The sequence below is a fragment of the Homarus americanus genome, unplaced genomic scaffold, assembly GCF_018991925.1.
Source record: "Homarus americanus isolate GMGI-L3 unplaced genomic scaffold, GMGI_Hamer_2.0 scaffold24260, whole genome shotgun sequence".
NCBI classification, from domain to species: Eukaryota; Metazoa; Arthropoda; class Malacostraca; order Decapoda; family Nephropidae; genus Homarus; species Homarus americanus.
The window spans coordinates 1,641,660-1,746,443 of record NW_024721079.1 but is presented as its reverse complement, the minus strand read 5'-3'; the positions used below and the strand labels follow the sequence as shown (position 1 = coordinate 1,746,443).

General features: G+C 37.5%; 1 protein-coding gene across 10 annotated transcripts; it reads right to left on the bottom strand.

The window, feature by feature from the left end:
- Positions 1-15,086: 15,086 nt before the first annotated feature.
- Positions 15,087-89,324, bottom strand: LOC121861421 (calmodulin-binding transcription activator 2-like). Of its 10 annotated transcripts, XM_042359130.1 has the most exons (27): positions 89,260-89,323; positions 80,140-80,275; positions 69,482-69,553; positions 68,418-68,559; positions 67,766-67,812; positions 61,647-61,685; positions 56,078-56,383; positions 49,214-49,261; positions 44,962-46,188; positions 42,626-42,752; positions 40,842-40,954; positions 40,395-40,574; positions 38,877-39,010; positions 37,206-37,429; positions 36,269-36,494; positions 35,351-35,587; positions 34,462-34,562; positions 33,821-33,877; positions 30,675-30,805; positions 28,834-28,982; positions 28,225-28,406; positions 27,355-27,500; positions 25,417-25,583; positions 24,919-24,993; positions 19,310-19,340; positions 18,160-18,384; positions 16,390-16,522 (listed from the first exon to the last, which is right to left on the bottom strand). In XM_042359130.1, the coding sequence occupies exons 2-26, from the start codon at positions 80,257-80,259 to the stop codon at positions 18,163-18,165; spliced, it is 4,503 nt and encodes a 1,500-aa protein (XP_042215064.1). In that variant the 5' UTR covers positions 80,260-80,275; positions 89,260-89,323; the 3' UTR covers positions 16,390-16,522; positions 18,160-18,162. The 10 variants fall into 10 exon arrangements, with proteins under 10 accessions (XP_042215062.1, XP_042215066.1, XP_042215059.1 ...); XM_042359128.1 differs by lacking the exon at positions 19,310-19,340 and having other exon boundaries at positions 15,087-16,522; positions 18,160-18,377; positions 28,225-28,355; XM_042359132.1 differs by lacking the exon at positions 19,310-19,340 and having other exon boundaries at positions 15,088-16,522; positions 18,160-18,377; positions 89,260-89,324.
- Between the last annotated feature and the right edge of the window lie 15,460 nt (positions 89,325-104,784).

Sequence of the window (104,784 nt, the reverse complement as noted above, 5' to 3'; positions counted from 1 at the left end):
ATCTGCGTCTTTTACGTTCAGTTACGTATTACTTTGGTATATTTCCCAAAATGTCGATACTCTACTTCCCCGAAAAAAGTCGATAATCTGCTTTCCGAAAGTAGAAAAATCTGCTTCTGGAAAATGAATAATAACTTTCACGGAGTAGATATTTGTTTTTGTGATACAAATTTCGTTTTCTGTGATAATCTCTTCATAAGGTAATATTTCACAAAAGTCAATCTACTTCCCAAAAGTCGGTGTCACTGCGAAAGTGAAAAATCTGCTTTTCGGAAAATGAATATTAACTTTCGGAAAGTAGATATTTCCCATTTTTTATGATACAAATTTCCCGTTTTTCTGATAATCTACTTCGCAAAATTTGGTAATATTTCTGCAAAAGGTCGATAATCTACTTCCCCGAAAAGTCGATAATCTACTTTCTAATGAAAATCTGCTGCAGAAAATCAGTATCCAACTTTCGGAAAGTGAATGTTTTGACCTCTGTGATACCAATTTCACGTTTTTTTTTATGATAATCTACTTGGCAAAATTGGTAAAATATTTTCCCAAAATGTCGATACTCTGCTTCCCCGAAATCGATAATCTACTTTCGAAAAGTGAAAAAATCTGCTTTTTTTTCGGAGAAATCGAATAACCAACTTTCGGAAAGTAGATATTTCCCATTTTTTTTATGATGCAAATTTCCATTTCTTGATAATCGCCCATAAAATTTGGTAATATTTCACCGAAGTCGATAATCTGCTTCCCCGAAAAGTCGATAATCTCTTGTCGAAAATCAACTTTTCAAGAAATGAATAACCAACTTTCCGGAAAAGTAGATATTTCCCCATTTCTATGATACCAATTTCACATTTATGATAATCTGGTTGAAATTGGTAATATTTCCCAAAATGTCGATGCTCTACTTCCCGAAAGTCGATAATCTACTTTCGAAAAGTGAAAAATCTACTTTTTTCAGGAAGTGAATAACCCTTTTCGGAAAGTAGATATTTCCCATTTTTATGATGCAAATTCACGTTTTTCTGCTGATAATCTGCATAAAATTTGGTAATATTTCTTTTAAAAGTCGATAATCACATCCCAAAAGTCGATAATCTACTTTCGAAAAGTAGAAAAAATCTACTTTTTCGGAAAATGAATAACCAACTTTTCCCGGAAATGAATATTTCCATTTTCTGTGATGCCAATTTCCGTTTTTGTGATAATCTGCTTTTGCAAAATTAGGTAATATTTTAAATGTCGATAATCTGCTTCCCCGAAAGTCCGATAATCTACTTTCGAAAAGTAGAAAAATCTGCTTTTTCAGGAAAGTGAATAACCAACTTTCGGAAAGTAGATATTTCCCATTTTCTGTGATACCAATTTCCGTTTTTTATGATAATCTGCTTGGCAGACTAAGGTAATATTTCCAAAAATCGATACTCGCCACGAAAAGTCGATAATCTACTTTCCGAAAAGTAGAAAAATCTACTTTTCAGGAAAATCGAATATTACTTTCGATAGATATTTCCCATTTTTATGATACAAATTTCCCGTTTTCTGTGATAATCTGCTTCATAAAATTTGGTAAATATTTCTGCAAAAAGGTCGATAATCTACTTCCCGAAAGATCAGGTAATCTACTTTCGAAAACAGAAAATCTACTTTTCGGAAAGTAGATATCTTTCGAAGTGAATGTTTTCCCATTTTCTGTGATACCAATTTCCATTTTTTGATAATCTACTTGGCAAAATTAAATTATTTTAAGTATCGATACTCACTTCGAAAAGTCGATAATCTGCTTTCGAAAATGAAAAATCTACTTTCGGGAAAGTGAATAACCTTTCCGGAAATTAGATCAAACTTCCCCATTTTGCTGATACAAATTTCCGTTTTTCTATGATAATCTACTTTATAAAATTTGGTATCCTTCCTAAAGTCAGGCAAATACACTTCCCCGAAGGTCGATAATCACTTTCTCCCGAAAAAGTAAAGAAAATCTAAAATGAATATAACTTTTGGAAAGTAGATATTTCCCATTTTTCTATGATGCCAATTTCCCGTTTTATGATAATCTGCTTGGCTTAAAGAATTAGGTAATATTTTCCCCAAATGTCGATACTCTGCTTCCCCGAAATTAATTAATCTACTTTCGAAAAGTAGAAAAATCTACTTTTCGGGAAAATGAATAACCAACTTTCGGAAAGTGAATGTTTCCATTTTTTATGATACAAATTTCCCGTTTTCTATGATAATCTACTTCGCAAGAATTTGGTAATATTTCTGAAAGTCGATATTCTACTTTCCCGAAAAGTAGAAAAAATCTACTTTTCAGGAAAGTAGATAACCAACTTTCCCGGAAAGTAGATATTTCCCCATTTTTTTATGATACAAATTTCATTTTCCGATAATCTACTCATAAAATTGGTATCTTCACAAAAATGTCGATAATCTACTCTCGAAAAGTCGATAATCTACTTTCCCGAAAAGTAGAAAAATCTACTTTTCAGGAAAGTAGATAACCAACTTTCCCGGAAAGTAGATATTTCCCATTTTCTATGATACAAATTTCCCGTTTTTTATGATAATCTACTTGGCAAAATTAGGCAATATTTCCCAAAATGTCGATACTCTACTTCCCCGAAAAGTCGATAATCTACTTTCCCGAAAAGTAGAAAAATCTACTTTTCAGGAAAGTAGATAACCAACTTTCCCGGAAAGTAGATATTTCCCATTTTCTATGATGCAAATTTCCCGTTTTCTATGATAATCTACTTCGCAAAATTGGGTAATATTTCACAAAAAGTCGATAATCTACATCCCCGAAAAGTCGAAAATCTACTTTCCCGAAAAGTAGAAAAATCTACTTTTCAGGAAAGTAGATAACCAACTTTCCCGGAAAGCAGATATTTCCCATTTTCTATGATACCAATTTCCCGTTTTTTATGATAATCTACTTGGCAAAATTAGGTAATATTTCACAAAATGTCGATACTCTACTTCCGCGAAAAGTCGATAATCTACTTTCCCGAAAAGTAGAAAAATCTACTTTTCAGGAAAGTAGATAACCAACTTTCCCGGAAAGTAGATATTTCCCATTTTCTATGATGCAAATTTCCCGTTTTCTATGATAATCTACTTCGCAAAATTGGGTAATATTTCACAAAAAGTCGATAATCTACATCCCCGAAAAGTCGAAAATCTACTTTCCCGAAAAGTAGAAAAATCTACTTTTCAGGAAAGTAGATAACCAACTTTCCCGGAAAGCAGATATTTCCCATTTTCTATGATACCAATTTCCCGTTTTCTATGATAATCTACTTCGCAAAATTGGGTAATATTTCACAAAAAGTCGATAATCTACGTCCCCGAAAAGTCGATAATCTACTTTCCTGAAAAGTAGAAAATCTACTTTTCAGGAAAGTAGATAACCAACTTTCCCGGAAAGTAGATATTTCCCATTTTCTATGATACCAATTTCCCGTTTTTTATGATAATCTACTTGGCAAAATTTGGTAATATTCCCCAAAATGTCGATACTCTACTTCCCCGAAAAGTCGTTAATCTACTTTCCCGAAAAGTAGAAAAATCTACTTTTCAAGAAAGTAGATAACCAACTTTCCCGGAAAGTAGATATTTCCAATTTTCTATGATACAAATTTCCCGTTTTTTATGATAATCTACTTGGCAAAATTAGGCAATATTTCCCAAAATGTCGATACTCTACTTCCCCGAAAAGTCGATAATCTACTTGGTGGTGTCTGCTCAAATTAATAACATAACTTGGAAAGTGGATATTTCCCATTTTTTGCTGTTACAAATTTCCGTTTTATGCGGTAATTTTGGCAAAATTTGGTATATTTCTAAAAGTCGATAATCTATTCCGAAAATTAGTAATCTACTTTCGAGTAGATAATTTACTTTTCAGGAGAGTAGATAACAACTTTCCGGAAAGTAGATATTTCCATTTTCTATGTTGTTTCGTTTTTATGATAATCACTTGCTTAAAATTGGTGATATTTCAAAATGTCGATAATCTACTTCCCGAAAATAATTATTAATCTACTTTCCGAAAGTGGATAATTCTGCTTTTCGGAAAGTAGATAACCAACTTTCGGAGTGGATGTTTCATTTTTAATCTAATTTCCCGTTTTCTATGATAATCTCTTTAAAATTAGGTAATATTTCACAAAAGTCGATAATCTACTTCCCGAAAAGTCGATAATTTTCTCCGAAAAGTAGATAATCTACTTTTCGGGAAGTAGATAACCAACTTTCGGAAAGTAGATATTTCCATTTTTTATGATACAAATTTCCGTTTTCTATGATAATCTACTTTGCAAATTTGGTAATATTTGCAAAAAGTCGATAATCTACTTCCCAAAAAGTCGATAATCTACTTTCCCGAAAAGTGATAATCTACTTTTCAGAAATGTGATAACCAACTTTCTCGGAAGTAGATATTTCCCATTTTCTATGATACAATTTCCCTTTTTATGATAATCTACTTTGCAAAATTAGGTAATATTTCCAAAATCGATAATCTACTTCCCGAAAAGTCGATAATCTACTTTCAGTAGATAATCTACTTTTCGGTAAAGTAGATAACCAACTTTCTGAAGTAGATATTTCCCATTTTCTATGATACAAATTTCCCGTTTTCTGATAATCTACTTTGCTAAAATTAGGTAATATTTCCCAAAAAGTCGATAATCCTTCCCCAAAAGTCGATAATCTACTTTCTCGAAAGTAGATAAATCTACTTTTCGGTAAAGTAGATAACTTTCTCGGAAAGTAGATATTTCCCATTTTCTATGATACAAATTTCCCGTTTTTATGATAATCTACTTTGCAAATTAGGTAATATTTCCCAAAAAGTCGATAATCTACTTCCCCAAAAGTCGATAATCCTTTCCCAAAAGTGGATAATCTACTTTCAGGAAGTGAATAACCAACTTTCGGAAAGTAGATATTTCCCATTTTCTATGATACAAATTTGTTTTCTGTGATAATCTACTTTGCAGGTATCTTCTTAACGATAATCTACTTTCGAAAATGAAAAATCTACTTTTCTAAAGTAGATAACCAACTTTTCGGAAAGTAGATATTTCCCATTTTCTCTTGATACAAATTTCCGTTTTCTGTGATAATCTACTTGCAAAATTAGGTAATATTTCCCAAGTCGATAATCTCACAAAAGTTGATAATCTTTCGAAAGTAGATAATCTACTTTTCAGAAAGTGAATAACCAACTTTCCCGGAAAGTAGATATTTCCTTCTGTGATACAAATTTCCGTTTTCTATGATAATCTACTTGGAAAATTAGGTAATATTGCAAAATGTCGATAATCTACTTCCAAAAAGTCGATAATCTACTTTCCCGAAAGTAGATAATCTATTAGGAGAAATGAATAAAACTTTCGGAAAGTAGATATTTCCATTTTTATGATCAAATTTCGTTTTCTATGATAATCTGCTTCGCAAAATTTGGTAATATCTACAAAAGTCGATAATCTACTTCCAAAAGTCGATAATCTACTTTCGAAAAGTAAAATCTACTTTTCAAGAAAGTAGATAACCAACTTTCCCGGAAATAGATATTTCCATTTCTATGATACAAATTTCCCGTTTTTATGATAATCTACTTTGCAAAATTAGGTAATATTTCCCAAAAGTCGATAATCTACTTCCCAAAAGTCGATAATCTACTTTCCCGAAAAGTGATAATCTACTTTTCGGAAAATGAATAACCAACTTTCCCGGAAGTAGATATTCCATTTTTATGATAAATTTTCCGTTTTTATGATAATCTACGCAAAATGGTAATATTTCCCAAAGTGATAATCTACTTCCCCAAGAGGTCGATAATCTAACAAAGTGATAATCTCTTTTCGGTAAATAGATAACCAACTCGGAAGGTAGATATTCCATTTCTGTGATCTCGTTTTCTAATCTACTTTTGAATTAGGTATATTTCCCCAAAGTCGATAATCTACTTTCCCGAAAGTCGATAAATCTACTTTCCGAAAAGTGGATAATCTACTTTTCACAGGTGTAGAATAATAACTTTCGGAAAGTAGATATTCCCATTTTCTCTGATACAATTCCGTTTTATGATAATCTACTTTTGCAAAATTAAATAATGCCTTAAATATCGATAATCTACTTCCAAAAGTCTAATAATCTACTTTCCAGGGAAAAATCTTTTCGGTAAAGTAGATAACCAACTTTCTCGGAAAGTAGATATTTCCCATTTTCTCTGATACAAATTTCCCGTTTTCTATGATAATCTACTTTGCAAAATTAGGTAAGGTTTCAAAGTCGATAATCTACTTCCCAAAATGATAATCTACTTCCCCAAAAGTCGATAATCTACTTTCTAGTGTAGATAATTACTTTTCGAAAGTAGATAACCAACTTTCCCGGAAAGTAGATATTTCCCATTTTTTGTGATACAAATTTCCCGTTTCTATGATAATCTACTTCGCAAAATTAGGTAATATTTCCCCCAAAATTCGAAAATCTATTCCCCCGAAAAATCGATAATCTATTTTCCCGAAAAGTAGAAAATCTATCTACTTTTCGGTAAAGTAGATAACCAACTTTCCCGGAAAGTAGATATTTCCCATTTTTTATGATACAAATTTCCCGTTTTCTATGATAATCTACTTCTGAAAATTAGGTAATATTTCTCAAAAAGTCGATAATGTACTTCCCCAAAAAGTCGATAATCTACTTTCCCGAAAAGTAGATAATCTACTTTTCGGGAAAGTAGATAACCAACTTTCCCGGAAAGTAGATAATTTCCCATTTTCTATGATACAAATTTCCCGTTTTCTATGATAATCTACTTCGGAAAATTAGGTAATATTTCCCCAAAAGTCGATAATCTACTTCCCCAAAAAGTCGATAATCTACTTTCCCGAAAAGTAGATAATCTACTTTTCGGGAAAGTAGATAACCAACTTTCCCGGAAAGTAGATATTTCCCATTTTCTATGATACAAATTTCCCGTTTTCTATGATAATCTACTTCGCAAAATTAGGTAATATTTCCCCAAAAGTCGATAATCTACTTCCCCAAAAAGTCGATAATCTACTTTTCAGGAAAGTAGATAACCAACTTTCCCAGAAAGTAGATATTTCCCATTTTCTATGATACAAATTTCCCGTTTTCTGTGATAAGTAGATAACCAACTTTCCCAGAAAGTAGATATTTCCCATTTTCTATGATACAAATTTCCCGTTTTCTATGATAATCTACTTTGCAAAATTAGGTAATATTGCCCAAATAGTCGATAATCTACCATTCCAAAAAGTCAATAATCTACTTTCCAGAAAAGTAGATAATCTACTTTTCAGGAAAGTAGATAACCAACTTTCTCGGAAAGTATATATTTCCCATTTTCTGTGATACAAATTTCCCGTTTTCTATTATAATCTACTTTGCAAAATTAGGTAATATTGCCCAAATAGTCGATAATCTACCATTCCAAAAAGTCAATAATCTACTATCCAGAAAAGTAGATAATCTACTTTTCAGGAAAGTAGATAACCAACTTTCCCGGAAAGTAGATATTTCCCATTTTCTATGATACAAACTTCCCATTTTCTATGGTAAGTAGATAACCAACTTTCCCAGAAAATAGATATTTCCCATTTTCTGTGATACATATTTCCCATTTTCCATGATAATCCACTTTGGAAAATTAGGTAACATTTCCCAAAAAGTTGATAATCTACTTCCCAGAAAAGAAGATAATCAACTTTTTAGGAAAGTATATTTTTCCCATTTTCTATGATACAAATATCCCATAGATTATCATAGAAAACAGGAAATTTGTATCACAGTGGTGCAATGTGGTAGCTCGAAGCTTCGCTGGATTGTATATAACTGACAACTGTAATGTAATGCAATGTATTCTCAGCATATACTACAGTACAGTAGTCATAAATATTCTTTAGACTTTGCCTATACTGTACTGTAATGTAATGTGATGAGCAAAACGAGGTTATTAAAATACAGGTCTGTGACGCAATCCAATATATTTTATTCCAATAGCAAAATTCATTAACATTCCTAAAATGACCTCAAATATTCAATAAAAAAAATAAGAAAGAATTATACATTGTAACAGAAACAAGTGAAGTGAAGTAATTGACATAAGTTTACTATCGGACTTGACGCCTGTATAAAAATAAAATCACAAGAACAGTAGTATCAACGAACTCTGACCTAGATGCTGGTTCTCATGGAATCTAAAATCAATATATATATAAAAATTTACAGCCAGATATGCAGACTTATCTGATATCCCTTTTTTTTAAATATTAATACTTTAGATTCTTTAATACAGTTGTTACAAAATAGAAAATGTATTATGGAAACTGTGTACTTTGTCAGAAATGTGAATCCCACACATCCAATTAGTTATGAAAAATGCATAGTTAAACATAGGTGCAGCTCGTGCTTATATGAAAGGAGCTTACTGAGCAATTATTTGCAGGTCACAATTAAAATAATATTTTATTATTACTGTGTGTTTGAGGTACTAGGTAGAGGAGCACATTCTCTTGTAAGGGGAATAATACTTTGAATGGGCAATCTCTTGTATGATAATACTTTGAACCCTTATTATTTACCAGGAAGATTCATTATAACTATGATCTCTATTTGGGTTTACAGTTTACCTTAGACAAGGTTATCAATAAATTCACAAGTAATGATTTTAAAGTATCATAGAAATCAACCTAATATCTCTGATTTCATAGTCTTGGATTGTTGGTCACATTTTGGAGAGACTAGGAAAAAGTTGCAGGAATAGCAAACAAGAAAAATGTTTGAGAAGAATCTTTTGTAAGACTTACTACTGTCTTCAATCAGTTAATAGAGAATAAAATTTATAACATGATCAACAGCTATGTACATGGTGTGGATGTTAAAAGGGTTTTAAATCTTAGGAGTAATATACAGTGCTTTATGTACAAGAACTTTCCTGATACTTGGCTCTTTACATTTCCTCTAAACAGAGGTTATGAGCACCCTTTCTGGCAAGGTATCAAAATTTGGTGTTTGCTCAGCACATTCTAAGAAACAGGTCATTTGATTCACTCTGATGTAGGATACAAACATCTAGTTATAAAAAAGAAATGACAGGTTTTAAGAAAAGTTCTTTATAAATCAATGTAACCTGATCTTTTGTTCAGCATGAGCACAGCACCTTTTAAATCTACTTTTTTTTTTGTTTCCACTACACTACAGATGAAGAAGAAAATAAGTTGCCAGAAAAATAGACTGCCAAAAAGCATGGACTGGCTAATTGCTTTATCTTTCATCTCAGCAATACCATCTGGTCTCATAAGGGAATCTGACACATTTGTTTGATTCCCCATCTCAAAGATTAACTACACTGAAGATCATCTCTTATAGGATCACTTATTTTCAGGGTAACTAATCACTAAGGAATAAAACTAATTTTCTTTAAACTGTATGAGAAAAATGAGTCAAGTTTCATCTAATTCTAGTAATAATTATGTTATTGAACTCAATTTACATTATTTATATTAAAATAACATCCTACCCTGAGCAATGAATGAGGACATTAAATGCAACATTTTTCACAATTCTTATTTATCCTCAAGCAATACGTTTTTTTATAACTGTGTACTTTAGAAAATCCGAGATGTGTGATAATTGTTTAATAATGATTGCTATCATATGTAGTGACAAGATATTAAAAACTGAATGGAAATAATTTAAAATCCTGAAAACTGTACACCATTAATGCAATACATATATTGTACATACTTATCCAGCTACTTAGGATAGCAATCTAACAATAAAGAGGGAATTTATGGGATGTTTTAATACATAATTTTAACCAATGTAAATGTGAACAGTTCCAGTCATACTATACTGTACTGTACATGGCAATGCATTTCTATTATGTTCCTGGTTTGCATTTTGACATTATCAACCTTTGCCATTGTTATATATATATATATATATATATATATATATATATATATATATATATATATATATATATATATATATATATATATATATATATATATATATATATATATATATATATATATATATATATCAACCTCATACACCACACTAAATACATGTGTACAAAAGAACTACAATAAACAAATTGTGCTGCATAATGGCAGTGCATACTGTTATGCAGGGAGCACAGTTCATGTCTGGCAATCACTGAAGTAGATCAGATTTTCTACAAATGTGCAATGAATCAGGGTCAACAGGATATGTCATAAAATTTAGCTCCTACAATGTTCCACCAGTCATTAACAATATACTGTTTGCTAAGCCCAAGAAGTTATACATTCCATTTAGGAAAGCAAGACTAGATGTCTCGTGTATTTCTAAGAACTCTAAAGTAATTGAAGCAAAGTTAGCAAGTTATTTTGTTGTTTACTTTATAGTGATATACAATACAGTACAATACTATGCACTGTCAATTAATATTATGACCTGGCATAAGCTCCAGGAACACCTGTGGTTTAAATTACAATCACCAATAGTAGTGGTGGACTGTCTGACTCAATAGGATACTGATGCATTGTAATCAAGATATTACTGTCTGGGAATTTATATGTTATTTTACTCAAGAAAAACCAGACAAAATAACTATGAGCCATGAGATTTTGACAGAATGAACACAATAGTTTTGTAATGTGTAATAAAATATCTCTCAATTGAGATATGACGTTATCCTAATTTATGTGCTAATTTAAATCCAATCACTGAACCTAACTTTTCAACTCCTCCCAATTTGTCTTCCAATTTAAATTCAACAAGACATGGTGGTTATGATGGGCTGATGCCTGACTGAAACAGGTGAGGTTAGGTAATATGACTACACTATGTTTATATCAATCAATCTGTTTTCTGGAATTCAAAACAATTGTACTTTCATGAAAAATAAAAATAAACTTTTACAAGTGTAAAGGAAAAAATTCTTGATTTTACATACACACAAATACACTGCAATGTATCACTAATAAACCACGTACATGATTAGAAACTTACGTTGCACCATGCTACTGTTCCTAACTGCACATCAGTATGTTAAGCCGAAGGGAGAGAAAATATGAATTCAGTACTAAAGTGAAATGTTGCAAATGAGTTCCTCATTATTGCATAGGAAATTTTCTTAAAGGCATTTGATACCTTTGAACTGGTTGGAAATTTACTGTTTTCTTGTAATTACTATCCAAACTTACTTCATTCCAAATCTCAAGAGTTAATAAGTGAAATGCTGCTACTGATATTTCATCAACTGAAATTTGGTACTGAAAATATGAAAACATTTGCAGTTGGTTATATATCATTGTTATTATACCATAAGATTCAAACAAAACAATTACTGGCAGTGAACATCAAGATTCACAATAAATAAAATTAATGCAGATAATTTCCATGTATTTTTTATTATTAAGCCACTCTGCCAAGCTTCTGACTCTCCAGAGAGGAACAAGATTGGGAAAATAAACAGCTGATCACAAGGTTGGATCAAAGTTCATGCAAAACACTCTTGGGATTAAATACTCTATATTATATAGTATAGAGTAATCAAGAAGATGAGATGGTCTCTAGACTCAAAGAGAAATCAAGTAAAGAAAAATAAGCATATACTTTGAGTCTAGAGACATGTATCCTAAAAGCTGGTATGTCTCTATATAATAGCTATTATGAATAAAGAGAAAATGGACCTAGACTGGTCAGACTTCCAGCAATGTACTTGGCCCTTATAGTATAACTTTGTTCTCGAGCAAGAAAAATAGATATTTAGTAAGGGAAGATTGAATCAAGCACTGCAGAATGAAAAATACTTCCCTTCTCTATTTTCATTAAAAAGCATGATGCCTAACTAATATTCATCTAGTAGAAAACGGTGGGTAGGTCACTAATTGACAGCTACGAAGGGGACTAGATGAGGTGTCTTGGTAAACAACCAACTATAACAAACCAGGACACTGTGGTACTGGGAGGACCCGCCTCAGTTGTCAACCACAAAACACCGCAAGTGCCACACTAGAGCTCCAGTTGAGTGCTCTTGTGGGGGTTACATCCCGCAAACATCCTGGACTGTTTTGTACCGTAGCATCAACAGTGTCACATCTCTCCACTCATCCCCAGCCAACAGTACTTCAAGTCAGACTTACTGACATTCCATATTGGCTGAAATAATTTCAGGTAATACATATATGTATGTATGTGTGTAGGGATGTATGTATGTATGTATGTATGTATGTATGTATGTATGTTATGTATGTACGTATGCATGTATGTATGTATGGTATGTATGTATGTATGTATGTATACACAATAAAAAAACTTCTGTGCGCATTTTGCACGAATCAATGTAACACCACAGAAGATGGATTTTGCAAAATGCTAGCAACATTTCCTGTTTTATCCAAAGTATTTAGTATTATATGCACATTCAAAAGAAAGTAGATTAATCTTGCGAACAATGTGTAGCGTGGTTCATGGTGGTGAATATACTTTTTTATCGTGTGTACAGTGTATTGTGTGTGCGATTAAATATACTTGAAAATGAGCAAACCCTGCCAAATGGATGCTAGAGCATCAGATTTAATGGCTGAATTGGTGAAGCCTTTTTTTCCAATTAGTTATGACCTGTAGTGAACATTCTTAAGTGATTCTACTTAACCATGGTATGCAGTGTTACACAAATGTATATCCTGCACAGCTGATATAATGATAACTTAAATCAACTGTGATGTACCTGTATATCAATTTAAGAGAGTAAATGCTGGTAAGTCCATAACAATATGAGTACTACCTGTATTCCTAAATAACTGTATAAAATTTAGATTTAAGCTATTCACAAGGTCACACTATTGGGCATGACATACTCAGTGTGTGTGCATTTGTATTACTTTTCTTTATATGGTGTGTGTGTACGTCTGTGTGTGCATGCCAATGCATGTGTGTGTTTTGCATTTTAGGGATGATCATCTGATAAGCTAGGTCAGTGCCTTTTTTGTGAACAAGGATTTTTTTTTTTTTAGTTCGTTATATTTTAATGCTGTGGAAAAGACTGCACACATGGTAGTTTACTCTTATTTTAAATGAAGATAATCAAACTTTACCTTTCCTATTTTGGGTTAGATTAGAATTGTATTGTACATTACCATTTTTGTTTTTACTTTTTGCTTGTACAGTATTATATTGATACACATATCTGTTCATATGTGCTCATTACTAAAAATTTTCAAAATTAAAATGAAATAGTGTATACATTATATTGCACTTACAATACCCCACTTATTCCTAAAATGCATGCCATATATATGTATGTATGTATGTATGTACAGTAAACCCCTTGATAACTTGGCACCTATAGGCCTCTGGACTTGCCGAATTATACCAAATTCTGAATTATCAAGGCACTCCCCACCCCCCTACAATAATACAACAATAAAACATTATCAGCCCATATACGTGTATATGTAATTACAGATGTTCAAAAAGTAAAACTTACCAGCAATGCAGGCGAAGAATAAAGCATTGAAGTAGGCGACAGAGGCATGGTAGGTGATGCAGGTGGCAGAGGTGATGGAAGGAAACACGACATAAACAGCAAACAGTGCGGCACTTATGTATAGTACTACAGTAATTTGGTCACTTATGCAAAATAATGAATAAATTTTAGCAAATATAATTGTTTTCTCTATGTATAATTCAAGTCTGATTATGAAAAGAAATGTGCAACTTATATCACTCAGGATATTATAGTCCACTCTAGTAACACTATTTTCTTTAATACAGAGCAAGAGTAATAATTAAAATAATTTAATGTGGCTTAGAAATAAAGAATATACCTGTAATATAAAACTATAAAAAAAGACAAATGATAGAACATAGGTGTGTGTGTGTGTGTGTGTGTTGGAGGTGAACATATGTATAGGCAGTGAGCTGTACTGCATGGCCGACTCACCTGCCTGCCTGCCTCCCTCCCTCCCACCCATGTGATGTCACAGCACGCACGCACGCACGTCTCAGCTGAACTGTGTGGCATCGCTTAGATGATGGTTTGAGTGTGGAAGGAGCTATTTTTTGTACATAAAATATGTGCTATTATATTTTATGATATGCTATGTATAAATTTTATTGTCTATCATACCAATTTTTGTTTAAAAAGCAGTTATAGCACTACTGGTGTCAGACACGGATAAATGACTTCAGTTGCATTCTGATTGTTGTACTAAATTTGAATTTTTACCAAAGAGGAAAATGTTGGGGTACCTAGAAAATTCAGACAGTTAGAATTCGGATAAAATGAATTACACTGGAAATTAAATAAAGTCTACAACATTGGATTTACCGAATAGTGGAGAGGTTCTACATACAGTGGCCTGACATGAATGGGGGAGGTTCTTGGGTGCTACAGGGTCAGTACAGTGGAAACCAAATTTTACCAGGGAGTGCTGAATATTAATTCTGGTGCCAAAGATACTCTGTGGTGCAATGTATAGCACTTTATAACCAAAATATTGGGGTGCTACAGCACCCTGCATCCACGTAATGGGTGGAGTAAGAAGGGGAGGACGTTGTGGCACACACTACAGAACGGATTAACCATGGAGTGTGTGCAGGAGATATGCATCTATCAATGGTCAGTCAAAAAATTCTAACAGCTTCGTGGATCGCCGAATTTTGATTGCGAATCTTGAATACAGGGATACTAATAATTTTTATGAATAAGTGAATTTGCAATACAGGGGGATAAGTGTACACTAAATATTCCAAGATTATTTAATTTAAGTCTTTTTTCCTTGTTATTTTTAAATAAATACCGAGAGTATAGCTGTTTCGAGTCATATAAAAATCTAAATTATCAAATGCCGAGTTATCCAGGGTTTACTGTATGTATATACAGTATGTATGTATGTATGTATGTATGTACAGTATGTAATATATATATATATATATATATATATATATATATATATATATATATATATATATATATATATATATATATATATATATATATATATATATATATATATATATATATATATATATATATATATATATATATATATATATATATACTGTAGTATATAGTATAAGCTTTACCTGTTTCAACTGTATCAATTGCTCACTGAAAGCACATTAGCTCAAGCTATCTTTCTCTAAGTATATAAGAAATTCATATGTCAAAATATAAGGGAAAAACCTTCCATCTATTCTGATGACACTGAATATCAAGTATATCAATTTTAAAAATAGTTTGCTTCTGACAATGTAATTATTTATAAATATTTTGTTAAATACATGTTTTCAAACAAATATTAAGGCCAAAGGAATATTATGGAAGAACTTATCTCCAATAACATTATGCAGTATTATTGCCATATAAGCCTTCCAGTTTTATGCACTATTCTGGCTACAGTGATGCATGGAATAATTTGTACAATGCTTTAAAACAGTGAAGATAAAAAAAAACTGACTACATTCTTTCAAAAAGCAATTCCCCATCAGATATATGCTGCTACTATCCACAGAGAGCAATATTCAGCTGGATAAAGTTGTTCATGCACCTCTAGAGGCTCTTTCTTATTTATCACTCACATAACCATGTGCAAATGGAACTTTATTCACTCAATATCCAATGGTTAGTGTTAAGAACTATTACTCTTAACTTAAATATCACACTTTAAAGTCTCCCCCAATCCAGCTCTGGCCTACAAATAGTTTAACAAAGGAACTTTTATACCAGCAGGTTTACTGGATAATTTTTTCATAACGAAGTACATGAAGAATCAAATCAGCAACTTTACTAAAATGGCTACTTCATGTATGCCAATTAATATGAATACTTTTCAAATGAGGTAGTCATTCATAAATCAATAATACAAATCATCCATTGTGAGACAATAAACTTAGGCATTCTTATTATGTATAATACATCTTATTTTAATCTTTGGGGATGTAAGCAACAATATGTGTTCAGCTAAACCTCTTTTTAAGCAAAATCATAACAGGCAGTGATGGTAGCTTGGAATCAGCAGGTTATGAATGCTGATGAATTTAGACTGGTTGATTTGCAGCATAATACATATTCTCTATAACCATTCACATAAAAAAATCCTTACACATGCACTAAAATTACTGTAGCTTTGCTATCAGAAAGGCAAATCACAATATGCAAATGAAATGTTTTGACTTGTTAAGGTCACTAGAGCTGGAGCACACACACACAGTGGCAGAGTTTACTGTCCCTTATTCCTGCATCGCTAATATCCACAGTCCGTGCAGTTACAAAGTGCCAGGTGGAGGTTCACGTATCAGAGAGCTCTGGGCAGCTCTGTCCACTGTATTGATGCACCACTTTGAACACTCATCAGTCTCGTCAGGTCCTGTCCGCAAGAAATGCTTGAGCATCGGCGTTTGAGATTCAACTTGCCTTTTTCCACGGATACTTGGCAATTTTCCCATCCGATGGCTTCAATGACAGTCCTGATGGTCATTTCTATAAAAGAACATTATTGTTTTTATATACAAGAAAAGCGTATTTGTAATTAGCACATACAAATATAATTACTATAGTTTGAAAAACTTGCCATGAAAAATTTCAATAACCCAAATTAGTGATTGTGTGTGTTTGTGTCTATTCATTATCTACAGTGACATTTTTGAAGATGAACAGCTGAAATTTGGTATGGAGATATGTATAAACCCTAGAAGTGTTCTGAAGGTAGAATTTGGGGATAATTTTTTGAGGGGGATGTGTGTGCACGACCTCAGTTCTTAACATAGAGAAATGATTTTTGGTAAGGTTGTTTTTTGCTTGTGCACTTAATTTTAACCAAAGTCAATGAAATGGAGAAGGTGTGGCTGATAGTAAGGCCCTGATGTCAATGCGGACTTCAGCGCCCAACACCTCGCCCTGCAGCTTGCCACGTACATGATGGAATTTACCGTGTAAATAATAATTATTTTTGTTGACAGGTGCCGCGTAAATGGCCTTCCGCGTGAAAAATATCCGCATAAAACCAGACTAGAGTATACAGTCATCCCTTGGTTATAGCGCACTTGGTTATCGCAATTTTCGTTATAACGACTCCATCAAAATCTGCACACCTGCTGTTATAGCGCATTTTTCAAGCCGAGAATTTTGTTGTCACGCAGTTGCATCCATGTGTTTTTACCCATTTGATTCACCTACATCTATTGAGGATAAAATCTTTCACCTACAAATTGACAATAACACATTTGCTGTAATCAGACATATCTAAGTTGCCTCAACAATTGCAACCCCAGTTGGAATTTCAAATTCTGTGTCATGACTAAGGAATAACGAAGTCTCAGGTGCACTCTAAGATTGAGAGAAACGGAGGACTCAGGCGTCCTGAAGCAATGGGAAAACGGACTCCTCAGACGGGGGACTCAAATAAAGAAAGCATAGCTCCATGTTTTGTGGACTACAGTATTGAGCGTACCATTTTCATCACTTTGTAATAAACCTAGCCATGCCTATGTGTTTTTCTGATACTTACCATAACATTATCTATATACTTAGTGGGTCTAAATCAGTGGTGTCAAACTCAATACCTTTCGAGGCCCAATTCTTATTTGCAGGATTGAAGTTTAAAGCTTCACACATTGCCTTACCTGGCTTACCAGGAATACCTCATTTGGGTTTATCTGATCTTAAGTATGTAAAATTCATTTTACTAAATAAACATGATTATATCTATTTCTTTCATAATTTCACGGGATGATAAATTTTACCGTCATCCCGCGGGCCACACCTGACCATCCCAAGGGCCACATTTGGCCCACGGGCCATGAGTTTGACACCCCTGTCTTACACCTTACAAAATTTTTGGCCAAAATATACTTTTTTCTCAGAATTGAAATTTAAGGGGTTTAAATAATTAAGTACTGTACTTTCAGAATAACACACAATCCCTAAATCACACCTTGGAAACCCATAGTTGATAAGTAATTAGCATTGAAAAATGACAGTAAAATGTTTCAAGGGTCATTACGCGGACCTCCACGGGTTCAAATGACCACGCAAATGAAGACTATACTGTATATATTTTAATGATAAATAAAGTAATGTATTTTATACAAAATAAAAGTAAATTTTTTGCTACTCACTGGTCAGGTGCATGGGCTGTGCTCGAGAGCAAAGGGTCTGTGTCGCGGTGGGAGTGCTCCGATGAGGGGCCCGCCCGTGCTGGAGGGAGCTGATGGAGAAGGGGAGGGAGGGGTTGCTGAACTGCTGCTGCCCCCACTGCTGGTCCCTGGCACCCCTGGCCCGCCGCCTGACACCCCTGGCCCACTTTCTCTCTTTCTGCTGCCTGCGCTCGCTCTCTCTGTAATCTGGAGTGCCAAGAACCACATAATGCATAAGAACTCTAACTACAGTTCATTACCATCTTCACTTCTTTGGAAAGGAAGCTACAAATATTTAACAATACATTTAACACCAACAGCTGATTTTAATAGGATCTACACTAATTGTAAGAAGGTAAACAAGGCTACACCAATGTAATCATTAGCACCTAGTCAATATACTCTGGATTAAAAACAGGCAAATGAGTCTTGCAGTGCAACACATGAAGTAGGTGCTATTACTTCTAAGCATAATGTCTGACACATAACTGTATCTCAATATTACATTTATGGATCAAACTTTACACAAATTTATACCACAGTTATTGAGAGAAAGAAAAAATAGCTAACATTATATGTAGAATACTCGCTCAAAATATAAAATTGAATGTGAAAAAAAATTGGTTTCAAAACTAATAAAAATACTGTTGAAAAAAATCTAAATAATAAATTATAGAGGGACAGTAGAGTTTTACTGACACTACATGCCCCACAAACTGGACGACCACTCCTACAGTGCTTTTTTTTTTAATATTTATATCTACAATATACTATTGACTGTGATCATTATTTTTTTAAGATACTGAAGTATTTGGGAGGTTATATGGCTCTCTAGTTTATAACTAATATTTAATATCCAAAACACACCATGAACTATTTAGAAAAAAAAATAATATGGCTCTTCCAACTTTACTGCTAAACTACAACTAATATAGTACTACTATCCCTTAAAAGAATCAAATTAAGGCCACAAACTATGCATAAATAAATAAAAGTAAATGACAGTAAAGGATCAACAATTTGTTAGGAGTGGTGTCTTAGGAACACAACACAACACAACATCAACACAGCAAACACAGAAAACTTGAAACAATACTTCCTGTCACCTTAAGCCTGATTCAGACTAACTCACCGTTTTATCCGTTAGTAACTCCCATATGCTGCTACGAAAAAGAGACGAGAACAAGTAAATATAGATTGGACAGCGATTGTTGCACTACACCAGTACAACAACCACGGGACGACAGCAATTTACTTTACTACTAATCATGCATAATCTAGTCCAGGTTTACTGCTCTCAACCGAGAATTATGAATTTTAAAATATGATGTAAAATTTTAGGCAAACTTAGGTCTCATATTTTTTAATAAGCTTTGGAACAGCACACCAAGTTAACCTGGATAATGCTGTATTCAATCTGAACCCAGCAGTAAATCTGACTTAAGAAAGCAAAACAGAAGTCTTGTGCGAGGCAATTTCCTGTAAACCAACCACCATTCGTACAACCAATAAATTCTCTTCATATGATCAAATTGATCCCAGAAATTTACCTGAACTCTTATCCTTAAGCTAAAATTCCATAAAGCAAGAAAATAAATGCCGGGCTTTCCTGCGAGGAAGCAAGATATTTCTTTTTTTTTGTAAGACCACAAATAATTAGAAGGCTGTGTTATATGGGGTCCCATACCCAGTAAACCTGACAAAGCACTGATAGGTAATTATTTAAAGTCAGACTAAGTTAGCTGTGAAATTTGACATGCATGTGTATCAGTTTGAAACATTCATATCTGTCACCTACAATATCTGTCCAGTATATGATACAGCAGGCAAAAATATCTTATACAATAAATAACTGTTAAATAATTTACTAGGTAACTACCATACAGTACTATGAAACTGATGTAAATATTGAGAATAGAATTTACAATACAGTAGTCTCACAGTATCTGATGGTACATTATTGTATATATACTGTATAGATAATGAGAAGTTGTATGAAATTATGTTTAACTTAAAAACGTACAATACTGGAATTTATACTCAATATCTTTGTTCTAAATGAAATGAGTACATAATGTTATATAAATCACTATAATGTACAGTACATAAAAAGTTACCTAGAGCAATGAAAACTGCAAGAAAAACTTTACCAAGTTATTTGCTTTATATGAGTACTATTAAATTCAAGATAAAGTATCATCTTGAATTTCCTTTTTTAACATAAAGCATTTAAAACAAATTTTATCACAAGACAATTTCATTCATATGTGAAATAATAAAACTACTCCAATGTAAATGAGTAAATATATTTGCATAAGAACAAATTAAATAGTTGTGGAAATTTTACTAAACCCTTAAAAACAGGCATGGACAACCCGCAGCCTGTCGAGTGATTGAGAAATTATATTTAATGTGGCCCGCGGTTCAAGTAGATGCAGCCAGTTTATGGTGATTAAAGCAAAATTTATTAAAACAATAATCTTCACACACAATTCGTTACTGTTCCATCACCTAAGAGTATGCAACTACGAAAATGTAACAGTGAAATAAGTATAAATAGTCAACAATATAAACATTTTAACTTGTGTGATCTTACGGGCCAAGTTCAGCCCAGTCTGTTTGATGGATTAGCTGCTATGTGGCAGAGGGTCACTTGGGAATTTACTAAGGTTGGGCAAGTCCAAGTGGGGTCACAGGCAGTCATCACACAAGGTTCAACTCATTAACTACTCCCAAAATAAAATAAAACCACCAATATCGCACCTCGGAAACCCATAGTTGGTGAGTAATTAACACTGAAATAATGTATTTAAAATCTTCCAAGCATCATTATGACCACTAATTACCCTGCAATCGACACATGGACCATGGATTCGAAATCATTATGCTCAGAAGTACCTATACTATACTGATATATTCAACAAATTCTAATTTTTGGCTGAAAATGCCAAAATATTAAGCCATATGTCTTAGTAATTTTTTTACTGAAATATACAATTAATCATAATGCGGCCCAAGACTGAGGAATGGTTGCCCATGCCTGCTTAAAAACATTGAAAGTCCAAGTTTAATTTTCTCTTGTGAAATTTTTATAAATAGGATTTGTACCTATGCATCTGAACTACCGTACATCAGTCTAAACCAAACAAATAAAGTGCCCCTCATTCATATTGAGGTTTGTGTTACAAGAAAAAAAATGTAATTCATTTCAGTATAATAAGACAGATTTCCACACTAAAAAAGGGATTCAGTTCCAAGCCATGGCCAAACTCCACCTTTTGACGATGAGACTGTACAGTACAGTATTAAGTTTTCAATGAGTCTGTAACATATTAAGTTTTCATGCATATTCTATATTTTTTGAGTGAATCATCTTTGCAATTTGTAACTTCACTCCAAGTTGGGATTCATATCACTTCCTTCCTGTATGACATGGTCAATAAGAATGTAGTAATGAGCCAGCTTCTTCACTGTCAGCTGGTTCTGTCATACAGTACTGTACTGTACCTTCTTTCTTCTCTTTGGCCTCCTCTTCCTCTAGCTGTGTTACCTTGAATGATTTCTCTGGAGTCAATTCCTTTGTATGAGACACGGGCAGCTCTATCATATCAGCTTCTTTCAAATCAACAAACCTCACAATTTGGCCAAGGTTGATCATTCAAGTCATTTCTAATGACAGCTCCACAAAGCCTTCATTGTAGTGCATATTATCTTACCACAAGGCCTTCAAACTCCATGGTGCAGATTGTGAGTTTATTCCTTGCACTCTGACAATTGCAATGGCATAGAGAATGTTGTATTGGTGTTCCACATTCCCAAACAAATGGCATGTCTGGCCTATATTTAGCTACAGGCAACAGAGATAACATCCACCTCAAATAATACATGTCAAATGTTCCTATAACTTCATGACTTACGTTTATCCTCTTTACCACTGATCGGCTCATTAGCCGCTTGGGTGATTGGTCATGTCTCTGTTATGCACTCTTGGCAAGTACTGGGCATGCACCGGCTCCTGAATGTATCTGAACCTGCAATAGTGCTTGTCAAGTCTGGTCTTGAAAGAGCTCTCACTCGGTGCTGTCACAACACTCTCTGGCAGATTGTTAGAAGAGTTCACAACTCTCACTCCGAAAAAGTTACCTCTTCACAGTTTTCTGGACTTACGGTTTCTTCAACCTTGAGTTAAGGAAGTTAAGAAATTGATGTTGGGTGGAATAAGCATGACTCAAATCTTTGGGTGCAAGTCATGTGGGTGCAAAGAGCAGCCTAGAGCATTATCATGAAGAGGAAGGTCACAGAAACATCGTAACACTTCGACACAAAAACAGTTCACAACTCGGTCTTCTAAAAATACTGTAAAACATATGTCTTCACACATCAAGCTTCACATGCATTCTGGTCACGCACTTATGGTTCACGAGATGTTTTCTCATGATGCATTACATGTGAGGTGATCCACAGCTGTGTTTGTGCAAACTTCAGGTAATGTAAATAAAATTTGAGAGGTTAAAATTACATTTTGTGAGAATTTGCTTCTTATGAAGTGAGAGATACATTATAGAAAACCCTCAACAATCGCGAAATTTAACTTTCACGGATTTGATTATTCACGGGTACAGCCATTGTATACCTGCTCATCATTCACAGGCATGAAATTTGGTTATTCACGGTTTGTGGTCACATTTTCCCATAAATCTGTGGGACACTTATATATACAGGAGGTCCCTGACTTACAAACATCCAACTTATGAACGCCAGCCGATACGAACGGGGTTAAACTTGAAATTTACAGTATTTTATTACCTGAGGACTAATTTTTTACTTTCATTCACTGTATTTTGTCATTCTATTTTCTCTTTTGTCTTAAATTAAGTGATTTTAGATGTATATAAGGACATAGGCTATGATATAGTGTGATTTTAAACATTGTTTTGTAAGTACAGTATGTATATAGCATGTGTTCTGACTTATGTACAATTCTGACTTACGAAGGTCCTCAGGAACAGAACCTGTTCGTAACCCGGGGACCCCGTGTGTGTGTGATATATATATACTGTATATATATATATATATATATATATATATATATATATATATATATATATATATATATATATATATATATATATATATATATATATATATATATATATATATATATATATATATATATATATATATATATATATATATATATATATATATATATATATATATATATACACAGGATACATGTTAGGATACAGGTCCTTGGAGCTGTATAGTGTGTAGGGGTAGCCCAGATTTAGAGAGAAACAAGATTTACTTGTGTGCCCCATTGCTCCTACTGTTAAAACCTAACTTATGGTTGTCAAGGCCCTCCCCTGAACAGGGATCTTCCCCATTCAACCCAACAGAACAAAAAGTATGCAGAGAACCCTCAAAAGTGGATCCTAAATACCAGTATGCTTCCAACCTTACTCCTGAGGCTACACATTTTTCACTGCAGTGCACAAGTAGGTCCCATAAAACACAAGATACAATACATCATGTATTGCTCAAATATAAGAAGCACTAAGCTATGCATTATCGTTCATGAACACAATCCCCATTGCACTGGAGTGAATAGGCGGCTCCCAAACACTACCTCTGTTAGTGTGTGATAAAGTTGTTGACACATGTAAACACTTGAAAAATAGAAGATCAAAATCCACTCTTACCTTAAAAGCAACAATTTGAACAATATCCCCAACCAATAAAACCAAATTTGCACTAAGAGGCCAGTACTGCACTGTACTTATCTTTCTGAAAAAGTAGAGACCAGAGGTCTTTTCACTGTGCCAAATGCTGGAGAAGTGAATTAGTTGCGTGATTTTGTTTGTAGCTGGACCAGGGTTGAACGGATCTTACAAGCATTGTGTGACATTTAAGTCGCTAACTTCCAAAATTGCAATTTCCTTCTTACCCCTTTTAAGGGCTAGAGTTACTGATTATTGCCCCATTTGACAATAGTTATGATTTCATTGGGTCCTAAGTCCACAGCCTTTGGTGGGCATATTCACAAGTCGTTCTAAACAATCAGAGTACCGGTCCTCATATCTGAGGGCTGGCGACCAGTCTTCCACCCTTAACATTCTCATGCTATTTTTATCAATCCTTTAAGGTTTTGTATCTCTCTGGGTACCCAGTTTAAATTTCATTCATCCATCCAAGTCTTTGCCTTCCCCTAGTCCTCCTACCCTCAACTTTGTCCATTAATATTTCTGTTATTATTCCCTCATCCCTAATTATATGACCAAAGTATGCTATAAATGATATGCTTAATTGTACACTGGATTTGGTTAAAAGACACAATGGTTTACAGGTACTGTATATAATTTAACTGTATATATGTGTACAGGTTTCTGTTTAATAAATTCTACTGTTGTGTCTAACTCAATGAAACATTAAAATGCACTGTTTGTGTAAAACCTGGAACTATATATTAAATAAGCTTGATAACAGATAAATATAAATATACTATGGTAAATTCTACGCTTAAAATCTTGACATCAAGCAGGATCCTGAGGACTCAACCTCCATAATCGTGTTAATAAGGATTTAATCGAGAAGAGAATATGACACAGCAAACACTTGAATCCCAACTAAAACATCTATAGAATGGACACAAGCATCAAAAGTGATGATCCTAAGAAACAAGGCAGGCAAAATAACACACTCATACATTAATATGTTTAGAATACCTTACCCTACACTTACTTTTGTTTGGTCTGGCGCATAAACTGCTGGATCTTACGAGCAGCTTGGTGCTGCCGGCGCTGGGAGTATGTCCGCCTGCAAATACATTATTAATTTTTCTTTTTAGACGGAAAATTTCATATGAAAGTATTTTCCAACCTACAAGAAAAATACATATGATATGGTAGAATAAATGACAAAGAAATTTAAAAGAGCATGAAGTAGAGTTGATTATCAGAAAACATTCATCCCCTTTGGTTTATTGATGAGAAGAATGTGACACTAGTACTGTACCACCTAACAAGGTCATTCAAATCTCTTAGCTGCTTGGAATCAACATGAAGGTTTTGACCCTTGAGCTTAAAATAACCAATGAATCAAATTGGGTAAATTTTTGGGCCTTGATTCAACATGGTACAAAAAGTATTGTCCAAAATGTCAAGGTGCTCTAGCAGTATGGATCTTACAGCTTACTACATAATGACAATAACATAGCATTATAAAAAAAAGAATACTTACTTTAATGTTGGAATGGGGGTAGTTTCCCTTGATCCCCTTAATGAGAAATTAACATTGGGGTGTGCACCTCCTTCTAGGCTCTTCTTAAAGCGCTTGTGTTCACAGTAAGATCGAAACTGATTCTGAATTAATGTTGCAGCTCGACTCATTTGCCTGAAGTACACATACTGAAATTTAAGAGTAAAATTATTGAAAAATTTTGCGGATTATATCTTTATTCAATAGTTTATTCAAACCTTTTGAAATCAGTCATCTGCATGGTGGCATATAAAAGTCAGTGTTGACTGCTGTGGTACTGTACTGTCATTTTTGCATTTCCACACCATCGGTTAATTAACAATATTCTTTGCAGGCATTCCACTGTGGTTTCTATTTGTGCTTTTAATTTCTTTCACTCATAATTCAATTTTTTACTTCAGATACAATTTATCATATCCACGTCATTTTCCAAGAAAGAAACTTAAAATTACCCTAGCAAATAATTGTCCACTAAAACAGGAAAATGCCAAACACTGCAGAATAAGACTAATGTAATTTCAAAGCTCATTAATTAACACTAATTACTCTTATTTTAAAAATCTGAATCCAGATCCTTAACCAGCACGCAAAAGAGTACAGATGCCGTAGCTACTTCACTCCTGAGCAGTTGCTTCAAGTATATAAGGGATTCATTCGTCCTAACTTGGAGTACTGCTCTCATATTTGGGGTAGCTCTTCGTCTGTCCAACTGTTAGACAGGGTGGAATCAAAGGCATTTCATCTTATTAACTCTCCTCCTTTAGTTAATAAACTTTCTTCCCTTTCTCTTCGCCGCAATGTTGCTTCACTCGCTCCCTTTTACAGGTACTTTAATAAATCAAACAGAATGATATACTGTGCAGTATTTACAATTCACTGTTCATTAAATGGGTTAAATCCATTAATGTACCAAAAAATTGTTGAATTGCAATGATAGTATTGTCTATGTGAAATCACAATGCTGCCTGCAAGCTGCTCCAGTCAGTAAACATACTACAGCAAATCCAGATGGTTTGCTCATTACAGTGAAGGTATCGTACAGTAAGTTCTCGCAGAACGTCGGGGTTCCGTTCCTAAAAATGAGAAGTTATACGAAATGTCAAGGTGATCAATTTTCCACATAAGAAATAGATAAAATACGGGAGTTACGTTCCTGAGCCTCCCTTTGCCCCACGAAATACATTACATATACAGAAAGTCATTGCCATTTCTATAGAAAATTGTGCATACATATAAAACTACTAAGTTTATATTGGTACTCACCAATGGGCGGAGGTGGTCGAGCGAGTGTGTGGTGGGTAGTGAAGCAGAGGAGACGGATGGCGGGAGGGGGGGAGGAGGAGGGCAGGAGAGGAGGAGGAGGGTGGGAGCAGAGGAGGGCGGGAAAGGAGGGGGGTGGGAGCAAAGGAGGGCGGGAAAGGAGGAGGGTGGGGAGTCACTGAGACTCTGCGACGAGCCAAGAGAGCATAGCGCAGCCAGATGAGAGAGGGTGGTTTCTACGTAGAAAGTAGTCCCTGACGATGCAAAACGACGTAGTAACGGATCACCAGGACGTTAAACGATTTTTTGGTCTCTAAAGTTTAGCGACGTAGTACCGAAACAACGTTAAGCGGGACAACGTTAAGCGCGAACTTACTGTACATGATAATGACCAAATTTTTATTTTGAAATTTTCAATAGTAATATTGTGAAAAGTATGCATAATCTCCACTCTAAAAGCAAGTGAGACTTCATTGTACCTATCATTCATTCAAGGGCATTTAAGTCCACATGATGTCAAGATACAGTATGGCAAGGCATAATTAATCTCAACTTAACATAGCATAACAATAGCCACATCCAAAGATAACTTTATATATTTGATAGCAGAGCCTACGTAATCTGAATTAATCCTGCAAAATTATATTACAATTAATTTACCTGTTTGTAACGCCTATAATAGTTTTGAATGACGATAGCAGCTTGCCTCTCCTTATCTTGTTCTTGGAGTCGCTTACGTCCTTTGTAGAGCCTGTATGCTTTCTGAATTGTTTTGGCAGCCTCATACAGTTCCCGTTGCTCACGATCTGTAACACACAAAGTCAGGTGAATATGACAAAATAATGATTAGTAGAACTGCCGATCACATCATCATTACATACAGTATGCTAATATTCTTAACAGCATTTCCCTCAGATTATGGTGTAACAGTTCCAGAGCATTATTTTACTGGTGACAGCTGACTGGTGGAGAGAAGATTAGGCCACGGATGTTTGGGCCATAGGCCATGACCCCTGGATGTTTGGGCCATGGTAGTTAGTTATTATGTATTTGGGGTTGTGTGTGCATGTAACTGAGTAAAATAAAATGAAGAAAGTTAAGTTTATCTAACCGAAATTACAGGCTGAAAAAGTCGTTTGTTTCTAAAAAGCAGTTTTTGTGATATAGTCCAAAATGAGACGTCTGTTTTATGTCTAGGTATGTAAATGCACAATGGTTGGAGTTTATGGTTCTGGGTCCAAGCAAAAGTAATGTATGTACCTAATATTGTGGATTCATGATACCAAGATCCAATGCATCCAAGTACAGTAATAAGTTACTCTTTAGTTGGCAAAATTTACAAGTTAACCAAACAGTTGGTTCCAAAAGAGTGTGAATTACAGGTACTACTGTATATATAGGTTACATAACATATTTTACACAACCTAAGAAGACAGCAGTCTACTCGTATGATCCATTAAAACTTTATTTGTTTTTAAATATACATACAATATAAAAATAATTGAAGTAGTACAAGCTATAACAGTTTACCTGATAAAGTGAGATTAGAGAAATCTCTAGAAAAGTCCCGGGTGGAGGCATGGAAAAATTCTGAAAAGTCTGCTGTAGTGGGTGGTGGTGAAGGACTCTCCAGAGTGAAGGAGGCAGGTGATGGCAGGCAGCTGGAGGAGGATGGACTCATAGATGAACTGGGAGTCCCAACATCAATATACCTGATAAATAGCAATACATCATGAAGTGAAACTTATAAATGGAACGTATGGTCAAAGTTATATGGGTTCTAATACTGTATACACTTACAATAATGTCCACCTCGCTGATGTAGAGAAGATGAAATTAGTAATGATGAATTTCACAAATGCAAGTAAATAAAACATTATGGGTTAAAGACTTTAGCATCGCCTAGATTAATTCTAACTCCTCTTCATCACAAATTACCAGCTTACTTCCCAGTCAAGCTTGTCCAGTCTTTGTAGAAGAGGAAGATGAAATACCCGAAAAAATCTGCATTATTTGGTAGGATCACTCTGACAATACCCCCACTAACATGTTGTTAAAATGATATGAATGGATGACAAAGTAATTACAAATGAAAAGGGCAAAATCATGACCACACAGTGAATCTGTATTTTTCCTCACCTATAGGAAGTAATATCAGAAAATTCAAAGTTAAATTCTGGTGTTGTATCGGGTGGCTCATCCAATATTACTTCCATGTCCAAGTCAGAAGATGGTGGATCAGGAGCAACAGGGCTAGACTCTAGCTGCATAAGTTCTTCTCCATCACTCTGTAAGAAAAAAATCACAACATATGTTAGGAAAAATCCCATTGTTTTAAAAAATTCTGACATGAAAGTACAAAAAAAAAAAGAACGAACTGGTTCAAGTAATATTCCATTTGTAAATACTGTACAGGGATTCCTGTTTGATATACAGATAATTAAATCAATAATTTAATAATTAAAATACAGTATGTATAATATTTCCATCTGTCCAGTACATGATATAGTAGGTCTGGCCAGGTATGATACAGGTAGTTCTTTGTGGTAATTTCCGATTATTTGACTGGTCATTAAATTATACTGACAAATAAAATTGTACTACATTAAAATCCCCATACAGTGGTCCCTCGGTTAACGAGCACAATCCGTTCCAGCATGTTGCTCGTTAACCGAAAAACTCGTTAACCGAAACCATTGTTTCAATGGGTTTTGGGTAATTGGTTCCAGCTCACCAAAAATTGCCTAAATTCAACAAAAAAGGTAGAAAAGTACACTTACTTTGAGGTGTGTATGTAGAAGGCTCCTGGATGATGATGATGATGATGATGATGATGATGATGATGATGATGATGATGATGATGATGGGAATTAGAATGGGGTGGAGGAGAAGGGAGAAGAGAAGGCATTGGGGTGGAAGAGAAGTCACCCCATGGTGCTATTTCACCCATAAAATTTTAGTTCTCTTGGTGTAATTCAAGATTTTCTTCTTTAAATCAACACTGCACTGCATTATATATTGTCAATATGTAAAATAAATTTCAAAATGACCAATAATTTGCTTGGAAACACAGAAAAAAGCATTTAGTTGAAGAGAATCTCAAGCAATATGTTACCTCCACTGAAAAGAGAGAGAAACTAACACCTGTTTGTTTATTAACAGGCTGGATGGCACACCAGAAACTAGTTTCTTTACCTTCATTTATGTTCAATAATTGTTAAAATGACTAAAAAATTTTAATATTAAACTTTTAAAATTATTGAATAGTATAAACTTCTTGATATTTACTAAAATAGTAAGGAATTTAAGCCCTAAAACCGATTACTGTATTGGCGGACTAATACTACAGCTGGTGGACCGCCAAATGCAAGCGAAAACATGTTGAGGCCGGCTTGTAAAAAACTCGTTAATCGAGGATTGCTCGTTAACCAAAGTTAAGAATCTTATGGAAGGTAAATCGTTAACCGAAATCTCGTTAACCAAGGCGCTCGTTAACCGAGGGATCACTGTAATTTGTACCCCTCTAATTCAAAATCACTCGTAATTCATAATGTTTTGCGGTTATGAATTACCAATTTTTTAATTTTTAGTAAAACTGAAATATGCGAGACATTTTGAAATATTACAATACATATTTTTATACAGTATTACAATTTTCGTAATACGTAATTGCTAAAATCTTAGATTATGAGAAACATATATGAATATATCCCTTAAGAATTTCTATTTAATACTGATGAAACAAAACTAGATAAAAATACATAATTAAAGATGTAGCAATATTTATACAGTAGTTAAAAAACCATGATGATATTGTATGCTTTGGGTGGATGCTCAATCTTGTCTACAGGGCAGATGATGAAAAGCATTAGGTGATAAAAACTCATACAAGCTGTTGAGAAAGGTAATGCATAATTGTACAAGATATGGAAATTACAAGATGTATGTACTGTACTGGATAAATTCTTTTAAAATACTACCTTGATTCTTTCAGGAAGAGCAGCAATAATCTGTTCAGCCAAGGTAAGAACCCTGCTATCATCAGGGGTGGCCAAACCTGCCATCTCTGAACTCAGTGACTCTCGACGGCTGGCATAGCTGCTATCCACTCCTGAAGTTCCAAAGTACTTTTAATTAATAAATAATCATCAACCAGAAAACATTAAATTATTCAATATCATCATTTAATTAGAATATACAGTAGATATATTAATATAACTACTGTATATGTATACAGACTGTGTGCATTTAAAATTGTCCAGTTCAAAAACTAAGTAATTTCTGAAGATAGTATCCCAATGCCAATTATGATGTAATTCATGTGGTTTAGCCTGAGCACTGGGGGCATGTTCTGTCAAATGATGAAAGGGACACCGCATATCCCAACCCAATCAACCCAAAAGGAACAAGATGAAGAAGCAAGGGTTGGTGAGTTTTGACCAGTCATACATCCAAGTTGTATCTACGCCTGAAATCAACAGGTCATGCATGCATTGTGTGACATCTGATTAATAAGTTCCCAGACAACTTCAATTTCTTTAAAATTCTTTGTCAAGAGCTAGAGTTGCTTGTCGGGGAGAAGGCTAATATTCAGATTGTCACCCCATATGTTTTATGTTAAGAGCTTTCCTAGGTTCCTGAAACCCTGAGCCATAAAAGGAATATTATCAAGTCAATTTACAAAGGCTTAGGTTATAATTGTATAACTAAAAAAAAAATGATCATACAGGCATCAAAAAATATCTTCAACATACAATATAACTTATCGTGTACTGTATAACACAGGAGCTACTCGCTCCACCTGTGTGAGAGCCAACTCACAGTCAAAGGGGAAGGAATATGAGGCAGGTGCTAGACTTTCCTCTTGCAGCCAAATCTGAATTGGCTAAGAGATGGGTTTGTAGACAAAGTATATTTTAATTGTGTCTATTAACAATGGCAAAGGTGTGAGGGCCAAAGTAAAAAAGTTCTTCAGTACATTAATAATTTGTCTGAAAATAAAATTACCATGAAGAAATTTTACAATACTATAGACTCATGAATAACACATTAAATACAACTCATTAAGAAAATGGAAACGAGTGCTCTAATCTTTTTACTGTATCATATTTCAAGTAATCTGATAATTTGAAATACAGTACCTGTACAATTATAAACTTGGAATTCCTGTTTCCATTTTACTCATGAGTTTCACCTACAGTAAGTTACAAAATGGCAGTAAGACTTGTGAAAAATATTATAGTTTAGTTTTGCATTTTTTCAGTTTATACATTGTGAAAAAATTCGTCTTGCATTTTTTCAGTTTAAACATTAAGTCGTACACAGGCCATGCAGCATGCAAAGTTTGTGGAGGGAATTTAGAAACGTTACTACTTAATTTGATAAAACAACAGGGTATGTCAATAAAGAATACACCAATAATATACTATTGCAACTACACTATTACCCCACTTAGAGTTCAGGATGAGTTCCTGAGAAAAGAATGCAAACTGATTTTAGAGCTACAAGGGGTCATTATGCCATTATTTACAGCACAGTATATGGAGATGTGTTCTTAGCTGTTACACTTCTCTATGGGTAACACATGTATGCTTCATTTGGGAACTGATAAACACATTGTTGCAGTATCTAAACACAGGTAGGCGAGATGTAGGATATCACACAGTTCTGTTCTGGGAAAAGGTGAATCCATCACAGAAAGGAGTAGAAATGGCAGACTGTAAAGATGTGGGAGGCGGCAGCGATGATGAATGAGATGGTAATTAGAGGTGGGGAAGGTGAGAGCTTTGTTTCTATAACTAGCTACCTACACTGCTAGTGATCAGCAGACATTTACAGCCTCAAATCATGTTAAAATTAAACTGTTTTAACAATAACCAAGCTGCAAAAAACCAAAGATGTAGGTGTTTACATCACTACAGCCTGCCACCATTACACACATACACACAGACACACATGATGATGCGCTTCCGACCTCACAACTGAGTCATCATTCCTGACAACTATCACATACACTTAATCATCATGGATCATTTTAATATCATTTAATAAGACTTAGACAAATGAAAAAGTATAAAATTATGTCTAAAACCTCAACTTTGTCATAATTATCTTTTTCATTTTCCCAAGATACTTTTTAATTTAGCGTAGATAATTTAACGTACCTCAGCAGCACCACGTTATGATAAAAATGATTTAACAGTGACAGCTGAGGGGTAGATGTGTTATGAAAAGCCAGTCTATTACGATGAGGGATATAATACTGGAGGTGGAGAAGGTGATGCACTGGTTCTTAAGGCTTCTGCACTGCAAGACACAGGTGATCAGCTAACTCTATAACATCAAATCTGTCACTATCAACAGTTTTTTTTCTTTTTACCTATGATAATTAAATGTAGCACAAAAACATGAGGTTACAATAAAAATGTTTTAATAATGAAATCATACATTACGAAAATTGAGATGTGAGTATGTTTCTATAAACCACCAAGGTGCCACCTCCCACACACAAGCACAAATGCATGCTCATACCTCACAAGTTGCATAGCCAATCCAGATCACCACAGTACACATTTAAGTCACAACACTATCATTCACAGATCTTTTCCCTTCCATTTTCTATCTAAAGTGTCCAAATAACTATCCAAAAACAAATCTTATAAGGAAAAAACAATGTATAATGAGTATCTACAGTGTAAACAAACATGGTGGCATAATATGATCCATTGATATTAGCATTACCCCGTATTATATTTTTGGTATTTTATATCAACAAGAAATTATATAGTATGTACTTGCCGAATGTACCGGTAGACAAAGGGAGTGTGTGATTTTAAGCCCATTAAATAAAAGATCACTATATTTAATTTTTTAATTCTGCTTTACATTATGAAAAGTACTTGAATCTTATTTGTAAATTGAATTTGCAGTAAGTAACCCCATGTGTACCAGCAGCAGTGAACAGAAAAATTACAAGACTATATTTACCAGCTGTAGCATCGGCTGTAATTCTTGTTCATGGGAATAAATTATAATAGTTATAGGAGTGCCATACAAATTAGTTGCAGAGCTGTACATCCCAAGTAAGAAAGGAATAAAGCAAAGCATTAGTGTGTATGTGGCTTACCTCTGAGGGATGAGTGATCCTCCTCCTCTCCCTCTGTCTGGAGCTGGCAGCTTCCACCTGAGACAACCATTGCCACTTGCATTACTGGAGCACATTACCCTTATTACTTACTTATCGCCCTCCCACACTCCAAGAGGATACACTGTCATTTAAATTACAAGAAAGCTTACCTGATAATTACTAAGAAGTGACTAAACACCAGTGAATTATTAAAATTTTGGCTATGCTTAGTGCTATGGAGTTAAAACCTTTAATCTATTTGGAAAAAGTTATACGTTTCATGAAGTAACAGTAAAGAAAAAAATATTCTGATAATACACAAAGAGGGAATTAATCCTACTTATCGGAACAGTGTAAGACATGCAGAACATATTCTTTTATTTTTAAATAGCTTAAAAATGTATCATGCCTCAGAAAATACAAGAAGATTTTAAAGGCAGACATATTGAAATTCTAAACTGCAAAAGCCATAAGGGGGAGAACTGAAGCATACAACATGACAATCTCTACTTTTAAAAAGATTTTCATAAAATTTTCAAAGACAAACTTTTTTATCTTTGTGTAGATAAATTTAGCAAACTTCAAAGGGATATTCAAAAGTATTTGAAACTATAAAATAATAAAACAAGATGGCACCAAACCTGGAGTAAACTGGAAGGGCATAGGTGAATCTAAAATGTCTTCCCCAGGATTATCCAGAACTAAAGAAGGTGTTGACATCTGAGGACTGGCACCATCACCCCTGCAATTATTATTAGTCTAAACAATCTAAATCCGTAGCTGCTTCTCCACATTTACAGCGAGGAATAACACAAAAGATCTCCCTAAACATTAAACACTACTACTTTTCAATATCCTTCAATAGCACGAATTGAAAACACCATTAAAACTACTGTACAGTAGTACCTCCTGCAACAAGAGTTTGCACAGCAAGAATCTACCTATACATATGAAATTATTTGTGACACTAATCTACCCAATACAAAGTAAAACCTGCTTACACCTGAGTTTGAATAAGTAGCCATGTGGCTGCTGTTTCAAACTTGGGGGCAACAAGCCCAAACAACCAATCACATATTATGCCAGGCACCCACACTTCCACCCACTCCCAAGGAGCAATAGCTTGGCTGAATAAGGTACAGAACCCTGGCCACATTAAGTGCAACAATCTTGTTAAACTAAACATAAAAAACAAGACTAAGAGAGGTATAATAATCTGGTTAAAGGCCAAGTTCAGCAGAATACCCAGTTTAAAGAAAGCATAATAACCTGTCTAAATGCAACACTTTATTCTTGCTTAAGTAAGCATAATAACCTGACTAATCTAAGTACAATAAATGGCCTAAATTCAGAGAAATAACCTCTGCTAATTTGGAGCAATAACTTTGTAAACTAAGCACATAAACTGGTAAATCAAGTTCAATAGTATGGACAATTTAATCGCATTAACCTTGCTAACCTGAGCATAAACTTGACAATAACCATCCAAAACTCTTATGACCTAATTCAGTAATTCAGTAATCCAAATACCTTGAATATTTTTGTAATACATCAAGACCAGAATCTAAGCTTGTCCTCTTGTATGTGTCCACATTGGCTAAATTGATTCCCGAGTCAACTGAAGGTCTCTTGATAAGTCTTCCGCGTCGAACAGAAGTGTCACTCCAAGATGATGCTGGGGATGGGCAGCCTACCGGTCGCCCAGAATCCTGTTCACTGCTTAAGGGTAGATCTACGCTTAAGTGCCGTTGTTTTCTAAAGTCACATCTGAAAACATTGAACTTTACTATTCTCCTTACAAGGTCTGAAGAAAATTTACAAGACACTGATAATTAAATGTGATTCAAGTATTAAAATATATATCTATTTATAATTTAAAACTCATACTAATATTAGTGTTACAAAAAGGGGGTGGGGAAAAGGAAGGAACTTTTGACCCAATAACCTCTACTGCAGTCATGTGAAGGTGATATGGTGGCCCTTTGGCATAATTAAGAATGAATGTATAGTTCCCTGACATTGTTTGAATACACAGCCAATTTATGGTTTCGTGAGTCTGTGCATTCCTCAATTCCCACAGACAACCTGGAGCATGTATTTCTATCAGGGTATGTGGTTGGTACAATAAATTTTGTACAGTATATGATATAACTAAAAGAAAGAAGGGCTGTGTATGAAATTGTGGGTATGTGTACAAGATGGACACAAGAAGAAAATTTACGAGACTGAGGAGGAAATAAAAAGGAAAAAATGAGGTACACAACAAATGTGAGAGACAAGCTGGTATTATATGGAGAAATATGTAGTGATAGTACCAAGATTCCTGAAATGGATCAAGCATGTTCTAAAAATAAGAAAACTGAATATAAAAGGACAGCTTAAATATTCATTCTGTGTATCAAAAATAGTTCAAGTGAAGAAATTCACTGATGCCAAGCCATGTATTACCTGCGTGGGGAGGGCCGAAGGAACACGTCGGGTGGCTGGTGAGCAGTGTTGGACACTGTCAGACTAGGACTAACACCAGAGGTGGTGCAGGTAGAGGAGGTGGTGGAGGTAGAAAGCTGTGTGCTGGAGGAAGAAGAGGACAGAGAGAGATGCAGTCCTTCAATACTGCCTGTCTGTGTCCTTTGTCTCTCCAGTTGCTGCAATTCCTCTGCTAAAACATGATGGCCTGCGGATCACCAGTGGGACAACTGTAAGATTCTTCACAGTTTATCATACTATATAAAGTTGTAACCTGTACATCATATTTCTAAGCAAGGTATAATATTCTAATCAAAGAAAATCTTAAGCTTATAAGATACCGTTTTCTTAATAATGTAACAATAACTTTTAAAGGAATTACCGAGACACCTGCATAAAAAGAAAATCTCCTGTATCCTTTTATCACTTTGATGGGAATCAAGTCATATCAAATCACGTACAGTACTGTACTAGTGAAAACATACTGAATCATTCACCACTCTGCTGATAACCACATGCATTAGCAAAGGAGATCTAAAGGTACTCACTCGCCAATACCCATAAAGAAAACAACTAGACCTTTTCACTGCGGGGACTTTTAATATTTTATTTGGCTAATGCCAGACGATTTTATTCAGCTCAGAGGGGAGTCCGTACACATTGAGAATCTGCTATGGTTCACCTCAGGAAACTAATTGATACAGTATTGGGTTTTATATGAGGAAGCCGAGGTATAACAGTACTACCTGAGTCAGTGATCCCTTGAACAGTTGGAACCCAAAAAGTGGGGTGTAAGTGATACAGCAGTAACATGTACTGTATCTGTACAATTAGAGAAGATAAAAAAATGCAGTACAATATATTAACTGAACATCTACCAAGTACAGGGGGTATTTTTTTTCCATTATATCCTACGTACCATTGATGGTAGCACATTGTAAAGGAGTTTGTCCAAGTTGATTTTTAGAATGCAAAGCTTGTGAATTCCAGCGATACAGGAGAAGAGCAGTGTGACGGTGTCCACGTGAGCAGGCCCAGCTCAAGGGTGTACAACCACGAGAATCTTGTCGAAGAGCATCTACTTCACATTCCAGCACCAAAGATGGGTTCTCCTCCCGCCAGCGCAAGAGAGCCACAATTAACCTGTCATAAGCATAATAGATAATAAAAAAGATACAAATTATACTTTGTATCCCGTATATACATAAATATCATGAAATATGTACTGTACTTTGTGCAGGGCACAAATCACAAAAAGTAATGCTTTAACATCACACTGTACACTGTATTTATACTGTATAATAAAAAGGATTACTGTACATTAAAAGACCCAGCACAAGAGCAATGAAGAATCTTCATTGCCAAATGTTTAGCACTATGCCACTCTCAGTTAGCAATGGGCCTGTGGCCTACATCCCCAATCTACCACCCCTCCTGGGCCTATCCACACCACCTTCCCACACAACATCTCCCTAAGACCATCCACACTTGTTTCTCTTTAGCCTTACCATATGCTTTTCACCCTGTCTTTCTTAGCATTCTGAAGAACAGATAGATGCAGTCCACCAAAGCTATATACAAATTAAATGAAATTAAGAAAACTTCAATACTGAAAAAAACACACACACTGTTTTATACTTACTAGGAATCAGGCTGTTGTGTACTGGCCTTTCCTCCTCTAAAAATAAACACAGCAGTGCACATTGTGTCCAAATACCAAACTACAAAACCAAAATAATGTTTCTAATGTGCTGTACAGTACTCTTCTCAGGAGGTTAATCACATCCTCTCTTGAAAACATTGAGGAAAATAATTTATTTAATGCCTCCACTTTATCCTGATCCGAGTCAGTGTAATTATCATCAAGTTTCAAATCTAATAATCCAGCTTATGGCTTTATATATAGATGAGGAAAACAAACTTGGCACTTGACAGTGGCCATTGTAATAAATTGTGTAGTTGTTCACTGTTGTTTATTTCTTCATTGTTTGAAGTTTATAGCCATCATGGAACTTAGCAATTATAAACCTAGTAGATGGACAAGTAGACAACTATGGCTGAACATCGGCGAGTACTGTACATTTGTAGAAAAACTTCTGGCAATAGCTTGATATTTTGGTGTAAACTTTATCACACTGTATTCAAATATTCTTTTGCAAATAGACATTCTATGTTCAACTTAAAGAAATATAATCGTGCATTACTTTTCAAAATGAATAGTGGTAGTGTACTGCAGATACAATTTTTGCCCAAGTAGCAGTGGTAGTAACCTTTCTAATTCCAGGAGGAAGTGCACACAACACTGCTGATATGGTTTAGCACGTGGAGAGAATGGAGGAGAACAATTAGGTCAAGAGATGCATGAGTTTGAAAGTGGAAGGAGATGAATGACATGGGGAGAGGTTGTATGAAACGATCTCGGGGATAACCACTTGACCAGAGAGGTTGCAATAGATTGTGCAGCTTGGAAAGTTCCCATCTGGTAATCATGGGTAAACCACACAAACATGGTAAATGGTCATAAAGTGATTTATGTAAATTGTACATTACATACATGAAATTTTGCAATATGAATCAAAACTGAAATTACCTTGAGTATCCAAGCATAGCAGCTAAGTGTAGGAGAGTGAGGCCGTGTAATTCTGGTAAGCCTGCAGCAAACCCTTGGTCCATACTCAACCACTGCTTCCCACTCATCCTCTGGCAATATAATACAACTCGCTCCTGTAAAAAAGTAAAAGAATATATTATATATATATATATATATATATATATATATATATATTTTTTTTTTTTTTTTTTTTAGGCAGTTTCAATATGTTGGGATAATTTGATATTTTAGCCTAATTCAATCATCCGAGAGCCTCGATGATATCAAATTAGTGAGGGTACCGGGACATGATTTAGTGTAGATTAGTTTGTAACTAAAGATGGATGATACTGGCACCAAGTACTGTACCATGAAATTGCAGCAATGCAGAGTTGGCCATGTTAAGCAAAAAAGTTCCTGCATTCATTCTTTGTAATGAAGCAAATCACATTATATGAAGTCATATTGCCTATCTCAGATTACCCTTGTAGGTTTGATGCCTCAGGAAGAAAAAGAGGAGACAGGACTATGACCTTGCTTTAATGGACAAAATATAGAGTGAAAGTTTGTTATCGATGGCTACAGCCGACAAATCCACCAAAGGATGAACCACTTGAGAACACATCAAGGAGAAGGACTCGTCTATAAATCGTTCAGAATGCAACACCTTATGCCATTACAAAGCATCTGCTTGAACAACCAAAAGTACAGCAATGCTTAGTGGCTATAACATAAAACTATATTTTCTGTAAACTCGGTTATCTGAAATTTGCTTGGAAGGAAAAGATCTACTAAATTTCAAAGACAAGTGCGAGTCAAAGTATTGTCCACAATATATGCTTACTCTTCCCACTAGAAGTTCCTTCTACCTATTGTCAAAGTTTTGACATTGAGACCATTTTCCCCTATTTCAGTCAGGTGTGAGAAATTAAATTCCCAGGCCAGGTCAAACACATCTGTCCACACTCATAAATTACTGTTTAATGACATCATTTAACCAAAGGGATATTTAAAAAAGTCTAAAAAATTACCTGCTCCCAGTAATGAGTTGGATGGACTTAGCCTTGTCATTGGATATTTAGTGTTGTCAATGACAGACATGGGAAGGTCTGTACTGTATGTGTAAGCTGCTGTAGGCCCAAGAGTTGCTTAGATCTTTGAGGGCGAAAGTTGCAAAAGATGAATTGTACCTTTTGTATGATTAGTGCCAGCTGTCATTTTACAGGTTAGCCTAGGTTGCATGCCATAGAGTTGATAGGCAAATACACAATGGCAGACTAAAAAAAATTAACTTTCCATAAAAATGTGCAAAATCAATGAGCAATGGTTACTTGGCAAGTTAATTTTTTTTAATGTACTAACAAATTAATTTTGAATTAAAATATTTACACAAATTACATATCACTAGAATTTGCTACACACCTGTACTAGAATTTTTTGCTTTTGTCCCAGTTTTTCAATTGAGAACAGTACTGTACTGTATACAAATTTATATATAAGACAAGCACAAAATATTACCTCAAAATTATGAGCTTTGTGCATCATGACATCACTTTCATAATTGGATGGGCTCTTCTGGCTGTCGGGGCAGACTTGGACCCTTGTTTCCATAGTCTCTAACCGTTGTAGCAGAGTGAACTTTAGAAGGTGCTCGTCCTGCTCCCGGACTACCTGCTCCTGTGGGAACCAACCCATCAACTGTTGATTACAAACTTATATTAGACAGATAATATCACTCCTTCATTTTATGATGAGGAATAACACAAAATTATTTAATAAATAACAAAGACCTTTTTTGTAATTTCACAATTACAGTGCTCACAACAAATAGACAATAAGAAGGCATGACAAATCTAAGATTATTTAATAATCATATCAACATGACTTTTGTATTCTTTGATTACAATCTCTCCTGAGTATTTAGCAAATCAAAATCACACAAAAGTAAAAAACACTTTACTGTACCTCTTTGACTTTGTTCTCATCGGATGGAGGCTTTTTGTACTCAAATATCACAGAATTGGAGATGACAAAACCTTCACAGGCAACCTGAAGAGTTACCAAGCCAACCTCATGTGCTGTGAAGGACATGCACTTATGTACTGGAGTTCAGAATAGACAAATAAGACTTTGCAAAAAAGAAAGAAAAATTAAACAAGGATTTAAGATTGTAAGTTTCAATGTAATAAACATGATATATCAGTTTCTAAAACTATGTGAGGGTATTTTTCCCCTTACTTATCAAAGCAAAATAAAAAGATAAATACTACGAGAAATAAGTCAGTAAAGATTCTCTTACAGAGACTTGGATAAATTATACTGTACGTATTGTATTTCAGATGCGCAATTTTTGCAGTAATAAACCAAGTAATTAATTACATATTAAAATAACCCTTTCGTAATTAAACAATAAGGTGTGTCATGGGGTTATTATCCTCGTTGACCAGTTCATACACAATCCATAAATACATTAGTATGTCATATTACCGGACCCATATGCATCCTAAAAATAATAAGCCCTCAATGGGAATTCTTTGGTAGTTAACCCAATGAAAGTAACACTAGAACAATAACAAGAGTAAAGGCACATAAACTCTATGTGAGGCTGTTCACATATGTGTGTGTAGGACAAAGAGAATGGTCTAATTTCAAAATATTCGTCATGGCAAAATAAATTAGTATAACCTAATTAATTTGTATTTATTACATAGTTTTACACGATTGTGTGTGTAATAAGAAGAAATAAAATATTCATAAAGGCAAAATAGAGAAAAATCATTTTACATTCCTATTTGACTCGCATCCCTGAGAGGCTTAGGGAAAATCCTCGAAACGCATGCACACATTGATGTTTAGTGGAAAGTTTAAAGCCCAGAACACTAAATAATGCAAGTTTTCTGTCTTTTACAACAAAATATACCATTTAAGCCTTCCCCCTCCAAAGGTTGTTTTATGGACATTAATATTTTTCCAGAACTGGTGGATGCATTATGAGTTATGTTGAGGTGAGGTGAGGTGAGGTGAGGTGAGGTGAGGTGAGGTGTGGTGTGGTGTGGTGTGGTGTGGTGTGGTGTGGTGTGGTGTGGTGTGGTGTGGTGTGGTGTGGTGTGGTGTACCGAGATTAGGTATGGTGTAGTGTGGTGAACAAACAGTGATATGTCTGTTGCCCTGCTATTGTATTAGGTAGTGTGTCAGTTACTTCTGAATACTGTTCCCCTATTTTCAATACCAATACTATGTTATATTATATCTAAGAAAAAGTACAGCACATGTTCATATTTGTTTTCTATACTGTATATTGGGGTTAAATAATGAGGGGTACACCAGACTTGGATCATACTGTAGTTCAAAATATGAAGAGCAACATAGCGTTAATAACATCAACTAATCGTAAAATAATGATGGGCCTAAATTTTCCCAATAAATATGCAATGAAGTGGATAAAATAACCCAAATACACAAGAAATTATTCTTCCCGGTACAAAATAAACAATGATATTCCCACCCACATTTAGGGGAGGCTGTAAAAGCTGACACCCCATCTTATAACAGCCCTACCTCAACCTGTGTGCATGCAGGTTAACTCTGGTGAAGGTTACTTTTCAACCCTACTTCACACTTTAATCCCATTCATTCATTCATTCCTCATGTTAACACTTTCCCACTGCTCAGTTTTTACACTCTTACTCTACACTTTCTAACATGCAGATTATAGTTCCATTCTTAATATTGCATTAAAAATTACTTACCTGGACAATAGCAGCGTAGAACACCTGACTGAACAAGAGTGGTTGATGTGGGTACACCGTCAAACAGAACGGTGTATGGGGAGGAGCTGCTGTACCATGGACCAGTCACTAATACTTTTACTCCTCCCTGTTGAAACATATACAATAAACATTTGCTATAAATGAAAACCATAATCCATGCCCTTTCATAAAGCTGTTGGATAAATGTATTCCCTGCACAAGTCAGAAATAATCTTACAAAAAGTTATATTTTATGTTTCAAAATATTTTTAATTTAACACTACAGTAGTACCCCGCTTAACGCGGTCAATTGAACCCACAGGGTACCGCGTTAAGTGAAAACCGCGTTAAGTGAACAACAGAACATATGGGATTAATTCCAATAGAGACTGGCCCGACCCCCAAACTCCACTTTTTGACGACACACAACTATGTTGTAGTAAAAATTTTATCTTAACTTTATGATGGTATGCACACACAATTAATAATTAAGAGAAATATCAATAATATTAGGTTTTTTAACACTTGCATTAGTAAAAAAGATGGCTGGGCACACGGGGATGGGGGGTTGGTTCCGAGGCAGAGGGCAGATTATTGGCCCTCACCTGTATCACTTGTATCAATTGTATCACTATCCACCACAGAGGCTTGCAGGGCCTCTTTGTCAAACCCCTCAAAGGCCATATAAGTCCATATCCTCACTATAATTATCACTATCACTGACTTGGGCCGGCTGTGGTGGGTGGCGGGTGAAGAACTCGGTAATGTTTTGATGACTGGGCGACCTTGTGCGCATCGTGCCCGCGCCGCTTCCCGCGTATATGATGAAAAATTCCGCGTTAAGTGAAAGTTCAGCTCTGGCGAGGCACCGCGTATATGATAAAACGCGTTAAGTGAAACCACGTTAGGCGGGGTAATACTGTATACAACAAGCATGCATGAACGAACACACACACACACACACACCATCTACCTATTGCAAAATGATAAGTGTTATGTAACTATAATCAATACTTTTGTTACTTTTCACACAACTTTACATCTTCTATTATTTCAAATATAATTTTTTTTCATTAAGTCATAGTTTCTTTCTGATTTAATAAATATACTGTACTGTAATATATATATATATATTTTTAATTCAATATAAAAGTCATTCTGCACAGTAAAATATTCAGCCACTCAAATTTATAATACAACTCTGTACACAAAAGAACATCCACTCCCTATACACAGCACAGTACTAACTGAAAAAATCTTAATGCGCTCTGCACGTGGAAACAAGTCAGAGCAAGATGCAATCTCTCATATTATGTACCTCAACTGCACTTAAGAGGCACATTCTTAAATTGTTTCTCATTCTTCTTTAACCCCTCAAACGTTTTCATAACACCATTCTATCTAAATAATTTCTTCCATTCTCCTGGCCAGGTACTCTTTCCTCAACACTTCAGTATAGATATTCAGAAAAGTATCTGTCCACACTCTGTGAAACATTATAAGACCACAGATGATAGATATTTGGACATGCACTTACTTTGATATATAGTTTAACACAAGTCATGCAATATGTATTTATTTTGGCATAATCAACTGTAGTAGGATCAGTATGCCACAGTGCCACGCATATAAACCCTCCCGGGACATAACGAGTTGCATGTACATTCGAAAGTCATCAGACATCTTGGCAGATACGTTTTTGAGATACATTACTATTCATACACAGACACAAGAGTTCTTCTTCAGTATAATAAACACTGCTCTACTATTTACAAATGACTGGCTTTAAATATTCCTAAAAACAGTGTCAGATGTTTAAATAAGTTCAATAATCACATTACATTATACTTACCAAAAGTTATTTTCATACTAAGAAGGCTGAAATGCTTATAAACTATTATTCATGCTATTCTGTCTCTAAAAATCTAAATGTTCACTTATATGACTACTAGCATATTTGCCTCCTTTGTTGTCATTGATCCTTTACCATAATCTATATCCTATGCTCAACCTTTTCTTCATTTTAAATCTTAATGTGCCAATTACAATAATAATTTTTAACTGATAAAATAAGTTTATAATGAAATGCTACGTTACACTTTTAAGTCTAGCCAAAATTTAATCTTAAGTGCTGGACCAAATTAATTTGCATGTCATTCATTCAAAGGATGAAATTTATAATGAAAACTTGAAGCACTACGTACTGTCAAATATTGGTAAAAAGTTAAGGCACTCCGATTCATTTTATATTTTCTTACCGCCACTTAAGCATTACCTATTTAAATGAAGTGTAAATAAAATATACTCAAATGAAATATCAACACAAGAAAACTAACCTCTGGATATGCCCACTCTGGAGAATAGTCAGTAATATTGGCAGTATTCTCACGGTAGTCCATCCTCGTAGTCTGTTGACTCTGATTAGTTACAGACTTGCCACTGTTGTTTGTGCTACTGCTACTGCTACTGTTGCTATTGTTGCTGTTCAGGTTGTCTGGAGGGGACGTGTCATAGTGATCCAGATCAGGAAAATCACTCAGCATGTCAAAAGCATCAAGATTGGCAAGAACATCATCCTCAGGTGAGGTCATGTCATTGTCAATAAAATCCATAGGATTGACATCAGCAGAGGAGGGTGTTTTGCGGCTACATGACCCTGGGGGAAGGTTGGCTGATAGAGTTTTCTGAATGTCATCAGGAGAGAGATCTAACGTATTTGAAAAAAGTTCCGTCTTCTCCACCGACAGTTCGGATAATTCAGCCTTTATGCCCAAAAAGGTATCTTTTGTCGTTTGCTGTTGTTGATGTTGTTGCTGCTGTTGCTGTTGTTGTGACTGGGATTGTTGTTGCTGCTGCTGCTGTTGATTTGTCCTTGCTTCTCCAGCCTCAAGACTAGACACAAGATTGGCAAAGGTACCAGAGTCAAGAGCAAGATTACCATTGGTGGCATCCAACTTGAGACTTTCCATCACATCTTTGTCACCTTCTCGTTTTACCAACAGATTTGCATTATGCTGGGGTGGTGGACCACCTTGTTGCTGCCCATGCTGTTGTTGCTGTGGTCCATGCTGGGCAGGGTGTTGTTGTTGTTGTTGTTGCTGGTGCATATGGTGGTGATGGTGAGGATGGTGGTGGTGGTGTGGTGCGTGGTGGAGGTGCGCTACGTGGGTGGAGTGTGGAACGAGCGGCGGTCCATGGACGATGGAGGCAGCAGTGGAGATTGGATGGGGCTGGCCCAAATATGATGTGAGCGTGAGGGGGCCAGCCAGTGGGGGATGTGGAGAAGGGTGGTGTCCACCCCCCCCACCACTGTTGAGGATGAGCAGCCCGCCCCCGCCCTGGATGTTGGACAGGTTCAGGATTAGCGGGGCTGTGGTGGTGTTGAGATTGTTGTTATTGTTGTTGGGCGTAGTGTTGTTGCTGTTATTGTTGTTATTATTATTGTTGTTGTTGTTAGTGGTGTTGCTGGTAGAGGGTGGGGGCTCTGGTGGGCGGGCCCCCTCCTGAGTTACGCCCTGGTACTGGGGGGTGACGCACCCACCTGGCCCACTCGTTGACGACACCTGTGGGAGCAGCAGCATGCAGCCATCACATGCACGCACAGGTTATGACCCGACCACACTGTGGCAGTTACAGCAGGTAGGGGCAAGCCAGGTAGGCTCATGGCAGGCTGGGGCAGGCTGGGGCTGGCTAAGACAAACATGCTGCCCTTCAACTCCACACCTACAGTCACATATGGTGTCAAGTTGCAAGGATTTCTTTTGAACATCTTTGCCTTTTTAGAACAAATCTGGATTACTAATTTAAAAATTATAAAATGCTCTTCAGCCTGACTAATTTTTTTTATAACTGCATAAGCTACCTGTTATTATATAAAAGTTTAAGTTACTCTGTCCTAAACCTTAACCAACTGTTGGTCTAAAAGTTGGGCACTTGGTCACTCCGGTCATTGATGGAGGACACCTCTATTCATACAGCAAACAAAATACAACTTCTATAATACTGGAACATCTACATTTAGTTCTCACTTTTACAGCTCAGGATAGAACAGTACAGTCTTTACACCTGTATTGAGCTCTGAAATGTCTACAAATTTCCTTTAACCAAACAATACCCTATACAGTATACTTTCAATGCTGTTTTGGTATGTCATCTCCGTATGCACTGCTATTTACTTCTATATACTTTCTATACAAGTATCCTATAATCTGCTTGCTGAGATACTACTAAAGTACAGTATTGTTTTTACTTTTTCATTTCTATTTTACCTCAAATATGTAACAATAAACTGTTTGAAATTATAGTGAAAACTACTTGTCATGCAATTACTTGGAATGTAAGAAAGTTTTCATATTCTACTGAATGGGCGCAAGCAAGTTGAGGGTGCCCTTGACCAGTCTGCCTATGGAGTCCCCCAGCCATGGCTTAATCTGACACTGGATATATGTCACTACAGTAGTCTACAATTACACTATTAATTCAGAGAATCCTAAATACTGCATTAGATGTAATTTACAGTCTACTGTATATGTAAACTATTCAGGTCTTATATCATCAACAGTAAAGACAATTGAACTGAAAGTCTTACACATAAAAGTTCAGCAGTATTAAATATGAATAACAAAAAAATAAAAAATAAAATATACATGGTATATCATCATAGCATAGAAATACAGAAACTTATACATAACTCTGCTCCCAATAGTTTCCTCCCACTTCTTATGGCCAATAGTATGCGATACAAAGATAATACTGTATGCATTTGTCATGTTTATTACAAAAAATATATATACCGTACCTGTATACACTATACAGACCAAATATATTTTTCATAGTCCAAATATAGCACAATACTGTATCATCATTTACTCTACAGCTTAAATATTTCAAACACAAATAAGGATTCACAATACCTGCATTGTTTACAACTTTGTGATGAGGAATACTATACGTAACCAGAATCTAATAACAAGAAATCACCAACTCATATTCAGTTAGTCATAATTATGAAAATTTATGTGATTTACTGTAAAGTTCTGAAAAAATGCTAAAAAAAATCAGACATCATGAAATTTGAAGCTAATACTGTAATTAGGTACAATATTTTAATTTTGTGATTTATAAAATTTTACTCCTATGATATTTTTCTTGCACCTAGAGATGAAGCATTTTTTTTCGAGCAATGCAAACTGCTTCTTTATCAAAATACTTGTAGCCTTCAGGTACTTTATAAGGGAAGGCAGAAAACTATTTAACAGAGATATTAATAGTATCAGATTTTACTCACTGAATCCAGGCTATATTTTTATTAAAGTTTGCTATTTTGGTATGGAAATTTCATAAAAATAACCCTTTGCATTTTTAAAGCATTCTTATTTGGCTAAATATTACTGCAAACCTATTCACTTTAAATATTAAAATATTTGGCTCTCATACTGAAATATGAAAAGTAACTTGCTTTGGCTACCCATGGAAAAGTTGCTGTAAAATTGTATAAACTTTCCCACAAAGGGTTTCATTGTTTGGCTACATTCTCATTATATAACCATATGGTAGTGGAATGTACAACACAATCTCAAATTCCATAGTCCTCCACATAGAACTCCCCCCCCCCCATTTCATAACCCTTTTCAGTGATAAATCTTTTTCTTTAAGGTTTCTCTATTTCTAGTTTTACAAAATATACGGTACAGTATGCACTTGTCAAGACAGCTCAAATTCTTAACTTTCTTATTCTTATGCCCCACCACAGAAGTGGAAGGGGTATGTAGTTTCCTTTATTGCAGGCACATAGCATATGCTTCATTTAAATGACAGCCAAACAAAAAGTGAAGACTTCTTTTGCGTAGGTTTCAAGCATTGATAAGGGTCAACAACTGATGTGAGTGGGAAAGATCCTGCACAGGTCACCTTGTCCTAAATGTAAATATGGATATATATCAACATCAAAACATTGGCTGAATAGTATCTTTGAGTAAAAATTTGGAAGATTCAAAATATGAAACCCATTTTGTGGCTGATGATACAAGTGAGACACCTATGAAATATACTGCAGTACTACTAACCAATCATTGCACAGTCAAAGCCTGTCATTTGACTGCAAGTGTGCAATGCTTGACAACATATATCATTATGTAACATGTAATGTTAAAAGCAATGAGTCCATTGCAATCTTCCCACCCAGTCAAATATTGTACATATAAATCCATACAAATTCAGTGGTTGTCTCAAAGATAAGAGAGGTTAATCAGGTTAGTATTAAATACTCTACAGCTTTTTTTGCTCATACCTCCTTTACAAGAAACAAACATACAGTACTTCAGCCCTCCGTTCCCAATCAAATTTGAACTTCACTCAAGGGAGGAAAGTGGGAATTCAGGCCTCTTGTCCCCTTGGAACTAGGAATTAATGCTTCAATCCATTATTTATGGCCTATGGAGCCTAAAGAGGGCTTAGAGAGAAACAAATCAACTCAAGAAAAGAGAAAAGGAGAATGCACTTAAAACCAGGAAGTATCACCCCACACAGTTTTGGATATATAAGTTCTACTTTTTTTAAATACTGTACTGAAATACATACTGCACTTACCTCAAGAACCAGGCACTTCACTCCAGGATAGAAATAACTCACATTTCCCTAAGAAATGTCAGAAGGGAGATGAAACTTCGTAAGTAAATGATCAGACTGCATAGTTAAGTTGCGAGATCTTATTAAATTTATATACTTTTAGATGGTAGTTTTATTTAAAATACTGAGCTTCCTTTAAGACTATTTGTGATAATGGTAGATAATATCCAGAATGAGATCAAGAGAAAGGGGAGTTATACTGGTATGTATTTATTTCATATCAACACTTGTAAAGATTAGGGTAAATTTGGTGACATTCTATGGAAATAAATTCAGACTGGAACTTAATTCTATACCACTCAAGGAAAATTTTAGTGAGAAAATTGAAAATCCTTTCTTTGGAAATAATTTTGGAGCTTTTCTTACTTTTGTCCGAAAAATTGTAAAGAAATAACTTTGACCAAAATAATTTTTTGAGATTTCAACAGGAAGATTATAAACTGAAGAAAAGATATATAAAGAACTTCATATTCTGTCAAAACAGGAAAAGGAAATTATAGAAGTTTAGCCAACATTGAGTCAAAGAGCTCGCTTAAGTTAAATTTCAAGCTCTTCCTGTCTTTGTGAATCAGAATTAGCCTGTTCTTTATACAGTACTGTAATTCAAAATTCTACCAGTTGAACTCCACCTGAACTAGCTCTTCACATTCAGTGTCAGTTACAAAAAACTAGAGGAAGAAGAGGAGAGAGTAAAACCTAGATCACAAAGGAGGAAAAGAAAAAATTGCAAAATGCCATTTTGTCCTGAAAATTTACAGTGTACTGTACAGTATAGACAGACCCTTCTAATGAACAAATTACTCAAATTTTCTGATTATTTACCATTAAGTAAAGTAATAAAATAAAAAATAAACAAACCTGGACACACAACATTTGGCGAGGTAATTGAACAATCTCATGAATTTTATCTTTAATTTAAAAATATCCTCTGCTAAATGTGATCATTTCAATTTCCAATCATAATAATTCTAAATTTCTTTGGCTCAAGATAAGAACAACTACAACATTTGAAAGACGATATAAGGAGAAAGAGTAATGAGAAGAGTCATATGAACACAAAAACAGAAAATCTGGGTTTGGCAGATTTTGACTAAAGAAGATCCTCCTCCAAAGAAGGAAGTAGGAAAATCATTCATGAAGAAAGAAGACTATACAGAAGTGAATAATTTTCTGTAAGCTCATTCACAGTATTAATTTCTGATGTTATGCATTCACCCTTTAATCAGAAAGTAAATTATGAGGAACTAAAATTCTTCCTCATAAAAACACTAATCATATTTTAATGATATTTATTGTAAATAACAAGTTCACTCCAATCTTCCAGACTGGAGGAATCGTGTTAGGGAGTACGAAGGCATTCTAATTACTGGTAAGAGACAAGGACAGTTCATGGGCAAAACTCTTTCAGTAGTCACAGAGATCACCCAGGGCTATGGACTTGCAAATATTCACTTGACTTAGACAGAGATACACTTATCTGCACTCAATATAAGGAGAGATTTTGCTGCAAAAAGGAAGTAGGCAAGCAGGGAAGCACAATCTCGTGTTCATAAGGACAGGCAAACAGTGACAAAAAAGTTGTTTATTTGCATTGCAACAACAGCTGGTGGAGTTCTGCTTAATATAAACAAAAATTAAAAAATAACAGACCACAGTTTCTAGTGAAGGGATGTTATAAATACCCTGAGGAACATGGACTTTAGGGCGACATTGGGGAAAATTTTAGAGAATGGGTCTAAATTTACCAAGATAGTGATAGACAACTTTTTTATCAGTACTCTTCTAATACTGCAAAAAAAATAAAAAATGACAATCTCATACACACTAATGAGGAGGGAATGGCATCAGATGTGGAGCAATATTCCCAAAGTGAGCAAGAGTGACTACTGCTTTACTGCATTCAAGTTAAATTACTCTACAGCCATGAAAAGCAGAGCATAAGAAATTCTTCTAAAACAAAAACAAAAGCTATTATGATTCAATCAGGGATGAGCATGACACATACTGGATGGAAGAGATGAGGGTACAAGCAAACAATAGTAGGGCATAATGTAACATTTTATACAGAATTTTAGAGCCTCTGAAGCAAGGTTCAAACCAAGTATGGTCATAAAGCCAGGAAGTATTTCATAAAATTATTGAGATGCTGAGTATATCATATTGAGACAATACAAAAAAAAAAAAATTCTCCAGCAACTGCTGGACCTGGGCATACCAGATATGAAAGTACAATATGCTAGTTACAAGAGCATTTCCCTTAGATATTTTACATATTTTTTTTTTACATCACAGTATTGTTCAAAATTAATGTATTTGATTATAATAATAGTTTTTAACAATAATTAATGTATATAAAAATATATAAAAACATAATAAAATAAATGTTTATAACACTATATACATCTATTAAGTGCATGTGTCTAGTACAAATATACACTTGTATAAGGGGAAAATGTTAGCTAAGAAATTCTGTAGTTGTCACAGATAATCTAGAAAGATATAGAAAAAGCCATATCCCAAGATACAAAGCCCAACTCCCCAACATTCTGGAAGTTTGTAAAGAATCAGCTGAACATTAATAATGGCCTAGCAGATCTTGTTAATCAGAAAGAGGAAAATGAAATAAGTATGGCAAGGACAGATCAAGTAATAGTGAAAATCTTGTTACAGTATTTTTCAAGTGTATTAATGGCAGACACACAATCAGAAGTGCCAACATTCAAAGAAACTTTGAATACCCACTGAATTATTTCATAAGTACCTAATTAGTAATCAGAGATAAGCTCATTAACATCAATGTTGATAAATCTCCAGGTCCTGATGTAGTAGTTTACATCCAAGATTATTGAAACAGGTACAGTACAGTCATAAACAAAAGCCCTGTCTCACTGCCAGCCACAATATGAAGCCAATACACTGAAAGTTAAAACAACGAAGCGCCAAAAGGAAGTGCCTTTTTAAACTGATAGATGGCACACTGTGTACAAGGGGAATGGGGGAGGCAAGGTGAAAAGAATAGAAGGTTTGTGAGGGTTGAGAATGATCTAACAAAATCATCAGAACCTGATGATAAGATTATGTGAATTTCCTTCTGGTGCTTTGTTGTTTGAACCTCGGGTGCATCAGCTTCAAGTTGTGGTTAGCAGCAGGACAGAACTTTTGTTCACAACTGTATCTATACTGTATACAAAATTAAAAACAGATTAAAATAAATAATCTTAAAATGTTCATAAACAGCAAAATAATGGGTGTATGGAAAACTGCAAAGACAGCTGTATTGCTTACAAAGGAAAAGCAGAAAATGGTCAATAATTACACAGACCTGTGAGTTTCCCATGCATTGCTTGGAAGGCTATGGAATCTATTATAAATAATTGCATCGTGAGTTATAAAGTGAACAATCATCCATTCATTGCTAACCATTGCAGTTCTATAAGTGGTACGTTCACTGGGATCTAACAACTGAAAGTGTTGGACACAGACAGAAACAATGAACATGGAAGAGTATTAGATTAGATGTATGGACTCCATGAAAGAATTTAAGTGTCTCTCACCATTGCATCTTGAGTTCAATCCCCACAATGTGGGGTCAACCTGATGATCACCAGTTCACATCCACACTAGGATAACCTTTTCAAATTAGCAAGTACTGGTAATCTTTGGTTACTTAAGGAGTTGTGAACCTGTCTTGCCAATTAAATTCTACATTTAATGTCCAATTCCCACTCTGTAGAAGTGGGTTGGTAATAGGAAAGTCATCCAACAGTAAAATTTGCTTCAAATTTATCTGGTGGCAAAAGGGACATCATGCCATCAGGAAAACCACTGGTAACCCACACAAGCAAAGATAATGGCTGAAAAACTACGATGATGACAACAAAGACGATGATGATAATAAGAGGGCTTACCTGAGTAGATGGTAAGGTCTCTGAAGGTACTGACCTTGATTTTACAGAGTTAACTAGGTTAGCACTGGACAGATCTAGATGTCATGCATAATGTCAGAGACCTGAATGCATGTAGCAGTTACCAGCCTGCCTGATTTAGTACCAAATATTATCAATCATATGAAGGGAGATCAGGACAAATATCTGACATCTTCATCTTGAACAAACATAAGCAAGCAAGGAAGGAAGACAAGTGATGGTACTAAACTGGCAAGGCTGGCTGCTGATAATACACAAACTCACCTTGTATCACCAACTACCAGGTTCTTTCAAATACAGTACACTATCTGTATGGTAAACACCAAAACTGTGAAAGAGCAAATGATAAAAAGTGAAAAATGCAAAACCTTTTCTTCTAGGTACATCCAAAGGACCACATGCCTTGATTATCTGGCTTAGCTACAGCAGGAAATGGAGTACTCAAGTGAGTTATTCATGAGGTTAGTATGAACACTTAAGAGCTGTCGACTTAACCTTATTAAGACCCAATGGTAACAGAGACATCCATCAGAATTGTAGATTAACAGATTTGACACAGGGTGAGAAGGCTGCAAAGCACTCATTGCTTTCAGTACCATATTATCCCATGGATATTGATCCTGCTATTGAACATTGCACACCTTGCAAGTAATAAAGCTCCATAAGTCATAAACACTAGATAAAATACCTTTAAAGAAAAATAGCTAGATTTTTTTTTCACCTGTCATAATGAATCCATTGTAACTAATGCACACTACCAATGCACTGTAACCATTGTTGTATCTATATAATGTGGCAATTTGACAACTGTTGTGAAATACTGAAGAATAAAAACTTACTAAATGATCATTCAAAACACCTATAAAAAATGCAATTAATTTCCATTTCTCTATTCAGAAACAAAATTTTCTTAAAGAAAATATTTAGAAAACAAAACCCTTTATGAAATAAATTATACAAGTAAATATTCATCAAATTAGAAAAATATTTAGATTTACAGTACTGTATACTATATATTTTCATCATTACTGTACCACATTTAGACAAAAAGACAAATTATTCAACAGTGAGGCTCATTAATAGAGTATTATCAAATAGAGTATTCACTACATTATGTACCATGTAATATTCTGAATATTTATTTCATCAGCATCTTATGGAAAGCAAATTATTTTTAAAAGTTTTCTGAATGATAGATAATGTTACATTCCACAGTTATAGAGGTAAGGAATGATGTTAGGGGATTTTACTGAATAATTTGATAATTTACATGTACTGTACTGTATAACTAAACTGTAAGTATTAAAGTGTAAATGATAGAGAGTTTCAAGAAACATCTAGCAGAAAAGTAATCTTATAGACTAGCTAAAAAAACTAAAAACTTGTGCTAAAATATATACCTGTACAGTATATAATTCCATATATACAGTATTCTTATGTGAACCAAAAGGAGAACTGGAGAGTACACAGGAATGATATGACATAGCAAAATAAAAGGTTAGGAAAAATACCCAAATATATGAGAGGGGGAATTGTCCAGTAAATGACGGAGAATTGACTGGAGGTGACGGAAAAATGTCTAGCACCCAACTGGCCTATCTTTGATGCATATGCATCATGACATTGATATAGATTTATAAGTCATTGTTGGAATATTTGTTCAGGAAAATAATGGAAGATTCTTCACACAAGAAATTGTTTTTGAATGATATAGTTATACAGTATTGGATTTTATAGGTGCCCTTTTAGTATACTGTACAGTACCGGTGTAGCCAATTCACTGCAGTTTTTATCATTCTCTTGTGATTGTTCTTTTTAATTGGCAAGGCATATGTGATTGTTTGAAGATTTTTTTGTAATAACTGTTGTACTCAAATAAAATTTTCATTTTGCATCATACCTGAATGAGACTGATTTAATAAAACAATACATGTGATTTTATACTAACTTGTTGGTAGTCTGTTTAAAGAAATTTTTTTAGTTCTGCACCTGTATTCTTTGGACCCCTCCCTTCCTTATTGAAGTGACTAGATCTGCCCTTGAAATGGGCAGAGGGAATGGTATTGGGAAAATTATGAAAGAGGAGAGAAGCACTAGAGTAGGATAAGGAAAAAGTACGGTACAGTACATACAAGTAAGGAAGAGTGAATGGGCAGGAAGAAGTGTGAGAGAAAATGTAGAATTAGGGAATGAAGAAAACAGAATAAATAAAGGGAAGATGAAATAGGAAAAAATTAGGAGACATAAAAGAGATAATGAAAAGAAAGAGGCAAAGGAGGGAAGGTAGAAAGTATATATCAAGAACAGTGTCAGGGAATGGGTGATAGGAAAGAAATTATTCGGAAAGGAAGGGGGACTTCTTGAAACTGAGGAATTCTGAGTTGTAGAAAATAAATTCTATCATATGCAACTAACACTTTGCCGGGTATGGCCACGAGGTCTGTGTCTGTGGACAGCAACGATAACATGATACAGTATTGCCATGTCATGTTCCTTTTAGATTTTTTTCATCCACCCAGCCTGAGTTTTATAACAAATATCTCTTCCATCTCTCTCCTATACTGTGGGCATTTACTTTCTTGACCTGAAGTTTCAATCATACCTAGATTGTGACCAGTGGAATATATATCTACATTTTGGTGAAGAATTAGGTCAATATATCTGATATCTATTCAAATTAAAGCGTGCAATCATTAACAAACTGGGATATACTCGATAATTCTGAAGAGGTGTACGGTAAAACCTCGCAAATTGAATTCAATCTATTGAATTCAAAAGTAAAATTTATATATGGCTTGTATCCACACAACCAATGTAGATAATTTTCCAGCTGCCTTTAGCATGTGTTTTTAAAGTTATAACATACTGTACTGTATGTAGTTTGTGTAAAAAGACTAACCTGATTGTTGTCACTGTCAGAGGGTGCAGGCATGGCAACCAGTGCCTGACGGGATGATGTAACAGTGTTAGCAGACTCATGGTGGTGATGGTGATGGTGGTGGTGATGATGATGGGGTAACTTGGCCACACCCAGTCTGCGCAGAGGGTGTAGTGTACACTGCTTACTATGTTCAGCGCCAACACCAGCACCACACCCACACTCTACGCCACTTTTATTGGCTACAGCTGCTGCTGCTGCCGCTGCACGTGCCACCCGCTGCTTCTCCATCAGCTGAGCCACAATAGCCTCCACTGTCTCAGCCGTCTGTGTGTCAACATTTTCATTACCATAAAACTGTACTTTTAAACCCAGCTTTATCATTGAACATAAAACTGTATAAAGTACTTTTAAACCCAGCTTTTTCATTGAACATATAACTGTATTTTTAAGCCCAGCTTTATCATTGAACATAAAACTGTATACTTTTAAGCCCAGCTTTATCATTGAACAAAAAACTGTATACATTTAAACCCAGCTTTATCATTGAACATAAAACTGTATACAGTACTTTTAAACCCAGCTTTTTCATTGAACATAAAACTGTACTTTTAAACCCAGCTTTATCATTGAACATATAACTGTACTTTTAAACCCAGCTTTTTCATTGAACATAAAACTGTACTTTTAAACCCAGCTTTTTCATTGAACATAAAACTGTAATTTTAAACCCAGCTTTTTCACTGAACATATAACTGTACTTTTAAACCCAGCTTTTTAATTGAACATATAACTGTACTTTTAAGCTCAGCTTTATCATTGAACATAAAACTGTACTTTTAAACCCAGCTTTATCATTGAACATATAACTGTACTTTAAAACCCAGCTTTATCATTGAACATAAAACTGTACTTTTAAACCCAGCTTTATCATTGAACATATAAAAGAGGAATAGCAAACACCATTACCAATCAATCTGCAATCTACAGGTTCTTACAGTTTTAAATCATATTTTACTCTATTACAGTTAACTGTATATATGAGTAAATTTTCAGAATACTGTATAACATTTTTATATTAGTTTTCAACTGCACAGTAAACATATCCATGAGAACTAGGAATGGTTACCAAACTTTCTGAAACAGTTAACCTGAAGTAGTAACTTGTTTATGTAGTTCATGGGTAATGAAGAGTATTCATGACATGGTAAAATAAACATATATATCACACATTATCATAAAATTAGAAGGGTTTAACAGGCCTCTGTCATGCACAATGTCACATGCAGGTAGCAATATATCTTACCTTGGCCATAATGCCTGTAAATTGTTGGAAACCTATAATTCTTTTTTAAAGGATGTCAATTATTAGGGACTACCAGAAAGGAAGGTCAACTGTGAAGATGTAATTGATGCCAGAAAAGCAGGGATTCAATTTTATGTATGGGATATAGGAATCACAACTGGCAAAAAGAAAGAGTGTTGCAAAATTTTTATGTACTGGGTCATCATCAAACAGGGTTGGCAGGTGTTGTGACATGCTCAGGTGGGAAAGAAAAGCCGCACGAATGTCTTCTATGCGCTCATCCTCTTTTGTCAGCCTACAGTCATGGGTTGTCATCAGTTGTTAAAACTAATATTTGAATATTATAATAATGATAAGGTTAATATGAAAGATTGATCCAGATACAGGTGTACCTGTATCCCATTTTATAATTGAGTAAGGATCAGGCAGCTTCTGTACCTAAGGTCCCAAGACCCAACATCTTAACAGGAAATAAATTTTGTAAAATTAATTTTGAAAAATGGTTTTCACGTCCCTAACCACACCAGATATTTTGAGGGTTAAGGGTTAGGGTTTGGAGTCTTCACTGCCATGCATAAAAAATACTGATTCCATGATCATCACCTGCTTACTAAGTTATGAAGGCAAATAACAGGATCAACAACTCTGTCTGAGCTTACATCAGTATCCCGAAAGAGGGGAGGGAGAGAACGTGAGTTGCTAGTTTCTTGCTCAGTTATAAAATGGGATTTCAAGATCAGTGCTCCATTTACAACTTGACTCAAGTTTCAGGCACCTCATGTATACCAAAGCCAGCTAAAAAGGGAGGTAAGAAGTATCAAAAATCTCCAAATACTAAGTGCACCCCACACCTATGAAGGGAGCAATTCTCATAAACTAAGCCAGACCCCGTAGGAAGAATGGTGGAAACTAACCTTAAGCTCCCCATGGCCATGTAATCCTGAGGTGCTGTGCCACTGGCAACAACTACTAAAGTAGCTGATACCTAAGCCCTTCTATTTAGGAAGGACTTAAGAGGTCTGCCATCTCGGATATCCAACTATGACGCATTGCCACTTAGGTCCAGTGTCCGCTGAATGCAGCCAGGATGATAAAGTGAATAATTCCCACTATGAAAACCAGTAAGGTCCAAGTTTTGATCTCGTCAAATTCATGACTAAATGAATCTACACCTTACTAGGTAAGAAGAACTCCTAACAAGATCTATACTTGAACTTGAGAAGTAAGGGCCTGGGCACATGACCATACCATCCCTAATGCTCTAACTCAACATCAATGAGGGATGAAGAACAGGATTTGAGCAAAACTGAACCTGCAGGGAAAATCAATCCCTATCAGGCCAATATAAGCCATTAAAATAGGAATGCCTCATAACTGCTTGAAGCATTTGTGAGACCATTTGAAACATTCAGGAAGAAAGAAAAATATCCAGTTCCTGTTATTGTTGTCCATGTAAATACACATACCTCCACATAATCCCCCTGAGGAATAGGTGAAACAAAACAAACTGTAGTACTGTACTACTCCAATACAACAAAAAGACCGTCATCAACAAACAAGTCCACTAAGAAAAAGACCTAAGGCCTGCTATATGACACACACGTCACACCAGGAACTCCTTCTTTGAAGTACATCTCCCATCTTTCCAGAGAAAGTCATCATCACCATTTTATGGCCATATTCTATGCTTGTACAGACAGTCATGATTACCTGGTGGCAGCTCTCCATGCTGCAGAATTAAAGGTTTTTCAAGTTGATATGTATATCCATTAAAACACCAAAATCTCATTAGGCATCTACCGTGTTAAGGATAAATCCTTCCTGTTTGAAAGCATGTGCGGACCATCACATCTAGAAGTTTCCAAGAAATAGAAGAGGATAAATGTCTTCTAGACGACTGAACTGAAATGTCAATCTTAAATCCTCAGGAAACATGACCATCTTTACGAAGAGATTCCTTCCCAAAATCATAATTTGTAAAAATTATGACTCTGTTCCGCCTATGAGCTGCAACATTCCCATTAACTGTGTGAAACACTCCAAGAGGAACGGATATCCCCTAATTGTCAGGACGGTACAGAAGTCCTCTGGCAGACAATCAGACTCCTTCCTAGCACCCCATTGGAAACATTACTAATGATGAACTTGTCTAAAAGAGAACCTAGATGCTTCTCTTAACATCAAGAAGCTATCTCTGGCAAGGGCTCCCTGATTTACAAACGTCCAACTTATGAACGCCCGCCGATACGAACGGGGTTAAACTTGAAATTTACAGTATTTTATTTACCTGATGACTTATTGTTTACTTTCTTTTACTGTATTTTGTCATTCTATTTCTTCTTTTCTCTTAAATTAAGTGATTTTAGATGTTTATACAGACTTAGGCTATGATATAGTGGGATTTTAAACATTGTTCTGTAAGTACAGTATGTATATAGCATGTGTTCTCACTTACGTTAAAATCCGACTTAAGAACATCCTCAGGAACTAAACCTGTTCATAACCCAGGGACATGAATACAAAAAAACAATAAAATTATACAACAAATTGAAGAAACGAGAAGCTTCACAGTAATACAAGTTTTCTATTGCTGGCCCTCCACTTCCTACAGTCTCTTTCTATGGAAATCCCACAAAAGAAAAACAGTTGCCAAATTGCCTTTTCAATGTGATCAAAATTTTGGTCTGAATTAAAGTGATTTGGGATGTACCAGTTGCACCAAGATGAATTGAATCTTTACAGACGGTATTACAGTACAATACTTACATATTTATCCTCAAAGAACAAACCCAATAATGGATGAATTGATGTACTATACTGATCATACTGTTTACTGTCTCCGGTTGAGAACACTGCAGATACAATATCTGTATCAGAAGACCTAGATCAGTCCTACATCATGGTCTCGGGGAGCTTAGCCCATGTATATGTTGAAGAAACAGGCAATAAGGATAATTCAGGTACTCCACCATTATTAATATAAGATACTTTTTGTCTTGTGGATCTTATAATTGTGAGAAAATGAACTTTGCAAAATATAATCCATGATGTATTTGTCTAACTATTGTCAGTCTATTCTAAAGTGCATAGTACAGTACTGTATAGAATACAGTACTATGCAGTGTACAGAGTATAAAAAAATACTAAGTTCTAGCACTGCACTGATATCTCATATTCATAAAAGTTCCAAACTTACTTTATTTTTGTAAAACAATGTGGTCTTTAAATTTTATATATGGAAATTATCCCATTATGTAAAGCAAATTTGAACTGGGATGTTGCTAAATTGTTTGCATATACAGTCCAGTATTACTTCCAAAGAGTTATGAAGTGGATTATGAGTTACTACTGTATACTGTATGTATAACCAAAAGTTAAGTGTTAGACATGAAATTATCATAACAATGAAGCTAGGTACTTTTATATAACACAGCTAACCAGCAAAAGTCCCAAACAACATAGTCACTACAGTACTACCAGGTAATTAATATTAATTTGTCTGTTGTCACTGGGAAGTTAAAGACATCTAAATGTAGATGTGAAGAACATTACAAATAAAATCATAAGGTTTGGTAACATCTATTATCAGCACTATGGGGTAGGTAAGTCAGTTGTACATCTCGCCTCTTTGTGAGGTACAACATGAACGTTAAAATTAAATACAGTAATGTCTCATTATGGCCTCTGCTCCACAATTATAAAATAAATATCGATGCACTGTAAGTAATTGCAGTTTTCTAGAAAACTGCAATCCAATGAAGAAAAATATGATACTTGTACACTCCAAAGTAAAAAAGGTAATAATAAATTATCTTATAATCTTATAATATATATATATATATACTGTATATATATATATATATATATATATATATATATATATATATATATATATATATATATATATATATATATATATATATATATATATATATATATATATATATATATATATATATATACTGTATAAACAAAGCTTCAATCAAATCATATAAAAATCATTAGTAAATATTAAAGATGTCACTTCAAGCTTCTCATGGCTGTGCACTCCTATTCACATTCATACATTTAAATTTTATTAAACTTCTTCTTTCAAGACTCTACCTTGACTGGTATACTTTAATTTATTCATAAAGATTTATAGGTATGTTTTAAAATATTTTACTTTTGACTTCAGCTTTGGATAGAAGTGCAACCGATGTAGGTGGGATCTGTTTTCAAGTCAAAAGCAGAGGTAAACCAAGATAACAGAGGCATGAGGAAGAGGATGCATAAGGGACTAACCTTGCTGATCTGGCTGTACACCCGGCCTCCACACGAAGGCTAAAAGAACATGGAAACACTCAACACTGATACTGGGATCACTGAGCGCACTCAAGGGGGAGTTTGGGAGGTCAACAAACTGCATCAAGGGTGATTTTAAAGTACATGCAACCATACAATTTCTTAATAAAAAGAGCAGGGGGGGGGAGGAATTTCATAACATGGGAATATCTAATATACAGTACAGTACTGTATACAAAATCATTTATTTATTGTATGAAAAATAAGTCCCCCTTGACTTTGCCCCAGTTAAAGAAGGCCACTACAAGTAGCAAAATAGATCATCTGCATAGATGAGGCCAGGTAGTCCTAGTAGAGCAAGAGTTTAGTGAGTGAGGCACAAAGACACCAACACAGTCTATATATATATACCACATTCAACACTGCCCATATGGGGAGGGAGGGAAGGATGTCAACTTCTACACTATGCCAATAGTTTTAACACACTAAAAGACTAATAAAATATCTTTTAACCACATTTACCAATTCAGAAAAAAATTAATCAATAGTTCCAACAACAACTTACATAGCAAATAACAGTAGAGTTTAATTTTGTCTTTAAACAGCTTTTGATTTTAAGTGGTTCTGCTGAAACTGATATGGAACAATACGTTTTATAGTCCCTCCGTCCAACCCAAACTCACTCAAGGACTGCTGCTCATCACAAAGACAGCCCAAAGCTTCACATTAATACTGCTCAAAGCTTACTATAAAAATCATATACAGTCATATTTGCAGAAATACAACAAACAAAAATCTTCAGTGATATTTTACTGAAGTTGTAAAATTTCTATAGGGTTGTATCATCACACGAGTCATTTAGTATACTGTATAGACTACCATATGGGAAAAGAATATATTGCATGCCATTACAGCAAATTTAGGCATATGCAAATTTCTAAATATATGCTCATTGTACTGTACAGCAATATTTATCTGGTTCTCCATATTGCTAATCATATAATTATCCTACATCAAATTTTGCATTGTTTTCAAGTCACTCAATATTCGTTGATCTTTTTACATACTGGCACATATGCAACTGCAAAAAAAAAATCGATGCTAATGAAAAATATAAGCCTTGAGCAGTTTTTGCAGTTGATGTTAAAACTCTGGCACTACCCAGTCTAGAATATACAAGATACTCCCCAGCCTGAACATACAAGATCACTGACACTCCCTAGCCTGAGCACACAATATTTCTGGCACTACTCAGTATGAGCACACAAGGTCGCTGGCACTGACAGCATGAGAATGAAAGATCTTTGGCATCACCCAGCCAAGTACACAAGGTTTCTGACACTATCTAGATTGAGCATACAAGACCTCTGGCAATACTTATTCTCAGCATACAAAATTTCTGACACTGCCCAGCCAGAGCACAAAAGATCTCTGGTAGCACTCAGCCCTAGCACATAAGATTTTCATTACCCTATATAATATACAGTATGCATCAGGTGATCTAAATCATTTCTGACTCCCTCAACAACCAACTGCTATACACGACACATAAGAATACTTCCACGAACTGAGCCTTATGTAACCTCTTTTTATTTATCATATTACTGTCCCATGTGTACTGTTTCATCCTAGTTGAACCTCATTTACCCATATATGTTAAACCATTAAACCTAAACTGAGATTTGTGTGATCTCTACTTTGCACCTCGGTCTCCTGTAGCATAATCAAACTTCATATACAACTATTTTAGCTGACAGTAATGCACACCTTTATCATCTAATGTGAAACTCACTTAGCACCCTTAATTAACCAACACAAGGAGTCAGTATTCTGAAAATTATCTGGACTCTTTTATTACCTGACCTAGTCCTTGTCTAGATTATTTACACATCTTACTTTAACCACAATCTCACAAAGACTCCTTCACTTTCCTATCCAAGCATTATATAATTTTCACCATTTTCTTTATGATTCATGAAATCTACATCAGAATCAGAATCTAATGCAACCTTTCTAATATCCAAGATGATGTTCATATTGCTTCTTTCATTACCCAAAATCAACTTACTGCAGTTGCCTTCATTATTCTGAATTAGCTTAAAGGAAAACTCATAATCCCATCTAAATCCTTTTGTAGTTATCATTATCAAGACTTACTGTACACTATCCTCCCTGATCTTCACTAAGTCTTCATTACCAAGTATTTTTGTAATTTTCACTACACTAACTAAATAGTCAATCATGAACAATATCTTACCTGATTCTCATGTAACCTATGCTGTATAATTCTACCTGCACTTGTGCAGCCACTAGATACTGTAATGCCAAAACATATCACAATGTTCTTACTCTCTCTGAACCTTACATAACTTTCATTATCCCCTTTAAACTTCAAATAAAACCTATTATCTTACCAGAACCCAAGGTGATCTTCAGTGTCCTACCTGACCCTCAGATAACCATCATCCTACTCAAACCATATAACTTTATCATCATGCCTGACCCAAAATATTTCTAATCCTACTTAACCTCATGGAACATCCATTATCACACCATAACTTCAAATAATATTATTTATCCAACCTGAAACTTCAGCAACTTTAATACTCTACCTGAACCTCTCAAATATCCAACTTCCTTACTTAACCTCACATAATCTTCATTATTCTATCTGAAACACAAATCTTCACTAGACTAAATTTAAGCTAATAATCTTTATTATCCCCTATAACCTAACATAATCTTCATTATCCTACCCGAGTTATATAATTTCCATAATTTATGATTTTATTATAAATAATAGTGGAATTAAATTTCTGGCTTGCAGCATGTGTTCAATGCTACCATACTACATGTGAGCCAATAACACTATTCAGTTAGCACATTATAAGACATGTAAATTTGCAGGTTAAACGCAGCTATCTAACTCGTGCTGTAAGAGGAAATTTAATTCAGCAAACATACTTAGGTATTTACAACTTGAGAGAGAAAAGCACATTTAACAGGTATAAATTTTAGGCTGAAAAGTGAGAGAGAACACAACTAAACACAGGTTAAATATGACTCAAAGGCTTATGAGAGATCAATCAGTCAGCAATAGGGCATTTCCAACTGCAATACTGCACAAACTCTTCTTCTGAAAACTGGTGACACAAAAGACAAACCAGAACTTAGAATATTCAGCTGTGTTGATGTGGCGAGAGTACTTACAGAAGAAGCTGACAGTGTAGAAGAGATTTTTATTATATTTAAAAGTAGGCAGGGTTACATTTACTTAGATCATGTCTAATATCTAATGGGATTGCAGAAAACTTATCTATCACTAAAGCTCTTCGTTTTTTATTTAAACTAGAGTATAACATTGTTCTCCGATAAGATTTTTTTGTATTCCTCTGTAGTTTTGTGGTCATTGAGGAAATGACACTTGCGATATTAATTTAGTCTATGAGAAATGTCCTTCTTGCATCCTCTGTGGGGTATAATGATTAAATTACTAGACATGAAGTACAAAATTTAAAAGAAATGACAGGTTGATCCTGGAAATTCCATTTTATGACCTAGTCGGGACAGGGAGACTTGTGGATGTATGTACCCAACATGTCTATGGGTTAGAAACCCAAGCAAACCCTCGACAGCTGGTACTAATTAAACAATTAGTAATATCTGACATTACAGCCACAACCCTTAAGAAGGGGCATTACAAGTAACAATTACCAAATAGGGCAAATAAATTTCAAGTTTTGTTGTCAAAGTAGCCAGCACAATCTTGCCTCTCACTGTTCCTTATCAACCATATTCGACTTTCAGGAGCCAAACACTAGTCCAGCTAAACTTCATGATTCTGTACTTAGGAACCTCTGCAAAGGAGATGATATACAAGAAAAGTCCATATTTCACTGCCAGAGTAGGTTGACCTGTTAAAACACCATCCTTGGTATGTGGAACAGATGATACCTTTAAATTCTTCATGTCCTAGAGCCAGTGTATTATAAAATTTATTGCAATCCAGGGTTCATTGTCACATAAGATCCAGTGTGTCCCAGAGTCCATTGATATACTGGGTGAAGTGCATTCTATGGTCCTTGGGCAGACAGGGTACAATTTGCCCAAAGTACATTGACATTCAGGGTTTTACTTTCCGAGGGTCTGTTGGTGCCCAGGACCCAAGGACTCCAGTACTAGACTCTGTTGGGATATAGAGACTAATGTGTTAAGAGGTCCATTGCCATCCAAGGTCCAATGCATCCCAAGGTCTGTTGGCACCAAGGTATTGTTAACTCAGTTGTATTGACATTAATGATCCAGCATCATAGGATCAGTTGTCTTAAAATGGGTAAAGACTCCTTTGAGGGTAGCTGCTCCAGTAGAGATTGGTAGCTACAACAAACCCAAAGCTCCACGTCCTCACTCAAAAGAGAGGGACACTGTTGCCTGTAACATGAAGGTACTGTAATGATGGCTAAGCCTAAGTCACAGTTCCCATACCCCAAATCAATAGAAGGGAACATGATGCAAAAACTGCAACAGTAATTGTTGACAAACCAGATCAACCCCACAAACCTGTACACTAAAGCACTGTGAACAGAAATCAAGAATATAAAAAGAAATAACCACAGAAGTGTCAGAACCTAAGTACAGTAATCTGAAGAAAGAAAATTGGCAGAGGGTCAAATACTGACAGGAACCAATGCTGTGACAAACAATTTTTTTATATACTGTACATGACAAAAACAAAATTAAATACCTATGTAAAACAGAAAATAGTTATAAAAGGGACCCCAAAACCCACTTAAAAGGATACATTTCCATAGAAAAAAATGTAAAACATTTAAAAAAAAAATCAAAACACACAAAAAAAAAAAACCTGGAGCAGAACACGAAAGTTCACTCAGAGATGATGTGTTGTGCAGGTTGTTGCATATTCACATGGAGTTAGTTGGTACATATTTGCTGGGACAAGAGTGATGAAGAGAAAGGAGCCTTACATTTGGTAAGCATAATGCTCATAGTGTATCCAAGTAGAGGAATGGGGTTATTTTTAGGGAAAAGTGCCACAGGAAAGTTGGTAAACTGGTGCACTACTGCTCATGGCCTTCAGAGAGATCTCATGAGTGTTCACAAGGCTGTTTCCATAACGAGAGAAATACCGGTACAGGTACTCCTAAAAAAATTTACACAATCTTTGAAAATAGTTCTTGCACTCTCAAAATGTATCTTATTTGTGATTCATATTTTTTTATGTTATTCATGAACAGAGAATCAATTTCAATCTCCTGAAATAGAAAGGAAGAGACTTTTCCTGGGACAAGGGTTAAGCTAAAAAAATCCAAGAAGCAATTTTTCTTTACATGGAGGTTTACATCACGATAGCCAGCTGATCTCTTCATGACTACCAATGCCACAAAAACAGATAATTAAACATCTGATTGTTCTGGATTATCATCTGAACAGCGAGAACCCATTTGATTGCATCCATATTAACAAAATAAACTTCAACCTCCTCCTACCAAAGTATAAAATATCAACATTTTATACTTATGGTGCCATGAAGTTCTTTTGATATTTCGAAAAGGAAAAAAGCATCAATTAAATTGAAATACTGACAAGTTTTTCATAAAGTACTGTATAATGTAGGAAAACTACAAAATAATGAAACAATGCTCTGAAAATAACAATGTTGCAGTGGTTTTACCATGGTAGTCATTTAAGATGTTTGCTACAGGTACAGTAAACAAGTGACCAGTTTTAAGACGAACACAGTAATTTTAACCAGATTTTACTTTACTGTCTCACGGAAATTGTATTCTCTTTCTAACAGATCCACATTCTTTATGTGCTACATGAAGTTTGTTCAGATATGTATGTGAAAAAATGTGTTCTCGATTATTTGAATTATAATGAATCGATGTCATTATATTACCTGAAATTACTGCAGTATACGTACTGTATAGTATACTGTACACAAGTATTACGGTAAGTGATAGTGTATAGTCAGAATTATCTCTCACCACCAGCATTTACAGATCCTCAAGTTCCTCTAAATACAATAGCCACTGTGTTACACTCCATAGTACTTTCAACAGTTTATACTTCACACAGACAAAGCAGGACATATTTACCGAAATCTCTAGTTCGTTGTTGAGGTCCGGCTCATCCTCGCTGAAGACTGCGGAAGCCAGGGTAGAAGAAGCTCAGTAAACACGCCAACAACACTCCGATACACTTTAATCTTTTAGCGTATTTAAGTAAAAGATCTAATCATCTATCAAACTTAGAACTTAAAAACAAGCATTTGTAAATTACAAATACAAGTAATTATTAATTGTATGAAAAACTTCACTCTTCTAAACTACGTAATGCATTCTAGTGAATCAACATAAGTATTGACAGACTGATGTAATTAATACAACTTGTCAATGTATATTTAGAGTTACATAATGGTCTCAGAGCCACATCCATGAGATACACTTAAGTCAAGAGATGATTTCATGAATCAGTACTACAAAACTCTGCATGAGAATAATAATTTTATCCTCTGCCACAGATTGGCTTGTTAGCTGCTTGGGCTAATATATGCACTTAATGTAATCATGAACATTGATCACACAAAATGATCACGTACTCCAGTGTGAAAGAAAGCAATACACTCCAGAGTACCTAGATATGGAGTACTGATGCATGAATTATCGCTCAACTGTGGTGCATTTCTTAAGTGCGGCCATTGGAGTTATAAGATGGTGTAAGTGGTAGTTAAAGCAAGTGCCTACTGACACATGGGTTTGAGCTGGCTGATGAGCTCCTCTTTGGTCCACTCCTTTTTATCTGCCCAGAGGGAGATGCTGGAGGCCATCACCAACTTGTTGTCATCTGGGTAGGGCACGTTCAGGTAGTGCACCAGGACAATGTCAGGGTTCTGCAACATAATGTGAAAATAGAATTGTGTTCCTAAAGCACCTACAGTATGCCCTCAATGGCTACAAAACGTCATAGTACAAAAACTGTGTAATAAATGGAAAAAATAAATAAATAGATAGAAAGCCTGACAATGTATACTAAGCATGTATAATTATATCGTAGGTAATCATATAAAAATGTATAGCTCAACACTGTAATTTTTATGTAATCCTACTAAGAAACTTGGGTGGGACAGAAGTGTACGTATGTAATACAGATGACCATACACACAAAGGGACATGTAATAAATCAGAAAGACCTTCACCAAATAGTAGACACCCATCCATAATTCCATTCCCTAACTTACTGCCACATCAGGATATAATTGTACTTCTACAAAATTTATGAGCCAGCTATCAAAGTAAAATTATGGTATAGTATAACCATGAATAATGTAAATTCCACTGTTAAATGTCAAGTAATCATTGCTGCACTGTGGTGTCTGTGTCTATATGTGAGCTTTATACAGTAGAGTATGCTTGTAAAGTCACAGTTCTCTCTCTGATCGAATATATATGTAATATGAAGAGTTTGATTTATTTTTTCACTCAATCTGTACAATACAAGTCTCGACATTTATATTAATGTAGTATATGGTAGTTGTCAGTAGTGTACAATATTCTGAACACAAGTAAAATTTAATAATCTAATTTTCTTTCATGAGATATTTACAAGTGAGTGAATTTAGTACGCTGTACTGTACAGTACTGCAAAAACCATGAAATACTCTGAAAGTGGTTAACACATAGAAAATCGGCACTGTACAGGGTACTGTACAGAACAAACACTTAACCTAATTACAGCCCATTTTGAAACTTTTATTTAGAACATAGCTGTTCTTTACCTCGAGAACAGCCCATATCCATCTGAGAGAGACTTACTTGCAAGAGCCAGTAGCACCTGCGATGGAAGGTGGGCAGGATGGCAGAGTGCACATAGCACCCATAGATGCACTGAAAAGAAAAAGGAAAATTAAAGTATCTATGAAAATTCCATTGAAAGTAGTATTATGTAACTTTTTATATTAAAGGAACTTGTTACATTAAAATAAGTTCTAAATATAGCCTTCGATTAACATATAAAACACCGATATTATCTACACTTTTATTACTTTGGATGAACATGTAATGCTTAGCAAGTTTCAAATCCTTGTTGATCATAAAGTAGTTTTTAATTGGAAATGCCAATGAAGAATCAGGTAAGTGATGTCAACACAGGGCCTTGTTGCATGTACAGTACAGAAAAATTTAATTCTGACCATGGTGATGATAGAAAAGCCTACGGTTTCATTGCACTATCAAATTGGTTGTAAAGTTATAAAACGCAATGAAATTATTGTTGGACAAGATGTAGAGGGTGAATGCTGCAGGGTGCAGGTCCCTAAATATCAGTAGTGGTGGTGAGCAGGATGATAACATACACGAGTCACAGTGACGACAAGGGTACATAAACAATTTGGGAAAGTGTGTAAGATGGCTGCCACCAGAGCTATAACCCGCGCCCGCTGCCTCCCTTCATATCATCATATGTCCACACCGCTGTTTATTGTTACAGCAACATGCTGTGAAGACTGGAATGGGAGGACAAGGTAGTTCATTGCTAGCTGCAATAGCTATGGAAATTGGCGATCCAGAATGAGAGAATTTTAAGTACCGGTGCGGTGTGACACTTGTAATCTTGAAAGTAAAGTTGTGACAACGATGTAAGATGACTGAAAGGTATTATACTTCCGACAATCATGTTACACGGGGCACTCGTGAAGGTCTTTGATGAAGAAAAGGTATGCTAGCTCACCCAAATTCTTTAATTCGGAGTAAATACACTACATTTTACACAAAGATTCTCTTGGATTCAGAATAATTCTTGAGTAAATCAATCATCATACATGGGGATAGTGATTTATCTGCACCTGTAAAATGCATAACTTTCATGCAAAATGTATTGAAAAATGAAGTATCGAGTTGGGAAAAGCACTACCTTCGTTCCTATGCGTGAGCGTATGAATGATGAGTCACCAAATGCGTCAAGTAGCCCTTGCAGTGTGAAACTGTGAACACATCTGCCTGATTGATACTAGTCGATCTAATCTCAGTCAACTTCACCCCACACTAATCCAGTCCCAATCTATATAGCACAGTATAGTTGCTACACCCACACATGGTAGGTGCAGTTTGTTAACTCAATGTTGCTTGTAAACTCGCACCAAAGAGTATCGGTGCAGGGTGAGATCGACGAGTTCCGAAACGATACATGTACACTGTGATATGTCGGGAAGGTTGGTAAGTGTATCCTCATAACACCCCCCCTCCACAAGGTGTTGCCATATGGCTGACAATCAGGGCTGCCAACATACGGCTGGAACAACTCGCCTTTCCCAATACCTATCGTCACTGGTCTCAAATTGTTCACACTACAGTATGCACCGATACTTTTTGTTGCGAGTGTACATGTGAATGTGATTGTCCTCTAGAGAAACAAGCTATAAATGAATTTGATATGTTCATTCAAAGGCTGCTTTCATATTTTCAAGGGTCTAATAATATTTAAAATGATCTGAAATAGACATTTCAGGTTTCAGTATATGAATAAGTGTTTACAAAGAGTAATTCCATTAGCACTGCACAAGACGGGAAAATCAGGAACGATAAAGATAATAAACATATGTCCTAAACTGTCAACTATTCTCATATTTGTTCCACTAATTCTTTGCAGCTCTAATAGGAAAGATTGTGACTGCAACTCTGATATAAATTTACAAGAGTTTCCTGTTCTTGGAGGGTACAGCACAAGAGTACAGTATAACCCCAGATATCTGGCATTTAACCATCTGGAACTCTCAAGCAACCAACAATTTTTTGGTGGGGTCAATTTCCAGTAAGTAAAGTCTATTCGCATTTAAAAAATTAAGAAAATTTGTTTGAATTTGGTGCTGCTTCGCCCATGGTTCTACTGGCCACTAGAGGTGCTGTGTGCATCCTTCAAGTTGGCCAAACTCAATGGGCACTACCATCACAGTGCCCTTAGAGAAGAAAAACATTTTAAAAACAACAAGCTTACTGTCTAACACTTATGGAATAGATCAGTTTTCAGCAGAAGTTCCATACATTTGCTTTCAAGTTTAAACTAAAGAAATTAATTAAATATATATATATATATTCGCCAGCAATCCCAAAAGTATCACATTGAAACTTCTCCAGGTGTGATGATAAATGGCCTTTACATACATCGATCCGGCTTTGCCCAATTAAAAGCCGATACACTGATGATGATGGAAGTTGCCGACACTGAAAATGGAGATGTGATTATAACGCGCGAATAACTTAGCTCAGCGATCTTCCCTCTCAGCAACTGATGTGACTCTTCCCTCCACCTAACTTTCCCACTAACGTTGCCACTTGTTCAAAAATTAAGTACTATAAGATACCAGCTACGTTTCATTGATATTTATTATCAGTATGAAAATATAAGCATCATGAAAGTTTAATTCAGTCACTGTTAGAAATACAAAAATCATGCTTTTGTGTGCTAAATTGCCAGCCAGTTAATGCCTGCCTTAGAATTGGTGATACTGTACAGTAATACCATTTGTGAGAGCTCAGTAGGAACAACTTGCTACTTGTTGTCTCACTTTGTCAGTTTGTCATAAACTCGTTAGAGGAATATCACTTAATATTCGATTATCAAAGGTAATATGCAAAACTTGTGGTTGTTGAAATTAACATAACATTACTAAATGATATTATAATCAGCATATATGCATATCCAAAAACAGAGGACATTTTTCTGCACAAAAATGGATAATTGGTTAAATACAATTATTGTTCAGAATCTGTGACTTATTAAATATAGACGAGGGTGGATCATAATACATTTGTATCATCATACCTAACTGATGGAACCACAGCAAAAAAAATATTGTCTTAATCCTCCCATACTTCTGTCTGATGTTGTGAAGTGCCAGTTTTGTCGCGCCCCACCCACCCACCGAACCGTGACACACACACATGATGACCACCAGTTTTATCATTCCTCATTGCAGTCATTATGATGTCGTATTTTCCAATCAACGAATGAGGCAATATTACTGCTGACATCTCATTTATAAAACACCGTAATCACATGCAGAAGTCCCAATCTTTACTAAAGCATATTTCTTCACCTCTTAAGAATAAACCAATTGCACACTGACTGAACAAAGTTTTTTGTTTTTTGTTTTTTTTAGAACTTTATTTACAAAGTTTGGGGTACAATTTGCTTATTCTGAGTAATTTAGTCAGGTCTTGACACTGAGGGCATTATCACTTCTCACTGCCACGCAGGACAGAGGTTCATACACAATGGGGATAATAGTATAGGTCATATTCATGAGGGTGCTAGCACTATTCACTGCCATGCAGGACAGTGGTTCATATACAGTATAAGTCATTCTAATTGAGGACTAATCAGTGTGGGCTAGCAAATTTAGGATAGACTTCAAAAATGTTTTCAAGCACTCCTAATTCAATGTAGCAATTACATAGTTCATGATACAAAAAGCCAGGTGGCCTGAAGTCTTTGACAGTGTCACATTCAATAATATAGTGTTCTATTGTATGATTTAAAGGTTCATCACAAGGTTTACAGGCCGAGTGTTCCGGTATGGGTACAGGTCACTAACTTGCCAGATGTGTCTGTATCCTTACCTAATTCTGGCTACGACTCCATCACATTGGAAAAAGAGTTGTCGTAACTGCACAGTGATTGGAAATTGTTTTCCCCTAATATAATGGCTGGAAGAAGAGCATTTTTGCCAAGTTTTGGCTATCACATCATGTGGTACATTACTAATTCCAGGACCAATTTACTGAATGCAGTACAGCCTAACGGTTCTTGAGGTTAACCATAAAACTGTTCAAAATATCTACAAAATACTCGTCTTGTATCTTTAGTGTAATAAAAACTCAGTCGAAAATTTGATGTGCCAGATGGTTAATGTCCCTCCTCAGTTTATATAAATGTGATTAATATTCTTGTTGACTGAGTAGGTCACTGCAATTTAAGAGGTGATACTGTCATCCAAGTTCGGCAATTAACTACTTTTTAAAGCAACAACCTCAAGACTCACGCATGTAACGTATACATACAGTATAAGAGAAACAACCATCCCCTGGGGCCCGGCCTAGTGACCTCTGCAGTCCGGCCTACAGTGACCTCTTGGGTCCGGCCCAGCGACCACGAGGGCCCGGTTTAGTGACTACGAGGGCCCGGCCTAGTGACCATGAGGGCCCAACCTATCGACCACGAGGACCCAACCTTTTAAATCTCTTGGAATGAAGTCTCCCAGGCAGAAGTTTTGATTAAAACTTCGCTCTACAGTAGTCTAGACGTTAGAGCGTCCACCATCACGGGGCGTAGAGAGAGTCAGACTCTGTGTGTGTGTGTGTGTGTGTGTGTGTGTGTGTGTGTGTGTGTGTGTGTGTGTGTGTGTGTGTATTTACGTGTTGTGTGTCCTCAAGTGGTCTGAGTATACTGTATGTGTGATTTGAGTGTGTGTACAGTATGTGTATGTATACATGTGTAGTCCAAGGGTGGATTCCTGTGGTCTGTGTGTACCTATGTGATAAAAATTTCCTTAATTTGTTAATGTTACTTATGTGATGATTTAAAATGTCATGTTTTGGAAGATACTGTTTTTGCTTCCGGGTATTTAGGCCACTACGTCAGCAAGTTACTTATTGTCAAGCTGGACTCAGTTATACAGTACGTCAAAACATGTTATTAAAAGAGAATAGTCATAGTAAGCTTGATAGGTAGGGTTTTTAAATATAATTTATATGTATATTAAGCTTGTTTCTTTTTAATTTGATGTATCAATGTGAAAGAAGATGAAGTGTTAAACTAAAGAGAATACTGTACTTATAAAGGGGATGGGTGCCGCCGCCACGCCATACCGGGTCATGGGGTGCTCGATGGTAATTTCCCCTCTATTTATTGTTACGGGCCAACATTCTCAGCCACACTGAGTCACCAGAGGTCACCCCACACCAGTGTGTGTATGTGTGTTAACACTTTAAAACTATTCCACGGGAAGGCAGATACAGTCGTGGAAAGACACGACATACATACATACATACATACATACATACATACATACATACATACATACATACATACATACATACAACAGCGATCCACAACAAACGTTCTTCCGGCTTCCGGCTGAATTTATAAAACGCAATACATAATAACGAAAAGACAAATATACTTTTTGTTTAACCACTAGAAACATTGTCATGAAATTTATACGTGTAGCGCATATTTTGTTAATGAATATTCAAGATCAAACTCGTGGGCGACAGTGACTGGTATTGGCGTGCCTTAGATATCTTAGATAACACAATGAGGTCCTCAACTTGATATACAACAATGAAGGTCTTCCCAGGAGCTGGCTACTTACGTACTATCATGCTCATTGGTAATTGGAAACTCAGGTTACCGTTCCGCAACTGATATGTTAAATAAACAACCCACAACAAAGGCCTGGGTGATGACAATACCTTTTCACCAAAACTCGGTGAGGTCTGAGCAGTCGTTACTCCGACAAACCATTAAACCGACAAGAGTGAGGATCGTTACGGGCGCCAATGTCTGCCTGGGTCATATTCACGACGGAGGCAAGAACGGTAAACAAAAGAAAGATAAATGTTAAATAACCAGGGAAAGGAAGAGCAGAGAACGAGACACTACCAGGAAGCAACCTTTTGGGAGTCCCGGGGAGGGTGAGACAGGCGCTGCTGCTGACTTACACCTTCCTCCCGTCTGGCACTATCTTCCTCCCATTCGCCTCCATAACAGTACATTTTCCCACCATACACTCTGCTGTGTTTCTTCACAAGGTGATACGCCAAAACTATTCTCACTTCTCATCAATTCTTTAACAGAATGAGTAACACTTATGCTGCCTTAACCCACAATTCCCAAGCTCAAGTCGTATAAATTATTTCAAACTAGTGACAATCATTTCACTAACACAAACGAAAATAAACAGATACCTCGACGAGAACGGATTCCTCCCCTAAACCAATTTTAGGTTAGGGAGGCATTACAACAAGTTCTCAAGCCACACACACAAGACCTCATTTCCATTTTTGTACAGTAACTCGCCAAGGGCCAAAGAAATCGTGCCATTTTGATTTTTACGGCGTGGCACGTTTGTGGTTATGGTTTATTTGTTTGTTTAGAGGCCATACTTGACACCACACTCCAAGGTGACACGTCTGAGTTGTGTATGAGGAGGAGGGATTCTTGAGGGAGGGAAAGAGAAGAAAAAAAAACTATCTCACTTCCTAAGTCAAATTTTCATGATCGCTGACCAGGTACACAAGCGACGGGAGGTGTGCTGACGTATAACTTGATCCCACAGAACGAAGCTGCTTTGATAAAACGAGTCACTCCCCCTTTGTCGCTCCCCACTCCTGCGTCTTGCCCAGTGGCCCACTAACCCACCATAACCACCACCTTCACTACCATCACAATTACTACTATAACCATCAACACCACCACCACAACTATTACTATCATTACTACTACTTCTACCACCACCACTAGTCTCCACCCCCATCAATAGCCCCCTCTCCGACAGTGGAAGTCAATCACACAACATTCCTCGTGATAGCTTCCTCCAACACCCACCACCACCACCACCCCCCCTCCACACACACACACACACCATTAAACACACAGGAAACTCTACACTACAATTTCCAATTCAACAAGAAACACATTAATACTACGAGTCACAAAACACAACTGGATCAAATACATAAATATACGAGGAGTAACATATCACTTCTAACGAGGGAACCTCCGTGGAAGGAAAGAAATCAACATGAAACGCCAAAAAAATAAATAAATAAAAAATAAATACTAAATTAATAAATACAGGGTTTCCTAAAATAAAATAAAAATAAAAGGTATAAACAACTAATTTACGGTTTTTCGTGATTTGGTGAATGCGCGTATTACAACCACAACATTGTCCTTACCTAAGTATCAACTAAGATAAAATATCCCCACAAACCACAAATTTTCCTGATCTAGGGAAGAAAAACAAGAAATAATCCATGAAAACTCCCTCAACAGGGTGGGGTTTTTCCTCCCCCTTAAGAGAGGCACGGGAGGGAGACGGTGCTGCACGTCCGAGAAAATAGCCCAAGCTAGCATAAATAACTATATGACTACCGACCTCACCATACCAATCTACAGTATGAAAAACGCCAACTGTAAGAGTCAATGGGGGGGAGGGGTGGGGTGAGGTGAGGGCGGCGGAATGATGAGTGGTGAAGAAGGAAGCGGTGGAGGAAATAAGGGCGGAATGAGTGGGAGAGGAGAAAGATGGAGTGAGAGTAGAGAGGAGGAAGGAGAAGGAAGGGTAGGATTGGATAATGGGGAAAGGGAAGGGTAAGATAAGGGTGTAGAGGGGGTAGGGTGTGAGGTAGGATTGTGTAGAGGAGTAGTTCAGGAGGAAGGGGGAATGAGAAGAAAAATAATAAGGTAATTGTGAGGAAAGGATGAGCAGACGGAACAAAAGACGACAAGTAGGAACAGGTGATAAAAGAGAACAAATGAAGCGGGGGAGGAGGAAGTGGTGAATAAAGAAGAAAGATGATGAAGGAGGAGACGAATAACAAATGGAGACGGAGGAGGAAGATCATGCTGCTATAACATGAACAAAAGACAAAACGAGAATAAAGAAACGCACACAGGAGACAGAGAGAAAGAGAGAAAAGGAGAGAAGAGAAATGAGAGAGAGAGAGAGAGAGAGAGAGAGAGAGAGAGAGAGAGAGTGTGTGTGTTGTGGCACTGACCTACAAGCGTTCGTACTATACTACCAATATTCCTTGTAAATGGAGATGTAAGAATGCACTAAACTGTATAATTTAATCTAAACCCCCAGAACAGAGTTAAAAATTAGCAACAAAATCACACGAACTAACTAACTCACTAACTAAACTAGAAACTTTCACTTAACTGTTAGGAGACAATGGCATGGTATCCGTCTTTAATTGGTTTTTTCTGATGTAAAGTTAACGTATCTAGTTAAGGTAAGACTTTGTGAGTCATTTTGATAATTTTTTAATAAATTTTTTGTGCCTTAAGTCAAACAGGTGCCCAAAACCGTGAAGATTTTAAAACGTCCTTAAAATAATTGAGACTTTATAAAAAAAAAAGAGATCAAATGAATATCTGTCGCCGTATGATGGTCTTTTTATCGAGCAGTACACCTACAGGGAGGGCCAGGTATACTGTGTGACTTCAACCTGACACAGGGAACAACTGAGCTATTGAAGTGTCACTGACAATGGTGGGGTTTAAAATCAGTCTACATTGGATTCGTTCACTGAATGTATAAAAACAAAAACATTGCGGGGTACAATAGTGCATCGTGAGTGGGAAATAAAAATGTGACTTTACTTGACAAGGGCAATAACACTGTCAATGTTTGAGTGACTGACAATGTTTCATATCAACACCACAATCCATTTTTATCAAGGAAATAATTGCGAAAAAAATCAAATTAACACGCTGTTACTATGATAAAAAAATCGACCACTGTATTTTTGGGGTAACACATCTGTCCGTATTGGTGTACACGAACGCTGAAACTGGCTGAAAATCGAATCAATTGACCCAGACATATATATACAGAATTTAAAAAAAAAAATCTTGCCTTACATTTGATAATTTTTACGTAATCCTGCTAACAGAGCTTCGTGTTAACAGACGGGCACGTAACCTACCCCATGGGGTGTAATAAATATTCATGTGCCTGTGTAAGGTTACTTTTTTTCACTTTATTAACATCCACACATACCTACGTCCACATTCACACCCACTTTAACCAATACTTACACCCACACCATGAGCACATCCAGGCCTATACGCACACCAGTATCAACATCCATTACTATACACACACAAGAACTCCCTCACTCACACACACAGCTATAGTAAGCTAAATGCGTCTACAGTAATCATTTAATCATATATAAAAGATAACTGACCTTTGACCTTTATAAATAAGGTCTACAAAATATATCCAACCCCTAAATATTGACCCAACAAATGTAATAGTGGAAATATGACCAAAACTTTTTGCCTGTTTAAAAGAAGAAAAGTGAGATCGCCGGAGAATATATACCAATATTATTTATGTCAACACAGACCAAACTCGGTAAACAAAAATTCTTTGAAGTTTGTACGAGTAAAATTTCTTCGTGTAAATGATAATGTATGTATCCGAGTGACGACATTAGGGGGAACCTGAAAATAATGTAAAAAAAAATAATAGCATAGAAATTACAAGCGAAACTCTACCATAACGAGATACAGTAGGTTCATTTAGCACCAGTTAGAGAACAAAGTTAACGTATACATTTATTTATTTATTTATTTATTATTCAGAGTCCCGCCACTATCCCCGAGTTCAACCACTACCCCTGAGCCACATCACTACCCTTGAGCCAGGTGTAGAAGAGTTAAGGAGGGGAAGAGAGGGTATAACAGGGAAAGCGGGGTGGGGACGGAGGGGCGGGGAGGGCCGAGGGGTGGGGACGTGGAGGGGTGGAGACGAGGAGGGGCCGAGGGGTGGGGACGAGGAGGGGACCGGGGAGGGGGCCGAGGGGTGGGACGTGAGGGGTGGGGACGAGGAGGGGCCGGGGGAGGGCCGAGGGTGGGGACGTGGAGGGGTGGGGACGAGGAGGAGCCGGGGGAGGGGCCGAGGGGTGGGGACTTGGAGGGGTGGGGACGTGAAGGGGTGGGGACGAGGAGGGAGCCGAGGGGTGGGGACGTGGAGGGGTGGGGACGAGGAGGGAGCCGAGGGGTGGGGACGGGGGGGTGGGGGTGGGGACATGGAGGGTGGGGACGTGGAGGGTGGGGACGTGGATGGGTGGGGACGTGGAGGGTGGGGACGAGGAGGGAGCCGAGGGGTGGGGACGAGGAGGGAGCCGAGGGGTGGGGACGTGGAGGAGCCCGAAGGGAACTACCTCCCAGCCTCCGCCAGACTAGCATGTAGCCTGAAGGCGCGACAATTTCCATAATATTACAAAATATTTCTCCTCGTCTCAGGCCGAGTAATTTCCTCAATAATGTACTCGACAACTTCCTGCCTCTCCTCTCCCCACACTCGTCACTCACAGCTCCGGCGGTCCACATAACTAGAAGCGAGTTTTATCCAATAAGACTCATACTTTACAAGTCTACTAATGTGTGCAAGTCAGCTGTGATTATATATGCAAATGACATGTCCGTGAGAGTAAGAAGAAAATTAAAACAATCTTTATTTATATTACTTTTATAGATTACGGTATATTATCAAGAGAAGAGAAATGGAAAATAAAAAACAAACGAACAAACGAGAGAGAGAGAGAGAGAGAGAGAGAGAGAGAGAGAGAGAGAGAGAGAGAGAGAGAGAGAGAGAGAGATCCTCCCTCCACCTAACAGCTGACAACACTGAACAAACAAGAGAAAAACGACGAATTTAAGTACATAAGTGACTTACCTCGATGCCTTGGACCTTGAGCTTCATGTGGTCCTCTCGGGTAGTCTTGCCGTCCTTACGTTTCTTCCAGCAGTACCCGTCGCGTCGGTATCTCACCTTCTTTCTTGAGTACAGCAGCATGGACCCGCTCTTCGGCCTGCCAGAGGAGGAAGGAAAGAAACCACACTTTAATGGTCGGGTTTATTTCTATACTATTATCGTTCTCCATCTCATTCAGTCTATAATACAAATCCAAAGACAGACTACAGACACACACAGAGACATTGGTGTAAGGAACAATACAATTTTTATTTTCGTTTCGTCCACAACTGTCTTTCAAATAAAATAAAAATCCTATTTGCTGTGTCATCAGGTGTTGAGGCCGCGAGTATGTATTTTGGCGAGAACAGAGAATATTATATTTCAAGTAAATAGACATTCATGTTTGCTCTCACATACCACACAGTTTTACGGATATATTTCCATCATATATATTGCATACATATACTTGGTTGATAGCACCATTCCGATAATATTAATGTTAAATATTAATGCGATATAAAAGTATGTGGGTTTCTACTTTAATGACAAATGCGGAAATTCCACTAGGCCCGCCTCACTCGCATGCGAACTGAGGTGCTCTGTATGACGCATTCCTCCCTTGACAGCCATGACATAAACCCCTCGAGTACGACGACTGAACCCTTTAAGTACAATGACATGACCCCTTGGATATGATGACTTAATCCTCTGACATCCCCTGGCGTTTAGAGGGTCAGTTTCTTCAGACACACACGATTTAACCAACAAAGAGAATGGGGAAGAGAGAAAGAGTGAGAGCGAGAGATACTGTGTGTGTTTGTTTGGTCTTTCTCCATGCCCTTAAAACTGTCACACGTTTCAGTATTCGAGTGAACCTTTAAACATATTTTCCCGCTATAGTATCTAGTAAGAAACCCTGAAAAAGGCACAAAAGCTCTTAAAAGGTAAATCTAAATCCAGTTTTACCGCCTGAACACAGTCAAGAGTAACTTGTATACCCAAACAACCACAAATATGTTAAATTTCACATAACTTTAAACCCACAAATGAAAAATACTAATACATTAAATTATGTTAAAATATAAACAGAAGGCGACATTTTAAGTTCTATTAATGCTTTAAGGCCATGCAAAATGTACACATATCAACGTAACTCTTACTCTTTTTATTGCAAACAGCAGCTATTAATCAACACGACCAGTCCCCGCCTGATATATTATTCATCCATCCTCACTGCCTTCCTAGATGATTAATCAATCACAAGTTTGTTTGAAATTCAGAAGGTTATTCACAGAGAGGATGAAAGCAATATAGTTACCCAACACGCTTTATCTAAACTGCTATATTGGTTTCCGTTACCTAACCGTCAACCATTTGCTTACGTATCACTCATAATTTTTAACAACGCTTTACGTGTTTCATCGCATATCGTAAGCTAGCGTGGACTGTTGTGTTCCAAAGTGCTATGTTAGATAATGGATTAGAAGGATTATGGATCGTGTTTAATAGTTATATCGTACACGACTTCGTTATCGTTAACGACCCCCCCACAACTTACCTTGCTATGTTCAGTTATAATCAATGTGTAGTTCATGAATTAGTTTGTATGCAATAAAAGGTCCTGAAGTTGTGTGTTTCCTCTCCTTGTGTTTCTCTGCACTTAACCGAGTCTCTATTTCCTCCCTTATATTAACAATCATATAATTCGACGGATTTGCTGTCATCATTTGCACGCTCTCCCATATCCACGTCAATAATGACTTACTCACTGTTAATGTCACACTACATTGATTGTCGTGTTAGTTATGGGTTTTCTACATATTAAAAACTATAGACAGTCAATAATACTCATTCTTTGTCTTCATACTTTTTTTTTAAGAATGCACCACGGATTTGAAACGGACGGCTCAATGATCAACAAGGGGATTTTCGAACAAACAGCCTCAGTTGTTGTTTATTTAGCTCTTGTGTAGTCCTTTATTGCCCCCGATGAACAAAGTGTCGCTATGAGGGACTGAGGGCAGCTAACAGAAAAAGTGGAGAAGGAATGCGAATATTATATGGTATATTTGTGTATTACTGTGGCTGTGTGATTAGTGGTGAAACTATGGGCAAGTTTATTTACGCCGTTTGCCTCTGTTAATCGATTTGCGTATCGTGATCCAGGGTAATGGTTAGCCAGTGCAGTTGGCGCGTTGTCCGGTCATGCAACTCGTTAACTCAGGGTGTGGTTGTTGTGTTGGCGACAGCTTCTACACCTTAAACAAATTCACGCCTAGGTGGCCCTAGGGCCGGCCATCCTCGTTACACGAGGTAGAACTATTATTATTATATTAGTGGTTCATCTAGCGGGAAACACAGTCAACGGCCCGACTGGACTAACACATCGTCCGTCTCATCATCCTTCAGCGAGTCTATTTGTCGCCATTAGTATGAGGATATGCCATTAGTCCGTTGAGTTCCCTCCTCCAGTGTGACAAATTGGCCTTTCAGTACGAAACTCGAGCAAGAAACTCCTTCAGGAAACAAGTGGCTCACCTCAGTAAGTAACTTTGCAACTTTGCTCCTTTCTTTAACTTCACTGTACCTCACAAGTCAGCCATGGGCCAATAATTTTACTCCAGCGTTATCTTCACTACTGTCTTACTGAAAATTTACCAAAAAACGGTAATCAGAGGAGAGAGAAAACTGTACCAAGAGATAAAATGATAATAGCGTGAGGGTAATAACAGATAGCAGTGCATGACAGCAACGAGCGGCAGCACTTCCGCCCTACGAGCCGCCACTTACGGTAGACGTCAAAGGAAAATCCACACAAATGAGGGCATGACGTGCACCGATTGGTCCTTACACCAAGACAATTCACTAAAGTTTCTTCCAATATGAACTAAATTACGTCCAAAGTTAACTAAAATTAAATTAGTTGAATACATTTAATTATTGTTTAGGTTTGGTTAGGGGTCAATTATTGTAGGGATATTGTCGGGGAAGTGGAGGAGGGAGGGCAGTAAGGAGCGTGTTGGAGGATTAAGGCCAATCAGTGTACATCATACTACACCCGCATACACCTACCGTCTGCCAAACCGCTTCCAGTACAGAGATAAAGATTTCGCTGCTCAACTGACTCAGAAAAAACTATATTCAATGCAGCAGAGTTCACGACAGACAGTGTGATGAATGTGTACATGACAGGGTGGTGTTTTGGGTGGCGGGGTGGTGTTTGGGTGGGCGGGGTGGTGGTTTGGGTGGGCGGGTCGTGTTTGGGTGGGCGGGGTCGTGTTTGGGTGGGCGGGGTCGTGTTTGGGTGGGCGGGTCGTGTTTTGGGTGGGCGGGTCGTGTTTTGGGTGGGCGGGGTCGTGTTTGGGTGGGCGGGGTCGTGTTTTGGGTGGTGGCAGGGTGATATTTGGGTAGCAGGGTGAGGTTGTGACCGTCGGTATAAATTAAGGTACACACACACACATGTAGTATAAAGTTGACACGATCAATGTTGTGTCTAGACAGTCATTGTTAACACTTTCCATGATCCTGTGTGTGTGTGTGTGTGTGTGTGTGTGTACCTCGGTTAACACATTCCTGGGGGCAGTGGATGCTGGATTAACTCTTGATACAGTAAACTATATATACTATACGAACGCGAAACCTGACACAAAACTAAGTAATCCATAATTCACTACATTAAATATTTACACCCAAGGAACATACGACATTAAAATCTCCCGTCGTGTTTTTTGAGAATCCTGGCGACGTGTGTGGTGTATAGATAAGATTTACCATAAAATCTACAGAGAGGTTTAATCATCTATCCAAATCAATAAAAACACCTCTTTATTTACATGTAGTACTAATTTTCACACTAGTTTTAAGATGATTGACAATTATTTTTTTTTACGAGTTATGCTCCAGAAGACAGACAGACAGACAGACAGACATACAGGACTTTTGACGGATTCGATTTCAATATTATTCTTCCCCATCAGCTAACCAGAGAGGGGAATAATAATCGAATATTTTCCTTTGAACTTCAACAAGGGGAGAAAATGTCCACATGAGGTTATATCTGCCTGTCTGTCTGTGTCTGTCTGTCTGTCTGTCTGTCTGTCTGTCGAATAACTTACAATTATGGTTAAACAAAAGTATTATTAACGAGGAATCAAGAAGTGAAGATGTAGGTCAAGACGAACAAACTGGGTCCGAAAAATATGTAAAGTAAAAAAAGAAAGAGGAAGAAGAAGAAGAAGGAGATTGTCAGAGGGAAGAGGAGAGACGGTGATGAAGAAGCGGTTTAGATGAAAGTTAACTGGGAGCAAGTAGAGGTGCTTGAAGAAACGAGTGGAGGAGAGACTGGATAAAGAGGGTGTGGAGGGTGGAGAAGAGACTGGATAAGAGGGTGTGGAAGGTGGAGGAGAGACTGGATAAGAGGGTGTGGAAGGTGGAGAAGAGACTGGATAAGAGTGTGGAAAATATGTAAAGTAAAAAAAGAAAGAGGAAGAACTGGATAAGAGAAGAGACTGGAGATGGAAGGTGTGAGACAGACTGGGGAAGAGGAGGTGAGACGGTGATGGAAGGTGGAGAGAGACGGTGGAGGTGAGACTGGATAAGAGTGGAAGGTAGACTGGGAGCAAGATAAGAGAGGTGACTTGAAGAAACGAGTGGAGGAGAGACTGGATAAAGAGGGTGTGGAGGGTGGAGAAGAGACTGGATAAGAGGGTGTGGAGGGTGGAGGAGAGACTGGATAAGAGGGTGTGGAAGGTGGAGGAGAGACTGGATAAGAGGGTGTGGAAGGTGGAGGAGAGGCTGGATAAGAGTGTGGAAGGGGAGGAGGTGGAGATGAGGTTGGCAAAAGGGTGTGGGAGAGAAAACCAAGAAAGAAGTAAATAAACAAAGTGGAAAGAATATTGAAAAAAAACCCAAGAGAATGGATAAAATGGTAGAAAATGATTCCAAGTGGTGTGTGTGTGTGTGTGTGTGTGTGTGTGTGTGTGTGTGTGTGTGTGTGTGTGTGTGTCAAAATTATTAAAATCTTGGGTACGATTGTCTCAAGGTCAAGGTCACGTCAGATCAGGTGGTCAGAACAACGACGATAACATTTTCTCTCGGGTAGTTAAGCTGCCATGATTAACCTTCACAGATAAAATAAATACATTTCTCTTTAAAAACTCTTAAGACTTTTTCCAATATACATCCGACACCACCAGTCACTAAAACCATTTCCAAATTTAAAAAAATATATATATATATCAACAAATGTCTTTTATAGAGAAAGATAAAAAAAAAATAATGTGGGAAATATATCAATAATGTTACTCGACTCCACTGGACGATATTAAGAATTTTAGAAGACAATCAAAGGAATAAATGGGCCAACCGCGGTGATGACTGTCAGGGTTAAATCTGGATGTTGGGGACCTGGACTACTTACCCCCTCACCCTTCTCCTCCCCCTCCCCCAGTCTTCCTTCTTGGTGCGTTTCCTTCTGTGGTGGTAGGACGATGGCCAATGATCTTTCTGTCTCGTATAATACAAAGACCAATCTCTCCTATAGTAAAAAGACCAACGACCTGTATTTCTTATTCGTGTTGCCTTTGTGTTGTGATGCATTTGTAGTGCACAGAAACGACCTTCTGAGTTTTTCTATATAGGAACGACCTTTTTAGTTTGTTACTCTACAAGAAAGACCTTTACGTGTCTATTTCCTGCCGCCAGGGGTTTGATACCACCACTAGAACGACCTTATTACACGGAATTTATATCAAAGTTTAATACCACCTTGAAAATGACCTTGTATAGTGATTCGCTTTCCTGTCAAGAGTCGATAAAAAACACTAAACCGACTTATTTTTATCATTTTAGTGTCGGATGGTTTGATAACTAAAACACAACCACTGTAGTACCTCATCTTCGTGTCAAGTTGTTTAATAGCACCATTACCAAGACCTTTATCTCTCTTATCTTTCCGTCAGAGGGTTTAGTTGCATGTACAGACACGACTTCCGTGTTCTGTTAACATGTCTGTTGAAGTACCGGGAACAACGGCATCTTGGTTAAGTACTTTTTAATTATAGGATATACGGGTAAGTAACTACTATCTCTTATACCAATATGAGTACAATGTATATAGTATTATAGAATATAATATAATGTATACATTATAGAGTATCATTATTCTACAGCACCATGACACTGTGTGGGCTGTCATTTCTCTCACACACACACACACACACACACACACACACACACACACACACACACACACACACACACACACACACACACACACACACACGTCATAATCAACACCACAACAATTATCGGTAAACAATGAATAAGCAATCTCAAATTATGTAACGGTTATGACTGTGTGTGTGTGTGTGTGTGTGTGTGTGTGTGTGTGTGTGCGCGCGCACGACCTACACGGGTATATATTTGTTTAGGTTGACGAAGCTGCCACCAACACAACAACAACTTGAGTTAGCGAGGTATATAGCCCGGTGCCGAGGTAATAATATGCCCATGAAGACCGGACAACTTCGTAACCGCACTGACTCGATGTTAACCCCCAGAACACGACCCGATTAATCGATTTACATCCAGGTCACCATTACTACTGGGCACACGGGCAGATGGTGACGTTTCGATATGTTGCTTCACTACCAAAGACAAAATTTCCGATACAGTACATGCCTATACAGTATACTTTCATTCATACATACATACATACATACATACATACATACATACATACATACATACATACCGGTACATGAATACGCACAGAAGACATACTTATCGTCTATAATAATAATAATAATAATAATAATAATAATAATAATAATACAAGTAAAATTTTAAGTCTTGCCATCTTCGATTGAACAGATTTAAAAAAAATACCCCCCCCTCACTGCACTTTTCATTCACCACAAAGAAAATAGCACAGGAACTTCTATATAAAAATTTAATAGCATAAAAGGATTACATTCCTGGAAAGACAAACTTTTAATTGGTGAGTGTCACGCTACATCACGCCGACTGCTGGTCCACCTGCCTCAAACAATCTCAGGATATATTTCCATCCTATAAAATTACAGCTAGGAAATGCAGCTAGAGTTACGGTAAAGTCTCAGTACACTTCCGGAGCTATTTTAAGCCTATATCGTCAAGCAGTAGGGGAGAAATTAAGCTTGTGGAAAGCGTTCAGGGGTGTCTGCGGGAGGTAAGCTCAAGACCAGCAGAGATAAGTGTGTAAAGTAATTAAATCGTAATAGTCCCTAGTAATAATGGACTCATGGACTCCAATCCTAATAGGCTACAATATACTTATAAGCCTCCAACACTGCTCCCAATCCCTATGTTGCTAAGATTATAATAGGAGGAGAGTCTTATTAGAACTAAGACCTATTAAGCTAACCCTATTATGCCTAAGGGTCTATCAGCACTAAGGAAGGACTGCTTGAATTAAGGCCTATTAAGACTAGTAGGTATTATGACTCGAAGCTATTAGGACTGAGAACATCTTGCACCTGTCAGCTCAAGATCTAAATAAGACGAGGTTGACATAATTGTTTTACTAAAAGCCTGTAATATCCTCCCCCATAGCTGCCCCCTTGTAATAGGACTATGGGAGTAAGCCAATTAAATGACCTTTTACAGACGTTTCTATTTAATGAAAATAATGCTCACTATAATGACTGCCACTCGTGTCCTACTAATTACTATCCGTTTTATAAGACTTGTGAAATATTCTATGCTATAACACTTCTCACTATTATATAAAAGTGGGTGACAAACGTTTTTACAGGTATTTTTCGGTATAACACCTGACACTATTATCATATATTATGCTTTTTTTTTATTTTCTGGGTCGAGCCATCAATTATGATAATCGTGTGATATATTATGGAGAAGCGAGAGGGGGGGGGGGTCTGTACTATGTTATGACACGTGGGGTTGGGAAGTATTATTATTATTATTATTATTATTATTATTATTATTATTATTATTATTATTATTATTATGAACAATGATAGACAAAAGTAATAATAATTAATATATTTTAATCACTTTTACTATAATTATTAATATTAATGTTTTTATTCTCTGACTTTTTATAAACAACAATAATAATAAATAAAACAGCCTAATACAGTATTATTATTGAGATGAAAAAGGTAATTAAAACATTAATACTGTTAATAATGATAGAAACAGTGATTATAATATATAAATTATTATCAAGGTAGCATTATCACTGTCATTAATCTGTCTCAACATTACACACACACACACACACACACACACACACACACACACACACACACACACACACACACACACACACACACACACACACACACACACACACACACACACACACACACACACACACACACACACACACACACACACACACACACACACACACACACACACACACACACACACACACACACACACGGGTTCCTACAATGCACTGTGCAGGGTGAGGGAGAGGCGAGAATCCCTCTTCACCGCTCACGTACGCGCTGGACCAGACCCTTCTGAACCCAGCCTTAATTTTCCACAAGTTTAAATAGAAATTTCACGGACGGACTGGAAGCAACTCTCTCGCCCGGGCCTGAGAACCACACACTGTTGAGCTCGTATTTCAGACCCGGAGAGATTAATTTTAGAAGTGGTTAATCTAAGATGAGGAACATGTGCGCACGTAAAGCACTCTCATATATTTACTTACACACACACACACACACACTTTATATACACAAACGCACACAAATATGTATATAAACATTTATATACAAGCATGAGTCATACAGTATATACATATAGACACATACGGAACGACAGGCAAATATAATCACAAATATAGATCAACGCACAAGCATACATATACAAAATTAAAAATGCACATGCAAGCGCACATACACACAAATATACATTTATGCATACATATAGACAGTCAGGCAATTAAGCACAGACAAACCGTGAAAAACGCAAAAGCAAACCTACATAAATGCAGTATGTAAAGGGGGACACACACACACACACACACACACACACACACAAGATATAATACTATGAAATTAGGGAGAAGGAAGAACATACCTGATCTTGACCTCCTTGGAAAGCCAATCAGTGTGTCGGTCGAAGCTGATCAGCAAGGAGGCGATTTCCTGTAAGAGAAAACGGCAGTTATTACAAGGGGGAACTGAGGCAAAATACTCGCACGTCGGAATACTTTTTAAATGTGTGTGTGTGTGTATGCGCTAGTATATTTATGGGTGTAGTTACGTTCGCGTGTACATATGTGCAACAACAGTGTGTGTGTGTGTGTGTGTGTGTGTGTTTGAGCGTGTAATCGTTTAGATACAACCGGACACATTAACATAATTCAAGACTACCTTCGAGGCAGTTATAACATATAAAACGATACTAATACCTGGGACAAATTTTGTTATTTACAGGGACAAGGAAAACTGAGCTAGTAAAATACTACTTATTGGCCACCTCGCCCGTGTTTCCCAATAACCTGAATAATGGGTGGACATAGCCAATAAGGCCGCGGTATACCTCCTGGGCGGCGACCAATCAGGCGGCGGGATTCAAATGATGGCGCGCCGGGGCTCCCAAAGTGAATCTCCCGCCATTACTGCCTGATGATATTCCAGAGTCCGGATTTCACAGTCGTTGGGTTGAGGCCCTCCCACCTCCGTGTTATTAACTGAGCCATTCCCCAAGGGCGGCTCCCTCCTACAGCTTCTGCAGGAGCCACCTCTCCTAACATTTACATTTGATGAGACCAAACTGCTTATGAGACGGTAGCCGGCGGGGCGTGCAATAACACACTTCCTCTTTCTTCTTGACTTGGTTGAAGAACTCTATTGTTACTGTACGTCTCTCTCCCTACCCTACCCTTGATTACCTGGTGAAGACGCGCAGTTATTATCACCTTGTCTCCCTTGTTGCTGGGACAACTAGGAACACATAAACGACTTCCTCTCCGACTCTCTTTCCCTTCCTACTCATTGTTCTCTTCCAACAACACCTCCTGCCTTACCCCCATAATAACAACAACTCCACTTGGTACCATTTCTAACAGTAATTCTTGCCCTTTACTACCACTTCCGTCTGTGAAATAATCCTAATGGTATACCTCTAACCTCTTCCCATCACTTAAACCAACACCACTTTTTGACTCTTGCCCAAGACTTTTCGATCCTGCATGTACACACTTAGCACCTCTAGCCCAGTAACATTCCTTAGCTACACAAACAGTCGCAGCCAGTACATCTACACTAGTTCTTGCATCATAAGACAGGTTGACAGCACAGTACTAGGAGAGACTGTGAACCATTGTGATGGGGAGGATCAGACCAGCTCCTGTATGTCCGGGGTATTGAGGTGTGTTTGGTGAACCTCATAAACATTTTCGTTTCAAGAAATTCTGAAACCGAGTCTGGGAGAACTACTAATAACAAACTGCGTAAATGAACCAGGTGAAACAATCGCTGTAGAGGGAGTGAGGAGGTGTACTGTATAGTTTAGGAGGCTGGGTGAGAGTGAGGTAGATCCATCTTTAATTCCTGACATCGGGGAAGGCACGCTGGTATGTGTAGTGTATAGTTGGGGCCCCGTCTCACTATCCTCACCTAGATGAGGTCCGGTTGCTGCCTGCCTCACGACCCTTATTTAGAAGATGTCACGTTACTCTGTTCTGTGTCCGTTCGGTATCGTGATCTTCTGTTTTGAATTATTTGATGCCAGCTAGACCTCCCTGCCTGCCTACCACTCCGTCACTCTCTATTTCCCCACTATTGTTTTAATGTATGTAGGCGCTTCAACAGGCAGAGTTTTCAAGCTCCGTTAAATAAATCTGAAGTTTCAACACTACACAACAACTTACAAAACTTATCAAGGATATTCTTCCGTCACACGCAACATTGCTCCCACCTACCTCTTATTCTCACACTATTACTCACCACAACTCGGTACTAGGATTCACTCTTCCTATCACAACCATCCTACTCACCCCCTCAAAGCCCCATTCCCCATTACCTCTCACCCCAGCAAGCGTGACAGGTTGCTCATTAGAGACCTATTTCGCACTTGGGTTGACGCGCTTCGTTGCCAGACGTAAAATCAACTAAAGTTTCACTATTTTATGTGATAATCACCCATAATATTGTAATTTATTCTTGCCTCCTAACGTCTCAGTAGCCAGCTGTCTCTTTATATCAACTGTGGCCTGATTCTACACAAGATAATAGCACTTTCTTTAAGATTGATTTAATATACGTACTGCTCTTTGACAAAAGAGTTAATTTTTTCATGCACGGTGTTCGTTAACTTGGTTCTCTCTCTAATGCTCATGATTACCGTCTTCCCTCCAGTCAGATAATTCTTCCTCGCTCACTCAGTTATCCTTAAGTTGCATAAATTACAAAGTTCCCCCTTCACTTGGCTGATTAAAGCCTAGTTACTTAAGGTCCCCCCCCCCCACTTAAACTACACCCAGCTCCCCCCCCCTCCTCAACCTACCTTCCTTCCTTCCTCATCCCTCAACGATATAACTTTCCACACATCATAACTACACCTTGCCTAACCTAGTTTTAACCGAGCTTAGTTTTACCATACATATTCTGATCTAACCTTAATTTAGCCTAACCTCACCTGAACTCACCCACAGTCAACCAAGCATGAGTACACAAAACGAAAATTCAAGCAATACTTAAAAAAAAAATAACACTCACCCCCAAAAACACACCCAGTCTATAACACTCAACCAGACACTACTCTAAATAAACACATTAAAACACCCTCATTTGTCCACAAAATTTGGCATAGCCCTTAACAGTCAAATCAGAAAGGTCGACAAGGTTAGGTCAAAATTTTCCAAGTAAACTCGTGACACTACTACCATAAACTGACACCAAACAACCGCGTGACACTAAGTAAACCTGACACCAAGGAGAGCTCTCTGACACCATCATACATGACTCAGCAACCAACAGTAAAGTGACACAACACAGTGACGCGTGACACTCCCAAGACATAATATTACAGTCACAAGAGAACTGACACTTGTATTAAGACTTGTTTTACGACTAATAAAATTGTTTTGTCAGCAAGTAAGTTATTGTTTTAACTGGTCACAATCCACACGCAGCCCAGCCACACAAAAGAGCAAACTACATGTATATACTATTATGGTATTTCTCTACCAAACTTTCTTTTTAATATCTTGGGTTTTTTTTCTTCTTCTAGTAATTATTTGTCATACTTAATTTAGGTATTATTAGTCCTGTTATTTTTCACTAAGTACTTTATTTTTTTGTATTGTATTTATATTTTATTATAATTTAGCTACGTACTTCATGTCAAATGGTTCTAGGTAGTGTTTCTGCATCACTAATAAAATGCGTCAACTCGCTGCTTTGTTGTCCTCTAGTAATTTAATTTATTTTGAAAGCAGAGGTACCCAGCCATACGTGTTACTAATGGCATCAGATTTAAAAACACAACGCTCATTTGTTTTGGTGCCTTGTATACCCTTCAATGTACTTAAGCAATGCTCATTTGGTTTGGCGCCTTGTACTCCTTCAATGCACTTATACTTATGGTTGATACTGTCCAGACTTATGTTAATACTGTTACTTCATCTGTTACTCATACTGTTGTTGGTATTGTTACTCCAGTGAATATTAGGCTATACAGTTGCTGTTCTTACTGTTTACTGTTACTTCTGTTGGCTATAAATGTTTCTTTTACTGTTATTGTTACTCCTCAAGTTACCGTTATCTACACCTGTCCTTTATTATCGACATGTACACCTGTCTCGTATCATTCGTCCTATTGCTCGTAACTTCCCTTTAGTGAGGTTACAGTAGGTCTTGATCTATACCACACATAAAAGCTGGAGAGAAGTAAAGACAAAATAATAAATAATATAACTGACTAACAATATATTTTTGGGTGTGAACTTTCTAGGTCTTTGAGATATATATTTTTGTGAATGATTTATTTCAGTAGTGAATGTTATCTCCTTTTATCTACCGCAAACGTGTAAACTTTTGTTCGACTATTTTTCTCCCAACTGGATTTTTATTTGAAGTTGGTGTTATAGTGACCACAGTGAGCGAGCGAACAGCCAGTGTTTCCTCTAAACTCAAGTCTAACAAAACGCTTTAAATGGCATACGCAACACCACTTCTTGTTTAACCAACGTTTTTATTTGTTTTTGTTCTACACACACACACACACACACACCTCATGTTCAACAATTGTTTTTTTTTTCCCGCCACACTCAACATTAACAATATATTCAACAAATGTGTATTCTCAGCCACTTCAACATCAGGTCATAATTACAAAACGTTTTCTCAGTAATCAACACATGTGGATCCAACATTTTCTCAACCACATTCAACATTCCTAGCCTCTACACATTCATCTCCTCGTCCTCACAAACTCCATTAGAATTGGTAGTTCGGGTGTGGGGGGTGTGTGCGGCGAGGTAGGCCTGGATCAAAGTGGCAGAGTGAGGTCCCTTGTGTGTTGCAGCCAGCCAGTGTAATAGCTGAGTGAGTGGGGCGTCGTCTGGATCTGTCCCACTTTCCCTCTCCCCACATTCCTCCCTTCCTCTTCCCACACCCATACCTCCCCTTCACCATTCCCTCCTTCCTCTTCCCACATAACTTCCTCCATCTATATACAGTACAAATCTCCTTCCCTCTCCCTTTCTCGTTCCCTCCCTCCCCCTACCTACATCCTCACCCGGCTCTCCTAAGATTAGGATTTCCATTATAATCGACGCCCAATACGAGGGTCCAATCCTATGTATGGTGACCCTTTCTGTGTGTTGACCCTCCCTGTATGGTGACCCTGTATGGTGATCCTGTATGGTGACCCCCGGGTAGTCTCCCATAGAAGACTACAGAGAGCTACAGGAATATCAAGGAGGAACGTAATTAATTTCCCCCTTCAGAGACCTCAGATGGCATCCCTGGGTTGTTTCTTGTAAGTTTGACGGTAACGCGGCGAGAGATTAAGGCCTTTACTGTAGATCTTAACAGTTGGTTCTTTGTCTGCACCAACGTAACCAATACTTCTCACTGGATATATTTAACACGTTCTTCCATTTTATCACACTAAAAAAAATTATAACAGACCACTAAGTTTGTATCACATATGGTACACTTACTGTCCGACTGTAGAGTATAATGGATAAGAAGCCTTGCAAATAACACATCTCTCGGTATTATAAGACTTGACATCAAAGCCTCATATTAGTAAACAAACCTCACCCCCCCCCCTTCCCCCTCCCGACATAGATCTTCATTTCCGTGTACCGAGATTAAACCCCAACCTTTAAAAAATTAAGTTAACCTCCAAGCTCACACTTTTAAACCCTCCCCCCACCCCCCGACAACCCTTCACCCCGGAAACTGAGAAACATGTGCATGAAAGTTGAAGTTGTGAGATCATAAATTACAATGTCTCTTAGTGTACCATTATTTCATATCAAGAAGTAAATTTTTTTTTGTACCATCGTCGACTGATTTAGAGAGAAGGAGTTTTTCTTTGGAGAGCAGAGGTCAAAATAGGTCAAGTCTTTCCCATCTTCTGTACAAAAACGATATACTTACCTGACGAATAGGGGAGCCTTATGATGTTTAACTAAGAGCATTACAGTCTTCACGTGATAGTCTATTGTCTTCACGTGATAGTCTATAGTCTTCACGTGGTAATCTCCAGATAGGGGGGAGGGGGGGGGGTGTTAGGGCAGCAGCTGGTCACTTGAGCGTCGCGCCCTTGTTGTTAAAATTCCAGTCAGACCATCAAACTTTTAGGGCAACTTCAAAACGCTGCATACAATTTGCTCACATCACTTTGTTCACTCTCTGCTATCTTACACAACAACGGCTGGTCCCCCTCCGTCTGTATACCCAGTTCCTGATTACCTACAGCTGGTTCCCGACTCCCTACAGCTGGTTCCCTACTCCCTACAGCTGGTTCCCTACTCCCTACAGTTGGTTCCCGACTCCCTACAGCTGGTTCAAAGTCAACAATAGCTGGTTCCTGATAGTTAGTTTCTGGATTACTGGAGTTGATTCCTGTTAGATAAGTTACCAAGTGTGAGATACAAGGAAGGACCCGCCAAGAGCCCGCCCGTGGCTGAGGATTTTAAATTATCTCTGTTTCATCCTCCAGTAACTGAGAACAGGAGAAACAAATCTGATGGTGGAATCTTATGAATGTATTTTTTATATTTTTGGCTATTGTTATTTAGAGAATCAGATAGGTGTGTTTAGGCACCCCCAGTTACAGAATAATCACGGGCAATCAGGAAGGGCTCAGAGCTGGGTTAGTTTGGCGGTGGTCGTACGGTCCAGCGCCGCGGAGGAGAAAATTCCCTCAATAGACCAAAAATTCCCCCAACGGGCCAAAAATTCCCTCAAATGGCCAAAAATTCCCTCAAAGGGCTAAAAAATTCCCCCAACGGGCTAGTGAAAAAACATTCATAAAACTGACAAAACGCAAAAAAAAAAAAAGCTTTTATACATTTTCATGGAATTTACAACTCTTGAATATTTAAAAAAAAATACATTTGATGAGACGTATTTGAAAAACTCCTTTAAGCTGAAATAATAAAATAGTCGGTCAGTCAAGAAAGTGATACAGCCAAAAAACTTAATGTAAGCGTATGTTAAGAGTTCAGGCTGTGAGGTGGCGATGGTGTGTGTGTGTTGGGGGGAGGGGGGGGGGAGGTTTGAACAAGTGAGGGGGCGACAATTGATCGACAAGTGAACGAGACCACATCAGTGATATATGTATATTTGCCATTCCAAACGATCTACGTGAAAGAGAGTTTGTGTATGAATTAAACGGAGGAAAAACCCAGTAAACGGTGAACTCAACACACAACGGGGGTAGAGTCGACACACACGAGAAAAAGAGTAAAATAGCGAAAATGAATGGGAGGGTAAAGAGGAAAACCGAAAATGAGCAATGGAGAGGAAATAAGATTGACAGGTACCTAAGAGTCAGAAGAGGAAACAATGATAATTGATATCATACAAGCACTGACGGATAGAGCCTTGGGTACTGTTGGGAGGGATGGAGGAGGCTACGACCTACACGGCGATGTATATGTAGCGGAAGGGTCAATGAGAGTCTCAGGTTGGCTGACGGTAGTGGGTGGGTGTAAATTGGGTGTGTGGGCGGCGTGACGGAAACTGGGTTCTGCGCTTAATGGCCACAAACAGTTTCAAATACCCTAGCGGAGGAGCGGCCACGGAATGTTAAGTGTGGCAGGTCAGGGGTGGAGCGTCCCCCACCCAGTCTGTGTCATGGCCACGCCTCACTGACCACCACACTCCTTCCCGATGCTTGGGTCCCTTGGCACTCAAACCCCTGATGGCTCTTGGCACTCTACTTCCTGGGGTCTTCTTAGTACTCTACTTCCTGGGGTCCTCTTAGTACTCTACTTCCTGGGGCCCTCCTAGTACTCTCCTTGCAGTAGCTTTCTTCCCACTCACCACTGTGACTTAGGTTCGATCACTGCTTGGGTTGGATGTGACGCCTCAACCCTATCGTGTACTCCGGCTCCCTCTGGTACCACACTGAGCCCATGTGGTGTGTCTCTCACTGGCACCCCTTGGCTTCTGGGGCCACAGTTGGTCATACGTGACAAGCGTTATCAAGTATAAAGATAACCATCAATGAATCGCGACATAGTGGATACAACACTCCCTACTGCACCTAACTTTACAACTTGGTAAAGAACAGAGGTCGAGTGAAGTGCTGGTCGAGCTGCTTCCTTGTGTAACAAAGGCTTAATATTGTGTGCTGTATCCACCCAGTCCCAAAAGAGCCGTCAGGTCTATAGAACCCACCTTCACTTTTCATTTATGGCCAGAGTTCCTCCCAGCACTCTTCCTGTCAGTCTCTTCATTGCACTCTAGCTCCCATGGCGCTCCTAGTTCTCTTACTCCTCTGTTCCTCTCGATTCTTCAGCTCTTGTATGTCTGGTCGTTGCACTATACAAGATAAGATGCATCTGTATTTATTGCTCGTACACGAGGTGTGCACGTCCCCCGGGCTGCTTCACGTTCACCAGGAGTATAACACATACTCCAGTTTACTGAGGGAAACTGACAGTGTTCCTTCACTTCTCGTCCCTCCCCACAAAACCGCCGCTCCCATGGGTCGTCCTTCTATTCCATATTTCCGCTTATTTATCCATAATCCAGTGTAACTGACAGTGTTCCTTCACTTTTCGTCCCTCCCCACAAAACCGCCGCTCCCATGGGTCGTCCTTCTATTCCATATTTCCGCTTATTTATCCATAATCCAGTGTAACTGCGGGGTGGGGGGCAGGGGGTGAGGGGGGACGCAGGAAGGGGCAAAAAGTGACGTAATTACCACTATGGGCGACGGCCGGAACCTGAGTTAGACTGATCACATCCACGACCGAGTCTTGGATGATTTTCTGATGTGTGTGTGTGTGTGTTTCAACATATACATACTAGCATCTCACACTACAAATACCCTAACCACGCGTGCGCGCACACACACACACAGGCAAATAAACTTTCATTGTATAATGTACCTAAAAAAAAAAGAAATCTAGGTGAAAAAAAGGAGAAAAAAGCAAAAATGAAGAGAGGCAGCAGAGCTAACACTCCTCACACGACATGTTGCTGTATCAGACTTTTTCCTTCTTATAAAAAGGCCCAGCTTCTCTCTCCTCCCCACAACAAGTTTATGCTTTCTAGAAAACGGAAGAGTCGGCGGTGGGTGTGGTAGGCCCTATACAGCGGGAGGATGTGGAGAGGAAGAGGAGGATGTGGAGGGGAAGAGGAGGGTGTGGAGGGGAAGAGGAGGGTGTGGAGGGGAAGAGGAGGGTGTGGTGTGTGGAGAGGAACAGGAGGGCGTGGAGGGGTTGGAGGGGTTGGAGGAGGGCGTGGAGGGGTTGGAGGAGGGTGTGGAGGCTAGGGAGGAAGAAGTGCGGTCATCCCTGGCGCCAAAATGTTTACTTTGTGTAGGATTTCCAACATGTCATTATCACCACAACATCCTACTCGTGTGACTCTCAGCCCTATTAACTCATCACCACCACCTGGGAGGCAGCAGACAGGTGACAGGTACCTCTCATAGTCCCACACCATCACCTGGGCAGCAGTAGATAGGTGACAAGTGACATTAATCTAGCACCCGATGACAAGTCTACTGCGGACTACCCTCAAGTTACACCATCAATTACATATCCAACTACATCTTAACAATGCGATGGTTGAATTGATCTGTCGACTAAGCTTTGTCCAATTTCGTCAGAGTAAATAAAGTAGAGGAACAAAGTACATCTCTCTGGTTCATTAGTTAACCTGTGGAACGATCGTTAAAAGGTCAACTACAGCAACGTCCACATCTGTTAATACAATCTCAACAAGACAACAATAACATCATATCACTATCGGGTTTCAGCATCGACCACGGGAAGAGCTAATGAACATGAGATTTTTGTTCATGTCATTCTGATAATGCATCCACCCCCCCCCCCCTCTCCATGCTGCCTTCGATGAGGTGTATAAAATGGGACAGTAAGGAGACTGTTCCATGTGTCTCTCTCCTGTCCCTCAATCTGTCCATCTCCTCTACAGACAGACAGACAGACATCGTAGACCAAACAAGAGCACAAGTCAACACGCAACGGAAGGAAGGAAGAGAAAGCCAGAATGGGGTGGTCATGAGAGTATCGTTGTGGTTAATGACATATCAGTAATTCATTCCTACAACACCTTGTTAGTCACCGCAGTCATCACACACTCTGTCTTCCTCACCGATAACTTCCGTGTATTCTCAACTGATATTCCTCGTCATCTCGTGAGTGTGTGAGGGGTATGGGTAGTGAATATGCTGAGTCACCTCGATGTATTGTTGTTGTCTCTCGCTTCAGGTAGTTCATCAGCCAGGGTTACTTAGCCTCCTTCACTAGGTCTTAGTTCCGACAGTGACAGTTTCTATTACATTCAACCGTGAACATTTCCGAGTAAGATTTTTATGTTTCTATCCAAGACTATGTATAAAAATGTGCAGTGTTCTATCAGTGTACAGACGGGTCTTTGCTTCCCTTCTGGATCTGACAGTTTAATGATTGTTTTGCACACGCTTTGATACAAAAGATTATATGCAGGTGGAGGCGGAAGTTGAGTGGCGTTAGACATAATGTGAACAGCATGTAGGTATAAAAATGAAGGTACAAATTATATTTTAAATGTAGGTTAATTCTACAGTGTAAATGAAGGTCAAAATATGTTGAGATCGATTAAGGAGGAAATGGAAAATAAATTTGATATACAAGTAGAAGTGGATGATGGGTAGTTAAGGCAGGAGAGAAGCCTGAGAAGAGTAGAAAAACTGGAGTAAAGCTCAAGCGACGTGGGACATAATATGTGAAGACACCGTGGGCAGGGATCGATGGGAGGTCTTCCGTCGCCCACTGATGAATACAGAACCAGCAGATGTATGCGGCTCCGACTGAATGGATACCCTCTCCTAGTCTCGGGGCTTTGGCTTCTGACCCTCCCCAATGAAGCTGCTCCATCTCTCTCAAAGATGGGAGCGGATTTGGCCAAGGTGGAGGATGCTGAAGCGGATGGAGTCTCCGGCATTAGAGGGGAGCCGCTGGAAGTTGGTCTTGATACCACGATTCAGGCGCTGCATGTGTCCGACGCCTGACGCATGAACACTATAAATTCTGACTAGAAAAGTAGTCTGATCATCTCCATCTCGAGAGAGAAAGAGTGCCGACAAGACTGCAGCTTAAACTGGGGAATTACTCACAATGCCCGACAAATCCTTTGCCCACACATGCTTCCGTCTCTGCGACCTGTACTGTCAGACTCACGCACGGGAGTTAGACTAAATTAATTTTAGGGATTCTTCCCCTCATAAGCCGCTGACTAAAGGCACATCCATCTTTGGTCATGCCAAACAAGCGTCAACTCAGTTCACAACCAAACACGCCAGGTAATACCACAATTCCCGCTGTGTTCAGGTGCTTATACTTTTTCTGGACTGAGGCTCTGGTGGTGGAGCAATGTCGACTCCGAGTGTCTTTAAATAAATGGATGAAGGTAACTAGTAATATCTACAAAATATGTAATGATGATCTGAGGATTGGAAGAAGATGTCGGCCGCTTCCATCACTGAACTTCAGTATGCAGACGACCTCAACCTTGTCGCTTTTACACGGAAGTGACTGAATACCTATGTAAACGCGTATGCTTATTTCGGCTTCGAGGTGAATGTGCTCAAGACATAGATTCTGTTCCAGCCCCACCCCCGGTATAGCCACACCTCCATCCAGGTTAACGGGACCATCCACTCCAACGTAAATCATATCCAGAACCCTGACTCTCACCTGTCCACCATCACGGACATCAATGAGGGGATCCAACACCGAAACAGATGTACTTCTCAGGACTGTACCTGTGTCTTCAGCTGTAGAGAACTGAAACTATCGACAAAGCTTCTCTCTCCCACCCTGCGAGACATAAGCCCTTGAGAGCATTCACCACCGTAGTCCCCGATCCATCTTCCGAGTCAGCTGGGAAGACAGGAGGACAATTGCCAGTATCCTCGCTGACAACAAGTGTAGGACAATCGAAATTAACATCGTCCAGGACCAACGATATGTTTGACCATCCAAGATACACACAAGGCTAACAGTAGACTACCACAACAGTTACTCAACATCAATTTAAAGACTGACAGACGTAATGCTGTTGGGCGACGGAAGAGGAACAAGAACTAAGACAAATATGGATAAGTGACGTTTGGGGAAGTACAGCATGACAGCAATTAAAAGCCTAGAGGTTGACTGGACTTCGCGCCGAGGTGAATAGGTGCTGGACGTAGGAAAGAAGCTGTTGTTTTAAATGTAGCCTCCACACATGCATCTCTGAGAGCCACCTGAAGAGTTCACCAACGAGACTAAAACCATAAGAATATTTCTACCATTTTGTGATCACTGGATGGTCGCTATAATCGACTCACGAGAGACAGCAGAGATTCAGGTGGGTACATAGACCCTGGTAGTTATGTCGGCTGTCCGTGAATTCTCCTAATTATTGTTTGTGTGGAGTTGTGTCATTGTCTAACGCTTTTTTTTTTAACATTCAGTGTAGCAAATCCGAATAGAAATCCTGAACGTCGGGTTACCTTTAAGCAACCCGACAAATGAACTTATCAAACTCAACAGCTTTGATGAATCCATGTCTCGGGGCGCACACCCTCCCCCCTCCCTCACACACAGAGGTGACACTCCAGTGGTCCTCGGTAGTGTGTTGTTGGGACCCAGGTGACACAGTTGATATTACCTGTGTGTCAAGAATATTACCTGTGTGTCAAAAATATTACAGGTGTTAATATCACATGTCAGTTAATAGTATTACAAGGTTGTTAATAATAATACACGTTAGGTAAGAAGACCACGGGGGACTGAAAAAAATAAATAAAAACGCATGACAAAATTTTATAAACCATCACGAACCCTCCACACACCAGGTAGGTCATATACACCTGTCCACTTACCTGTCAGTCCCACGAGTTAAATATAATAATCAAGAGCTGGAATACTGTGAAGGATTAGCGGCTTTACAGTTAATTGAATACTAAAAGGATTATCGCTATTTATCTCGTGTTTAAAGTAAAAAAAATAAATCTACACTGTTCCCGGGTCATACAATAGTTGTTAAACGAGTGCATCATTGTCTATCTTATTTATTTCTATTAATTTAAACTTTACAAAATAGGTAGATGTGCCATTTAGTTATATTGTAGTGCATAGTATCGTGACAGGCATTTTATCTAACACGTGTTGACAAAATTGGACTTGGGGTACGTAACCTAACCTAACCAAAACACAAGCCTACGAGCCGAGTTAAACCTTCATGAGGATTTGTGGCCGGCTGCGTCACATGAGACACACACCAGCTGAATTCTTGGAAGTTGATTTTGCTCTCTCTCTCTCTCTCTCTCTCTCTCTCTCTCTCTCTCTCTCTCTCTATCTATCTAACTCGCTCTATATCTATCAATCTATCTATCATCCTCCGTTATACTACTAGCTGGAGAAAGTTAAGAGGATGATCACAAGGCTCAAGAGTGCAACAGTCACGGGGCGCCCAGGACAAGAAAGGGACTTCCTGGAACCTCACTTGGAAGGGACAGCCGAGCCCGATCCATCAGTAGGTGACGGCCACTGTACCCCGTCTCTGATATATCCAAGTTAAAGAGGGAGGATGGGTGAAAGGAGGGAAGTGGGGAGGAGGGTGAGGGAGGAGGGTGGTGAGGGAGGTGGGAGGGAGGAGGGTGAGGGAGTGGGGGGAAGGGGTGAGGAGGTGGGAGGGTGAGGGGTGGGGGAGGAGGGTGAGGAGGAGGTGAGGAGTGGGGAGGAGGGTGAGTGAGGTGGGGAGGAGGGTGAGGGGGAAGGGGTGAGGGATTGGGAAGGAGGGTGAAGGACAGCAGTGGGGGTTATAATAGTAGGCAGGAGACGGAAGTGATGGTGTGGGTTTGAGTGGAGGTACAAGTGGAGGCGAGTTGAGGAGGAAGCGAGGCGGTCGTGCCGTGGGTTGAGGTAGCGAGGTAGATCCATGGAGGTGGTGGGCGAGGCAGGAATGGTGTGGGTTGGGTGGTGGTGCCGGGGCGACACAGGTTAATATTTGACCAGGGTGAATGTATCAACGGGGGGCGCCACCACTTTAATGCTCCTACTGACGTCATCATTTTAATGCTCCTCCTGACGTCACCACTTTATGTTGACACCTCCTGTTCAACCCGGCCAGTGTTCACCCTTGTTCACACTGTACAAACCTTTACCTTTACAGCCTCTTGTGTGTTTTGTGTTCTTACTGTTGGTTAAAGCTTTATACGCACACTGTACAGAGTGTGTTTAACAGGGCCACAGGTACACTACACATAATACAACTCTGATGACTAGGTTAGGTCAAGGCCCATTAAAACTAGGGCCCATTTAACCAGCATCATCAGGAGTAACACTACGAGGCGAGAATATGGCCACAGAAGACAATGAAGAGGTTTAGGCCTGTAGCGTAGAGACAATAATACCGTAATTTATATATAATGCAGACAAATATCAAGCAAAAAAAAAAAACTGTACTTCAAGTCAACGTCCAAAATGTTGAATCGTTTTTGAAAGGACAACCATCAGCTAAAAATGTTTGTAAACAGAGGCCAAAATAACTCACTTTGTAGCAGAGGATATGAACAAGAGAGCAGCGGTGGTGAGATCGAACATGCAGGAGATCACCCCAGAAATAGAGGAGCCCAACTACTGCAATTCGGAAAAGACGACACAAGAGGTGGAGGAGGGTGGTCACGGCAACACGGATACCAGGTTCCCTTTGAAAACTACATGAGGTTCTGGGTGACGACTAAACGAGGCAAGAACACACGTGGGGTCCTCTGCTTCTCCTAGACCCTCCTGCACCTTCACCCTCCTGCACCTTCACCCTCTTGATTTACACTAAATAACTGACATTTTTCACTCCACGACTAATATTTTTTCACCATTTAATTTTTGTTATAAGTGGGAATTTTTTTGTTTTGCAAAATTTATGATTTTTAATAGCTGCTTATGTTTATTTAATGACTATTTTTCTTTAATTAACAACTGGGAGAGATAGGGATGAGAAGTTACCATTGAAATTTTTAAGTTCTCTCTCTCTCTCTCTCTCTCTCTCTCTCTCTCATATATATTAGTGTGTGATTATATAATACGGTAAGTCGCCAGAATGGTGGTGGCAATAAGTCAGGGCTGGCGGCGGCGGTGGTGGTAATTGTGATGGTAATGGTGGTAACAGCCCATGTTGTTGGTGGTATGAGAAGCAGCAAAGGCAGGGTGGCAGTGGTAGAGAAGGGGCGGTAAAGCAGGCCTAGTTTGGTGGTGGTAGTGGTAACAAAGCCTGGGTAATAGTGGTAGTATTAGTAGTAGTAGTAGTAGTGAGAAGGCCTAGGCTGTAGTAGTAGTAGTAGCAGCAGGAAGGACAGGGAGGGGGCAATAAAAACCTTGGCGGGCAGCAGGGAGGACCTCATATAACGCTCTGGCACACAGTATAGACGGGAGTAAAAACATGTGTTGTGGAGGGTTGAGTGGCCACACCTCCCGCTCAATGAAACACTAAAAAAAAAAATGTGTGAACTTGGGGATCGTTGGGGCGGGGCGGGGAAGGGAGGAATGTGTCTGGGTGTACTGGACGAGACTTATACACACCAACATAACAACATGTCCAGACTATATGAAAGATTGGTGAGTGATTAAGTGAGAGAGAGAACCAAATAAAAACTCCTCCTCTAGTTTCTAAAAAAAACGAGGCGTATTTTTATGTCTCCCCTCATATATTTAAGGGAGATATACAGTTTATTCTTCCTTTATTCTTCCTCCTTTGGTTTGGTTAGATTAAGTTACGAGTAAGTCAAACGATACTATCTTATACAGCGCTAAATATAACAGTGACCAGAGACCGTTGTTCAAGTTGTGTGTGTGTGTGTGTATACTACCTATACTGAAATTTTGAACAAAATCCATTTTTTGGCCGAAAATGACAA

What these genes read in the sequence shown, in the direction of transcription:
- LOC121861421 (XM_042359132.1), bottom strand. Translation starts at nt 80,259, where the DNA reads ATGCTGCTGTACTCAAGAAAGAAGGTGAGATACCGACGCGACGGGTAC. An exon ending in CTTCGGCCCTCCCCACGCAG is followed by an intron (nt 35,588 to 36,268) that starts GTAATACATGGC and finishes CAATGTTTTCAG; the next exon opens with ATGTGACTTTAGAAAACAAC. An exon ending in ATGCGCCAGACCAAACAAAA is followed by an intron (nt 18,378 to 24,918) that starts GTAAGTGTAGGG and finishes TCCAGATTACAG; the next exon opens with AGAGAGCGAGCGCAGGCAGC.